Genomic DNA, 144,179 nt, shown 5'->3' on the forward strand with positions numbered 1-144,179 from the left:
TATCTGAGGTGTAATCGGTGAATGCTGTCTCCTTGGTTGTGAATTTCTTATTTTCCGTGTTAGGATGCCTCGATCGTCTCGCACGCCTGGGCTTCCTGCGGTGTCACCGTCTGCTCCCCGGGTCTTTTCGGGGGCGATGTCTCCTCACAGCACCGCCAGCCCCTCATCAGGAAGGCCGGGGGATGTTTCTGGAAGCTCTTCCTCTGAAATGTCTCCTCGTGTCACCCGTTCGCAATCTACGTCCAGCAGATCCAACGCCAAGTCATCGCTTGCTGAAGAGCAGCTCAGAAATGCAGAGATGGCAGCGCATGTGTGAGCAAAATCACTGTAGTGTTATGTGTGTGTGAAGTTTATGTTGAAGCTGATATTTTAATAGGGCCAAAAAGATGATATCTCTTAATATTTAATAAATGTTGCCACGTTCGTTAAGGCGTCTAAAGTCCCTGGCACTCTCACTATTGAAGAATGGAAATGAAAGTACTCTGAATGACCCTAACCCTCTGTGAGTGCTTTAACCCCTTAGTTCCCCTATAGACGTACCGGGACGTCCAAAAAACGCCCACAAAGAAACCCCTATGGACGTCCAGGTACGTCCAGCCTTTCGTGCAGCGTCAGGGACACATCCCTGCCGCTGCACGGGAGACCAGGCTGTCGTTTGACAGCCTGGACTCCCCCCTGGCAGCAGAAGCCGGCATTGCCGGCTTTCTGCTGCCCGATCTCCCGTAACAGCTTCCGGCATGAAAGCCGGTAAGCTGTTACTGGTAAACTGCCCGCTCGCGCAGTTTCAAACGCGCGATCGGGCATTCCCTTCCGCGTTACGTCACTGCTGACGTAACCCGGTTAGTCATTTAAAAAATAATATTAAATAAATCATTAAAATATTAATATAAATAATACAAAAAAAAATTATAATGTGGGCTGTGATGTCATTGTGACATCACTGGCATGTTCAGGAGGTCCCTAGGAGGACCTCTAACCATTACTGTGTAAAAATAATATATAAAAAATAAAAAAAATGTAAAAAAATTAAAATAAAAAAAAATATATAAAAAAAGATAATAAATTATTAAAAAACCTTACTTCCCATTGCCCTAGCATAACATCTAGCCAGTATAACCCTCCTGCCCCCGTTCACAACCCCCAAACCCGTTACGCCATAGGCATAAAAATTATACAAAATTGTACACCTAATAGTATGCTCCCTGGTGCTGGGAAAGTCTGGAAAATCTATATAAATTAGGTATTTCTGAAATCAGGACACCTGAATTAATAAACTTGGAGGGGATTTTCCATCACTTTACCTAATTTTGTGAGGATTCAGAGGGAAAATGTAAAAAAAAATTAGTTTAATTTTCTAATCTTCGCTAGTTTTTACTAAATTTCTCATTCTAAATTCCAGCTAATCATCCAACTCTGGTATCAAACGAAAGCTCTATCTCTCCTTGAAAAAACAATATATAGTTTATATGGGTCACTATTCACAGGAAAAGAGAATCATCGCTAAACCGACATACCCCAAAAATGGCAAAATTGCTCTGGGCTTCGAGGTACCAAAAACCCCTGGGATTGAAGGGGTTAATATGCACGATAAAGCGCCTGACACACAATTTGCCTCCATCATCCAACAGTTCTTGCCAACGATTGGCTGCTTGTAGCTGTCAATCAGTGGCATCTAGCGTTCACGGATCATATGCACGGATATTTGACATATTTGGAAAATGGGACCGCGCGTCTATCCTATGCATTAAAGTGCGCATGGTGGCTGGCGTCGCCCTTTAATTGCCATGTGACGCAAAAGCAGATACTGATTGGTTATTGAGGTAGAAAATAAAAAACATTTTTGTTCAATGTTTGTTTGCTTCGACAAACGGGTTACAGGGAACTCTGCATTTCAGTCTCTACCCTTGGGTTTTGTGTCATAAAAAAAAACTGCCCCGTTTCCTAGCATTTGGTAGTCCAGGGAAAGCTGTAACTTGTCAGTATGGTGTGATTGACAAGCCAGGCAGAGGTGGCCACATGGTGATCGGCATTGGAGGGACCTCCAGAGGGTTGTATTATCCTCCATATGCCTGGAAATGCTTTAAAATAAAGTACCGTATTTGCTTGATTATAAGACGATGTTTTTTTCAGAGCAAATGCTCTGAAAAATACCCCTCGTCTTATAATCAGACCTCAAATAGAGGTCTGATTAGGAGACTAAGATCCAGATCCCCCGCACCGCTGCAGGGGACCTGGATCCTCCTGTCTCACCCCCCCCCCATCATACACACACTTACCGGTGCTTCCTGCTGTATTGCCGGGGCAGCGGGTTGACGTCTACGCGATCCGCGTAGACAACGTCCGCTGCAGCCGGAGGGAGGTGTGGCTAGCAGCGGGGGTTGTCTGCGTCCGTCGCGTAGACCTTCCCCGACTGTCAGAGATCAGAGTTCCCCGCACCGGTGCGGGGAACTCTGATCTCTGACAGCCGGGGAAAGTATAAGCGACGGACGCAGACAACCCCCGCTGCCAACTCCACCTCGCTGCAGCGGAAGGCGACGTCGACCCGCTGCCCCGGCTGGAAGCACCGGTAAGAGAGGGGGAAGGGGGGTGAGAGAGGGGAGGAGAGTGTGTGTGTGTGTGTGTGAGTTAAATGGGGGTATAGGGTGTGTGTGTGTGTTAAATGGGGGCATAGGGCATTTCTGGAGTGGCGTTAAGGGGGCATTTAATAGAGCACTCTGCCTCCTGAAATGCCTTATACCTCCCTATATGCCACTCTGCCCCATAATATGCCTTTTAACCCCCTAAATGCCAGAGTGGCATATAGGGGTATAAGGCATTTCTGGAGGCAGAGTGGCACAAAGGAGGTCAAAAGGCATACCATGGGGCACAGTGGCATATAGAGGGTTAAAAGGCATATCATGGGCCACAGTGCCATATTGGTGCGGCAAGCCTGGGGGCAGATGTGTGTAACTGGGGGACAGGTTGGAAAATACAAGAAATAAAAACAAAAGAAATATTTTTGTCAATCATAGCTTTTATTTAAAAAAATAGTTTACATGAATTAACATTTACTGGTAAAACTTTTTTCCTTTGGGGTCGTCTTATATTCAGGCTTTTTCTTTTTTTCCTAAGTTAATATTCAGATTTTGGGGGTTCGTCTTATAATCAGGGTCGTCTTATAATCGAGCAAATACGGTAAATCTCATTTACAGAATGTACAATCACTTTTGTGCCTTGTTTTGTGTGTTTTGTTTGCGCCTTCTGACAAAATTTTAAGTTGAATTCTTTTTCCCATTGCGCAGAATTTCGACTTTTTTAAGGCCCGCGTTTGTCTGCAGAGGTTCTTCGTTATCGCGCAGGGGTCGCCTCGCTTTATAGACTAGCTTTTGCTGTAATACCCGTTCTCCGTCTATCTGTTCCGCTCGTAGCCGGAGGCAATGATTTGGGACCGATTTGTTTCAGGGATCTGAGCAGTGAGGATGAGGATCTGACCGACACTGGAAGCGACTTTGAGGAGACCATAAGCAAGAGACCCAGGAGACTTCACAGGCCACCTCTGAGAGATGCCCCGGTATCACCCTGCTTAATCAGGGTTTATTTTACTACGTTTGTTAACTCGAGGATGGGGCGTCTTATGGCTGCTTATTACCTATTCATTTACTCACTAAAAAGGCGCTCCACAGCCCTAGTACCCCGCATCATGCATTGTGAAAATAAATCATCTGCTGCCGCTGACTCTTCCGCATGATGCTTGCTGCCATTAAACCATCCTCATTCCTCGCAGTCCCTCGCCTTCTGTCTCATTTCCCTTCACCCTCCTAATAGATTGTAAGCTCTTGGGTCCTTATCCTCCTTCTGTACTGATATGTCTTAAATGTTTTGTGTTTTTTTGCTGGCACTCTATATATTATACGTGACGGTAATTTAGGAGCGGTTGTCACTCTCTGTCATTGAAACGTGGGTGGGTGCTGGCTATTCACGTGATGTAACTGTATGTTATTGAGCCATCAGGTCTCCAAGCGTCCCCGGAGAGAGAGGGACAAGGGAAACGCAACCGGAGGGGACTTGTTTGAGGCAATCAAACAGGGTAAAAGTGCCATGGAGGTGAGCGTGGCTGTGATTCCCGCGTCCGATGGCTTATTGATTATCTAAGAGTTTAACCCCCTCTGCTCCCTGTTAGTAATGATTCTGTGAATCTTGCTGTTTTGACTCATTTTTGCATTCGTATTCTCTGAAATGCAGATACTTGTGGATGAATGGCTGGACAGTTACAAGCTGGACCGCGAGTCTGGTCTTCTGGAACTGATCAACTTCCTGATGGAAGCCTGCGGCTGTAAAGGTGACTCGTGGGGCTGGGTGCCTAGGATTGGGTGTATATATATATACGGTGTATATATATCTCTCTCTGGGAACATTGGACACTTGTAATTGGTTGTTCAAGTCCCCCTGGGAAAAATAGATGCCTTTCATTGGTTGCATTTATTCCTCTGGTAGAATCCAACACCTGTCATTGGTTGTTTATGTGCCCACAAATTGCCTTTCTTTGTTTTGTGCTGCCGGAGCTCAGTGAGGGTCACATAAAGTGACTTATATAGAGAGACAGCATGGAGCGGGGGTCTGACAGGTGAGCTGATAAAAGGCTGTGTGTCTGTTCCCAATTATACACAATCCCAGCGACATGAACCATTCCACTGCGGCCCACAGAGATATTTTACCCCGCGCTGCGGCTCACAGAGATATTTTACCCCTCGCTGCGGCTCACAGAGATATTTTACCCCTCGCTGCGGCTCACAGAGATATTTTACCCCTCCCTGCGGCTCACAGAGATATTTTACCCCGTGCTGCGGCTCACAGAGATATTTTACCCCGTGCTGCGGCTCACAGAGATATTTTACCCCTCGCTGCGGCTCACAGAGATATTTTACCCCTCGCTGCGGCTCACAGAGATATTTTACCCCTCGCTGCGGCTCACAGAGATATTTTACCCCTCGCTGCGGCTCACAGAGATATTTTACCCCTCGCTGCGGCTCACAGAGATATTTTACCCCTCGCTGCGGCTCACAGAGATATTTTACCCCTCGCTGCGGCTCCCAGAGATATTTTACCCCTCGCTGCGGCTCACAGAGATATTTTACCCCTCGCTGCGGCTCACAGAGATATTTTACCCCTCGCTGCGGCTCACAGAGATATTTTACCCCTCGCTGCGGCTCACAGAGATATTTTACCCCTCGCTGCGGCTCACAGAGATATTTTACCCCTCGCTGCGGCTCACAGAGATATTTTACCCCTCGCTGCGGCTCACAGAGATATTTTACCCCTCGCTGCGGCTCACAGAGATATTTTACCCCCCGCTGCGGCTCACAGAGATATTTTACCCCTCGCTGCGGCTCCCAGAGATATTTTACCCCTCGCTGCGGCTCAAAGAGATATTTTACCCCTCGCTGCGGCTCACAGAGATATTTTACCCCGCGCTGCGGCTCACAGAGATATTTTACCCCACGCTGCGGCTCACAGAGATATTTTACCCCTCGCTGCGGCTCACAGAGATATTTTACCCCTCGCTGCGGCTCACAGAGATATTTTACCCCTCGCTGCGGCTCCCAGAGATATTTTACCCCTTGCTGCGGCTCACAGAGATATTTTACCCCGCGCTGCGGCTCACAGAGATATCTTACCCCTCGCTGCGGCTCACAGAGATATTTTACCTCGCGCTGCGGCTCCCAGAGATATTTTACCCCTCGCTGCGGCTCACAGAGATATTTTACCCCGTGCTGCGGCTCACAGAGATATTTTACCCCTCGCTGCGGCTCACAGAGATATTTTACCCCTCGCTGCGGCTCACAGAGATATTTTACCCCTCGCTGCGGCTCACAGAGATATTTTACCCCGTGCTGCGGCTCACAGAGATATTTTACCCCTCGCTGCGGCTCACAGAGATATTTTACCCCTCGCTGCGGCTCACAGAGATATTTTACCCCTCGCTGCGGCTCCCAGAGATATTTTACCCCACGCTGCGGCTCACAGAGATATTTTACCCCTCGCTGCGGCTCCCAGAGATATTTTACCCCTCGCTGCGGCTCACAGAGATATTTTACCCCACGCTGCGGCTCACAGAGATATTTTACCCCTCGCTGCGGCTCACAGAGATATTTTACCCCACGCTGCGGCTCACAGAGATATTTTACCCCTCGCTGCGGCTCACAGAGATATTTTACCCCTCGCTGCGGCTCCCAGAGATATTTTACCCCTTGCTGCGGCTCACAGAGATATTTTACCCCGCGCTGCGGCTCACAGAGATATCTTACCCCTCGCTGCGGCTCACAGAGATATTTTACCTCGCGCTGCGGCTCCCAGAGATATTTTACCCCACGCTGCGGCTCACAGAGATATTTTACCCCGTGCTGCGGCTCACAGAGATATTTTACCCCTCGCTGCGGCTCACAGAGATATTTTACCCCCCGCTGCAGCTCACAGAGATATTTTACCCCTCGCTGCGGCTCACAGAGATATTTTACCCCTCGCTGCGGCTCACAGAGATATTTTACCCCTCGCTGCGGCTCACAGAGATATTTTACCCCTCGCTGCGGCTCACAGAGATATTTTACCCCTCGCTGCGGCTCACAGAGATATTTTACCCCTCGCTGCGGCTCGCAGAGATATTTTACCCCCCGCTGCAGCTCACAGAGATATTTTACCCCTCGCTGCGGCTCACAGAGATATTTTACCCCTCGCTGCGGCTCACAGAGATATTTTACCCCACGCTGCGGCTCACAGAGATATTTTACCCCTCGCTGCGGCTCACAGAGATATTTTACCCCTCGCTGCGGCTCGCAGAGATATTTTACCCCTCGCTGCGGCTCACAGAGATATTTTACCCCCCGCTGCAGCTCACAGAGATATTTTACCCCTCGCTGCGGCTCACAGAGATATTTTACCCCTCGCTGCGGCTCACAGAGATATTTTACCCCTCGCTGCGGCTCACAGAGATATTTTACCCCTCGCTGCGGCTCACAGAGATATTTTACCCCTCACTTTCAAACAAACGCCCCCTTTCTGTAATGTCAGAAATTGGCAGAGCAGAGGGGGCAAATTAAAAGCCCCACCGAAAGGTTTTCAACAAGAAACTGCAGGAAAATGGCCGATTGTGTTAAAGCTGGAGGAAGTTTAAACGTCGGTAACTTAGCATCGCTTATTAATGGGAAACGCTGGGGAAACAACCCCCTTAACCTACCGTCCACACGACGCTGTTCACAGATTGACAAACGTGCGTCCCAGCATCATGTGACCGTCACCGGCACCATCGCTCCGCCGCTTGTATCCGCAGCTCCCTTCCTGCTTGTCTGTTCACCTCATTTTTGCCAATAATGTATTTTTTCTCAGCGCTGAACAGCTTCCCGTTCGTAACAAAGTAATGTTATTTTATTTTTATTATTTTTACTGAACGCCTGTAAGCCGCCCGCCGCGTTCCAGCCATTCCCCCAAACCGCGTTCTGTCAGACATAGACGTCCTTGTTCCTTGTTCTCGGCAGGTGTGGTTACTCAGGAGATGGTGGAGCGCATGCAGAACGCAGAGATAATTCACAAAATGACGGAAGAATGTGACGAGGTTAGCGGCAGAAAGACTGCGTTACTATGTGGCCCAGAGATAGGAAGGTCTGGGGGGGGGCAGAAAATTGGGGGGGGGGCACAATTTTTTTTTTTCTTTTTTTATTTCAAAGCCATTTTTTATTTTTTCCCAAAAAATTGAAACCAAATGGAGTGTGGAATATCCTCTATCACGATGATAAATAATACGTTTATGACGCGGCATTCACACGATATTCCATGGAGACCTTTATGAAAGAAGCACACATAATGCCGGTTACTTAACCCTTTCATTTGCGTTTGATGCGAAGGTGCAGATCTGATTGGGCGATTGCGATCGCTCTCCCCGTCCAATCCGTGCGGGAGGATCAGAGGAGATCTTTTGTCTTTGATGGTTTCTTCATTTATTTTGCTGCGTTTGGGGGGGGTCACCGGTTCTCATGTAGAGCGGGAACGTTCTGAACGTATACAGACCTTGCAACAAAAAATAGTTTTAAAACGCTAGTTTATTTTATTATTTACTGAATGAGCTGTACTTTTGTTCCAAGCATTTTATGTTCCCCGTGTAATGAAATCATTTAAAGTAAAACTTCTCCACCCTGCATTTTTTTTTACATTTTTCTGAAAACCCCTTTGTTTTCCCCCGGTGGCTTCAAAATTTCCGGGACTTTGACATCTACCGGCAGCGTCCCGGCTTTGGTGCCCCTCGCACACGGATCGTACGGCTCTCTCTCGTGTGCCGCGGCGTCACCCGCGCTTTTCTCTGTGGCCTCGCAGGACACGGCGGATTATCCTCTGTCCCTCACCTCCCAGCCCTGGAAGAAGTTCCGCCAGAACTTTGGGGAATTCCTGGAGACCCTCGTGAGCCGCTGCCAGTACAGCATAATCTACGACGAGTTTCTGATGGACGCCTTCATTTCCTTTGTGACGGGGCTGTCGGACTCCCAGGTGCGAGCCTTCCGCCATACCAGCAGTTTTGCAGGTGAGGGGAGGCCTCGGGAGTCTGTGAGTCGCTTTCCCTAAACAGAAGGCTGGCCTCACGACTGAACCAAGCCTAAAACTGAGGAATAAATATAGAAACAAATGCGGGCGGGCGTTAAAAACTAACATTCGCTGTCGTTAACAGGTAGAGAGACTAGATATATCTTCTGGTTCCCCCCAATAAAAGGGATATTTATAAACATGCGAATGGCCCAAAAACGGTTCCGATTTCCCGCTGCGCGTGGGTTCTGATAAAGTACAAGTTCCAGATTGGAAGAATTCCGCGGGGTTTGAGCAGAAAGTGCCGTTTCTCGCCGTTCTTGTTTTTTTCTCTCTTTTAGCCATGAAGCTGATGACGGGTCTGGTGAAAGTGGCGCGGAATCTGAGCGTTCACCTTGAAACGAGCCAGCGGCAGTACGACGCAGAGAAGGCGAAAAGGCCCGAGAAGAGAGCGCCCGAGAAACTGGAGACTTTATTACGGAAACAGAGAGATGTGAGCCGCGTACCGACAGACCGCGCCGTCTCCGGGGCCCCGATGGCTCAGTCGCGTAGCGGGGCTTAGAGAGTCGCTTCCTAATTGTTTATCGCCAGGCAGTGGCCACCGGTCACAGATACCGGTGGGACGCGGGTTTCCATCAGCCTTCATGCAATGTGTGCTCCGGTATAACCGTCCGGGCGATGGGCCTGGACCGGCCCTGAACGTTTAAAATCATTCTCTCGTATGAATCGTCGCGCCGTCTCACGCAGTGCTTTGAAATGATGATTCACTGAACTTTAATGTACTGAGCGCGCCACGAAATGTTGTTCTTACAGCTTCACGGTAATTTGGAGGAAATCGGGAACATGATGAACGGACTTTTTAAAGGTGTCTTTGTGCATCGTTACCGGTGAGTACGGAGGAGATCTCCCCCTCGGTCCGCGCATGCAGAACCGCTCCCCTGCCTGATCCCGGTGCGGAGCCGCGGCCCCGCTCGTCCTGCCTTTAAAACATCATTTAGAATGCTCTCTCTATCTGTACGCTCGTTCTGTTCTCCTAACTTTATGCCTTTCCTTTGTGTGAACGGCACGGAGCCGTCAGCTCTTAGCTATCTCGTTCACCCCGCGCCGTTCTTGTCTTTTCTGGCCGCGTTTTTGCTTCCTGTTGGTTCTCCGGATTTTCCTCTTCATGCCTGATACAGCTCTGTGTTTGGCGTTGGTTTTTCTTGCGAGCGTGTTCCGTGTCTCTGCGCCTGGCGTTTATTCCCTGCCCGCGCTCTCGCTCTCTCCGGGTGTTCTTGGGTATTCTGTGTTCCGTTTCCAGCGACCCTTCCAAAAACATTTTACCCCCCAGGGACGTTGTACCCGACATTCGCGCCTTTTGCATGGAAGAACTTGTGAACTGGATCAGAACCCATAGCCAGTCCTTCCTGAACGACAGCTACATGAAGTACGTGGGATGGACTCTGCATGACAAGGTTAGCGGGAGAGGAGAAAAAGCTCTGCTTTGTACATAGCAGGAACACGTCAGGGTGACATGTTTAGTTGTATGTCTGTATGTAGCAGGGGCAGGTCAGGGTGACATGTTTAGTTGTATGTCTGTATGTAGCAGGGACACGTCAGGGTGACATGTTGTATGTCTGTATGTAGCAGGGGCAGGTCAGGGGGACATGTTGTATGTCTGTATGTAGCAGGGACACGTCAGGGTGACATTTTTAGTTGTATGTCTGTATGTAGCAGGGACACGTCAGGGTGACATGTTTAGTTGTATGTCTGTATGTAGCAGGGACACGTCAGGGTGACATTTTTAGTTGTATGTCTGCATGTAGCAGGGACACGTCAGGGTGACATGTTTAGTTGTATGTCTGTATGTAGCAGGGACACGTCAGGGTGACATGTTTAGTTGTATGTCTGTATGTAGCAGGGACACGTCAGGGTGACATGTATGTCTGTATGTAGCAGGGACACGTCAGGGTGACATGTTGTATGTCTGTATGTAGCAGGGACACGTCAGGGTGACATGTATGTGTATGTAGCAGGGACACGTCAGGGTGACATGTTGTATGTCTGTATGTAGCAGGGACACGTCAGGGTGACATGTTGTATGTCTGTATGTAGCAGGGGCAGGTCAGGTCAGGGTGACATGTTGTATGTCTGTATGTAGCAGGGACACGTCAGGGTAACATGTTGTATGTCTGTATGTAGCAGGGACACGTCAGGTTGCAGTGTGTTCGTAGCCTGCAGTCGTTGTACGCTGTGCAGGAGATGACGGGGAGGCTGGAACTTTTCACCAGCAGATTCAAGGTAAGCGATGCCTATTTCCCCTCGCGTGTATTTATTGCCGCGTGTTCTGAGCTCAGTCACGTCTCTCTTTTTCAGGACCGGATGGTATCGATGGTTTTAGACAAAGAGCAGCAAGTCGCCGTGGAAGCCATCAAGCTGCTGGAGCTCATCTCCAAGTACGAAACTTTAAAGAGTATGAAATCCGTGATATGATAACGAGTCTGCGGGACAGAGGAGGAGCAGCAGGGGCTGTCCGGCTAAACCGGGCAGTTACACAGCAGATATCGTGATCACGTGATGCGTGCAGAGATACGCACCCAGAGGATTCTGGGATTCCGCTCTCCACACCAGGAGTCAGCGTATCGAGGGGTACAGAGCACACTGGGAACATTTAATACAACCAGGAAGCCCAATGAGTTAAATATTTCTTCTGGGAAGTCTCAGGGACTTAATGGCGACTGTCATGCGTTTGGCTCCCCGCAAGCGTACAGAATTGCTGGCGAGACGCTGCTCTTTGATTCCTACGCGGGTCAGGGCTGCTCGAAAACGATCCAAAAAGATGGCAGTAACTGCTTTCAGCGGGCGGCACGCTCCGGCCCTCGCATTGTGTTGCCTCATATGCGGCTAATAGAAGCCTGTGGGACCGTGGGTTAGGAGTCAGAAGATGTCTTAGTCTTACACGTGTCCACGCTGGCACGTATTTTAATTTGCTGGCTGTGAAAGTGATTCCTTTCCTGCAGGAACATGGAGAATGTATTAACCAAGGAGGACTGCGAGACCGTCTACCCTTTGGTGTACGCGTCCAACAGGTCTGTTTCCACCTCCGCAGGAAAGTTTCTATACCACAGGTAAGCGACAGAACCCCTGATCCACCCAGTGTCACCCTGCAAGCGGGAAAGAGGGGAACTTCATCTGCCCTCTCCCTCCCTAACCCCCCTTCTCACGATCTACCCTCTCCCTCCCTACCCCCCCTTCTCACGATATACCCTACCCCCCCCTTCTCACGATCTACCCTACCCCCCCTTCTCACAATCTGCCCCCTCCCTCCCTACCCCCCATTTGTAGGTCACTTACCGTTAACTCCTGTGTTGGGAGCGTGGGGCATTTGTCTCGGGTGCCAGCGCTTCACTGCTGAGACAAACGCTTCACGCTCCCAACACTGCACTCTGGGCAGCGCTGAGGCAGGCGGCGGGGAGCAGAGGAGTCCTGGATTTCTGTCATGGGGGCCCAAGAGTTGCCGAGCGGTCGTTTTCAGCAACTGCTCGGCACCCCTTGGGCCCCCCTGACTGGCAAAACTCCAGGGCCCGGTCGCAGTTGCGACCCCGGTAGTTCCGCCTCTGACTTCATCCCACCGTACGCCGCTGTGTACGGCTCGTTCAGTGCCACTGACCGGCGTGTTCTTCCTTTCAGGTTACTGGAAACGGATGACGCGGAGCTAAGTACGAAGGACAGAAGCCGTCGCGCCCCTCACTCTGTGTTCTTCAAACTGCTGGCTGCCTTCTTCATTGAGAGCGAGGTGAGTGGAAATGCGTCCGTGCGTCCGGCCTGCCCGTACCGCGTCTGACTCGAGGAAGGCATTTGCTCCTCGGGATCGTCTGCCTCTCCCTCTACCAGATAAAGCGGTTTTATTTCATGCGCGGCTCCGCGTGGTGCAGCGCATCGCTGACTCAGTGTGATGTTTCCCAAAATGTGCTTTTGGCCGGGATGGAGCCCACGAGCGGCCCTTCTGTATTCTCTTGTTTGTGAATCTCCCCCCCTGAACTTTCTCACATACGTTTCCCGCTAGCTTCACAAACATGCCGCGTACCTGGTGGACGGTCTATGGGAGTGCGCCCGGCCTCAGCTGCGAGACTGGGAGTGTCAGACAGACCTGCTGCTGCTGGAGATAGACGGTATGGAGCGCCATTTAACTACCGAGCCCTAATTATTATTATTATTATACAATTCACCTCGTTTCAGACAGATCCATTACGCTGGGATCTTGATGATAATAGACAGACTTCATTTTATATCTATGGGGGAACCCAGCCAAAAGCTAGAAGTCTTCCTTCCGCCTTACTCTGGATAAGTTGTATTCCTTTCACTGTTTACATGCCCCCTCCCCCAAAAAACAGCAAAACAATGGGCACTGGCCGTAGGTTGTTGGCACGGGCCATCTGCATGGTGAAAAGAATACAACTTACCCAGGTGGGGTGGAAGGAAGGCTGTGGGGGGTGACAGCCTAAACTATAAATTATGTGGTGCCAAGAAAGTTCATCTGCAAAGGCGAACGCAAATGTTTGCTGCCTCACCAATGATGAATGGAGGCGATTCCAAGCCAGAGATAACACATAGATTTCACGAGATTTATCTTATAGATACCGTACGATAATGTGACCTCGTACACGCGGTACATCCAACACGCACACAAACGCACACAGATACTGTTTGAGAGGCAACCATGAAAAGAAGTCATTTTATTTATCCGTCATTTAAGGTGGAAGTCTCACGGGGGGGGGGGGGAAACATTTCGACAGGCGTCATGTACGGTGCCGGCACCGACAGAAAACCCGGTCTGATTTCAGTCCTTTATCTGCAGACCTGGATATTGTCAGATGTGATGTTTTGGGCGACGCTTCCGGCTCAAACTCTGTACTGAGTCGAAATGTTAGAAAAAAAAACCCCCCCGATAGTTCAGACTTTCCACGTTTAGGGTCCTGGTGCGAGCTCATAGTCACTCGACTCCGATGATTGGGAAAGCGAGTGATACGATGATGATGAACTCTCTTCAGGATCCGGCTGAGAAGGGTATATGTCCTCATATCTTGGAGGTGGCTCCGAAGGGGTAGGCTCGTCGATGGATACTCCTCTCCGCCCCCATCGCCATGGAACGGTGTGTACGTTTTCCCCGTCGCTTCTGCCGGAATCACGGTCGCCCCTTTCAAACAGAATGCTGTCGTAGGAAGGAGGGTCCCTGCTCATTGGCCAATCATCTCCTCCTGCAAAAGGTGGAGGTGGGGCTGCCGGGACTGTGAAGACTTCGTCACCTCGCCTTACAGGAACCAGCTGATATCTGCAGGCTTCTGGGTCCTCCTCAAAGCCGCCGTCCCGACGGTTTTTACTCAGACAGATAGCCACGCAGTAACAGAAGACGATCAGTACGATTACGATTGTCTGCAGTAAGGGAGTTTCACAGACTTTAGGGGGTTTGTCTGTGTTGGATGCCGGCTTGCAGGCTGGAAACACAAGTCCTGGGATGCTAACCAGTACCACGCAAGCCAGTAACAGCATCCCGAGTATTACGAACTGCACAAACTGCCGGCTTTTCCCACAGAGGAAGCTGCTATCTGGATCCGTCGGGTCTCCTTCTAATTCCCTCCTTCTCCTCTCTCGTTGGGCAGTAAACTCTGCCATCATTAAACAAGCCAGCCCTAACCCGGCAAGTACCGGGCCCGTCACCTTGTAGGCGATACAGGCGTCGGACTGGCATGTCACGAACCCAAAGACAGAAAGTACAAACCCGCTGCATAAGAGCGCCCAGCCAAACACAAACAGCGTGAATGTTATTCTGCTGCTTGTGCGGGGGCCAGGAGTGCCGAAGCAAGTGCGCTCCATGACGGCTGAAACGTGTATCTGTCGGGTGTCAGTGAAAGATGTTCAGGGGCAGAGACTCGCGCCTATGTGCCGGCTATTGCGTCACACGAATGAAGGGCTTTTAATCTCTGCCTATTTTGTCCTTTTAAAGTCAGTTGAAATCGCGATTTCGCTGCCTGTCGTGGACAGGTAACTGTTATGCTCAGTACTGCTACTGCTCACAATCTGAAACAACCAGAGTGTCTGGATGCGCTTTTACAGAACATCACGGCATTGTGACGTCACAGCGCTATGACATCACAGTCAGGGCAGGCTGTACCACAGCGCAAGAGCCATAGGGGTGTTCTGTCCTGCTTCCAAATATCCTCAGGACCAATACACAGCTGCCTTTTTTACAAATGGCAGTGTTTTATTCCACATGACTCCCCCCCCTCCTTACACGAAGTGGTTTGTTCCAAAGAGACTTTCTGCAGTGTTGAGAAGTAAGGGCTTCTTTTGACATTGTGCATGTTTCACAGAAATACTTGTAGCTTGTTAATAGACAATGTTGAGGATACTTGGACAGGAGGAGAAACCCTGTTTTCACTTAATAAAAGACAATTAACCCCTTAAGGACCAGACAGTTTTTTTTTTATTTTTTGTTACCCTTTGTGACCAAGGATGTTTTGACACTTTGGAGGTGCTCGTGTTTAGCTGTAATTTTCTCAGGGGGGGGGCAGAGTGGCAGCATACCTTGGGGGCAGAGTGGCATACCTTGGGGGCAGAGTGGCAGCATACCTTGGGGGCAGAGTGGCATATCTGGGGGCAGAGGGCTATATCTATAAGTAAGGTGCATTAAAATGGCTATTGGTTTTCAGTATGTAATAAATCTTGGCTAACTGCAAAATAGATACCAAAAATGTTAAAATACAGTATGTTTGGTAGAATACTGTTTCACTCTTCCACCAATGTGTAGATTTTCTAAAAATATAGTTTTTTCTTTAAAAAAAGCACCTAACTTTTAGGGTGCGGCCTATAATGGAGCCAATACAATATTTGGGGGCCAGAGTGACATATAGGGGTATAAGGCATATTTGGGGGGCATAGTGACATATTGGGGGCATATCTGGGGTATAAGGCATATCTTTGGGGGCAGAGTGGCATATAGGGTGTTATAAGGCATATTTGGGGGGGCAGAGTGACATATCTGGGGTATAAGGCCTATCTTTGGGTGAAGAGTGGCATATAGGGGGTTATAAGGCATACTGGGGGCACAGTGACATATGGGGGTATGAGGCATATGTTGGTTGAAATAATGGTCGAATTCTCCTCAGAAAGAGTTTCCTTTAATTAGATCATGCGCATAATCGAGACAAGGCACACAACACACAAAAGTCGAAGCGTTGTCTAATTACATGTTTGAATTACATGGTTTATATAGCATCTTATCTACTTCTAATAGTATGCATCATTATGATTGGTTACTTTTCAAGCAGGTTAGGCCTCTTTAAGCTGCATAATTAAGAATGGCCTAGACTTGACCCTTTGCACATATATATAGAACAACATAGAGTAGGCGTGTTGGCGGGAACTCGTCCATATATCATAGACTAGACATTCCCTGCTTTCTTATGTCTTTGTCAGGAATAATATTTATGATAACATAAGCATTTTTCTAACATTTCCCTCCTGTTTATCAAAATATTATTCAATATCAGACTCTTCATCTTCAGTATCAGTCATTAGCACTGATTATTCATCTTTTATGTCAATAACTTCAATAATATATATATATATAGAGTCTCAGATACTCTTAATAATTGATCACATTCTTCTTTGTCGATCAGGGAGTACATAATCTGATTTACAGCTTTATCAATTGTCTTATTCAAAAGTCCTTGGCAACATGGAATAAAACAGCATCCTCCGCATATCAATACTGCGGATACTATAGTGATAATAATTATTCCAGACATTATCATTCCCGACCATCGCCCGAACCATCCTTCTAACCAAGAGGTGAACACATTATGTATTCCTGCATTCTCGGCAAATTCATTTGATAAGGATGTTAGTCCTTCAAGGGCTTTGGTCTCCGCACAACCACCAAATATCTGCTCTCATCTGGGTTGGCTGTCTCAGTCCTGTGGAAAAAGTCTCGATACATAGTGAATTAGACAAATCTTTATAATCAAAATAGCTGCTATTACCCTGAAGTTCCATACAGGTGTAATTTCCCCCATATATTTGCACTGTTGGGGGTAATCCAGGTCTCATAACCTTGGGAAACAACAAGTCCAATATATGACAAGTTCCCTTTCCAGGTGTGGTATAAGTCTTATCAAACAGCTTTGTTATGCAGTCAAATCCGACTGGATCATTCTCTTCTGTTAATGGAAATGGCACCGTAGCCACCTGCGGACGGGCTTCTGCACAGACTATACAATTCTCTTTGTTTTAGACTCTTTACAGTAAATCGAAGCCATTCCAACCAAACGTTATCTCCATGAAATCCTGCTTCCAGGGCAATTTGATCAATAGAACTCAAATTGGTACCGAATTACCCATGTCTCAATTTCCTCGATATATCTTTCTTCCTGGATCTGAAACTCTTTTTCTGCTTGGACCTTTCTGGAAAAGACAAAAAGAAAGTTCCCTGCGGGTCTCTATTGGAAACCCACACACCTATGGTATATAGTCTTTCATCCGTCTTCATAGGTTCCTTTAAAGTAAATAACAATTTATTACAATTATCAAAGGTTGTACATTCAGATTGTAATCTTTTTACAGATAATCTTGTTTTTATTCGCTCTTGCCCCGGGTATTTCATATCCCCAATCTCGCCTAGCTGTTGTCCACATAGCATAATCCCAACCAAGACATGATGTTATACTTCGTTTTCCAGGGGGCTTTTCGGGCATCCAGCATATATATATATATATATATATATATATATATATATATATATATATATATATATATATATATATATACATCGGCCTTAGCATAGTTTATTGCTTGCCCAATATTTTCACAATGAATCAGTTTACACAGATCAATTTCAATGGAACTATCTCCTGCTAATGAAAAAGTCAGATTTTGTGCTTTGGTATCTTCCCATTTGATCCCACTTAGCATTAGCATTAGAATAAGGAATTACTGTTAAAACATCAGTCACTACCCAATAAACTATAAGCAGGCACCACCCCTTCATCCTACCTGGCCGTCAACTCAGGGTTTGGGGAATGGATTTCTTCACTGGCTTGAGACGAGTCCAACCTATCGTCTGGACCCCCCTTTGTACCCAGACTTAATGAGTGACTACCAGCAAGTGGTGTTACCTTCTTACAGTGCGACTGATGTATCCAACAACTCCTCTCAGCTATCCATTGTTTCTTTCTACCAACCCTGCTGACTGAGGATGATAGGCACAATGATTCTTTAATTGTATACCAAATACTTGTGCAAATCTGGAGATTAGTTGATTGACAAAATGACTGTATATTATTTCTGGTGTTCCAAATCTAGGAATGATTTCTTTTATCATGAAGACAATTAGCAAACAAAATTTTTTTTTTTTTAGAGTAATTTTGGAACACCTTATCTATCTATTACCATCCCTCCTGTTGAGACATGGCTCAGCCCATGACTCAATAAGGCTGCATAGCGAACCAATGATTTTGGCAATATTGGTTTGTTGTTAATGTGAAAAATTTTCTTACATAGAGTCGCTTTTTTAGACTGCCAATATCGTTCTTCAGATTTAGGGGCAGCCTGCTGCATGTCATACAAAACCTGGTGATCAATTTGTATCTTGTTAGTGATTATGGCAAACATCTCTTGAGCCATTCTTTTTGCTTCAATATCTGCACAGTTATTGCCTAATGCTATAGGATCTCTGCTGTCAGTATGGGATGCACACTTTATTACAGCTACTTCTTTTGGTAGATTTATAACCATTAATAGTTCTTCCATCAGGGCTTTATGGTTTATCAGTTTCCCTGTGGAGGTAGTCATATCTCTATTTTTCCATTATTGTGCAAACACATGTATAGTAGAAAATACATATTGACTGTCGGTATAGATATTTACCCGTTTGTCTACTGCCCATTTGCAGGCCTCTATGAGAGCCGTTAACTCAGCCGCCTGGGCTAATAAATGATTAGATAATTTACCTCTCTTACTTCAGTATTGCATTGAATATCTCCTTTATCTCTTTTCCACGATGTCGCAACACCATATCTCCCACAGACTTCCACTGATCAGTTTGGTGTTTACACAGAGACAAAGTGATGTTTACACAGAGACAAAAAGTGTGGTTATTCGGGGTGTTAATATACCAGATAATGCCCCTTGTCCTTTGTCCAGTAAAAGTATTCTGTCTGTATTACAGTACTTTGTTCATCTTTTAGATTCATAGTACTCATCTCCTCCTGCTGTTTTCTTAACATACATTGTACAATGAAAATCATTTGAATGCAGAACTTGTAAATCATCACAGGTCTCAGATGTCTTATGTACAAGTTCTAAAGCCTGTATTATATTTCCCTTATTTTCAGTAAAATCTATGTTTAAAGCATAGTAGTAATGATCGTGCCGTCATTGATAGTTATTTCTTCTTCCCCCCACTGTAACATCAAACTTATCTCCCACGGGTGCAATATGCACTCCCAACTCTCTAATCAGATCTCTTCCCAGGAGATTTACGGGACATACCTCAGATAATATTACACTGGCAGTAATTATGTTTCCAGACTCTGGATGTTGTATTTGGAGGGGGACAGATAAGCTTTCGGTATGTGTCCTCCCATTTACTCCCTTTATGTGAATTTTACCAGTCCCTTTCTGTATGCCAGTGCAGGTGGGATAATTCAATAGGGTTCGCGAAGCCCCTGAATCTACCAAGAATGTTACACGCTATTATTTACAATTAAATTAATTTCAGGCAAGTTTGACAATAACAACACATCATGAACATTACAGAAATCTAATGTCTCTTTTTCTTGTATTAGTCATTGCTCTGGGGAGTTCTGCTCTCTCCTGTCTGGTTCGGGGCACTCTTTTACTTAATAACCTTCCTTTCCACAATTATAACATCCTTGTAACCGTCTATCACCTCTACCTCTTCTACCTCGGTACGACTGTCTGCTCTTGCCACAACTTCGAAATTTCTTACTTTCTCTTTAATCATTTCTCAGACTACTTAGCATATTTTAACACATCATTCAACGGCGCAGTACAGAGATTAACCATATATTTACCGATGTAAACCTTTATCTCTTTACATGTCCCAGACACAAATGTATTTTTAGTTGCTGCTTATATCTATTTATCTCCCTCCAATTTGTTCTACAAGCCCATCTGTTTGTGCAAGCAGTTATAAAGACATTTAATCGATTATTTAAATCAGCACTGTCCCCTGGGAGTGGGTGTCTTGGATTTAGATTATCGGACCCATTCCAGTTCAGTTCTACTAAACTCTAATCTGATTTCAAAATTCGTCGACGCGTTCTCTCTTTCTTCACCATCACCATTTAATTGATAACTGTTATAAAGTCCCCCTATATCTATATCCTCTTTTGGACTTTTTACACATTCAGTAGCTGTTTAAATATCTTTCTCTGTTCATGTTCAATGCACCTACATGGTTAACGGATATATCTGACCTTGATTACTCCATAAGGAGGTGCGTTACTTATAATGTTACTTTAAGCATATTAATTTGAACAAAAAATAAAACAAGAATATATATCGTAAAAACCAAAGACAGGTATACAGGATATCTTATTACCTTAAAAACAAAATATGTGCTAATTATAAATTTTAGCATTTAAAATATTAACCCTTATTTACATTAATTCTGAAAGAAGCATCTGAATAAAAGCATTAGAATAAAAAGATAAAAAGGCTTTTCTAATGTCGACTTTACATATAATTTATGATCGATCACAGATAACGGACAAGACATACATTTAACAGATTCTGGAACCAGCTGGAAACATGGTATAGAATTTGGAATGTTATAATGTAGTCACTACGTAGTTTCTTTTAAATCCACACGTTCACCGGGATGGTCCAACCATCCGAAACCTGAGGGATCCGCCCTCTATTTTTAAGTGCACTATAAAATGTGGACTTATACCTAAACATTTTCTTGATTAAGTTTATACATAAACTGTTTGTCTTCTTTCAGTGGTTTCTTCTTTATCCACAAGAAAACACTCTCATCCTTTTGTTTCTTTCCCTTACTGTGGGATTTCCCCATGATACAATCTCACCGCAAAGCAGAAAACAAGGAAAATCTTTCGGTATTTATAAGATACCACGTCTGGACAGGGTTAAACAGAGAGTTCTTGGTATTTATAAGATACCACATCTAGACAGGGTTAAACAAAGAGCTCTTGGTATTTATAAGATACCGTTCCTAGACAGTAAAGACAGGTAAATCACTCTCGCAGCGAAGTTGTTCACTTGCAATCCCAGCACTTGATCACAGAGGGCTTCTCACAAATGCCAGGGGGCGTATTAACAACAACCTTATTAACTGTTCGTTCGCCGTAAAGGACTCCTGAACAGTCATTCACACAGATAGATTCATTCAGACAAGATTTCTGACATGGGTTGGTATAGCTGTCCCTGGACCATAAGAGCTTTTCTCTTTAAGGTCTTGTGATACTCTTTCACAATAATACAAGCCGCAACCAACATCAACAGTATTGTCACAATTACAAACAACAATTCGCTATCACAAAAATAATGACTAACTACCTGTGCACATTTCTCCTGATCAGCCTCAGTACTCCAAGTACTATTCCTTATTATCGAATGCATACGCAGTTATTTATTTCAGTAGTCCCTGACAGACTTTGACCTCTTATAATATTTCCCAGAAATATTTTTCCTACTCACATTTCTGAAGAGAAGACCGTAATAAATCTTCGGGAGGACGCTGCCGGTTTCAGGGACGATGTCGCAAAGTGCCTCTGGTTAACAGCAATCTTAGCTGGAGGACTTATATTACCCCAGATGCAGATTCTTGAGGTTCAGTTCCTCAGGACCGTCATCCCTGTCTCCGGTCAGGACCTCCTCACACGGGGCACCAAAATGTTGGTTGAAATAATGGTCGAATTCTCCTCAGAAAGAGTTTCCTTTAATTAGATCATGCGCATAATCGAGACAAGGCACACAACACACAAAAGTCGAAGCGTTGTCTAATTACATGTTTGAATTACATGGTTTATATAGCATCTTATCTACTTCTAATAGTATGCATCATTATGATTGGTTACTTTTCAAGCAGGTTAGGCCTCTTTAAGCTGCATAATTAAGAATGGCCTAGACTTGACCCTTTGCACATATATATAGAACAACATAGAGTAGGCGTGTTGGCGGGAACTCGTCCATATATCATAGACTAGACATTCCCTGCTTTCTTATGTCTTTGTCAGGAATAATATTTATGATAACATAAGCATTTTTCTAACAGCATATCTTTGGGGCAGAGTGCCATATCTGGGGGTTATAAGGCATATCGGGCACAGTGGTATATAGGGATTTTAAGGCATATTTGGGGTCATAGTGGCATATTTGGGGCTGCAGAGAGGCATATTTAGGGTATAAGCCATACCTTTGAGGGCATAGTGGCATATAGGGGGTTATAAGGCATATTTGGGGAGTAGAGGGGCATATCTGGGGTATAAGGCCTATCTTTGGGTCCAGAATGGTATATAGGGGGTTCTAAGGCCTATCTGGGGGGCAGTGGCATATCTTTGGGCAGAGTGGCATATTGGGGGCAGAGTGGCATATAGGAGGGTAGATGGCATATTTGGTGGCATATCGGGGTATAAGGCATAGCAGAGGACACTATGGCATATAGGGGGTATAAGGTGTATCTGGGGTATAGGGCATATCTGTGGGTATACGGCATTTCAGAGGGCACAGGGAGTATAAGCCATATCAGAGGGCACAGTGGCATATCAGGGGGGTATAAGGCATATTTGGGGGGCAGAGTGACCAATCTGGGGTATAAGCCATAGCAGAGGGCACTATGGCATATACGGGGGTATAAGGCATATCTGAGGAGCGCAGAGAGGCATATTTAGGGTATAAGGCATACCTTTGAGGGCAGAGTGGCATATAGGGGGTTATAAGGCATATTTGGGGAGTAGAGGGGCATATCTGGGGTATAAGGCCTATCTTTGGGTCCAGAATGGTATATAGGGGGTTCTAAGGCCTATCTGGGGGGCAGTGGCATATCTTTGGGCAGAGTGGCATATTGGGGGCAGAGTGGCATATAGGAGGGTAGATGGCATATTTGGTGGCATATCGGGGTATAAGGCATAGCAGAGGACACTATGGCATATAGGGGGTATAAGGTGTATCTGGGGTATAGGGCATATCTGTGGGTATACGGCATTTCAGAGGGCACAGGGAGTATAAGCCATATCAGAGGGCACAGTGGCATATCAGGGGGGTATAAGGCATATTTGGGGGGCAGAGTGACCAATCTGGGGTATAAGCCATAGCAGAGGGCACTATGGCATATACGGGGGTATAAGGCATATCTGAGGAGCGCAGAGGGGTATATCTGGGGTTATAAGGCATATCAGGGGGTATACGGTATGTAGGAGATATAAGGTATATCTAGGGATATTTATGAAAATAATCGTTAGTTACAGCCCTATAGTTAACTAGGGCTGTTTCTATGGTTACCTTCGTGGGCTGTATGCTTTCAAGTGAAGGGTCCGAATCCGACCCCTTGATTTGCAGAGCACCGACCACTACTTCTGGGAGTTGGAGTGGAGACGCTCGGCGATTGTGAGTGTAGTTTTTAGTGTCGTCAGCTTGTGAGAGGAAACCGTTTTAAAGAGCAGGCTGGCTGCAGCCGGGTTCCGGTTAATCGGACTCCATTCTAGAACTTCTTTCACGGATGTTCAGTTTGCATGGATTCCTGAGCATTTTACTGCATGCCAGCCGGTTGCTCTTTTGTGTTCTATAAAGAAACGAGGCGCCTGAAAGAAGGCCGAGTATTGAAGTACCAGTCCTGCGCATGAGCTGCGGCGCTCCTGTTAGAGTCACTGGGAGTTGTGGCACTCTCGCCAATTTCAGTTATTTTGATGAGGAGCGCCGTAGTTCGCGTGCTGGGTATGATTTTTATTATTTTATTATTTATTTTATTACCCTGGGCCTTTTTCTAATCACTAGGTATGGATGACAAGCAGGAGAGCGCTCTGATAGAGATCTTGGTGTCGTCTCTGCGGCAGGCAGCGGAGGGGACGTCTCCTGTCGGGAGAGTGCCGGCGAGGAAGGTGAGCGCCATTGGCTTTAATCCCTCCCCAGCGCGCTGCGCATCACCTTCATTTCCCCGGTTATCACCGCCGTCCCTCTGTGCCAGGTGCCGTCCGCAAAGGAGAAGAAGATTCAGTCGGAGGATAAAGTCAGATTGACGCGACACATGATCGTCACGCTGCCCCAATTGCTGGCAAAGGTGCTCATTGTGTTTTGGGGACGGGGAGCGTTCTGAAGTTGTCGAATCTGTGTCCTGAGGATGTTTCAGCCATTAAGCGAGTTCAGAGTTGAAGGCAATGTGCGTAAGAAGCAGACAGTCCGGAGGGCCGAGAGGTCTGTGGTCCCGACAGCCAGCTAGCGAGGGAGTCGTCCCGTAGAGTAGTTAGGGAACAATCCAGGTGACGTCATCGGTACAGAAGGTATCAAGGTTCATGTTTGTGTGATCAGTCACATTGTGACCCACCGTATCAGTGTGTGCGTAGACGATAATGGAGGCCGGGGTGGCTTGTAGTCACCCTTGTGGAGTGTGGAAAGGAGGCATTGACTTTTAATGGTTAGTAAAAGTAATTTTGTGAAAAGATAAAAGTTCTATGGAATTGCAGCTACGTTGATTTATGAGCAAAGATGTGGAATGGTTTGTATGTTTTAAGAGGTATCTGGTCTTTTGCTTTGAGAAATCGTCATTCGCTGCCTTCCTTAATTGTTTGATGACCATAACCGTCACCAACACACACTAAAACTTCTTTGTTTGTGAAAACTATACGTGTTTGTCTGTGCTTCATTTGCGTGTTTCTGTGTCCCTCGCGGATCAGTTTTCAGCAGATCCAGAGAAGGTGACGCTACTTCTAACGGTTACCTGGTTGCTGGAGCTGGAGATGTTCTACACGGAGCGGCTTGAGAAGGTGAGGGTCTGCGGCAGGACGTAGACCAATCATGGAAGGAAGGGACTGAGGACTGGTTACGCAATTTCCGTCAGAAGGGGTTAATGCACTGATTTCTTATCTTTTTTACCCTGTTCCGTCAGCATCTAGACCTCTTGCTCATCCAAGTGAGAGACATCCTAGAGAAGCACACAGAGACAGACGTGCTTGAAGCATGTACTCGGGCCTTATATGTCCTCTGTAACCAGGAGCAGACTGTGTACAAACAAGCAGACATCACCCGTAGCCACTTGGTTGACCAACTCACTGACCAACTATCACAACAGCTCTCAGACATTCTGCAGGTACCTTCATTTGTAGCAATAGATAATCTTCCTGTGGGCACATCGGTCACAGAATCACACCCTGCGGGCACATCTGGCACAGAATCACACCCTGCGGGCACAGGATCACACCCTGTGGGCGCATCGGTCACAGAATCACACCCTGCGGGCACAGAATCACACCCTGTGGGCGCATCAGTCATAGGATCACGCCCTGCGGGCACAGGATCACACCCTGCGGGCACAGAATCACACCCTGTGGGCGCATCGGTCACAGTATCACACCCTGCAGGCACAGAATCACACCCTGTGGGCGCATCGGGCACAGGATCACACCCTGCGGGCACTTCTGGCACAGAATCACACCCTGCGGGAACAGGATCACACCCTGTGGGCGCATAGGTCACAGAATCACACCCTGCGGGCACAGAATCACACCCTGTGGGCGCATCGGTCACAGACTCACACCCTGCGGGCACAGTATCACACCCTGTGGGCGCATCGGTCACAGTATCACACCCTGCAGGCACAGAATCACATCCTGTGGGCGCATCGGGCACAGGATCACACCCTGCGGGCACTTCTGGCACAGAATCACACCCTGCGGGAACAGGATCACACCCTGTGGGCGCATCGGTCACAGAATCACACCCTGCGGGCGCATCGGTCATAGGATCACGCCCTGCGGGCACAGGATCACGCCCTGCGGGCACAAGATCACACCCTGTGGGCGCATCGGTCAAAGGATCATGCCCTGCGGGCACAGGATCACACCATGCGGGCACAGAATCACGCCCTGTGGGCGCATCGGGCACAGAATCACGCCCTGCGGGCACAGAATCACACCCTGTGGGCACATTGGTCATAGAATTACACCCTGGTGCCATTTGAAGCCAGATCATTTGGGTAGAAGCCTTCTGAAGACACGTCCATGAGTTAAAATGATGACTAAGTTGTGTCATAATTTTTAAACCAAACACTGATAGCGACCTCCCACCGGCAGGTGTCTGATCTTGATGAAGACGAAGTGTACAACATGGCAGCCACGATGAAACGGATCTCATTTCTGTACAGGTGACATCTGCAATCCAATGATGCGGTGATGGTAATGTAGTCTGCAAACCTTAACCCATTGAAGCTCCCTATGGACAGAAAAATAACCAAAAATAAACAATAAAGTGAGCTAAGTGATGTCATCGTGACATCACTGGCATAATAACATGTTTAAGAGGTCCCTAGTGGGTTCTCTATCCATATTGCATGGATAATGATGAATTTTTAAAAAGTAATTAAAAATGTCAAAAGTATAACCCCCTCCCCCGTTCACTACCCCCAAACGTGTTACGCCATAACTATAAAAAATACTACCCCATGGGGTGCTATGTAAGGGACGGATTTGGCCCTCAAGAACATAAAACAAAGATGTCTGTGATCGGGAGATGGTGCCGGACGTAAATCTGGGAATTGTTCAACAGGGGCACATAAAGTGTAGAAGAAACGAAGAAAATGGCAAAACTAAAAAAATGTATTATTCTTTTTTGCACGTTTCAAATGATATCCCTATTCTGAAAAATTATATTTTTCTTTAACTACAAAGCCTTTACTAAATAATTATTCCGTGGACGGCTATACATAGCTGATGTAACAAAAGCCATGCTTGGCCCCTTCTTGGCTTACGTGGAAAAACATAATTAAGACAACCATCTATTGTCACGCAGAAATTGACAGAAATCCACTTTTGACTTTCATTTCGCTTGCCCTATTGGTGATTTATTTACGGCTGTCTGGCGTGGGTGAAGGCCATGTGACTCTTGTCACTCAGGTCCCGGTACCTTCGCCCCGGGGTCTGGATTCAGTAATTTCTCTTCGCTCTGCAGTTCTCACGACCTGAGCCGCTGGGAGCTGTTTGAGCCGGTCAGCCGCGTCCTGCGTCGGGGAATAGACACCGGCGAGGTCCCGGAGCAGGTAGAGCGCGTGACTCCAATACTCTGCGTCCGTTTATCATTTGCCTTCCTCTCGTACGCGACGTCTCTGTGTTTGCCGCAGATCCTGCTGCCTGCTCTCGCCTGCTGCCACTTCTCTCTGCTGTGGAACCTCGAGCGCTTCTCCAGATCCAGGCCATCGCAGGTGATACGCCATGAACCCTTCTCCTCACCGCTCCGCAGGCAGCATCGCTCCGCAGGCGGCAGTGCCGCTAAAGGAACTTTGAGAACGTTTTTGTCCGCGTTACGTCGTTTATTTAGTTTCTTGTTTCCTCTCCCCTCGTGTATTTATTTTCTCGTTTTCTCTCCCTTGTGTATTTATTTTCTCGTTTTCTCTCCCCTCGTGTATTTTCTCGTTTTCTCTCTCCCCATGTGTATTTATTTTCTCGTTTTCTCTCCCCTCGTGTATTTATTTTCTCGTTTTCTCTCTCCCTCGTGTATTTATTTTCTCGTTTTCTCTCCCTTGTGTATTTATTTTCTCGTTTTCTCTCCCCTCGTGTATTTTCTCGTTTTCTCTCTCCCCTCGTGTATTTATTTTCTCGTTTTCTCTCCCCTCGTGTATTTATTTTCTCGTTTTCTCTCTCCCTCGTGTATTTATTTTCTCGTTTTCTCTCCCCTCGTGTATTTATTTTCTCGTTTTCTCTCCCTCGTGTATTTATTTTCTCGTTTTCTCTCCCTCGTGTATTTATTTTCTCGTTTTCTCTCCCCTCGTGTATTTTCTCATTTCCTCTCCCCATGTGTATTTTCTCGTTTTCTATCTCCCCATGTGTATTTATTTTCTCGTTTTCTCTCCCTTGTGTATTTATTTTCTCGTTTTCTCTCTCGTGTATTTATTTTCTCGTTTTCTCTCCCTTGTGTATTTATTTTCTCGTTTTCTCTCCCCTCGTGTATTTATTTTCTCGCTTTCTCTTTCCCTTGTGTATTTATTTTCTCGTTTTCTCTCCCTTGTGTATTTATTTTCTCGTTTTCTCTCCCTTGTGTATTTATTTTCTCGTTTTCTCTCCCCTCGTGTATTTATTTTCTCGTTTTCTCTCTCCCTTGTGTATTTTCTCGTTTTCTCTCCCTTGTGTATTTATTTTCTCGTTTTCTCTCTCCCTCGTGTATTTATTTTCTCGTTTTCTCTCCCCTCGTGTATTTATTTTCTCGTTTTCTCTCCCCTCGTGTATTTATTTTCTCGTTTTCTCTCCCTCGTGTATTTATTTTCTCGTTTTCTCTCCCTCGTGTATTTATTTTCTCGTTTTCTCTCCCCTCGTGTTTTTATTTTCTCGTTTTCTCTCCTCTCGTGTATTTATTTTCTCGTTTTCTCTCCCTTGTGTATTTATTTTCTCGTTTTCTCTCCCCTCGTGTATTTTCTCGTTTCCTCTCCCCTCGTGTATTTTCTCGTTTTCTATCTCCCCATGTGTATTTATTTTCTCGTTTTCTCTCCCTTGTGTATTTATTTTCTAGTTTTCTCTCCCCTTGTGTATTTATTTTCTCGTTTTCTCTCCCTCGTGTATTTATTTTCTCGTTTTCTCTCTCCTTGTGTATTTATTTTCTCGTTTTCTCTCCCCTCGTGTATTTATTTTCTCGTTTTCTCTCCCTCGTGTATTTATTTTCTCGTTTTCTCACCGCTCGTGTATTTATTTTCTCGTTTTCTCACCGCTCGTGTATTTTCTCGTTTCCTCTCCCCTCGTGTATTTTCTCGTTTTCTATCTCCCCATGTGTATTTATTTTCTCGTTTTCTCTCCCTCGTGTATTTATTTTCTCGTTTTCTCTCCCCTCGTGTATTTATTTTCTCGTTTTCTCTCCCTCGTGTATTTATTTTCTCGTTTTCACTCACTTGTGTATTTTCTCGTTTTCTCTCTTGTGTATTTATTTTCTCGTTTTCTCTCCCTCGTGTATTTATTTTCTCGTTTTCACTCACTTGTGTATTTTCTCGTTTTCTCTTGTGTATTTATTTTCTCGTTTTCTCTCCTCTCGTGTATTTATTTTCTCGTTTTCTCTCCTCTTGTGTATTTATTTTCTCGTTTTCTCTCCCCTTGTGTATTTATTTTCTCGTTTTCTCTCTACCTCGTGTATTTATTTTCTCGTCTCCCGTGTTTCAGGATGATCTGGCTGCGCTGCGGCAGAGACTTTGCTTGTTCTGTGAAATGTGTCAGAGCTGCCTGTCTGATTACCACGCGGCGGTGAGGGAGCAGGTTAGTCTCCGACAATCATTCCAATAAAGGAATGTGCAGTGTCCTTAAAACAATGACATCACATCCCAGTGCTTTGCAGTAAGCGCGGTGCCGCGGGAGGCTGTATAATGCATGATTAAACGGGTCAGGAGATTTTGGCCAGTTTAACTATACATTATACAGGGCCAGCCAAGCTCTTCTTGCAGCAGATGCTCACTAGGGTTGGACCTTTGTAAGGAGCTGAGTCCACAGCTTTCCCCTTAGTGAATAAACCTCTCTGCCGTTGAATCCTCGGCTTACTCCTCGCTCTCTCCAATGATGTCCAGGCTTTCGTACTCATCAGCGATCTCCTGATAATTTTCGGTGGCCACATGGCTCGCGGGGAGAGATCTCACCTGCAGCCTCTGGTGTACCGGCCGGACTCGTCTCTCCAGGCTGAGCTGGCGGGGTTCCTCCTGGATCACGTGTTCATAGAACCTGAGGATGAGGATGGAGGTGAGCCGCGGGGGCCGCGAGTGGCCATTTTTCCGATCTGAGGACATACATTCAGTGGGTCTGAAAGTTTGAAAGCTGGGGGGTAAAAGTTTGTATGTCGTTATCCTGACTTCAGACAGCAGACATCTTACTGGGTGCGATGAGAGTGACTGGTCGCCAGAGCCATCAATGTAAGGAAGTTTTACTTTACTCAGATGGTGGTTAATGAGAGGAGCAGCCTCCCAGCAGAAGTGGTAGAGGGTAATACAGTGAGGGGATTAAACATGCGCAGGATAGACATACAGCTCCTGAATCTAAGACGAGACCAACGGCTGATAAAGGTTTAAGTCTTTAGAGCAGGAGAAATGGGCAGACTAGACGGGGGCCGAATGGGGCCGACCTGCCCACGGATTCTATGTTGCTGTGAAATTGATTATATGCTTTGATGCAGAAGAGAAGGCTGAGTAAAGAAAACAGAAAACGGGTTCAAGAGATGTTCTCTCCGCGCAGCTCGTGTAACTCTCTCGTTTTTTCAGCGGACGAGGCCGGCCAGATCAGCCTCCTGCATAACCGACGAAACCTCCTGGCCGGCTACTGCAAGCTGGTTGTGTACAGCGTCCTGCAGCTGCACTGGGTCAGCGATGTCTTCCGCCACTATGTCAAGGTCAGGGGCCACCCATTGTATGCCTTCCGCGAACGTCATGCGCAGCTCAGTGCCAAGCATCGCTGCCATAACCCGGCCGGCCTGAGAGCCGCAACGTTTCTGAGGTCGATCTTTTCCAAAGCCGCTCTTTTAATCGATTTAGAACATTTACCAACGAGGTATTTACCAAGTACTCGGCCATAGCAGAGATCACGCCATTCAGCCGCTCTCTCCCTGCTCTCCGGGAAGCAGATGGCGGTCTCTCCTCCTTAGATCAGGAGGGTATTTAAGTGCATTAATTAGTAAATGGAACCCCCGAGCTGGATTTCTTAGCTGCTGGATATAAGCTGTGGAGCGCTGGGCAGCCCCCCTCTCCATGCCTCCCACCCCATATCGACGGGGATATAGATCGGTTCCCTCCATCAACAACCTATACATTCTGTCACAGACTATATAGGTCTTGTTTCGGATACTGTGCCGGAGAGCATATAAAGATGTAGAGCAAAGGGTTAAGTACAGAAAACTCCAGGTAAAACTTATTTTTAACGCTCTGGATGTAGCAGCGTCATTATGTAGCTCTGCATAGGTACGGTGTCCATTATAGGACATCTTTACTCCATCCCCTCAAACTCTCTCAACCAAAACTTCTTTCTCTCTCCTCTAAACCTCCAACTCCTTCCTCCCTGCTGCTCCATCGTCTGCTCCATGCCGTCTTCGTACATCAGATGTCCTAAAATGGACACCGTACACAGGATGCGCTTTGGCTTTTATTGGCTTGAATGTGGTAACAGATCTCTACGTTGTCTTCTAATGATATTTTTAGGACGTGGCTCCCGGGTTCCCTCTTTGTTGTCCCTCTGATTATTGATAAATGCTGGTTTGGACGCAGAGGTAGTCATACGCGGCTTCACCTGCCATCCGTCTGAAGCGTGGCTTTCTCTCTCAGTTCTACACAGATTACGGGGATATCATTAAAGAGACGCTGCACAAATCCCGCAGCATCAACAAGGAGGAGAGCACCCGGACTTTACTGCTGAGCCTCACTCAGGTGAGTGGAGTGCATGTGGAGTGAATGGTTAGGGAAGTTACCAGAACACGGGTCGGTGTGACAACCACCGTGCAGGGACTTTCACTGGAGAGAGAGAGAGAGGAGAGGTTGAATGAGACATGGGTCCACTAATCGTCCAAGGAGATACTTTGTTTAAAAAAGAATTTGGACAACATGTTATACGTGCCCTCCGCCGTCCGCCGCAGACATTTGACCTTTTGTGATATAATAATGTTGTAGCGGGTAAGGTGTATCTGTTTTCATAATCCGTGTTTAGTTGAGCATGCGTTGATAGGAGCCTTCGTTCTCGGCAGGCATACACAGCGCTGTTTCTAGAGGAGAACACGCCGCCTCAGCGCACGTCCCGTTCATTCTTAGAGATCCGTGAACTTGCCAGACGATTCTCCCTGCTCTTCGGACCCAACCAGCTGAGGAACCGCCAGGACGTTGTACTTCTGCACAAGTACGAGCTGTTCCCCCGTACCCAGCTCATATATATCTCATACATATCATATCTCATACATATCATGTCTCATACATATCATATCTCATACATGTCATATCTCATACATGTCATATCTCATACATGTCATATCTCATACATGTCATATCTCATACATGTCATATCTCATACATATCATCATATCTCATATATATCATATCTAATACATATCATATCTCACATATCTCATATATATCATATCTCATACATATCATATCTCACATATCTCATAAATATCATACATATCATCTCACATATCATATACCGAATTGGCTCGGATATAGGCCGCCCCCGTATATAGGCCGCACCCTAAAAGTTTGGTGCTTTTTTAAAGAAAAATTTTTTTTCTTTAAAAAAGCACCAAAAAAACATGCTGCCACTTTGCCCCCCCCGAGAGTGGCTGTCCTCCTCTCCGAGATACGCTACCACTGCCCCCCCCCCCCGAGATACGCTACCGCTGCCCTCCCTCCCCGAGATACGCTACCGCTGCCCTCCCTCCCTCCCCGAGATACGCTAACGCTGCCCTCCCTCCCCGAGATACGCTACCACTGCCCTCCCTCCCCGAGATACGCTACCACTGTCCTCCCTCCCCGAGATACGCTACCACTGTCCTCCTCTGCCTCCTCCCCCCGGACTTACCGGAGCAGACTCCAGGGTGTCTTGCGAGGCCGGCGGGGGACATCTACGCAATACAACTTCCGGTGCCGGCACCGGAAGTTGTATACGCGTATTGCGTAGATGTCCCCCGCCGGCCCCGCAAGACACCCGGGAGTCTGCCCGGTAAGTCCGGGGGGGGGGCGGGAAGTGGGAAGTGCTGGCAGGGGAGGCTGTCTCAGCGTATCGGAGAGTAGGATGCAGGTCCCCTGCACCGCTGCGGGGGATCTGTATCCTAACCCCGCTGCCTGCCCGGCGCCCGGGACTGCATGAGACCCCGAATATAGGCCGCACCCCCACTTTAAAGACTTAAAGTGGGGGAAAAAAGTGCGGCCTATATTCGAGCCAATACGGTATATATCTCATACATATCATATCGCATATATATCAATCTCATGTATATCATATATCAATCTCATACATGTCATATCTCATACATGTCATATCTCATACATGTCATATCTCATACATGTCATATCTATCTCATACATATCATATCTCATACATATATCTATCTCATATATATCATATCTCATACATATATCGCATGCATATCATATCTCACATGTATCATACATATCATCTCATATATATATCATACATATCATCTCATATATATCATACATATATCTCATACAAATCATATCTCATACATATCTATCTCATATATATCATATCTCATACATATCATATCGCATGCATATCATATCGTATATATCTCATATATATATATATATATCATATCTCATACATATCATATCTCATATATATCATAGCTATCTCATACATATATCTCATACATATCAATCTCATACATTTCATATCACATACATATCATATCCCGTACGTATCATATCTATCTCATCTATCATATATATCTATCCGATCTACCTCTTCACCTTTCACTCATATTTCGAGAACCGGTTTCAGATCCCGTTCTCCCTTTCCATCTTCCTCTAGCTCCCCACCTCCCTATTCAGCGCTGTTCCCAAAACTACTCCTCCTCATCTGGTTCTTCGTTACCCGCCGGAATGCGTAGTTTATAGTTTACAGAATAAGGGTAATGTATACCAAATAAATTATACCTTCAAAAAGCCAAAAAAAAGAAACAAGAATGGAAGAAAAAAAATGAAATATGTATAAATTAAATTGTCAGGTTTTATATTTTCCATGCTGATCACATTTCAGAGGATATATGAATAGCATGTATATGTGTGTGTGTGTGTATATATATATATATATATATATATATATATATATATATATATATATATATATATATATAATGTTTACGGGGGATATGATAGGTGCGTCACAGTATGTACCCAGATATTATCATTAGATGGGTGAGCTGCGGTTTTCTGTATTAGGGCTCCACCTGGTGGCTGTAAATGGAAATGAGCAGCACGGTAAAGGTAAAAGAAACATGGCTTATTTAATGGGGAGAAGCTAATTAATGAAGAAAAAACAATGGCTACTGAGACTGCCCTTTAGATGTCTTTTCCCCATATATTGCTAGTTTTTGGGGTTTTTAAGTATGTAAGAAAATATATTGTGTGTGTAATATATAGATATATAGATATATATATATATATAGATATGTGTGTGTAATATATGTGTGTGTGTGTGTGTAATATATATATATATATATATATATATATATATATATATATGTGTTTGTGTGTAATATATGTGTGTGTGTGTAATATATATATACGGTGTGTAATATATATATATATATATATATATATATATATATATATATATATATATATATAAGTTTCCCTCTCATTTTGTTTCTAGCTCTGTTCCCTCTGCTGTATTTCTTCTTCCTCCGTTTGGATCTGTATCTCCATCCGTTCATTCCGCACATTTGTCTTTTTCAGGGAAGGCATTAAATTTGCTCTGCGGCCTTCCCCGGGATCCGAGCCGTCGCCCCAGAACCTGATATTCCTGGATGTTCTGAGCGAATTCTCCCCAAAACTCCTCAAACAGGACAAAGGTTTTCTGTGAGTAAACGGCTGGACATCAGCAAACTCCTAGTGACATCATAACTTCCAGCAGTCCCAAAAAAAGCTCTGTGCCGTTAGCTTCGCATCTCTGCTGCCCTGTGTGTTCTGACCACTTGTGCTGGAACCCCTGACCATGACTATAAGATAACGTGTAGATTAAACCCACCAGTACATACGATTATCACATCTTGCACCATCCATAGTGTCATCATTCCTTCATATGTTGAAACACAAATCAGTGCTTTGGACGCCATAACTAAGTCCCTGCATGGTCAGATCTCCTCTTGGGTTAGAAACGTTTACAAATGGATGGCTGATCCTCGTTGGCGGGCCTTTTTGACGATAATGAACAAGGCAAGGATTCTAAGTTTGACCTTTTTCAACTTCTAGGTTTTCGGAGTCAGTTTGACTCAAAACCCCCAAAATGCTACAGGCTGTGTTTCCTCTATGAAAGGAATTAGGTGTTTAGTAGGCGATAATAGATCCTGCCCGTGAGAGGGAGAAGAACGGGATAAGAGGGAGAAGAACGGGATAAGAGGGCGTAGAACGGGATAAGAGGGAGTAGAACGGCATAAGAGGGAGTAGAACGGGATAAGAGGGCGTAGAACGGGATAAGAGGGTGTAGAACGGGAGAAGAATGGGATAAGAGGGAGTAGAACGGGATAAGGGAGAAGAACGGGATAAGAGGGAGTAGAACGGGATAAGAGGGAGAAGAACGGGATAAGAGGGGAGAAGAACGGTATAAGAGGGAGTAGAACGGGATAAGAGGGAGAGGAACGGGATAAGAGGGAGAAGAACGGGATAAGAGGGCGTAGAACGGGATAAGAGGGAGTGGAACGGGATAAGAGGGAGTGGAACGGGATAAGAGGGCGTAGAACGGGATAAGAGGGCGTAGAACGGGATAAGAGGGCGTAGAACGGGATAAGAGGGAGAAGAACGGGATAAGAGGGAGAAGAACGGGATAAGAAGGAGTACAACGGGATAAGAGGGAGTAGAACGGGATAAGGGAGAAGAACGGGATAAGAGGGAGTAGAACGGGATAAGAGGGAGAAGAACGGGATAAGAGGGAGAGGAACGGGATAAGAGGGAGTAGAACGGGATAAGAGGGAGAAGAACGGGATAAGAGGGAGAAGAAAGGTATAAGAGGGAGTAGAACGGGATAAGAGGGAGTAGAACGGGATAAGAGGGAGAAGAACGGGATATGAGGGCGAAGAACGGGATAAGAGGGAGTAGAACGGCATAAGAGGGCGTAGAACGGGATAAGAGGGAGAACAACAGGATAAGGAGTACAACGGGATAAGAGGGAGAAGAACGGGATAAGAGGGAGTAGAACTGGATAAGAGGGAGAAGAACGGTATAAGAGGGAGTGGAACGGGATAAGAGGGAGAGGAACGGGATAAGAGGGAGAGGAACGGGATAAGAGGGAGAAGAACGGGATAAGAGGGCGTAGAACGGGATAAGAGGGAGGAGAACGGGATAAGAGGGCGTAGAACGGGATAAGAGGGAGTAGAACGGGATAAGAGGGAGAAGAACGGGATAAGGGAGTAGAACGGGATAAGGGAGAAGAACGGGATAAGAGGGCGTAGAACGGGATAAGAGGGGGTAGAACGGGATAAGAGGGAGTAGAACGGGATAAGGGAGAAGAACGGGATAAGAGGGAGAAGAACGGTATAAGAGGGAGTAGAACGGGATAAGAGGGAGAGGAACGGGATAAGAGGGAGTAGAACGGGATAAGAGGGAGAATAACGGGATAAGAGGGCGTAGAACGGGATAAGAGGGAGTAGAACGGGATAAGAGGGAGTAGAACGGCATAAGAGGGCGTAGAACGGCATAAGAGGGCGTAGAACGGGATAAGAGGGCGTAGACCGGGATAAGAGGGCGTAGAATGGGATAAGAGGGCGTAGAACGGGATAAGAGGGAGAACAACGGGATAAGAGGGAGTACAACGGGATAAGAGGGAGAAGAACGGGATAAGAGGGAGTAGAACGGGATAAGAGGGAGAAGAACGGGATAAGAGGGAGTAGAACGGGATAAGAGGGCGTAGAACGGGATAAGAGGGAGTGGAACGGGATAAGAGGGAGGAGAACGGGATAAGAGGGCGTAGAACGGGATAAGGGAGAAGAACTGGATAAGAGGGAGAGGAACGGGATAAGAGGGGGTGGAACGGCATAAGAGGGAGTAACGTATGAGTGTAATAGAGAGCGCAGAGGATATGAGGCAGAGGTGTTGTTATAAAGAAGTCACGCGTTGGGGGGGTGAGACGGTGGATTAAGTTCATTAATAGTCTATAAGATGTGAAAGCAGACGGTTTGCTTTCTCAGCGGCTACGACTCTTGTAGGAGCTGCGGTTAAGCTGGCGGATGATGGAGTCGGACTCTGCTGTCCTGCCGGCTCACCCGGTCGCCTTGCTTCTTCACCAGATTGCAATACCTCGATCAGACGCGCCAGCTGTGCCTCCCCCAGCAGCAGGGGGGCGACGCTGATGAACTTTGGGCACCCTTCGTGGCGTACCAAAAGTCTCTCCAAGTAGAAAGTGAAAGCTCCCCCACCACCCCGAGCCGCTCCAGGGCCCAGAGGGACAGAGTCAGGAGCCGTCCGCCGGCGTCTCTGGTCACACCGCCCAGCAAGAGGAAGAGGAAGAGCAAAGGTCAGACATCGGGGGGTGCTGGGAATATGCTAAGGAATTTTATCCTTAGCTTTAATTAGACGTAGAAACGTATGACGGCCCATCTAGTCTACTCATTCTTTCTACTGTAGAGACGCGGACCTCAATCCGTCCTTCCGTGGGACGGGCATAAAGCAATCCTGAATCTGTTTAAATACGCTTACTCCATTGGTTTCTTCGGATGGGAGGCTGTTCCATGTATCTACCACTCTCATGGCAAACCGTGGTGTTGATTATATCTGAAATATCTGTTTCTTTGGGAGATAGATCTACCACCTACCCTAAAGATCAGCCGTCTGTACCGCTGACAGCTCAAAGAGATAATCCCATCCCCCGCCTTTTATTTCCCGCTGTTGCACGCAGACCAGACATATACAGGCTTTCCGTCTCGTAATTCCTGTTAATCGGTGCTTCCTTTGCCCCTCGTTTGTCTGGAATCAGATGCTGTCGAGGACTCCAGTGTGATCACAGAGGGGGGAGGAAAAAGACCGCTGCCGTTAATGACATCCACCCTTCTGAAAGAAAGGAAGGCGCCCGCCGGTCCTGCGAGGGAGGAGGGGGAAGAAAGTGCCGACTCGGAGGCAGAATTTGAGCCAAGGTTAGTAAACAGCCACTTTTGTATCGTATCTTGAGTGCGCGCCCAGGGGTCTGTTCAGAAGTCGGCCCTTGGTCGCTAATCGCTAAGGAGCCGGGACAGGTCTGTGGAGCGGTCAGTAGCGGCTCTGCTTGCTTTGCGTAGAGTGAGTTTGGGGGAGTCGGAGCGTTTTACGTTAAGATGTTACTTCTGACTTCTATACTTTACATAAATTAATCCAAACTGGAGACACTGGGGTTAGGGAGTCATTTTCTACATTCCAAGTTGGCTCAGCACTTTTATGTCTCGATGTTCCTAATTGGAGCAGGGCTATTGGATGGATATATATAATATCTGGCTTCTCATTGGAGGAAGGATGGATCAGGTACGCTATTGGTCTCTCTCTGTGTATATATACAATCATTCAGGTAATTAGTACGGCCATGAAGGTGCAGAGAGGGTCCTCTGTACTCTGTAATATTTAAACATCTACCGCAACCTTATTGAGTACGATAAGGGGGGGTCCGTAACCGCGTTATTCTTCAGCTCCTCGGAACACTCGGCATCAAGTAGTCTACAAGGACATGGGCAGAAAATCAGATAGAAAAACAATTAATGCTCAGTTAAAATTAATCTGTAATAAAAATAATAATAATAGTATAATAATAATAGTATCTGTTTGCCTTCAGTCAGTCTATTATTGTCCGCCGCCATCTTGGGACATCGAGCTCCTTGGGCCGGCTACAGACCAAGACAGGAACCCCGGGAACGCTGAGCAGCAGCCTCCACCGGTGAGAAAAATTCAAGGTTTTCTGCTTTAAAATGCTTTTTCATAATTTAAAATATATATATCGTTTCCTTTTCTTCTTGCTATTTGACCTTTCACTGCGGAATATTTGGACACGGTTTGTTGTTATTCAAAGTTTGTGTGTCAGAGGCTGGTTTTACTCTTGTTTAGAGGGCTGATTGTCGCCGGTCCAAGTGGAAATGTGTTAAAACGTCCCTGTCAGGCCCATCTTCTGACCGGTGCCGGAGAGTTATCAGGTTCCCCCGAGAGGTTTATCCGCTGGAGTGCGAGGGTCTCCCCCTTCCGCTCTCCCTCTGCTTACTCTGCCGAGGGATCCAGGGAAGATCTGACGACGTCAGAAGGGGAGGTCGGTGACTCCAAGCGCTCTCAATGTAAATCTTCTTCTCGTCCTCAATAAATTATTTACTCAAGCGTATGCTATCCGTCTTGGACGAGTCTGAAGAGAATCCCAGCTATAATCGGGAAGGTTTGTGTCTTCGCTCCATTCTCCTGCTCCCAGTCTACAAGACTGACCGTTCCTGTCGTGGAGGATTAGTGGAAGGCAAAGGACAAGAGCCAGAAGAGACCTCCAGACCGTCCCTTACCTGAGGGGTTTCCAGAAAGTGGGACGTTCCTCTCTGCTGGTCGCAGGACCGTCTCGCCATATTTATCCCGCCAAGCGTTCAGCTACCAGACAGAGCTCGCATTCTGTGGCTGCCTCTTCAGAGCAACATCTCTGTTCCGGTGTGAAGGCCTCTGGGATATTCAGATCTCCCTCCTTCATGAATACGGCAGGTTTAGATATGATCCAGCTTTCCGGGGGCACGCAGACCCTAATGAAGCTTTGGTCTGGGGACATCACTTCCAAACACAGACTTCTGGGACTACCCTTTGGTGGGGGATCGCTTTCTGGATCTGATCTCAAATGCATCATTGCAAACGTCATAGTAGGAAAGAGCTCTATTTTCCTCGGTCCCATCACACATAACATCTCCTCTTTCCCAAAAGTTGGGGATTTCTCTCTGCTTCTGGGCGTAAATCCCGGCATCGGTGAGCGTTCACTGTGTCCTTCAGGATGGACGCTATGGTACTTCGTCTAGTCAGTGCTACTAGGGATCTTTATGCCCTCCGCGGACCTCCCGTTCTCCTTGTCCCAGGGCACCAGCACAGTATTAAACCACCCATAACAGTTCCGCGGCCACCACAGCACTCCAGATTCTCACTAAGATCCTGGCCTAAGGGTATCTCCTGCTACACCCGATCCACGTTTATTCATAAATAATTATGAACTGAGATATAAATCCCCTACGCAGACAGGAATGGGGCATTACCTCTCAAATAGTATGGGATCAACATGGGGACCAGAAGGACAGGGCTGTAGAGAGACACGATTGGCTTGGCCTACTTCCCCGACCACGTATCTGATGTACTGATGTGTGATTTAAGCTAAAACTGAATTTTCAGTCCCATAAAGCATTATTCTCGATTACTCGTACATCGCTCTCCTTTCATCGTTTAGGCTTACTTTAATGGAAGAGGAAGACGAGGACGAGGAAATTGTGATAGAGGAGGTAGAGAGCAGCTCGCCGTCTCCCGAGGGGGAGGAGGTAACTCTTTTACTGTTACTGGATACTGATCATACGCGAACACACCCTAACACCGACGTTCTCTTGCTTTCAGAGACCTATTGACCTGCTGGACTCGGCCATACTGGACAGTGAGGTGAGGGATGGTACCTACAGATAAAGCTTTATAGAGATATACACACACGCGTGATAGTAAAGCCAGGGGCCCTGTATATGTAAATGCATCCCGAAGAGATTCTTTACTTCCACGGGATGAATATCAAAGCTAAGCAGAACGTCAAGTCGTGTGAACTCATTTTTTTTTATGTGTTTATATAGAAATTTTAAATATAGATTAGGCTTTAGTCATCTAATAAAAGGGAATTTGCGGTTTGATGCCCCTCGCTTCACCAACGGCCAAGTTTCACCAATAAGAAGGGCTGAGCTGGCCCTGTACAGTATATGATGAGACTGATTTAAACATACACTATACGGGGCCAGCCAACAGAAGCTCGGTGGGGTTGGTCCTTCACAATGTACAGTACAATGCCCCTGCTTACCCTTCCTTTAATGAATATCCCCCACTGAGACTGCCTTTTAATTATTAGTAAACCAAACCGAGTACCATTTGCTTCATGAATGTCTTCTGGGTTTTCTCTCGGATATGCCATGTTTTTCTCACGTGTCTGTTCTTTACAGTTTGTTAAATTCTAGCTGAAAATGTCCGGCAGACACGATGTAGACTTAAAAAAGGCAAAGCTGTAAGAAAACAGTGATCCTGCATAGGCTTTACTTATCATACACACGTGTTACATGCAGTAAGCGTGTCGCGCTAGTTCCAAACATACATGATTTTATATATTCTCCTCCGTTCCATAGGATGAGCCGCCAGTGTGATGAGCCGGCGTGAGATTGCTTGCCTTGGACATCGCTTTCTCTACCGACCCGCGTCTGTTTGGTTTGTTAATTAAAAGTTGACAGTTGATTGCGTAATCCGGTGTGATTTGGTATTTTCACAGTGGAGTTTTTTTTTTATATAGAAAATGATACTTTGTTATATTTTAAACACCACATTATGTAGCACACAGCATCACCTCACTGCATGGGGGTCGCCTTCTAGCACAAGAGCCCTTCCACCCTTTGCCCTCATAGTGCATATTTAATATAGTTCATTCCGTTAAATGAACACGCTGGACACCAGATGCACTTTAATGAATAGGATAGCCGAGTGGTGCCCCCCTTGCAGTTACATGGGGGGAGTTTGTTGAAGCATTCATTTCCTGCAGACGCTGCATTCTATAAACTCTTATAAGATAGAACAGTATCTGAAAACTCAGACTCGTGAAGCAGCGCATTCTAATACAGAACAATCTCAGAACGCTCTGACTCCGCCATATACATTTTAAATTAATTAGTGGGACGCTGGGTTTCAGAATCCCGGAACATGGAACGTTGTGCAGTCTAAAATAGAACGGTATAAGAATTCTGTGACTTCCTGAGCACAGTCCATTCTAAATTAGAATAGTATCTTGATGTGTTTATTGTTCATTCTAAAATAGATTATTATTTAAACTCTCTGAACACCATGGATTCCAAAATACAATATTATTAAAATACTCTGCCTCGTTTAACACGCTGCGTTCTAAAACAGAAAAAATATCTGTAGGAACGATACACATACTAAAAAAGAACAATATTAGAACTATTTGACTCGGAACACTGTGCATTCTAAAGTACAACAGTATCAGCATTGACTTGGAACTTAAAATCGAACAATACCAGAATTTTCTGACTAAATGAACACCAGGCGTTCTAAAATGGGAAATTACAAATGGAACGTACATTCTAAAGTTATTTAAAAAATTAAAATGTGGAGAGAGTGATCACTAACATGCTTTCACTCTTTGGTTATTCCGAAAGAGAACTGTATTATAATTATCTGACTATTGCAACACTGGACATTCTAAAATAGAAAGGTATCCTAATTCTCTGACCCTACGAAAACTGTACATTCTAAAACATAAGAGTATCATCCCTTCGGTTAATAGAAAACTCTATATTCTAAAACAACATCAGAATGATGACTCTTGGAACGCTGTACATTCTAGAAAACATCAGCATTCTTTGACTGTTGGGACAGTAAATATAGTATCACAGTTGTGTGAATCGTGAAAGACTACATTCTAAAAAAGATGAGTGTAACAATTCTCTGAATTACTAAACTCAGTGCATTCTAAATTAGAACAGAGTCTGATTTGTGTGAATTCTCTGATTATACGATCACAATGAATTTGACATCGGAACATAATTATTTTGCTCTTTAACCCCTTAATGGGGTTTAAGAGGTGATCAAGGATGTCGCTGAAATGCATGGATAGCAAGGCATTCAGCGACACCGAACACCCACCTCAGGACGGGCCGCAAGATGGTGGCGCGTCCTGTAAAAACAATAACGTTTAAACAAGTTTCCCAGAGAATCTGGCTCCCCTTGCAGGTTGAGTAAAAACAATAAAGTTTAAACAAGTTTCCCTGAGAATCTGGCTCCCCTTGCAGGTTGAGTACATGTACTGCATTCAACCATGCACGTCAATGAAGCCCAGCTTTCTAATCACAGTGTGATAAGTAAAATGAATAAAAAAGAAGAAATAAAATAGTAAAAAAAAAAAAATAGTAAAATGTAAAAATATTTTTCCTCTGATGTCACCATCAGGGGAACATGCAAGCTCCAAAAAATGTAAATAAAAAATATTTTTATGAGCAAGTCCTAAAATTAGCACATTAGCTTAAAACAATTCTCACATGGAAAGAGTTAAAATACTGGCAGGTTAAATGCCCATGGGGTGTCTACTTTAACCCCTTAATGACAATTGCCGGTTCTGGCACGGCACGGAAAAACAAGTCGTTTACGACAAACGACGTGCCAGGACCGGCACGTCTTTAAACGGGTGCAGAAAGCGATCTACGTTCGCTTTCTGCACTCAAACGGCGTTGCTGTAATGCCTCGACCTCGAGGCATTCAGCAACGCCACGATCGGCACCAGGGGCCATGTCTGGCCCCTCCCCGGGGCGTCAACGCGGACGCCCGTTTTAAAAGCGTTTAGGAGGCGATCAACAATCACCTCCTAAACTTAAATGGTGTCGCTGGAATGCCTCGATTGGGAGGCATCCAGCGACACCAAACACTTACCTCTGGATGGACTGTGACCGCTCCGGGAAAAAAAAAAAATAAAGATGAAAAAGTTCGCTAGACGGTCTCCAGACCCTCTAGAGAACTCTGGCTCCACTTGCAGGTTGAATACAGGTACTGCATTCAACCATGCAAGTCAATGGAGCCCAGCTTTCTAATCACAGTGTGATTAGTAAAAATAAATTAAAAAATAAAATTAATAATAATTAGAAAAAAATAGTAAAAAAAAAACAGTAAAATGTAAAAATAATTTCCCACTGATGTCACTATCAGGGGAACCTTCAAGATGAAAAAAAAATTTTTTTAAAAAATTTAAAAAGACAAAAAAAATACAATATATATATAAAAAATATATTTTTGTGAGCAAGTCCTAAAATTAGCACATTAGCTTAAAACAATTCTCGCATGGAAAGAGTTAAAATACTGGCATATTAAATGCCCATGGGGTGTCTACTTTTAAAAAAATGTATGATTTGATGGGGTAAATTGAATTGGCCGGGTTCAACAATGTACCAATTAACACGGGGGGGAAGGATGGCCACACATCTAATTTCCAATAAGAAAAATGCACACGTACCAAATGTGGCCTTTTAGTTCCCCCCAAAAATGACAAACACATGCATATGGGGTATCACTGTACTCAGGAGATATTGGGGTGTCGTGTGACAGCGGCATATACCAGGAGCTGTAAATTCATACATAAGATAGGTGTGTGGGGGAAAAATACACACAAAAGAATACTACTGCAAACTTTGAAAAAATTGTGGTGGTAAAATGTGTGCATGCAAAGAGTTAAAATACCCTGGGGTGTCTAGTTTTCAAAAATATATGGTTTTGTTGGGCACGCTGAAATGGCCCGGCTCAAAGATGTACCAAATAGGGCATGGGCAGTGGATCCCCAAATGCCAAAGTTCAACATTGAAAAATGCGCATGTCCCAAATGTGGCCCTTTTGCCCCCAAACAGCCAGGCAAAATCATTCATGTGAAGTATCGCTGTACTCAGGAGATGTTGCTGAACACATATTGGGGTGTTTTATGATAGGACATATACCAGAACCTGTTTATTCATACCTGAAGTAAAATATGTGTGAAAAAACAAATGCAAAAAAAAATACTACCATAAAGTTTGACAAAGGCTGATGGTAGAATTAGTGCTTGGAAAGGGTTAAAATACTAGCATTTGGAATACCCTGGGCTGTCTAGTTTTCAAAAATATATGACTTGATGGGGTAAATTGCATTGGCCGGCTTCAAAGATACCCGAAATGGCACATGGGGGGAAGAATTACCAGATTTGGAAAAAATGGCTTTGAAATAGCAAAACGCTACCTGTACTTATTGCCCCATAATGTGTAGAAAAAAAACATAAAAACATTGGGTATTTCTAAACTCAGGACAAATAGTAGAATCTATTTAGCAGGTTTTTTCATTACCTTTTATAGATGAGTAAAAGATTTTTCAACTAAAAGTTAGAAACAGTAATTTTTTTCTAAATTTTTCACCATATTTTATACTTTTTTTTTAATAGTAAACAATATGATACAATCAAAACAATGTCATCTAAAGAAAGCCCTTCTTGTCCTGAAAAAAAACAATATCTAATGTGTGTGGGTTCAGTAAACGGAAAAGAAGAAAATTACAGCTAAACACGAGCAGCGCAGAAATGTTAAAACGGCCATTGTCACGAAGGGTACAAAAAGTAAAATCAGCCTTTGTCACGAAGGGGGTTAAAAAAAATGTATGATTTGATGGGGTAAATTGAATTGGCCGGGTTCAACAACGTCCCAATTAACACGGGGGGGGGCACACATCTAATTTCCAATTAGAAAAATGCACACGTCCCAAATGTGGCCTATTAGTTCCCAAAAACCCCACAAACCCATGCATGTGGGGGAGGGGGGTATGACTGTACTCGGGAGATGTTGCTGAACACATATTGGGGTGTCGTGTGACAGCGACATATACCAGGAGCGGTGAATTCATACCTAACATACAACGTGTGTGGAAAAAATAAATGCAAAAATATGGCTGGTGGTAGAATTAGTGCATGGAAAGAGTTAAAATACCAGCATTTGAAACACCCTGGGGTGTCTAGTTTTCAAAAATATATGGTTTGATGGGGTAAATTGCATGGGACGGCTTCAATGTCACCCCAAATATCAGAATTATCCGACTCTAGGGACAATTTGCTTTCTAAAATGAAACCGAATTATTTGACCCTTGCTGCACCGGGCATTCTAAAACAGGGTGGGGGCCTTCGACTGAAGATGATGAGGAGCCAATCGTGAGAGAGGATGAAGAAAGTAGCTCACAATGGCCTGAGTTGGGGGGGGGGTTTGGTCATATGTCTGAATATTGAACACAAAGAAGGGCTTGTATGTAGATACAGAACTCCACACGTGTGCCCGGAGCTAAACTGTCATACAAGTTCCACCATCTGGGGTGTTAATCGGACCCCCTGTACGTGTGAAAGCATCGCTATTATAACAACACTAAAGCTCATGTGTGACTTCATAAAACTTTGCCCTTTGTTGTCGGGCAGTCGGCATAAAACATAATCCAATATCTTGAAATACGGTATTGAGGTTTATTCACTAAAGGAAGCGTTGACAGGATGGTCGTGTTTCAGCTCCTTCACTATTCCTTGTAAAGGGCCAACTCCTTCCGCTGCAGAAATTGCTCGGGCCCCCCCCTGTATAATTTATGGTTTCATCCAGTGAGATTTCCTAAATCTCCTTGCACATTAAATTATACATTATACAGGGCAGACTCAGCCCTTGTCGTTGGAGAAACCCGTTGGCTGTTGGCCATTCGTAACGAACAATAAGGCGGCTATATCCTGTATACCGACATAGATTTTGTTCATAGTTGCCGCATTTGTTAAGATCTTTACTTGAAAACGCTGTAAGAAAACACAAACTACACTAAAGCGTATCTTCATTACCGATACACACGCGTGTTTATTCGCACACGCGGTTGTGGCGTGCGGTAAGTATGTTGCAGGAATTCCGTCGCATGTTTTTATATCCTCCCCCCTCCGTCCCACCGGATGATGCGGTTTCCCGTCGCTCGTCTTCTCCGCAGATCGCCTTCGGTTTAAGAGCTGACGTTTTCTGGGTTCTCCCAAAGTTAATTATTTTAACATTTAAAAGAATGCAGATGAAGTATCCGCAAAGTACTTTAACCGGCGTTCTAATTTGGTGAGGCTGTCCGGGCCGTCAGGCTGTCCCTTTAAACTAGCCAGATGCAGGGTATTTTTCCTGTTTCCCGGAGCGGCCTACCCCAGCCGGACGCTGTATGAGTCGCTTTGGGTCAGATATCGAACCCACGTGTGCGTCGGGACAGGGCGTTCGCTCCGAAGCCTGAGGAACCGGATCTGAAGCCCGGAGCTTGTGAGGGACGGTATCTGGAAAGAGAGGTTGAGTGGAGGCAAGTCCAGAAGAGACGGAGCGGAGAGTCGGCCGGAGACGTCCACCTGCATGGGAGAAGCGAGACGCAAGCAGAAGGTGACACCGAGGTCCGTGTAAAGGCGGGGGAGGGGCGGCATAGTAATGAAGACATGCCCGTCATCCAAAACACGCAAACCCGCAGAAATTAGAGAATTAATAACTGCCTTCTAAAAACTTTGAATGGGAGAAGCCCAGGGGCACTTCCCACCCTGCCCCCTTCCAGCCCTACCCTACCGCCTACAATCTGAAGGCCTTCTTCAGCCCAGCGGTACGGAGGCTGGGAACCCTTTGATGCAGAGAGAGAGAGGCTGCAATAATCGCATGACCATCAAGTACAGTAAATCACGACTATTTGCGGTGTTGCGGGTGGATGTTCGTAGCAGAAGCCCCCCCAGCCCCCCTCCGTTACCTTGAAGAGAGCGGAGAGCTGTGTCCCCCCGCAAATCCTGGGGATGCTCCAGGTAACGGACTGCGAGCCGGCCAGAAACTCCGCGGACTGCTCCGGACTGCTCAGATCCTGAGACACGCTGCGAGAGGAGACACAAACCGGATCCTCGCCTTAACCATTAACCCTTGAGACACAAACCGGATCCTCGCCCTAACCATTAACCCCTGAGACACAAACTGGATCCTCGTCTTAACCATTAACCCCTGAGACACAAACCGGATCCTCGCCCTAACCATTAACCCCTGAGACACAAACTGGATCCTCGTCTTAACCATTAACCCCTGAGACACAAACCGGATCCTCGCCTTAACCATTAACCCCTGAGACACAAACCGGATCCTCGCCTTAACCATTAAACCCCTGAGACACAAACTGGATCCTCGCCTTAACCATTAACCACTGAGACACAAACCGGATCCTCGCCTTAACCATTAACCCCTGAGACACAAACTGGATCCTCGCCCTAACCGTTAACCCCCTGAGACATTAACCCCCTGAGACACGCCGTCAGTGGAATGATAGAGGCGCGGTGCAGCCGGGGTATGTGACGTGACCGCTAACAGCGCTAGTCCTGATAGCCGATATTAGGGATGGCGAGATTCCCGCTGGTTACATTTGCAGATCTCCCGCCGTCTTCTCAGATCATCCGTCAAGTAAAAATATAAATTAAGATAACGGATTATCCTGTCTGTATTAATTACGGCCGTTAGCCGTAATGAGGGATTTATAGTCCGGTGGTCACCGTACGTGTTTAGGGGAGTACCGGTTCCGGGTTCTATAGATTTGCGTTATTAAAGCACACAGCGTAGAGGTCGCTCTTCGGTTTGTACTCCGTGATAACGACCTATAACATGCGAATGTGCGACGATGCCAAACGCTTTATAAAGGTGCCGCGCTTACCTGCTGGTTCCCTTCGGCACTGGTAGCTGGACACGGACGTTAATGGCCTGGCTGATGGGAAGGAGACAAAGACAAGCGTTACTGACGTTATAAAACAGAAAATCCCCCACGCTTATTACCAGGAACACCGTCTGCAGCTCCTCACCTTTTAGGACTCAAATCGCACCGCAGCTTCAGGTAAATCCGCAGGCGGCTAGAAGAAGCAAAAAGCACCGACTGATAGCGCTGCTGTGGTACGATAGTGATAGCGTTATATACGTATTATATACATGTATATGTACTGTAGGGTCTGCACACATGACCATCCGCGTATGTGGGAGCGAACATGCTGCATCCAAGCCGCCATATTGGAATTTGCCCCACAACTGGCCCTGTTCAGAAAGTATACCGCTATATACTCCTGCGGATGGCTTCACCAGCCCAGCATATATCTAACGCGGGGGGGGGGACCCTGTCACCTGCCCCCCGTAGCCTGGACGCCACAGAAGTGTTACCTGCTTCCGGCATCTCTCTCCAAGCTCGGGAAGACGTGGAAGGGAAGCGCGGAGGTGAGGCTGTCCGAGATCTGGTACTGCATGAGCGTGAGCTGCGGAACGAGAGAGCGCGGATGGGAACACCGTAACAAACCGTTCACCGGCACAGGAAGGAGGAATCGCCATGGCGACGGACCGTCCAACTTACCTCACCCTGGGGTGGGAGAACTTTCAGCACACGGCAGTTTTCAAATTCATCGAGCTGTATGGATTCGTGAAACTGGCAGCCGTCGACCCGCACGGCGGAGCCGTATCCTGCGAGCGAAAACCGGCGAGACGGGCACCGGGTTATACACAAGAAGAGCTTTCTAAAGAGACTGCAACGAGACATCTAGAAACACAGCGGGGAACACGATGGCTAACGAGAGATAGCGGACGGGAACGTCAGGAGGCGGTCTCTGGGTTCCCGGAGTGTGAGAAGGGGCCGGTATGTGAAGAGTGCTCACTCACCTCTCAGCTCAGAACTCCCCACGCAGAACTCTTCGCTGACGCCGATCCGCAGCTCTGACCGGGAGAGAGATCACAGTTTATAAATACAACCCCGGACGTTCCCCGACGCGGAAACGGACGTTACCGGAAAATACGGTCCAGACACAAATCCCTATCGCTGGGGCAGAGTTCAAGGGGTAAGACATAGAACGGGGTAAGAAAGGATCTCCAGCGATGAGATTCTACGCCTCGGTCGATAAAAGGTCTCAAACCAATTCGAACTACCATTCTAGTGCACTGATCCATTAACCCTTTCCATTCACACGGCTAGTGGCCAACAGACTGGCGGGGGCGGCCCAGATGGAGGCTTTCATTTTAGGAGGTGAGAGGCAGAGACGTTTTCTTTGACTTTGTGTCCCGTTTATTACTAAGGAACATCGTAATCTCAGATTGGTTGGGTTCAGCCTGTTGGTTACCTGGGCAGTTGGGGAAGAAACTTTTGAGCCTCAGCTCCCCCTGAACATCAGCCTTCAGCAGAGAACCCTGTGTGAGAAAAACACGTGAGTGACAGCAAGGAGTGAAGCCTTCTACCGGGCGAGTACCAACAGAGACCACTAAGAGTGTGCCCCTCTATCACAGACCGGAGGTGCTGGGAGTCTGCCCCTCCCCCCGCAGGGCGACACAGACAGGGGGTGCTGGGAGTCTGCCCCTCCCCCAGCAGGGCGACACAGACGGGGTGCTGGGAGTCTGCCCCTCCCCCAGCAGGGTGACACAGACAGGGGGTGCTGGGAGTCTGCCCCTCCCCCAGCAGGGTGACACAGACTGGGGGTGCTGGGAGTCTGCCCCTCCCTCCGCAGGGCGACACAGACAGGGGGTGCTGGGAGTCTGCCCCTCCCCCAGCAGGGCGACACAGACAGGGGGTGCTGGGAGTCTGCCCCTCCCCCAGCAGGGTGACACAGACAGGGGGTGCTGGGAGTCTGCCCCTCCCCCAGCAGGGTGACACAGACTGGGGGTGCTGGGAGTCTGCCCCTCCCTCCGCAGGGCGACACAGGGGGTGCTGGGAGTCTGCCCCTCCCCCAGCAGGGCGACACAGACAGGGGGTGCTGGGAGTCCCCAAAGAACACTCACATTTGCTCCTATGGCCACCGTCATGCGCTCGATGACATCCAGGAAGATCTCATTTTGATCCCCTTGTTGCCGCGACGTCAGGACAGGCCGACTGGAAGCTGAACTCGGAGCTACTTTATTCTGCTGAGTGTCTGCTCCAAACTGGGGAGGAAAAACACGGAGAGCTACTGTGAGAGAGAGTGACGGGATTAAACCCAGGGCCACGACGGGTTCCTGTAGTGAATTTACCAGCCCCACGCTGCTCAGGTCCAGCAGACTGAAGGGCTTCGTGGCCACGGGGTCGGACTGGATGAAATTCTTCAGCATGTCTGTGGATGTAGTCTGCACGTAGCCATAGTCCTGCGCGACATAAAAATCAAGTCGTTGGTCAAGTGTTTACCGCAGGGTGCAAACGCATAAAGCCACCTATCACGCGCAGCCAGCCAGCCTTCAGGTATCGCTGGTCAAGCACGTGTGTGATCGTTACTCACCAGTATCTCATCCAGGAGCTCGTAGATCAGCGCAAAATTGAGGCTCACAACCGCCTCGCTGAGGTCCCCGCAATAATCCCGGATCAAGGACGCCAGTCTGCGAAGAGAGGGAAGAGGGGCGAGATCTACTACACGGGTCGACGCAAAGCAATGTGTCCGTTAATAAATCCCGCAGGGGTCATAGAGTACATCAACAGCGGTCAGAATATGACTTCCTATAGTAACGGCAGCTTGTTCTCACAACCAACTAGCGGGTTAATATCCGCGCAGCGTTCGGGGGGGGGGTGTCTGAGCGGGGATTCCGAGGATAAACATATCATTCTAGATAATTGTGTGTTTTGGGGCGAGGCTTCCGTACCGGTTCAGGAGATCTATGTACATGAACGGCGAGTCGGCGGCGCAGATGCTGATGACGAAATACAGACCCTTGTGGCGGGTGTGGATGAAGTGCGACCCTCCGTATTCCTGGCGGAGAGAAAGCAAACAGACGTGATGTGAAAAGAGCTGCAACGCCCCGTCCTGCCAGCGGGTGGCGATGTACAGTTTACCCCACAAACCTCTTACAGGTCAGGCTTTACCGGGCTCGGTGCCTCGTACCGGGTAATTCTCCCGGCCCGGGGGGGAACTCGTGTAGGAAATCAGTCAACAGTCATCTCAAAAAATAACATTTCCATTTCAGGGCTTTTTTTTTTACCGTTATTACTATTATTTATAAGAGAAAGGGGATAGGAGCTACGGCCAGTTTATCGCACTTTTCTAAGTATCTCACTCACTGAGTGCCGGGGAAATAATTACTGCGATTAAGAATTGTTTATAAAAAAAGAAAATAAGTGACTTTTGCGTTTTCTTTAAAATAACAGAAGAAAATACTTAAAAGCTGTAAATAAATATCGGGCTCTTAAGTATCATTTCTGTAATTTAAAAAAAAACGCAAAAGCCACTTATTTTCCTTTTGTAAAATAATTCCTAATCGCGATAATTATTTCACTGCCACGTCGTTCAACCGTTTCGGCGAACGTTTTTATTGTTTATTTTAATGACATTCCGGAGACATCGGGTAGTCTTTTGCGGACCTCCTTCCTAGGATGGTGCGTCAGGGTGAGTGAGATCTAGAACGTCGCACGCAGGTGTATGAATTCGGGGTGATCTAGAACACTCACCGTGACCACAGGGGCCTGATCCGAGGGAAGGGACGACAGCTTCAGATAGAGACCGTCGGCCGCGCTGGAGCGCGTGGAGGAGCTGCGGTCTGAAGCAGTCGATAAGGAGCGTAGGCTTTCCGTGAAACCCCACCGCATTCTCGGACATGTGTGTCTGCGCGAGTGTCTGGGTGCGTTTGCGCGGGCGTACGTCAGGGGGGTGCGTCTGCCTGAGCGTCAGGGGGCGCACTTACATGGGTTTCGGGGTGCTTGCCCCGGCGTCCAGGGTGAGTGTGTTTACATTTTTACCCGCAGGTAACACATTTTTAAGCAGGGGGTTATCCAAAATACTCGAGACCAGAACTAGTTCGGATCAGTTATCTGTCTTCTCACCTCAGGCTTCCCCCGCGGACCCCAAGCGCTTCCGGATAAGGGATTCCCGGATAAGGGATTCTCGGATAAGGGACACTCAACCTGCATTTTGTTTGAGGGTCGGCTTATCCGCGAGTACATGTACAATTGCGTTAGTGGGAGCAGCCATCTTTCTTTTACACGCAGACGAGGTGACTAAAGTGCTGTAATCGTACGCGACAAACCAGAAGTACACAGCTTATACAGCGCTCCATAGCTGCCAATCACCCCAGCTTGGTTGGGGCAGTCCTGAAACCATTTATCCTGACAGCGCACCGTTCCGAGTGTGTCGAGTGTGTGACGCGCCTTTTGACAGTGAAGGATACAGTCCTTGTGTATCAGGAGGTCGCCTTTGGAGGACAGGATGAACAGCTGGGAGATCATAATGGCGGCTGGAAAACAGCAATAGCAAATAATGGGTTTAACACCGAATATACCCTGGGTATTACTCCCCTAACTGTAAGGGGGGCAAATGGGGCCCCTTGCCGGGCGGATTGTTGCCCCGATGTCTCCTACAATAAAACATACACCGTCTATACGGCAGTACATTGTGAGGCAGCCATCGGGTCAGTCACCTTACGCCAAATTGCCATTCAAAACTAGAAGCAAAGACTATACATGTTGGAGGAAGCATAGGAGATCTTTACATGAACACAGGTGACTCAGCCATGACCTCAGGTGGCCCACTGACAAACCGCCTGTGAAGACCTCTTACATCAGGAAAACTGGAGATTTAGGTTTTTATGCCTTTATTTTTTACCCAGCAAAATCATGAATGGCAGATAATTGAGTTACCCCTGCCTCATGTGAACTACTACTCCCAACATGCTCAGTCAGCTTAATCTACCACTGAGGCAAATCCCGCAAACTTTCATTAAACAACAACACTAAATTCTACACTGAAGTGAAGGGGTCAGCGAACTGCTATGGTTGCCCAGATGTTTTAAGATGGCATTATTTAGTCAGAACTCCCATCAGCCTCAGCCTCCTAAGAACTGACATGGAGTCAGACGTGTTTCCTCGCGTAAATAGTTAACGGCTTGCTTTGTACATTAATTCCGTGAGGTAAGAGCAGTGGAAGCTTCTCATCGCAAATGCGCGGGAAAACGCAACACGAAGTCTCGCTATTCGCTGGTCTCAAACATAGCGGCTGGTGATTGGCTCAGAAAGCCGTCGCACAGCCGACAACACTCCAATTGTGGCAGCCCTCTCGCTGAGAATCGATTAACTGATCTCATTGGCGCTCAAGACGTTACTATGCTCGACACCCGGTTGCTAAGGGAGGGACAACTATCATAACAACGGCTGGCCAATCAGTGCAAGAGGAGAGAAATAACCCGCGAAAAGAAAGCCCGCGAAGCGGTGCAGTGTTTCTGTGCAGCAGTGTTCGTTCCCCTCTCACGCCATCATGCCGCGGGATTACCAGGCCGACAAAGGTAACTGCGGGAAATGGGTGCCGCTCGGGACGCGGGGTATGGCAGCGCCTGTGGGCGCGGCGGAGGTTTCACGCTAGGGCTCTGTCTGCGCAATTATGTAGAATGCGAGGGCAACAAATACGCCAGCACTCGGCTCTGTACAGCCGGGAACGACTACCGGGGCTTGGAAGGGGCAAAATGCTGCTTAGTGCCTCGCTGATTTACCCAGGGGTATGAGGAATTGCGGGGGTGGTTGTGTGGGCCTGCGCTCGAGGTGTATGTGTATATGTGTGTGTGTGTGTATATATATTCTGCTAGGGGCTGATGAGCTCAGTTTATCCCCCCCGAATATTAGGTCACTAGCGTGGTTAGTCCCGTTGTCTCCTGCCGCTCACCCCCTCCCGACACGCACCCCACTACTACCCCTAGGAGGCAGCGGATACTTGGAATCCGCTACTTCCCCAGGCGGATTTATATATACGGTAATTTCCATCCCCCGCCTGGGCGCATACACTGTCGGTTCGATAGTATCCGTGTAGTTGGTTCACCTACCCCCAGTCTGCTCCGCTTGCTTCAGTTGCTCTTCCTGGGGGTATTAAATACTTGCAGGTTGCATTATATACCACGTTCGGGGGTAATTTTGGTATTTGGTGATTTCCTCCGGTCTGCACACCGGCTGTAAACAGTGCTTCCGGTTCCCGGGTCACTTCCGGCAGCGGCGGGTGTCACATGACCTGAGCTGCCTCTTTGTACAGAGCGTTAGTAGTACAGAAAGTGAACCAAATAACCAGAAAGGCCTGGAGGGCAAGAGGGGCAATTAGCCTCTTAACGGGAAAACTGCCTCTTTATTACTGATGATGGAATAAAAGATTCTAATTCTGTTTCTTGTTTTTGCCCCATAATGTTTTCAGGCGGCTGCATATCAGATATTTGTCTGATCCCCAATCTACTAAACACCCCCACTCCTTATCATACCGTCTGTGGGAGACAATAGAATGGCTCAGTCTTAAGCATCCTCCTGGACAGTCTGGTTAGTCCTATGGAGGGGCAGACTTCATTATCCTTGCTGTAAAGGATCCCCTCAGTGTGGTGCTTGAGCAGGGAAAGTCACCCAAAATATCCCCTGATGGGTAACAACGGTGGCCTGCAAATAAAGGCTACTGGGGCAAATTGAGAAACAAGGCTTTGTCACTGATGACGTACATTACTGTATACAGTGCTGGGGGGGAGGCTATTACTGTATACAGTGCTGGGGGGTTATATTACTGTATACAGCACTGGGGGGGCTATTACTGTATACAGCGCTGGGGGTTATATTACTGTATACAGTGCTGGGGGGGAGGCTATTACTGTATACAGTGCTGGGGGTTATATTACTGTATACAGCGCTGGGGGGTTATATTACTGTATACAGTGCTGGGGGTTATATTACTGTATACAGCTCTGGGGGGTTATATTACTGTATACAGTGCTGGGGGGTTATATTACTGTATACAGTGCTGGGGGGGAGGCTATTACTGTATACAGTGCTGGGGGTTATATTACTGTATACAGCGCTGGGGGGTTATATTACTGTATACAGTGCTGGGGGGGCTATTACTGTATACAGTGCTGGGGGGTCTATTACTGTTTAAAATCTGTCTACACTTTTCTGATCGCAGTCGGTGTCGGTTATTGTAGTAACTGCAGTTCCCATCATCCTTGCGTCTTTGGCTTCCAGGAGTTTTACTTCAGCTGCACAGTGACCCCGTTTGGTCTCTTCTATGAGGGTGGGGGTCTGCGCTTGCGCTTTAAACGCTCTGTTATTGTTGAATGCAGCTCTTTGCTATTGAGGATTCAGTAGTTCGGTGGGTTTTTAGAAGCCTTAGTGTCAGACGTCTCCCTTTCCCGCAGGCCGGCGCGGCGGTGGGATAATGGGGGTGGGGGTGCACTGAGGACATGTCGGCGCATGCTCCCCGCTCAGATGCCTGGCTGTGCTGTTCGCTGTACCGACGGCCGCCTGCTAACGGGTTTAAGAGACGCCCTGCTTCTTGTAGTCATATTTAGGACGCGTTCTGTGGATGGGAATAACGCGGCCGTTACTGCCCCTTGCGGCGACCTAACAGCGTTTATTATCTTTGCCTACAGAGAAATTCAAGACTTTCCTGCAGGAGTTTTATAAGGATGACGAGCTGGGAAAGAAGCACTTCAAGTATGGGGTTCAGCTGGTGAGTGTGAAGAGCGTCTGTATTCATATTTCCATCATCTTTCATGCTATAAAGCAGATGTATATCTTTAGACAACGTTCTGATCGTATTGTGACTCCTAACCGGTCGAATGGCCGATCTACTTTGTCTTGTTCAGGCTAACGTTGCTCACAGGGAGCAGGTCGCCCTGTACATCGACCTCGACGACCTGGCGGAAGAGGACCCGGAGCTGGTCGACTCGATCTGCGAGAACGCCAGGAGATACACGAACCTCTTCGCCGACGCTGTCCAGGAACTGCTGCCTCAGTACAAGGAGAAAGAGGTGGGTTAAGGCGATGGGGAATCTCTAAAGGGGTCCGCATTAAATGACTGGGGGGGGATTTGTCCATCTAGTGATGTCTGATCGGACACTAGAACAGTTCTAGATAAATGGGTACGATTGGTTTGGTATCTGGCGAGCGCCGCTGTCAGACACTTGGTTGTAAGAGGTATTTAAACCTGATGGGGGGAGGGGGGCTGACTTGCTTAGGTATTGAGACCTGATGGTTTGTGGTGTTTGCAGCTGGTGCTGAAAGACTCCTTGGACGTCTATATAGAACACAGGCTGATGCTCGAACAGCGAGGGAAAGACCCCAATGAGCTTCGGGATGCGCACAACCAGTACCCTTCCGAGCTCATGCGCAGATTGTGAGTAAAGAGATTAATGCCTGATCTTCAAGCATAGAGAACGTTTGTAGGAATGCATTTTATAAAAGAAATCCCCGTCAAACCATTTCACAGATCTTTAGACGTGCGTTTAGTATCTGCCCCTCTCTGAGGAAGCATCGGATTATTGTGCGTCTCTCAATCAACACGGGGCTCTTTAATGTAAAATCGCCTCTTAGGATCGGGGGAATGGATTGTTTAGCGCGTTCTGCAGTTTGTGATCATTGCACAACTCCGTGATTGGGTTCCTCCTCGTCTGAGACCGTGTCTGCTCTCTCTCCTCCTATATAGCGAGCTTTACTTCAAGGCCCCAAGCAGTGCCAAGGCCCGCGTGGTCAGGGATGTGAAAGCGGAGTCCATTGGCAAGCTGGTCACCGTCCGGGGCATCGTCACCAGGGTCACAGAGGTGAAGCCTATGATGGTGGTGGCAACTTACACGTGTGACCAGTGTGGTGCGGAGACCTATCAGCCGGTGAGTGATAAGGGAACCTGGTTTAGCTTTGAAATCTGCGGCTTCGTCGGTGTGGATAGCCGGTGTGTTGGCGAAATAACTTTTTAGTTCAGACTTTGTAAAGTGTATCATTTATATTCTGGGATACAATGCAATTGTTTGACGTAGCGCGACTCTAATCCTCATTGATGACTTATAGCCCCGAATTACCAAGGCACCAAACCTTTGTCGGAATTGTTTTTAATGCTTAAATGTAACTTTAGAAGCGTTTTTATAAGCTGTGTATTAATAATTAAATGTATTCTCTCTCTCCCCCTAGATACAATCTCCAACCTTCATGCCTCTCATCATGTGTCCCAGCAAAGAGTGTCAGACTAACCGGTCCGGCGGCCGGCTCTACCTGCAGACCCGCGGCTCCAAGTTCATCAAGTTCCAGGAGCTGAAGATACAGGAGCATGTGAGTTACACAAATGGCACTTGGCGTATTGATTTAAAAGAACATGGCGGCCCTTACGGTTTAGCTCCAGGAATGTTAGAGCGGTCAGGACCATGCGTTTAGTACGGCTGAATAACCGAGGTGTCTCCTCTCCCCAGAGCGACCAGGTGCCAGTCGGTAATATTCCTCGCTGCATGTCGGTGTTCGTGCGAGGGGAGAACACGCGTTTGGCACAACCTGGAGACCATGTTGGCATCACAGGAGTCTTCCTGCCCATGCTGAAGACCGGGTTCAGGCAGGTGGCGCAAGTAAGTGTGGGGGGGACTTCTGTCCGAGCTCGGCGGCCATGGCATGCGTTCAAACTGAGTAACAGTGATCTGTGAGGGTTTTATTACACTGATAACTTGTCTGTCCTTCAGGGACTACTCTCCGAAACGTACATGGAGGCTCATCGATTGGTGTTGATGAACAAGACGGAGGATGATGAGTTGGGAACAGAGGAACTGAGTGAAGAGGAGCTGCAGCAGATCACAGGTCCGGTGAAATGATTGTTTTTGGTTTCTATATAGACTGTCTCTACCAAGATGCCGTCTAATCTGCTCACAATAACCGAGACTGGTACATTCTCCATACAGAGGAGGATTTCTACGAGAAGCTGGCAGCCTCCATCGCCCCTGAGATCTACGGCCACGAGGACGTGAAGAAGGCGCTCCTGCTTCTGCTAGTGGGTGGCGTTGACCACTCTCCCCGTGGCATGAAAATTAGAGGTCGGTGGAAGTTTTTCAATTCAGCCTTTGACTTTTTGGGACTATAAGCATGAATTCTCATGTAATATTCTGAATGTTCCGTCATTTTTCTCCAGGAAACATAAACATCTGCTTAATGGGAGATCCAGGAGTAGCCAAATCTCAGCTTCTGTCCTACATAGACCGTCTGGCGCCACGCAGTGAGTGCTGGGGGTTGCTCTCTGTTCATTGCATGCCCACTACTTGAATAATCGGACGAGACCTTCCTGTCATAACTTAATTTTTATTTTATTATGGAATGCGGGGTATTGTCCGGAGGTTTGTGTTAAACGGCAGTCTTCCCTCCGCCTTTTAGGTCAGTACACCACGGGCCGCGGCTCCTCTGGGGTTGGTCTCACGGCCGCCGTGATGAAGGATTCGGTGACCGGAGAGATGACCCTGGAAGGTGGCGCGCTGGTTCTGGCAGATCAGGGTGTCTGCTGCATTGACGAGTTTGACAAGATGATGGACACTGACAGGACAGCCATTCACGAGGTCATGGAACAGCAGACCATCTCCATCGCCAAAGTAAGCGATGCGTTTCTGTGTCCTCCTTGCTTAAGACTTCATGTTTTTGGAGCTTACTGGTAAAGAACGTGTGATTTTGTGTTAACTTGGTCTCTTTTTCTCTGTCTTCAGGCTGGGATTATGACCACGCTGAACGCACGTTGCTCCATCCTCGCCGCCGCCAACCCTGCCTACGGAAGATACAACCCCAAGAAAACGGTGGAACAAAATATCCAACTTCCAGCGGCCCTGCTTTCCAGATTTGATCTACTGTGGCTTATCCAGGACAAACCAGACAGGGACAACGACCTCAGGTGTGATTGGTTATTCTTGGTTTAGGTTGGCAATCAACTGGCATAAGACTTGTTCTTGGCACTTATGGAGTCTGTGTATACCATGCCTGTCTGGACAAGTACTGCACGTCCAGCGGGGATGGCCAGATGCCACGGTCTTAACCCTGTTTGGCTCACAAAGTACCTCTGTTTCCCCTCTTGCACTCAGGCTCGCCCAGCACATCACCTATGTCCATCAGCACAGCAAACAGCCGCCTTCTCAGTTCCAACCCATGGACATGAAGCTCATGAGGTGAGTCCTCGCTCGGCCGCGGGTTCTTGTGGAGGTGCGCGGGGTGAGTGTCTGACCGTTGTGTTGACCGTGTCCTGCCCTCGTTCTCCAGGCGTTACATCACAATGTGCAAGCGCAAGCAGCCCGCCATACCAGAATCCCTGGCTGACTACCTAACGGCCGCCTACGTAGAGATGAGGAAGGAGGCGCGGACCAACAAGGACACCACTTTCACGTCCCCTCGAACCCTGCTGTCTGTCCTGAGGCTCTCCACTGCTCTGGTGAGTGACGTCTAGTCCGGCTGGAGAGAGCGGAGACCTGCGCATGCCATTCCTCGAGCGCCTACTCCGCCGTCGCACCTTGTCCCGCGGGCTTCAAAGTGCTGTTCGTGCAGGTAGCTTTTCTGATGGACCTACTGTGTGGGCAGCACTTCCCAAGCCCGTGGCGACGCTTACGCGTGCGAGCCGTGCCCCCCGAGACCGGCCGGTGTTGACAGGCAGAGACAGGAGCAAGTGCTGGTGAGTTCCTGAGAGCATTGCACTTGTCTCGGTCTGACAGTGTTGGCAAAACCCTGCAACGAAAAGGCCGCTGATTCTTCGTACGGTAACATTTCTCTTATCATGCAAGATACGTTATCTCAAACTCATTTATTGTCTAAGAAATCCTGTGTACTTTTCTGGAACTGCTCTGGTTGTTGCTTTCCTTGGAGATTTGGACAGACCTGTACTGACTGATGCCCTTGGCGTTACGGGTATTAAGTTTAGACGGATAATTCTAAGCGGTGCGGAGGTGATACAGACCATGAGTTAAGCCGCCAGAAACATCCGCTGGCTCTGGAAACGATAAATATTTAAAAGCCAGTTAAGCGAAGGAGGGTTGGGGGATATTTAAGGCGGCGCTCCTCAAGGGACACCTAACAGTCAGATTTAGGCATCACTCAGGTGTCGAAGGTGTTAGGAACTTAAACACACTCCAGACACCGGAGTGATGCCTAAATCCTGGACCGTTGGGTGAGGGTTGAGGAGCGCTGATGGCTGAGTGACTGTCAGTCCTCCCCGGCTGTACCTTGGGAGATGTGAATCTGAATACACGGAACATCGAGGAGCGGAATCCTTGCGTATGATTGCTCTAAGGAATCTTGTACTTCCGGCCCCGTCTGTGTAACGCTCGCTTTCTCACCCTCGCTAGGCCCGGCTGCGTCTGGAGGATGTCGTAGAAAAGGAGGATGTGAACGAGGCCATGAGGCTGATGGAGATGTCCAAAGACTCTCTGCTAGGGGACAGAGGGCAGACAACCAGGTAATGCCGTGGGCCAGAGCCCCTTAACTATGGGCCGATGGTCCTTTACGACTTACTGGTGGGTCAGGTCACCTGCCAGGCTAATAAAGCTGTGCGCATGGCTAAGGTAGAGTCTCACCCGCCCCCTTTGCCGTCTCTCACCCCGCCCCCTTTGTCGTCTCTCACCCGCCCCCTTTGCCGTCTCTCACCAGGACGCAGCGGCCGGCTGACGTCATCTTTGCCACGATCCGTGAAATGGTCCCGGAGAAAGGTGCCCGGAGCGTGAAGTTCTCGGAAGCGGAGCAGCGCTGCGTGTCCAAAGGCTTCACGCCGGCGCAGTTTGAGGCCGCCTTGGAAGAATACGAGGAACTCAACGTGTGGCTGGTAAACCAAGCCCGCACCAAGATCACCTTCGTCTAGCACTCGCCGCACTCTACACGCCGGCCCTCGGATGTTCTGTCCTCGCACGCTAAGCTCTCTCCGGTGTACGGCGTTCCGCGCGCTCTGCTGCATGGAGGTTCATGCGAAGAAACAAGTTTTATTGTAATTTCTGCGTATTTGGGGTAAAACCTTGGACTCTAATACTGCCCCTCGCCCTATAAATCATTCCTGGATACGGGACGTCGTAGATCAGGGATTTTTGACTTTTGTAGCTCAATAAAGACTCTTTATTAGTAAAAAAAACCTTCATGTATTTTCTTTTAGGTTACTCCGAATCCAGTGTTTTGCACTAAAATGGTCTTCCTTTTGAATGCCTAAATATTAACCCCTTAATGACAGCAGCGTCTGAGCGCATGCACAGGAGCATCGCATGTTTAAATGTTCGGAGCCGCCATCGATTTCCAGCCTTACCCTTTGTCACATTTATTCTTCAGGGCGCCTTTTGCAAGGGTGACATCATAGGGGGGCAAATCAGTGGTACAGAGCCAAAGGGCGGGAAGATGGGATTATATAGAGAGTTATATTCATCAGTTTTTGTTGTAACGGACAGCTAATACAGCAAGCAAAGTTTTTAATATTCAAAAAGCGATAAATTGTAGCTTTTAATTACGAATGATGAGCAGGGTTGTCTTGGTGGGAGCACCAGCCGCAGATACAGAAGTGTCGGTTACGGGGGGGGGGTACGGTCATAAAATCCTCACGCGTGCAGATCTTACTCCGCTATGGGTAACGGGCGCTTACTGACCTCGTGCCGGCCGGCTGTGAAATAAACACCAGATGGTGGTAGCGCTCTACCCACCCCCCCAAAAAAAAAGTGTTTTACGTAAATGTTTTGTATAACTTAGAATTTTTTACTTTTAGGCTATCTTGCCTCTAGTAATGAGTGCCCAGGGTCAGCTGCGTTGGTGTAATTGCTATGTGTTTAGTGTAATTCCTCCTGTGGTCCCCCCCCGACACATGGATTACATTCATGGCCCGCTGGAGGCGGAACTTTTTTCCTTCTCCCCGGGCGGATAACTAAGTACACGGCGAGTAAAATTATGAACTCTCCTACTTCAAAGTAAGAGCAGTGGCGGTGCTCAGAATGAATCCCGTTAAGTGCATGAATGAATTCTGGGAGAACAGCCACGGCTTTTACTCTGAAGGACCTTTATGAGTTGTAACTGATGTATATTTTGTTCCTGGAGTGCCGGTGGGCTCTGTTGATCCCTGCTGAAGTGCCCACTGAGGCTTTTGGTTAATAAATGAGGACTGAGCTGGCAATGATTTGATTGGGTTTATAAATATACTGCATTGAGTGTTTGGATTTTTTTGGGGGTGTGTTGGGTGCTATGGTACCTGCCAGCAGTTATATTTCCTTTGCAGGTGGTAGTTATCTTTCTGCCCCGCTCTAGCTTGCTGCCGTAGGACACTTCCCCCCCTCCTTGGCGGTCGGTCAGCATCAAGCCTGTAAGTGGACCGGGCCTCCCTTCTGTAGCCAAAGCCAAGTATTTTTCTTTTCCTCTCCTTCTGCAGTTTTGCCAACTTTTTCTGTTTGGTCACTCATGGAGCGTGAGCTCTGTCAGTACACAGAGCTCGCCTCCAGCAACCGCTCCTCACCCACCGGGCGGAAGACGAGGTCACGGGCATGGTTTGGGGGAAAGTTCCTCAGGCAGGGGCCGCTCGCCAGGCTTCTCTCCTCTGGATGCCCCCCCCCGCATCTGTCCTTTCGGTGCTCGCGTCGGCCTTTATATTAGAGATCCCAGGGGCACCGCTTTTACCGTTCAATGTATTACTACCTGTACATGGGGAGGGTTTTTTGGTCGGCGTTACACTTTTAGTTTAAATGTTTAATACCGACATGACGGGGAGGGGATAATCATGCAGCGCCAAAGAACAGGAAGGTAAGACAGCTGCTCCCACATAAAGTGAGGTTCAATCAATGGGGAGTTCAATTTGTATACCTGTGGAAGCTCAACTTAGACAAGGCATCAGTTGAACTTACCAAGCACCATTGTTTAGTGCACGTTCTCCTAGGTCTATTACGGCGCTAGAAAAACGGGGTCGGGGTTTCTTTAGCCGCGAACAGCAGGTGCCGGCCGGGGAGGAATAAACCCGGCCTCCGGATTTACGTTTGGCTGGCGCACTTCCCATCCCATCCCATCCCCCCACTTCCTGTCTCTTAAAACGCACATGTCACGGACCGTGGTGGTGAATACACTTTATTTCCTACGGAAGGATTTGCAGAAAATGTTTTCCAAGTTCGTTCACATTTGGGAAGGCGGGGCGTGCGGCCTAAGAACGGAGACTTCAGAAGAAGAGGCCCCTCATCCGCCGGCCGATGCCCTGGCGGTCGTAAAGAATGTTGAACTTGTTGACAAACTGGTTCATGGTGTTGCAGGTCTTGGTGATGGTTCCCAGGTATGACATCAGACCCACGTCATTACATTGCTGCAGGGAAGGGGGGAGAGTTAACAGGGGATATGCGAGAGAGGAGGGGGGAGTCGTAGGGTAAATCCAGCGAGGGAAGGAAAGGGAACCAAGGAGGAGATAAACGTTAAGCCAATAAACTCACATCGTAGAAGTCGGTCTTGAACTTATCGGTGCTGAGGACGGGAAGGCAGTGACAGAGCGCCGAGGCCTCCCGCAGAATCTCGTGATTAAAGGGCACCTCTCCTACGAAGAGGGAGAGAGGATCATGGTGCGGACACCTAACGCAGAGCCCAGGCCGGGAGCCAACCCCGGGAGCCGGCCAACATTCACCGCTCACGTCCTTACCTGCCTCGGCCGAGCGGACGTACTCCAGGATGAGGCGCACCCGGCTGTGCAGCATCTTGATGGCGCTGTGTTGGGCGATGAGATGCTCGGCCACTAAGAGGGAGAGAGAGTGAGGGGACAGTCTAAACCTTCCCATCCTCTCCGCTCGCAGTCCGTCTCTCACCTGTGGAATTCTCCCCGCTTCCAGTTGAGGTCATTCGGGCCACATGGTCCACCCCGATTCTCTCCGCTTCCTCGGTGGCCAAGGTGTACGGGAGCTCCGCCAGCAGCATGGTGGCCTGCGAGGGGCAGGAAGAGTTTGCAATGCGGTTAAAGGTGAACAGGAACTACGGCTACTCAATCAGGGAACTCAGACTCAGGGTGACTTTACACCTCACACGTCAGGCTACCGCCAGCACTCGATATTCACAAACACACTTACCTCTCCGTTTACAATATCAATCACCGACTCGTACACGCTGACGGGGAGCTGCCGAATAAGAGACACGGTCAATGAAGAGGGGCTGATGTCAGAAGGGGAGTTTTCACGTATTTATTACCCAGCAGGGGAACTTACGTCCGTGTGCTTTGTCATGGGGTTGAGCTTCAGAAAGAGTGGAGACTCTATGATTTCACAGACCTGGGGAGGAATAAACAGTAGCTTGGCCTGAGCTTTATGTGAAGACAGAAAAAAAGGTACGCTCCAACGCACCAACCCAACTAAACAATTCCCATGATGCATTCTGTCCCCTTTAAACAGGAATTGCCCCTGGGAACGACCGCAAAATCCCCCGCTCACACTCCAGTACCTGTTTGTGGACGTGGATGTCCGATGGGTCCGGGGGGCCTCCGGTCGTATACCAGCCCAGAAACTCCATTTCTTTAAACACCTGCTTAACTGGAGAAAGGAGTCACGTTACCCGCAGCCACGGCTTGGGCTCCAGTACCCCCAAGTTACTGTGCACCCCCATTCAGAATAAATACCCAGCACAAGCACTTCCACCAAAGTTACTCCCCATATGCACAGTACTTCCTCCCCATCCCTCGATGCCTCCCGTGCACCGTACTCACACTGCTCCTCCTTTGTGTAGTAATACTCTTTGTTGATGGTGATCTTGTCGTCGGTGATCTGCGACAGGAGCTCAAAGGAGTTCATCACCTCGATGTTCCTGCCTTCCTGCTTCCCAATAAGAGCCCCGATTACTGGAGAACCAATGAGATGGAGACACATTGAGAGGGACAGCCACCGGGAGTCCCACCGGGGGGGGAGGACGAGTCAGTGGCCAAGACACGATCATTCCATGGCGGGGGCCACAGCCTCACCAAGAACCCGTAACTACAACAGCGAGGGGCACAACGGCGAGGATTTAAGAGCCGACCGCGGGCTGCAGGAGACCTCGTCCCGGGGACGCGAAGGAGGAGAGATTATGGCGCCCTCACCTTGCACAGGACGCCCTTCTTGAGACCTCATCCGGATCCAGTGGTCAGAGATGTTAAGGATGACAAGAGGATGAAGAGCCACGACCACGCTCCCCGTCACACCTTGGGCCATCACGGTCGGGAGCGCTAGAAAGAAAAAAGGAGGGGTAAGAGATCTGGTGATTCCCGTACTGCAGCAATAATTCAGGTTAGGAGGCAACCAATGGCCTTTGGACATTACAAGACACAACCCCCACCTGACCTGTCAATCCACTGAGGACAGACTACAACATATCCGTGTTACAGATTATTAGTCATTTGTATACTATAATATGCCCTCTTATTCCTCCCCATTAGGTTATCGTTTCTCCATGTGCGAGGCTAATTTTTATGGGTCATCTTCCATGACTCTGAAACAAACGCAATCAGTGAATTCGGCCCGTGAGAGTCAAAATAAATAAATATCGGATCGAAGCAGGAAAAAACCCACCAGAAATAACGAAGGATTGCAAGAAAATATTTTATTCAGACTCCTGCTGGGGTCTCCGATAATAAAACGGAGCGCTGGGTGGCAGTAACCGGCAGTGACCGAGATAAACCACTTGACAATAATTACACAATATAAATACACTAAGGAAGGCTGCGGTGTGTGAGGCCCCCCAATAAATATGCTGATTGGGGTAATCAGCCTGCCTATACCCCGCCCAGTGGGCCGGTCAGTGTGGAAGTGATATGGTCAGTGTGCCGGGGAAGCTGTATACAGTCATAGTGACGCTGACAGCGGACATGCGGTGATGTCCAGGATACAGGACCTGCCCTGGCACCTCGGGGGAGTGATTAACCTGCAAAGACCGCCCCCGCCAAACCAAAAGACACCCACCGCTTTCATAAGAATGCACAAACCTTACACTTACTCCACTGTCCCCTCGGGCTACAATAAGACTAAATGTAATTGGACAGCCCTGAAACGCGTCCTAAAGCAATCACAATTCACAACAAGGGCCCCGTCCTAGTTTTCGCAGGAATTAATAAATTCCCTCCTCTGTCACGCATCATAATCACGTCACTCACCGGTCGCATCCACGTCCACTTCCATCCCGCTACCGTTTGAAGCGGCAGCAGAGTCCGCCGCACCAGCATTCGCCGCCATCTTGCTCCACCCGGCGGCGCCTCTACCTCAATGCGCACGCGTGGAAGAGCTCAGTGGGTCGCTGGCTTACTGCGCATGTGCGGGGAAAAGCTGGCCGCCACCAGGCGCACAATGATGACGCAACGATATTCGCCGTCAATAAGCGCGGCGCGCAGGCGCGGCTGCTGTTTTTATGGGAGCGTTGTCGGATTCCCCCCGCAAATTTAACCCCTGATAGCGGGGAGTTTAAAGAGATGTGGGCGGGATCTGCACGTCTGGGGCCGGCTTCCCTATATAAGGGCTCAGTCTGGGGCTGTCAGGTGCCTTCTCTGGGAAATAGCAACTTAATGGGTATTTAATGCAGTATACAGGTCTCTGTGGCTAGTGATGGGAAGTTCGGATCATTAAAGTGAATCGGATCATTTCGATTCGTTCACTGAAATGATCCGATTCATGATCCGGATCTTCGGATCACTCAGTGTGTCTGCACGGAGTTACTGTTTTCCAGTAACTCCGTGCAGGCACACTAACGATTGGCCCCGCCCCTTTCATTATGAATCCTCCCCCCTGCCTCCAGTGATGTCAATGAAGGCAGAGAGTCGTTCAAAGATTCGGATCTTACAGGGATCCGAATCTTACAGTGATCCGGATCACTGTAAGATCCGGATCATTGTAAGATCCGGATCATTGTAAGATCCGGATCTTTGAACGACTCTCTGCCTTCATTGGCATTCTAATCATTAAGAGAATATCACCATACTGTTATAAATAAATACATTAATAATCACTGCCCCCAGGATTTACATTCCCCTTTACCTGCAACTGCACCTTAAGCTAACTTTATTAAATTAATTAAATTAACCCTCACCATTAAATTAACCCTAAACACCCCATCAACCATGACTGCCCTAAAATTAACCCTTAACACCCCATCAACCATGACTGCCCCTAAAATTAACCCTTAACACCCCATTAAGCATAACTGCCCCCAAATTAACCCTAAACACCCCATTAAGCATAACTGTCCCTAAATTAACCCTAAACACCCCGTTAAGCATAACTGCCCCCAAATTAACCCTAAACACCCCATTAAGCATAACTGCCCCAAATTAACCCTAAACACCCCATTAAGCATAACTGCCCCCAAATTAACACTAAAGACCCCATTAAGCATAACTGCCCCCAAATTAACACTAAAGACCCCATTAAGCATAACTGCCCCCAAATTAACCCTAAACACCCCATTAAGCATAACTGCCCCAAATTAACCCTAAACACCTCATTAAGCATAAATGCCCCTAAATTAACACTAAAGACCCCATTAAGCATAACTGCCCCCAAATTAACCCTAAACACCTCATTAAGCATAACTGCCCCTAAATTAACACTAAAGACCCATTAAGCATAACTGCCCCCAAATTAACCCTAAACACCTCATTAAGCATAACTGCCCCTAAATTAACACTAAAGACCCCATTAAGCATAACTGCCCCTAAATTATCCTTAAACACCCCATTAAGCATAACTGCCCCCAAATTAACACTAAAGACCCCATCAACCATACCAATTTATTAGGTAATTTATCTGGAGTACATGCAATTAATTTAGGGGCAGTTATGGTTAATGGAGTATTTAGGGTTAATTTCAGGGGCCGTTATGGTTAATGGGGTCTTTAGGGTTAATTTCAGGGGCCGTTATGGTTAATGGGATCTTTACGGTTAATTTCAGGAGCAGTTATGGTTGATGGGGTATAAGGGTTAATTTTATGCTGATGACTGAGGGTTAATTTAATTAATTTAATAAAGTTAACTGTAGGTGCAGTTATAGGTAAAGGGGGGCAAACTCAGGGGAATCTAAATCCTGGGGGCAGTGTGAACATTATTAATGTATTTATTTATAAAAGTATGGTATCAGTGATATTCTCTGAATGATTCGAATCTCTGTAAGATTCGGATCCTTGTAAGATCCGGATCCCTGTAAGATTCGAATCATTCGACTCTTCGGTTCATTCGACTCTTCGGTTCATTCGACTCTTCGGTTCATTCGACTCTTCGGTTCATTCGACTCTTCGGTTCATTCGACTCTTCGGATCATTCGACTCTTTGAACGACTCTCTGACTCTATGAGTCATCGTTCCTGTGAGAATTAATGAGCTGTAACCTGACCCCAGAGTGCTCTGCAGATGACTCACAGCTCTAGGATCAGGTTACAGCTGCATGATGATTCACAGACTGAACCGCTACAAACGAATCGTTCAGTCTAGTGAACCGACTCATCCGGATCACTAAAAAGAACCGGATCAAATGAACGATTCGTTCATGATCCGGACATCACTATCTGTGGCTGCGTAGTGATTCCAAACAGACTAAAAGGGACCCGTAGCCATGATACGTATGTGGTACAGCGCTATGGACTATGTTGGCGCTATATATATATATATATATATATATATATATATATATATATATATGTATAATGGCCACGTGGGTACTTGGGAACTCTGGCTCGCCATTTTTGGAGGGGGTCTCTATAGGGCTATGCGCTGTCCCTTTTTAAAAAGCTTTAGAATCTATAAAACCAGCAGAGCACCCGGCCTGATGTGGAATAAGGCTGAGCCTTTGAAGGTATCGAAGAGATGTCCTCTTGCGTTAAAGCACCGTGGTGCTCCGCAGATGTGGCCCTCTGGAAAGAGCAAATATAAATCTAAGCTTAAGGAGGCAAACGCATCGTTAGATGCTCCCAAAACACACGTTTTTTTTTAGATATAAAAGCAAAAGAAAAAATGAAAATTAGGCAAAAGGCAGATGAAGGGAATCGTTCTTTATTTTATATAGCGTCGTTATGTACAACAGGGCGTAACGAGCGCGTAATATAACAATTCTGATCTACAGAAACAAAATGCGAGGTTAACAAGAGGTTAAATTGCTGCGCATTGCGATGAGTCGGCCACATAAGCGTATCCCAACGTAAATACTGGCAGAAGGGCCAGGAAAGGTGAGATAGGTGGGGGTTCATTTTGTTGATGGGCATCCCTAAAGAAGCCGGTATTAAGAGATTTTTTTTAAGGCAAGGGGAGAATCGGATTAATCTGGGGAAGGATTTTTAAATGGAATCCTAAAGCATATAGATAACCAATCAAGAGAGAGCGGAGAGGCGAAGGGAAGGGGGAGAGAGACGGGTAGGAGGGACACCTAAGATAGAGTTACAGTGGTCAAGATGAGAGATATTGAGGGCGTTTTGCATTAGGAAGTGGTGAATGCGGGCAATGTTTTTAGGATGTTAAAAAACTGGATGTGAGAGGTGAATGAGAAGTCAGGGTCGAGGGTGACACCGAGGCAGCGAGTGTTTGGGGATGAGGTGGTGGTTGAAGGGAAAAAAAAAATGAAGAAACGTTAGAACGGGTGAGAGAAGTTCAGTTTTGGAGAGACTGGGTTTTAGGAACTGTGCGGACATCCAGGTAGAAAGGGAGGTAAAGCAGCGAGTGGGGTGATCTGAGAGAGAGAGAGGGATCATGGGAGGATTATTATTTATTGCTTTATATAGCGCCATCATATTCAGCGGCGCTGTACAATGGTTAAACAGGACATGGCAAATGGTGTAAACATAACGGTCTAGAGGATAGGTAGATCTGAGAGTTGTAGGCATTGATGTGGTACTGAAAGTCCAAGGGCTCCTGGAGGGGACTAAGTGCCAGCCTCCTTCCTACAGATTATGGGCCCTGGTATGGAGCTCCACGTTTCCCAAAGTACCAGAGACTCCAACGACTGTGGAGCTCGGACACAGATGTGGGGTTGCTGCATTTTGGGAGGGGGTTTATGTGGGGTGTTACAATAGCGACCCGCTGGTGGGCTGAGTGCAAATACTGAGGCGTGTGCAAAGGGGGACCTGATGGAGAACCTATGTAAATTACTCGGCAAATCACGCACCAGTAAGTCATTGGGAGTTAGGAAATCAATGAAAAACAATGTTAAAGGAAATCATTGTTAAATATCTCAATGTAAATGGTATAAGAACTAACATGGCTTCCCTCCAGCGATATCTTGTCAAATGAATTTATTCCTTCGACGGGGTAGCTAGAATAATAGACAAGAGGGGAGCGGTAGGTATCGGCTATCTAGAAGAATGGTCTTGAGCGTGGCGGCTGCAGTTCAACGTTAATAAATGTAAAATAATGCATTTGGGGCATAAAAATCCAAAGGCAAAAAATGGGGATAATAGGCTATTGGAGACAACAAAAAAGAGAGACTTATGAGTAATTATAAGAAGTGAATGCGATAAAGTATCAGAAAAAGTAAGCAGGGTGCTGGGTGTGCAATGAGAGGCATTAGTAGCAGGAAGAGGGAGGGGGTTCTGTAACTTTACAGATCTCTAATTCCAGTTACTGACTCGATTCAAAGATACCACTTCTGGATTGCATTTGGCAAAATAATCTTAAATCCCAGGTACAACTTTATAACTAGAAAATGGGTTTATAGATTAAATTGTCATTTTTTTTAAAAAAAATTAAATACATAAAATAACAAAGGTATGTTGTAAAATAAACTGTTGTTTTAACCCCTTAAGGACAATGGGCGGTCCCTAAACCCATTGAAAACAATGCTTCACTGTTACCTAAATATCTGTAAACGTTACAAAGTCACATAAAAGGTTTACACAAATAGTTGGGAGGTATCAAAGGAGCCATGCCGTTCAACGGTATCTGTTCCATGGTATACACCCATCAGCCATAACATTATCACCACCTGCCTAATATTGTATAGGTCCCCCTTTTGCCGCCAAAACAGCCCTGACCCGTCGAGGCACGGACTCCACTAGACCTCTGAAGCTGTGCTGTGGTATCCGGCACCGAGACGTTGGCAGCAGATCCTGTAAGTCCTGTAAGTTGTGAGGTGCGGCCTCCATGGATGGATCCCGGTGCGCGTGTTCTCCGGCGACGCACCCGGCCATCCACGTGATGTAAAAGAAAGCGTGATTCATCAGACCGGCCACCTTCTTCCATCGCTCCGTAGTTCTGTTCTTATGCTCACGAGCCCATTGTAGGCGCTTTTGGCAGTGGGCAGGGGTCAGCGTGGGCACCCAGACTGCGTTGCTCTGCGTGTTATGACTTCTTTCTATCAGAACCAGCATAAACTTTTGCAGCAATTTGAGCTCCAGTAGCTTCTTGGATTTCACCACACGGCCAGCCATCGCGTGTATCAGTGAGCCTTGGCCGCCCACAAGAGCTGCAGTTTTGGAGATGCTCTGACCCAGTCGCCTCGCCATCACAATTTGGCCCTCGTCAAAGTCTCTCAGATCCTTACGCTTAACCACTTTTCCTGCTTATAACGCATCAGCTTTTAGGACGAAATGTTCTCTCGCTGCCTAATGTATCCCACCCAGTGACAGGCGCCATGATAACCACATTATCCGTGTTATTCCCTTCACCCGTCAGCGCTCATAATGTTATGGCTGATCGGTGTATACTGTACAGATATTTACGTGTTATAAAAGTCTGGCGTAACTCCTGTGTTAGCTACACGGAGTTATAAGTCTGACCGATTTAGCAACGTAACAGTTTCTGCAGATCACGCCTGGCCCTAGCTAACCACATCGCAGCATCTTTGCATACTGTATAGGCCAAAAACCCCCCAGCAAAATAGCGAAGGAAAACAAAGCTGCGGGGTGCGGTGAAGCCAGACGTGTTTTGTGCCTCGATAAGACATAAAATCTGCGGTGGTTTTGTACTCTTATTAAAACTTATAAGACAGTTATCACACTTAAATAACGACGCTATCTTCCTACACCATTTCCGTTTAACAGCTTTGATTGAGTGACACCGTTTAATGGCTGTGACGATCATAAATGGGGGCAGTGGGGGTCTGACTACCTATACTGGTACAATATGCAGTATACCTTATACAATGAAATAAAGGATAGTAGTGCTAGTAGCCATTGTACAGGTTTTAGTACCTACAGGAGAAGGGTAATTAGGCAAATATGTTCCCCCATGGGTCGCAGTATTATCACAGCGTATGCCAAACAGCACATGATGGTCAAATGTGTTTGTGGAGGCCAATGTCTGCTAAGCATTGAATCTCAGAGGAGACTTCTTTCATACATTGTGCGGCCAGCCATACATGGCCGCCTTAATGTGCATATGCGCTCCAGCCCTGGGCCCAAGGCCCCTCTGTCCCCTCGGTCACTCGGTTCGGCGTTATGGTTTCAATTCATAGATTCACTCTGCATTAAGAAGGGCCAAACCCAGTGAGCTTCTGCTGTATCACGGTATGTGCCGAACATGTATAATGTGATGGTTAAGTTCTGATTCAGCTATACATTATACCGGGCCAGCTTAGCCCTTCTTGCTCAAGAAGCTCATTGGAGTTGGCCCTTCGTAATCTACATCGAAGCTGGAACTAGATGGGCCGAACGGACCATATCTGACGTACACTTCAATGTTTCTATGAGACTCTCGTGTTTTGGAATAAACCTAAATATTTCTAAAGGGGGGTAAACATTTCTGTTCCCTGATTCCGTGCTACATTACGAGGGCATCAAGGCTGACTTGGCCCTTTATAATGTATGATTAAATCAATGGGATGACTCAAGAAGTCTCCATACTTTAACTGTACATTATACAGAGTCAGCTCGGCCCTTTTTTTATTTAAGTTCAGTAGGTTTTCAGGAAATCACACTTTTTTTTTTTCTCCTGATTTACATTGTATTTCGGTCCCGCTAATTTATTTATTACTTGGTTGGTGCTTTCCTGATGTGTCTTCGCTAAATGAGTAATGCCCCAAACCCACATACAGCGCTGTGCAAACATTTTAGGCAGGTGTGAAAAAAAAATGCTGTTAAGTAAGAATGCATTCAAAAATAGACGCGATAGATTCTTTTTACCACAAAATGCAAAGTGAGTGAACAGAGAAAAATCTAAATTAAATCAATATGTGGTGGGACGGCCTTTGCCTTCAGAGCAGCTTCTAGGTTCTTCTAGGTTCGCTTGCACACAGGTTATTCAGGAGCTCGGCAGGTTGGTCGTTCCAAACATCTTGGAGAAGTAAGCACAGTTCTTCTGTAGATTTAGGCGCCTCGGTTGTTTCTCTCTCTTCATGTAATCCCAGACAGACTCAATCATGTTGAGATCGGGGCTCTGTGGGGGCCAAACCATCACTTCCAGGACTCCTTGTTCTTCTTTACACTGAAGATAGTTCTTGATGGCTTTTGCTGTATGTTTGGGGTCGTTGTCGTGCTGCGGTATACATTTGGGCCAAAAAGAGGCCTCCTTGATGGTATTGCTTGATAAATAAGGATCTGCCTAGACTTATTAGCATTGAGGAGACCATTAATTCTGACCAAATCCCCAACGCCATTTGCAGAAATGCAGCCCCAAGCTCGCAAGGAACATCCACCAAAACGTATCACTTATTGTCTGCAAACTTCTGCTACAGCCAAGCACCTGCTGCCATTTTCTGTACCCCAGCTCCTCGTGAAAAGTTGAGTAGCTTGGCCTTGCTTCCACATCGGACGTACGTCTTTTTGGCCGCAAGTCTTCCATGAAGACCGCTTCTGACCAGACGTCTCCGGACAGTAGATGGGTGTACCAGGTTCCCACTGGTTCCCAGTACTGAGCTGTTGGCACAGCTGGACATCTTCTGATTGTGAAGGGAAGTAAGCTTGATGTGTCCGTCATCTGGCCAACCGCTGCGTCTACAGTCCTCAACGTTACCCGTTTCTTTGTGCTTCTTCAAAAGAGCTGGGCTGGAAACCCCTTGAAGAGACCTTGCTGATGGAGAGATGAATCTTGCCGCGGCGTACGACTTTTAACATTAAACTGTCTTCAGCTTCTTCACCTTGTTATTGAGTTTGGAGGTTCCTCACCTGGTTTTATTCCTCCTGCACAGCAGTTTCTGCTTCAAAGAATGCTTTGTGGAATATGTTAGCGCTTCATAAATAAAGAATAATAATACAATTTAAAAATCCTACAATCTAGAGGATGCCATAAGAAAAAGGTTGCGCCCAAAACCCCCTATATTTTAATTATATATATTTTTATTTTTTTTCAGGACACATAGTTTTCGCCTGTTGCTGACCAGCACGTGTACAGTCAGAGGGGTGTATAACCGTGTGACCGATTCCTCTCTGCGTGATGATACATCCCATATACTGCAGGGGGCAGCACTGTACATGCGCCGGTTGGCAACATATGAAATGTCCGTGTTCCAAAAACAAAAAATAAGAGGGGCATTTTGGGAAAAATCTCATCTTTTTTTGTTTTGTAAGATTTCATATTAAAATTTTTTTATTTTATTTTATAATTCAGATTTAATTGGCTTTTTTTTCTTATAGGTCTGCAAAAGAAGGTCCAGCGTTATAATAAAGATGACGGGAAAACCTGGATAAACATCTTTCCACCTTTTTATAGTACAAAAGAATATAAAAAAAGTTTGAGTGGGGCTGTCAGAGACGTAAACGCTCCCTTCAGAGTGAGGTTTGGACAGAACATTCTGTCTCTTGATGTAAGCAGGATCTGCTCGGTTGGCACTCGAGAAATAGCCCTTACATCACCCTGACCACAGCGATTGCACCCCTCCAGCCTAACTTCCTCCTTAACCCATAAAAAAGTGACTTTTACTAACATGGCTTGTGGTTTATACGCCACTGAAAAGTGTATCCCTCCCAAGTCACCCTGTCTTTCTTTCCTAGGAGCTCGGAATGTTCTACGGTCTTAAAAGTCACAATAATGTGTATAGAAACAACTAAAAACGGGTTCCATACATTCAATTGTTGAAATAAAATGTAAAAGAAAAAAAATTGTACAAGCCTTGTATCACAGTTTGGACGGTATGCATTTTTTTTTTTTAGATTGTAAGCTCATAAGCGAGGCCCGCAGAAGCCCACTATTGTTGCCAGGATCTTAGTATGAAAGTGCAATAAGGCTAGATTGTAACCACCCCATCTTTAAGTTTTACAGCGCTGCCGAGTATGTTGGCACATAATAAAAGATAATAAAAAATAATAATAATAATAAAATATTCTTAGCAAATGGCAGTCTCAATAAGCAGGACATTTGCCGACCATTGGAATGTAAGCCTGGGACTGTTGGCAGCTATGAGGTTATAGTAATGATAACAGTGTAGGTTAACTTAGAGAAAGTAATTTGGGATCCATCTGATCCTAACATGTCGTTCGTGTCTCCAAGATTTCTGGTATAATCGCAAGTCATAGACACCAAACTCCCGTTATAAAATGTTTGGGTTTATTTACCTTAATTTCAGCCGGTAAACATTGATCCCATTTGTACGCACCCGGCATTTTAACCATTTGAATGCCAGAAACGCATTCTGTGCGTGACAATGTTACAATATTACCACTTCCTCTGTAACGGTTACTGCATCCCACCTCCCACGCGCTGCCGGGAAATACCATCGTGGGCCTATATTTATATTTATATATTTATGCATATATATATCTATATAGTTTAAAATAGATCTATATATTTGTAAAAATTAAATATCAATACCATACACTATATATATACATATATATATTAACTAGGGAGCATTCATTAGAGGACAGCCTAAGTATTCATTTGGATTTGGGGGGTTTGTTTTAATTTAATCATTTTGGTAGTTTAGCCGTTTTTAATGAACAATATTCTGTAGTCTATTAATAACTATTATTCAATCATGTCACATTCAGAGTTTGCCATATAGCAGCCAAATGGTATGTTTTTAGATCGTTGTCTTGCCCTATTATACTCCAATCTCTAGAGGCTCATCATGCGCAGAACAATACGGCAAGAGTCCAGGTAAAACCGTCTGGCTTGGGCTGACGTGCTTCACAGTAAATGTAAGCTGACTGTCCCGAGTTTTCAGGACTGTCCGGCTGTCCTGCCAAGCTGCTGTGCTGATCCTATGCCGGTCAACCGGATCGCTGAGCTTTAGAAATCATTGAGCTTCGTGTATTTACAGCACAGACTTGCATGACCACCGCATGCCATGTCCATGTTCTCTGCTCCATCAGGCCTGCCTCTAGTCAAACTAAAGTGCCCCGTTTTGGCCCGTTGAATTGTTGGGTATCCGAGGTGCGTCCTAAGGAGCCGATGAAGGTCCCGGTAGTCCTGTTGTCATTCCCTGGAGCCTCTGAGCAAAACCTGTATTTTTAGACGATGACCCAAGTCTTTGTACTTTGGCATAGGGCTGCAACTAACGATTATTTTAATAATCGATTAGTTGGCCGATTATTTTTTCGATTAATCGATTAATCGGATAAAAAAAATGAATGTAAATTTTTCATTTATTTAAAATAATTTACTAAACAAATGATGTTAAATACAAACAGCAGAATAAAAAAACTTTGATAATACATTTCTTGTCTTTATTTCCCAACCAGCCCCCCAATATATGCACATTTGAGCCCAGGCTTGCTACGCTGCCTCCCAGACATCCCATGCTGCCCCCCCACATATGCCACGCTGCCTACCACAGCACTCCACGCTGCCTCCCACATATACCACTCCACGCTGCCTCCCACATCTGCCACTCCACGCTGCCTCCCACATCTCCCACTCCACGCTGCCTCCCACATATACCACACCACGCTGCCTCCCACATATACCACACCACGCTGCCTCCCACATCTGCCACTCCACGCTGCCTCCCACATATGCCACGCCATGCTGCCTCCCACATATGCCACTCCACGCTGCCTCCCACATATACCACGCCACCTCCCACATATACCACTCCACGCTGCCTCCCACATATACCACACCACGCTGCCTCCCACATCTGCCACTCCACGCTGCCTCCCACATATGCCACGCCATGCTGCCTCCCACATATGCCACTCCACGCTGCCTCCCACATATACCACGCCACCTCCCACATATACCACTCCACGCTGCCTCCCACATATGCCACGCCGCCTCCCACATCTGCCACTCCACGCTGCCTCCCACATCTGCCACGCCACGCTGCCTCCCACATCTGCCACGCCACGCTGCCTCCCACATCTGCCACTCCACTCTACCCCCCACATGCCACTGTGCCTGATACGCCTTATACCCCCTGAAACACCACTCCGTCCTCCCCAGACATGCCACCCTGCCCTCCCCACATATGCCACGCCATGCTGCCTCCCACATCTGCCACTCCACAATGCCTCCCACATATGCCACGCTGCCTCCCACATCTGCCACTCCACGCTGCCTCCCACATCTGCCACTGTGCCTGATACGCCTTATATCCCCTGATACCCCACTCCATCCTCCCCAGACATGCCACCCTGCCTCCCAGACATGCCACTTCTCTACCCCCAGATATGCCACTCTACCCCCAGATATGCCTTATACACCCTGATACACCACTCCGTCCTCCCCAGACATGCCACACTGCCCTCCCCACATATGCCTTATATACTGTATATGCCTTATACCCCCAGATATGTCACTTCACTGCCCCCAGGATTTAGATTCCCCTAAATTAACCCTAAACTCCCCATTAACCATAACTGCCCCTAAATTAACCCTTAACACCCCCTTAACCACAGCATCCCCTAAATTAACCCTAAAGACCCCATCAACCACAGCATCCCCTAAATTAACCCTAAACACACCATTAACCACAACTGCCTCAAATTAACCCCAAACACCCCATTAACCACAGCTGCTCCTAAATTAACCCTAAACACCCTATTAACATAACTGCCCCTAAATTAACCCTAAACACCCAATTAACCATAACTGCCCCTAAATTAACCCTAAACACCCCACTAACCATAACTGCCCCTAAATTAACCCCCACCTCCCCTAACTTTCAGTAGCCCAAATATATATATATATATATTACATACATATATATATATATATATATATATATATATATATATATACATATATACATATACTTACAGTTAGATGAGTGTCACAGCCATGTGGTTCTGGCCTGGAGAAGGAAGGGGCGGGGCCAGTTGTCACAGTGATTACAGGGAGGGGGAGTAAGTAGGAGCTGCTGCTGTGAGACGGTGAGTCAGACTAAACGGATTATATAATGAGGGGGATTTTTCAGAGCGTTTGCTCTGAAAAAACCCTCATTTTATAATCGATAATAATCGATTCAACTAATCGATAATGAAATTCGTTGCCAACGAATTTCATTATCGATTATTATCGATTTTATCGATTAGTTGTTGCAGCCCTACTTTGGCAACCAGTTGCAGTCTCCTATTTCTTTGCCCTCCCTGACTGTCAGTATACATGGGACCATCCAGGCTCCAGTCACCCGGAGACCTCCCTTGTCAATGGTGGCCCGCTGATGTCAATGGTGGTCCGCTGATTTCTATGGGCGGTCCTGCAGACATTGCGTGCTGGGCTAGCCCCACGCTCAAAAAAAAATGGCTGCCGTTGGGGTGGAAGTGGGCAGGGAGTGCCACAATGCTGCTCGTGTGACCCAGAGTGTTTCCATGGTGACCTGGAGAAGCGGCGCTTAACCTGGGGTGTCCGGGCAAATCCCCGAGAGCTCTCCTTTCTATTTTTTGCCCCCAGTGTGTGTCCCAGCAGCCGCGCTTATTCTCACCTTGGCACAGGGCCCAGTGTGTGCGGCTACAGGCGGCCAACTGTATTTTTCTGCTGAGAAAGCTGTACATCGCCTATCTTCTATCAGCGACTTAAATTAAAAATAAAAAGCTTGGTAAGCTAAAGTGAGCGTGCAAAGCAAACCACAAAAAGCCAGAATATGTGTTTGTTCAAAATGCCACGAACGCTATAAATGCGCCAATTTCTGGGGGTGATTTTTTTTACAGATTACTCAATTTTTAAGAGATATTTTATGCAAATCAATCTCGAAGAAATGCCGATAGTGTTCCCTGTACGTTAACCCCTTTGATATCATCAGGGGTATAGACACCCACAACTTTGGAGGCGATGTCTCGCTTGTCGGCCACTGTCCCACCAAGCTGCCCCTCTATCATGCCTCAGTGGGTAGTGAGGATCATGGTCTGGTTCTGGTTCTGCAGGATCCTGATCTGGTTCTGCAGGATCCTGATCTGGTTCTGGAGGATCATGGTCTGGTTCTGGTTCTGGAGGATCATGGTCTGGTTCTGGAAGATCATGGTCTGGTTCTAGGTCTGGAGGATCATGGTCTGGTTCTGGAGATCCTGTGATCTCCTCAAACTGCTCAGGAAGCTGTAATATCAATGGAGGTTCGGATACCCCCCCCCACCCCCGCCAACAACAGTGCCATGGTTTGGATACTTGAAATGTTTGGAGTGGTCAGATCCATTAACAATTCTTTCATATTTCGTAAATTATATTTTGTTTCAAAGCATTGAAACCCAAAATCAGTTATCGTAAGGTTTTACTTTATTTCAGTAGAATTTTGACAATATATGGGGTTTTTTTACACCGTTATGTTTGGTAGGGAACCATTTTGAAGCAGAATTGGCTTTACGTGTTCTCCTACGTTCCAGAGTGTCCGAGTGATTTTGGCCCATTTTTGTTGGTAGATTTCCCCAAGTTGTCCAAATGTCACTTGGGATTGGGTTGAAAACAGGGCCATTGTGGGATATTTATTGTTTTGTGCTTGAGCTGCTCAAGTTTAACAAGTTGCCGAGGGCCAGCATCTCCCCAGCATTATCCCACCGCCACCACCACCATACATCGTAGTAGTAATGGTGTGTTTTGGCCATTCGCCGTGTTTGGGGGCCACACATAGCCCTTTGAGTTTTGGCCAAAAATCCTTAACTTGGTCTCATTTGACCACAAAATATTTTATATCTATCTATCTATCTATCTATCTATCTATCTATCTATCTATCTATCTATCTATCTGTTATTTCCTTACCCATGCACATTCTAGGATTGCTTGCATCCTTCGCTGAGTGTTCCAGAACCGTCTCAAAGATCTCGTCTCTGTGTCCTGAATGAATCCTCCATCTCTTAGGGGTCATTAAACCGGAATGATCGCTTTAGGGCCCCTTTTCTCTAAATTCTATAAATAATTTAAATATTTCTTACACCTTAGTATCAGAGAGGTGCAGGGACAGATGAGTACACACTCACACTCACAAACCTGCTGCCTACTCAGAAAAAGGGTGAGTTTCTGCTCAAACTTAACGATTAGAACCCTTTTGTTGTGTATTCGCAGATGTTCTAAAATACAAGCGACCTTCCATGAAGGAGTATAGAGAAATAGCTGATTGTATGTAGCTCTAGCTGTGCGTGCGCGGACGTGACATGTACATGCGGCGAGCGCGTTTATCCGTGTTGTATGTATGTTCCTGTATGTTTGTGGGTCTGTATTCACGTCTCCGTGTGTGCACATAACGTTTTCTTACGCACGCCCCGTCACCGCCTCCCCAAAGGAAATGTTGAAAATGTGCTTTTGCAAAGTTCAGTCTCTTCGACCGGCAGCAGAAAGTCCTCCTTGACACGGTGAGTAACAGCGCGTATGTCCTCCCGGGGACAGGATAGGAATTCAAGGCTGCTTTGGGTGCAGATGAAGGAGAAACGGGTACAATGAGTGTCAAGTATCGGTCTGTCGCTTTCTGTCTATCTACTTTCTAAATGAGTAAGTTAACCCGTGGGTTAATAAACACCCTTTAGTAGCCCATGGCGAGCAGTCTGGGGTGATCAGATAATGACGGCAGCCAAACATGATTTATGTCAGGAGGCATCGATTTTCTGAATGAAGTCACCTGTGTATGAGCGTCAGCTGTCACATAACAGTGAGAGAAGCGCCAGGGGTTAAATCAGAAATTAATAGGAAAGAATCAACTGCAGACTGTCTGACCCCTGAAATTCAGGTTAACCCCCCCCCCGGGTATTATAGCAGCTTTGTGTATATGCGTTGGACACGGTGCTGTATATATATATATAGATCTGTCAGTATACTCCATGCTGTTAATAAAGAGCTAGCCATGTATGCTGTACGGCAGATATCATTTGCATAGAAATGGCAGCATATGAAAATATATTGCATCGTATGAGAGGTCAGCAGCGGACTGGGGATTAAAGTGTTAAATGTTAAGGCCAGTGGTCGATAAATGGCATTCAATGCCAAGAAAGAACGGCAATAAAGTTAAATGGAGGGCATTTGTCGGGGTCCGAAAGAGCGCTATAAGTTTATCAACATAACCAACGTGGCATTAATGTATATAATATTAAGTGATAACTCACGCCTTATCATACCTGCAATTGATTTTTAAATATTAACCCTTTAATTAGCCTATCACGAAGCTTGTTCATAGCGACGGTGGGATTTTGCATAGTTTTGGATTTTGGATACTTTTTTTTTTTTTTTTTTTTGAAATTCCAGAGCAATTAAACAATTCATTGTCCGGTGCGGGGCAGGTTTGGAAAGGCGTTTGCAGATCACCTGACTAATGTTACTGATAGAAGATGAACAAAGACGTTTTCATCAAGTCGAACCTTTCCAATGTGTTTCTGGGTGCAGCGATCCAAAACGGAGAGTTATTGTCAATAATGCCCCGAAATTGGGAAAAACGATTCGTTCATGTTTATTATCTAAATCATCCGGGGGACTTCTAATGCCACTAGAGGAGGACAGCGTGGCCAACCAGCGTATAGTTTTCGGTGATGTCAAGTTCTGTAAATATGACATCATCACGAAGTAACACATTTTATAACCGTGCCTTTGTTGTAATGATATTAAAATTTGACACAACTTCCCCATTCTGACTTTTTTCTTGGACGTTATTTGCCGTCTCCGCCTCCACGGTCGTTACGTTCCGGCACTTGACCGGCCCTCGCTGTAGACCTCTAAGTCTATACCGATCTTCCATTCATTTTTACACATAAATAACATCGCCTTGAGTGTTCCTAACCACAGTTTGCTCGTCCCTGTCCCATGTATTTTGATGGAGGTGTGTGTGGTGTCGTCATGAGTATGTATGCATGAAGGGTCTCAATTTCTCTTTTTATTATTTCCATGTTTAATATTATTTTCTCAATTTGTATTGCTGTTGGCCCGGCAGCCGTCATTCTAAGAATGAATAAAGAGGTTGAGATAATTCTATATAACGTTCGCTAACTTTCTTTTGTTTTCTTTTGCAAAAGCCTTCAAGGAAAAACAAAATCAAATGCCCCTACCGCTCCCTTTGGACCCCCGGTGAGAAGAGCGGGTTGTGTGTGTTGGCTTCCAATGTTCAACTACAGTTCATGCCAGATCTCTGGCACCGTAATCTTCATCGCCGGCTACTCCGCCATCTTGATCCTTGGCCTGTTCTTCAACATAGCCGCGCTCTACTTTTTCTTCCGCCTCCCTCAGCTCCAGTCACCCACTACCGTCTACATGAAGAACCTGGCCTTTTCCGATCTGCTCCTGGTCTGCACTCTCCCTCTGAGGATCTACGACTACACGGTGTCCGACCCCGCGGGGCGTGGATACTCCGTTCCCCAGTGGCTGTGCGACGCGGTTGGAACTCTGCTCCTCCTAAACATGTACGGCAGCATCTTCCTTTTGGCCTGCATCAGCCTGGATCGGTGTTTGGCTGTCTGCTTCCCTCTCCGTTCCAAACGGATCCGCCGCTGGGCTCCTTGGATCTGCGTAGCGGTTTGGTGCCTTAATATGGGATCTAGCGTCATGGCTTATAGCATTTCCAGCAACGGTTTCCAGAAAAATACCACAAACAAGCAGTGCTTCCATGGTCAGCCTCCATTTGTGACCATGATTGGTCCCACCGTAGGAGCCCTCGTGATTGGTTTCTTGGTTCCTTTCATCATCATGAGTGTGAGCTCTTGGACCCTTCTAAGGGCGATAGGCCGTAGCCAGCTGGTTGAGATAGGCTTGGTGAACAAAGAGAAGATTGTACGCATGTTGGCCACCAATTTGGCCATTTTCCTTGTTTGTTTTTTACCGTACCATACCGTGCTTGTGCTCTACCAGCTCTGGAAGGCAAATCATTGCCTGCACGAGGTTTACAAGATCACCTTGCTAGTCGCCTGTTCGAACGCAGTACTGGACCCCTTGACCTACTATTTTGTTGCCGAGACGTTGAAGAAGACCTTGATAAAGGAGATAAAGCTGATTGGGGAGTCGGATAATTCGGCAGAGAAAATGAAAGGGTCAGTAGCTCACGGCAGTGGATAGAAACTTGTGACCAAATACGAAAACAGCGAAGAGAGAACTCCAAAGAGTGAAAAAAAAAAAGAGATTGCCCCCCCCTTGCAATTGCCCCCTCTGCCAAGGCCGGTCCAAAATTCTTTAAACAGGGCCCGCTCATGGAGGTTGGAGCACAGTGGGGTCACCTAAAGTGATGTTACGTGACTCAGCGGTAATAGTACCGCCGCAGGCGTTTAGGTGAACGCTTCGGGATTACTTGGATTTCTGGACTCTTTTGATGTATGGACCGTGGAATTTGATCTGACCTTCAACAAAGTCACAACGATAGACAGATGTGAACCCGTGGATTTAATAAGGAGCCGACCCGCCTTTGGCCGCAACAATCTCAAACATTTCCTATAGTCGTGGATATTACGCCGGCAGTGCCATGGAACGTCCAGTACTCTTTAGCTAAACGTCATATACCCATCCAGGCCTGGACTGGCCACCTGGCACACCGGGCAGACGACACGGGGTGGTCCTTGCCAACACCCGGTTAGCTGGATATGCCTAGACGCACGCTACGTGGGCAGAAAAAAGTGGCGTGTGGCCGCCGTTTCCAGCCGCCGGCCACAGTGACGTCCTCTGGCAGCCTGGAAACGGTTGTTAAAGACCAATCACTCAGGGTGTCAAAGAGATTGGCAAGAAAGCATTAACAAGACTTTAAAGAACACCAACAGCTAAAGCCATTGTTTGTAAATGATATATTCTGGTATAGATTGTCCTAATAAAAAGATGTAAAAGGGAGCCTTTAATGAAGCCATCGAGATATTATTAATGTCATTTATTAATGTGTGGCCTTTTTATTCTCTCCTGAGCTATATGTCTGTTTTCTAAATGAATTATATGCTTTAGGAAGCACAGTCACATAGAGCGAGCGTGTGTGAACGCGTGTAATAGTGAATATATCAGTTACTGCGCCTTAACCGCGCGAGCGACATAAATCCTACCCGAGTGACTGACTGTAGAATAATGAGCAGGTTCCACCAAAACACCGCGCACGCGCTACATATCCGTGGGGTTTATGGCTTAAGGCTGATTTCCTCTGTCCCTGCAGCACCCAAACACCTCCAGAGGCCGTCTGTCAAGCTCCTGCCGTGCGGTTTAATTACCCCTACCTGGAAGAAGCTGGATTCCGTTTGTTAACCCTTATCATTGCCGTCTTTCTCTCACATATATATATATATATATAAATTAATACATATATATATATAATAAAAATTATATATATATATATATATATATTATTTTCTTCTACGCATGAAGTAGCAGCAATCGAAATACACAAAAAATCTAAATCTGAGCACTAAATAAACGTTTTATTTTTGCTCTCTAAGGCCATAGATCTTAAACCCCCAACACATAAGCAATCCAGGAGTTTGTGGTCGCCGTGCTCTCTCGGCTGATATAAAGGATAGATCATTTATTTAGCTTGCCAAGCAAATATATCTTTTACTGGGACTGTAACCTCCGGCTTTCATCCACCACTAGACTAGATATTCTGTCACAGTATATATGTTCACATAACAGTCATATTATTATAAGTGATGACGCGCTACTATTACATGTAAAATATCATGTGATCAATCGGTTTAATGCCAGCGGAATTCTGTCAATCTTATTCTGTATATAACATTGTAACAAGTTGAGCAATAAAATTATTTTCGTGTGGTTTTCACTACTGAGGATGGAATTCTAGTGGAAAGAAGCCCAGATGACAGCTGAGAAAAGATCCTCTTAGCTTACACAGCAAAAAAGGATTCTCAAAATAACCCTTGCAGCACTGGTACCTATTTAATCTATCAATAAAAAGGGTTTCAATAACTGTGACTCCTTGGAATTGCAAATCATGTGATATACACCCCGCGCCCCCGGTAAAATAAATTGCGTTAGGCCCATTATTCTTAAAAGAATAAACCTTCAATATATTTAAGCACAAATGGGGCTGTTTGGACATTTTACATAAAAAAAGCTAATAATAGAACATTTCTGTTGCCTAATTCCTGCTGTTGAGATGTAAAAAAAACAACAACAACAAAAAAAAAACATGTGTGCCGTTCCAATCGCACAAAACCCCTAAATGTTGTTATTTTCGGAATTCCGTCTCGTGATCACCGATTGTTTTGGAAACGTCTGTTAAAAACGGCAGATTCACCGAAATGTGAAGGCGAGAAGCTAATAACCAAATATGATAAACTGAGGGCGAGGTCCGTTTAAAGATGCCATCGATTCGTCGTTACCACGGAAGAAGCGAGATAGAAAGGAAACAACTAACCTCAAAGCCATCTCTTATATTTTATGCTAGTGGAATGCCCCCTAAAAAGTTGAATACTGTGTATTACAGCACAGCAAAGAAACATTTACTTCTTGAAAAGGTATTTTATCAGTCAGGAGGGGTAGGATGAGAAAAGCGTCCCTTTAGTCTGGTGTCCGCTTGGGTGGGATTTATGATGGCGGCTGTCAATCAAGAGATAATCCCATGAATTGGACCCTTCCCTCCATAATGCCAATTCCCTCATCATAGATCATTGCTTAGGCCAGAACATGCTTAGATGGGCCAGTAATCAATGGGATAGCCAAGCTATTTTATTTTTTGAGGTGATTGGTGTAGGCAATGGCGTATGTTTGGTATCTCCGATGGAAAACCGTAATGGTACGGTAACCACGAAATTCCAAATGATTTTACTTCTGCCTAATAATGACGTATACCCAGTGCGTTATTATTAAAAAAAAATAAAATAAAAACCCTCTACTGGTCCAAACCAGAAGCCAGCTATGCTCTAGTCATACTTTTATGACATCATAATGCCATCCCACATGTGGCCATAACCTGTAAGCGCTGGTCCATACTGGCCAATTTTGTTGGTGAAAAAAGTTTGAAGAGATATCTGACAATTCTTTTTTTTATAAAAAATACCTAGACATGTGCCATGGTTCTTTCCCTCTTTGCCATGATTGTGGTTGTGATGTCACTCGTGGGAAGAGACATGAAGTCATATCGCCCTCTGGCCATGAAATGGGATAAAATTGGGATAGAGAGGCAACTATGCTTAAGTATGTGTGTTTTCCTTCAAATCAACCTTAATTAAATTCATCCATGCAACCGTGTGGGGAGGGAATCAAGTAGTGTCTCATCGCCCCCTTTATTTAAACGCCTGCTAAGAAAATTGCCGGACCGCTGACTAAAAACTACATCAAACCAGTATAGGGAAACCAGATTTCTGTTCTCACACCAGAGAAAAACCTTAATGTCGTGTCTGAGGTTTCACCACCGTGTAGGTCATGAGGGTTATGATGTCATTGTCACGGTACCACTTGTGTTGTGATGTCAGTAGGGGGACCTGCCATTTCTGCCCCCTTATGCGCTCGTCAATGCTTCAGCCGGGGCTAGCATTGAAGTGGGCAAAAAAAGCTGCAACGTATGCATTTTTTAATCATTTGCTTTGCTTCCTTAGATTGTAAGCTCTCGCGCATGGCCCTCATAAGCCCACCATTCCTGCCAAAAGCAGCATAAGGCTAGATGGCAGCTAGGGGGCTGGGTTCTGAACTGCTGATGTGTCTGTATGTACTAATGTATATTTGTTAGATATGTGTTACCTGCCCCCATGAAGCCATCACATGCACGGAATCGGCTCCTATTTGCTGCTGCTGGTTTTCCTGGCTCTCTGGCCCTCCCTCTGCTGATCGAGGCCACAGGAGTAAGCGGAGGATGCTGTTTTATGTCTTCGGCAAGTTTTGGGTGAACGTAATATTACGTCCTCCGTCCTTTAAGGGGTTAAAGTTTACCACTGCTGTTGTATATTAATCCACAAGACTTTGTTCCTTTGGTGAACCGATCTGGACGCGGCGCATGCCCAAAAAAACAGCATAAAGAGTGCATTCCACAGGCATAACTCCGAAACCAAACATGATAGCACATCCCAATGTGGGACGTTTTCTGTTCCTTCCTATTCACTAACAGTCGTTGCCCCCCCAAAAAAAAATATAATATAATTTGGCATTACCATCTACAACATTTAAATGGTATTAATTGAAAATGGCAAACGAATAGTTACATTCAGAGAACATATTTCTCATGTTCTTGGACGTTTGCTTTTTCCCATACATGCTAAATGCAAAGATTAAAAATAACCAAATGATGAATGCGATGACTCATAAAATGACAGATTACTGATATGTGCATATAATATAACAGCAGCGCGTTAACACTGAGATAATAACTACGGAAATCATATGTCGTAATTACAGGAAGTGCTCGTCATATAAATGTAAAAAATACTGGGTTTAATTTTACTGTTTTGGGAAATAAATACTGCATTTTATGTCTAATGTTGTGTCTTATGTATGAATACTTGCAGCATATGTCCTGCTGCTTAGCAAATATTTTGTACTGCCAACAGTCCTGAAGTTCATGTAGAAGTCCCAAAAAACAAATATATGCCTTGGTTTTATATAACCTCGTTTTCTCGTTTCTAGTAATATTATATTTCCCATCATGGATTAATTGTTCTCTTTCTGGTTGGCTGCTCCCAATGGGCCCTTTTAAACCTTTGTATTTGTTTTATTATTATTTTATTTTTTTACAATGCAATCAGTACAGTGATTGGAGACGAGTTTTAAAAAACGGGTCCGTTTTCAGAAATATATCTTTTTTCTTTTTTTTTATATCACTGGTCTTTTTTAAGAGTAAAGTGAGGACTCTTCAGGATGTTGCGCAATCCACGCAAGGGGGATCCTAGGGTTAGTGGCACGTGGGTCCAGTATTTCTTCGCACCCCCGGTCATAACTAATACACTCACACTTACATGCAAACTCGCACTAACACCGTACACTTACATACACACACACACACACATTCTTTCTACTGCTTCTCTCCCATGCGCCATTAACCCAATGTTGCACAATACTATGCCGATCGCGTAGCAACTGAACAGTAAGGGTCCAGGTGGACACATAGGGCTTGTCATCTTTGTCCCAAAACAGCATGTCTCTGCCATCATTGCGCCAAGTAGCCTACCTGTGCCATCTTTGCCCTCAAACAGCCTATCTGTGCCATCTTTGCTCTAAACTGCCTGCCTGTTCCATCTTTGTCCCCTATCACACGCTTACATCACATCACATACATACATACATGCATTCATACATAAATATATCTCCATTAACACAGTCATTCATTCATTCACATATACTCATTCATACTCCCTCTCCCATCCCCTTACCTCACCTGCAGATTTCTCTGTGGTGAACCCGGCAGTTGCGAGTCCTGCGACCGTGGTTCTTGTGGACTCAAGGGGCAACTGCCATAGGCCCCCGAGGAATGACAGGCCCCGGGCCCTTTTGCTTCACTCTCGGGGTCTGCAGGATTATTCCACCCCATTAGATTACCTCTACCCTATTTCATCAGTTTTTCTTACGAAATATTGTGTGGTTTCAAAAGAGAGCCTTGATGAATATATAATTTGTGTGGGTAACACAAGTGTGAAAGAGGGAAATTATGGTTGAAAAAGGAAATTGCTAAAGTTCTGAAAATGCTTCTGTTTTCAGGAACCCGGGGAGAGCTTATGGTTAGGGCCCGAGGTAGTAAATAAAAATAATTATGAAAGGTGGGGGTTAAAAAGAAGAAAGAATGAACAGATTAAAAAGGAGGGGGAGGCTAAATACAAATAATAGAGGTAGTTGGGATTAAACGTAACGGCTATAGATAGTTTTAATAAATGAATTATTTGGCCGGCATGGAGCTGGTGCTCCTTTAGTGAATTTTGTTGTAATTAATGATGCAAAAATATATTAAAAGGAAGACGGTAATTATATTTGCCCACCGTAACCCAAACAAGTTTGACCCCTTTCATGTCCCAGCCAGTACCCTCAAGACCCCACCCTTTTGCTTCCATGTGAGGTTGGATGGTGGAGCTCTGGTAGAGGAGTATAGGTAGCTTCCCGAGTATACAAATTCTGCACGACCAGGTATTATGTTGGAAAAAAAGCTGCGTCCGCCGCCCCATTCAGTACTTGGGCTCCTCATAAAGCCGTTGAGGCCTCTGTCGTTTCGATCTGTAGAGCATTATCACCATGATGGCAATGGCGGTCACCAAGAGACCAGCGGCGGCTCCTACGCCTCCGTACAGAGCTGCTTTTAACACCCGACCTCTGCATCGCGGGGAGGTGTACATATATATGTCTGTGTTCGGGCAGCTGTGGAGAAAACACTAGTGCTTAACGTCACAATCACGTACAGTATTAATAATCTATACTTCCCGAAAGCCCTATATAAAAGGCCCATTCCACTCTACACACATTACTGGGGCGTCTAGGGCTGTAGAACCCTGCGATACCCTCATACCCAGCAAACATGCCGAGCTCCTAAAAAAAAAAAGGGGAACATCAGGGGACAGAGGAGTTGAGGGCCACTCTGGCCATGCCCGTCGCACTCAGTGAGGTGCCACGTCACATCATGTCATGTGACCCTGCTGACGAGGGTCTTTGCCCCAGGGACCGGTCTGGGCCAGTGGCCCATGAATGGATACACGCGACTGCCCGCTACTCTCAATCGATCTTCTGCGTGAGTGGCAAAGAATAGAACTGAGCCACCTCATCTGGCACTGACCCACCAGACATTTGCCCCTCCAGCCTCCCTCCTCCCACAGCAGGTTGGTCTAGTGTTACGGGTTACAGTGACCTGGTCCTCCTTCCTGAAAGCTCACCAGCCCAGGGGCAAACCGAGCCACTCCTCTGCTGGTGGGTAGGCATTACACATGCAAAAAAAATATCATGACCTCACCCACTTAACATTGGCAGAGTCTGTGTGACATCATAATGCTGAGTACTAATATCAGTACAACGAATATGACATCTCCGTACTCACAAGCATTCGGGTCCCGTCTGGGGTTGGAGTGCACACTGACCAACATTGCAGTTGACATATTTTTCCGATTCCTGACTACAGTCAGACACACAGACCAGGCCTTCGGGTCTAATCACTGGAGTGTAGAACTCTTTAATGCCAGGGGGCAAACGGTCATCGCAGAGTTCTATCAGAGTGAAAAGAGAGACAAACTGAGACAGATGCCTTATACATCATAATAACGATAAAATGACGAGACCGGGAGCTCGGCAGCTGAGCTAACTCTCACTTGCCTTGTGGAGTGGGTGGAGGATGCTTTGCTATGGTGACAGAAGAAATGCACAGGGGTGCTGGAAGAAAAAGATTCAAAATCAATTAGTTTAATAAATACAGTAATTTATGCAGAATTGTGGAGAAACAGACACACACTACCATACCAACACAAACATACTAACATATCCACACCAACATACAATCACACTGAAATGCACACTAACACACAGACACTCACGATAACACACACCTGGACACTCACATTACACACACACCAGACACTCACACTAACACACATACACACACACACTATTATACCCACACATGCATTAACATATCCAGACACACACACACAGCAGACATACCATAACCTACCCAGACAAACACATACACTAACACACCCAGGCATACACACAGTCACCACACTAACATACGTCAAGGCCACGCGCTGTTAAACCCTACCTTCTCCTTGAAATTAGGGGAATAAAAAAGTACCAATGACTTTCTCTGGACCGGAGCATGCTGGCGCCTTTCTAGATGGGGGCAATCGCCCCATTGCTCCCCCCTGGATCTGCCCATGGTTACATAGGCGTTAAAATCAGAGGAGTAGATGGAGGAACATTGGGGTCAGGATGGACACGGTATGAAGAAGTCACTGGCGTCCATGGAGCATTTACTCCAATATCTGTCACAAACCACTGATTAACTTTAACCCCTAGAAAGCCATCTACCTAGGGGAGAAGCACTCGCAAAGTGGGGGCCGACCAGGGGTGTATTATGGCCTGGGCCGACCAGCCGTAGGGCAACAGATCCAAAGGGATGGCAGATCCTTTGCCACATAACAGGAAGCCTGATCGCCCTATTGGGGCAGAAGGGTTTGGGTCTCAAGGATAGACTGGTCAAACAAAACAGGGGGACCCGAAAGATCTACACCGTGAGAACGGCGCCTAGGAGATAAACAACGACTTACAATCTCCAGGGGTACAATTGCTCCCGATGAACTCCTCGAACTCCGTCTGAACTCTTTGAAATATCTCTTCGTACATTTCGTTCACACTCACATATGAATGGAATTCCATCTCCACGATCACATCGTGATCCACAATGACGCTGCCTGCCCTACAAGAGACAAACAGGTACTGTAATTCCCCATGTATAAGACGCACCTTAATTTTGGGGCCCAAAATTTGAAAAAAAAAATGTATTATATAGTTATTGAACTCAAGTTTTATTTATCATAAAATTCATACTCATCCTCATCACTCCCATCCATTAACTGCCCCTAAATTAACCCTAAACATCCCATCAACCATAACTGCCCCAAAATTAACCATAACTGCCCCTAAATTCATTCAACGTAAATGATATACCCACCTCAGAGAGTTTATAATGACATCTCTATATCCAGGGATATCTCCATAAACATATTTCATCTGCGTAATGAGACAAGGGGTTAATCAAATGCCACAAACCATTTACGTTTTGCTCAACGTTATGTACAAAGAGTCTCGGGACTGATCGCATTTAAACTGTAATTTTAGGTGAATAAGAAAAAAAAAAACATACATGTCAGCAAATCCTAATTATTTCCCTTTTGAGATCAGTCAACCGTATGAATAGGAAAACCAATTGAATATGTTTTAAAAGAGGCTGAACGTATTTTAGTAGACGGTGTCACCCGTCCCTTGCATAAGATGGCTTTTAATTCACGATTGGAAATGTTACCTGCATCTTTTTTTTATAGTTCACTCACCTCTGCTTTAAAAACCTCCTCAAACTGCTTATATCCATCCGATGTTACGTCACTCAGATCACCGGTATATTCTCGGTTTGTGATTCGGATTTCAAGTACCACTGTTGTGTTAATTGACTTACCTGTAAATTGAGAAATACAACATATTTATATATATATATATATATATATATATACGGTATATATATATCCTCATATATGCCAAACCAAATGGTTAAATAAACTAACATTATTATTATTTATCCCCCCTTGGGAAATGTATCCAATATATATGGTTGTAATTAGATGTAGACTGAACACAAAGCCTGTGTAGGTTACACACGTGATGCCTGATCACGTCATGCAGTCACCCGAATGGAGTCTCCTGGATCACTGGCCGCTTGCCCCCTACTGTAACATGCACACTCGCACACACACACTTGCTCTAACACACATACACACACTTATACACCCACAGTAACACACACACACTCGCGCTCACATTAACACAGAATTACACACGCTAACACTCACATACGCTAAAATATACTCGGACCATCACACCTGACACACATCACACCTTATATACCCACACCTTGCCTCCTGTCTCTCCCTACAGCGCGAGCAGCCACAAAATGACTGCAGGATCCCGGCGCATCTCGTTACGAGGCCCTCCCTGCGCTCACTTATCGAGCAGCCTGTTTTTATTTCTTATTTTATGTTTTAGGGATTTATATTTGTCCTTCCCTTCTTTGTAGAGCCAGTTGCTGTAATTCTTTATATATATATATATATATATATATATATAGTCTTCATGTAAGGCTTACGTAGTTGGATTTGAGAAAAGTGACAGATCTTTTAAAGTAATTTCCATGGATACTGATGCTGGGTAAATCACATTTACTGCCACAAGTCGCCAGAAAGTAATAAATCAGATCTACAGATACATTTATGTTCAGGAAACGTGAAAATCACTTACCGATAACAACTTTATCTATGGCAGACTCACAAATTGTTCCAAAATAATCATCCGAGCAGATGCACTTAATCCCATCATAAAGACCACCATTAAGGCATTGAACTGGGAAGTAAAAATGTAAATGAATTGTATTAGAAGTCAGCAATAGCGAGGTCGTTTAAGACAATAGCGCCTGCATCACAATTTGACGTGGAGCCTCCACCAAGAGAAATCGCGTTCATTGATATTCACAGGAACTTGACCACAATCATAAAAATATGTTCTCTGTGTTCTTTTGCTTTTATTTCACTCATTTACTCAAATGTTTCATTTTACACAAATTTGCTCCTTTTTTTTCGTTTCATTCCCCCCCCCCCAGGAGCTTGTCTCTTATCCTTTGAAACAAACTATCCTTCCTCCCTTGCCTATGGATGGAATAATTCTCTCTGTTGCGTTGTAGGGTCAGTGAGGTTCTACTTTAAGGCTGCACAACACGGGCCGCAAACAGGCCAATATTTATGGATCTCCCACCTTGAACACAGTCCTGGACGTGTTCTCTGCCCTCAAGGACTGGAGTTGTGCAGCCCCCTTTTTTATGGGGTAAGGTGAAAAGTTAGAAACATTCCTGGTTGAATGCCCAAAATCTTTGCACAAATAGTTGTCTAAAATGATGTCACAATCATAATTGTTGCTTAAAGCACCAATGGAGACACCGATAGGTCGTTGCCATATACGTGGAAAACGCTTCTAAGAAGTGACCTCAGAGGTCTTAAAAGTTTAACTACCTTTTCTATGCTGGCCCAATAAACGTCCAACTTTGGCCAAAGACCTCAATGACCTATTACTTAAATAACGTAGAAGAATGTGTGCGTTATTTGAATGCGCAGAACACAAAAAAAAGCCTTCACACTTACAATTTTGTGGCATGGAATGACTGGTCGTAACAGGTCGGGTTGTCGTGGTCTGTATTCCGGGTACTGAAACAACAAGATGTGGTTTCATGGATACTGTTACTGGCTTTATCAGGGGCAATATTGTTACTGATATATATTGGAGAGAGTTCAGAGGAGAGCGAATGAATGAATAATGGTTAGCAAGATAAGAATTATCAGTAAAGACTAAGGGATCTAAATATGTCCGGCTTGGAGGAAAGAAAGAGAGGGAGATGGGAGAGAGACGTTTATTATTATTATTATTATTTACGGTTTTATATAGCGCCATCACATTCCGTAGCGCTGTACAATGGGATACATAAATACATAATACAAAGTACGGGAAGGAAGTTTATTTCAAAGGAGGAGAAATGTTAGAACAAGACGCCATAATTTAAAAGTAGAGGGTCAGAGGCTTCGATGGAATGGAAGAATGTTTTACTTTACTGAGGAGGTGGTAGATAAGTGAAAGAGCCTCCCAGCAGAAGTGGTAGGGGATAATACAGTGAGGGAATTTAAACATGTATGGGATAGACATATGGTTCCTGGAGCCGAGACCAACGACTGATTAAGGTTTCATTCTTTACTGCAGGAAAAAAAAAAAGGGGCAGACTAGACGGGGGTCGAATGGGTCTTACCTTTTGTCGGATTCTGTGTTTATGTGTAAGATACAGGTAGGATAGGGGGACGCAGGCATAACTGGGACAAGTATTACTAGCCCTGGCTTAACGTATAAACTGTGTTTCTAAATATATTGAAGGACATGAAATTTCCTTTATGACCCAATAATCCCTAATATTTAATGGTGGTTTCTCATCAAAGGGAACTGCGGCAGACATGCTTCCTCTAGCATAACCACATTCATCAAAAATTAGTTGATTTTGATCTGTAAACAATATACGGCACTGTAACATCCTATTATTTGGGGATATTATTATTGATTTATATATCGCCATCATATGCCACGGCGCTGTACAATGGTTAAACATGACATCACAGGTTGAGCATGACGCAATAGTTTGGGGATACAGAAACAAAAGGTGAGGAGGGACCTGCTCGATGAAGAATAGTGACCGATCAGCTGTGTCTAAAATGTACCGCTTTCCAGGAAAAAACAGTGGACAATAAATGACATTTTTTGTACCCACACTGCACATACCTCAAACTATACAATAATTAATGAGTTCATACATCCAGGGTACATTAAAGGGACGCTCCAGCCTCCGCTGAACACATCTCCCACTTGCCCCTGCGCTGCCTCGCACAATTCAAGCAGAGGGGACAACAAGACTCCCCCTGTGCATGCGTAGGATGCACTTCCCTTGACTTCAATAGGAGCAATCTTCTGCTAACAGTAAACAAATGAACATTAAGGTTTAATATACATTGTTTTTTGGTGGGGGTCACTCACTCAATGCCAGAACAATGACACCGATCAAATGGGAGACTTCCATGACCTTCATACCCAGGATCAGGCTTCAAGGTAAGAATGGCTATACAGCTTGCATCTGTGTGTTGTGTGATCTGCCAGATCCCCTGTGCTCTCCCGTTTACATAAAGGAGAGGGACTGATACGGATCTGAAGTCATTTATTATAAGCACAGTCATTAAACATTGACCCGCAGACACTCTTTGACGGTTCTTTGTCTGATTACAGAAATCCAAAGGTCCAAACCGACTGTGAGAATATACATTTCCTGGTAGCAAGTTAAAGATTTCAGAGCAGTGTCCCATGTATGAGATACAGCGGATATCACTTTGAGAACTGCATAAAAAGAACACACAATGTGAGCCAAAAACTGATCCAGGTATGATGTAAAATGCTGCCTACAATCCTTGATGCTCTTGACAGCACCTAGTGGCTATATGAAGAACTGCAAGCGATACAAATAGAAAAAGCTTAAGGTAGTGTGAAAAGGGGAACCACTAGTTTTTGTTCTCGGGTGAAAGCATGACTTTGGGTCACAGCAGGCGCTACATAAAAGCATAAGTGGCAAAGGAACCAGTTCATTGCTCCTGTTGAGCCATACCTCCCAAGTGTCCCTCAAGTGAAAAGTCACATAAAACATCTTGGTAAATCCCAGCCCAGCAGTCATTTTAAACCACCCCTGTTTTTTTGTCCCTCTTTGGCCACTGTCCACCGCATTGTACAGCGCTACGGAAGAGGATGGCGCTATATAGAACATTAAATAATAATAATAATAAATCACTTTTTTGCAAACCTGTGGCACGAAGTAGAGAAACAAGATTAAAGAAGTATGAATATCTGTGATGTGTTCTGGCCTACACCAACTAGGCCCAGGAGTATGGCGGCACGTCCACGGGGGCCGGCAGCACCTCTGCCGCAAAACGGGTAATCAGAATCCCTATAACGTCTCTAGTCAATGGGCCGGTTAAAAGGGAGATCACTGATCTTACCAACTGGCCCGTTAACACTATGGAGGGCCATGCCGAGGCGGCACACTCCTCCATAGTTTCCTTCCGCTCCGATCTTCCTTTAAAAGTGGAGCTTTGGGGCATGATGTCATATCCTGACACCCACTGGGAATTACATCAGCGTGGAAGGGGGTGGCAGGCGGCGCTGCCCTGTGATAGACCAAGGGCAGCACCGAAGGTAACCACACCACTGATGAGGATAGGAAGCTTATAGTTACTTGTTACTATGGTAACATTTGGAATCCCCTCGACTATAAGGGGGCGACAATAAACTTTGGAATAACTTCATATAATCCCCATACATGCCATATACATAACACATGTTCGGGGTGTTCTCAGTTGTTGGTTTCTACCGGCAACAACAAGGAACGAGGAAGCTGCAATATAATAAAAGATAACCGGGAGATATCCCATTAGAGCAGATTATCAGAGGGCAATGTGCTAAGCAGGGAGATGTGCTCCAGCATTCTATAATATATAGCATAAGGAAATAAAGTCTATCAAAATAAATTGCTAGCAAATGTATAAATAAAATCTAAATCTAAAATTATCCCTTCACAGAAAAAAAAACCAGAAAACAACAAGAATTTTTTTTTTTATGGATACAGCTGCCGCCGCCGTCAGCAAAAATGTCCAGTGTTGCGCAGGGGGAAATTATATTGAAAATATTTTTTTTTGTGTGGTGGTAATATTCATCATATTTTTTTTTAGGATTGTTTGATCTCTGAATTATGTCATCATCGTGGTTAGCTCAGAGTGGGATTTAACCCTTTCAGGACTGGGTGTTTTGCATACGTTAGTGGCCGGAGTTGGTTTTTTTGTTTGTTTTTTTTCCATATATTTGTTAAATCACGATTCCCCTTTTATATATATATATATATATATATTATATACATTGTTTTGTTCAGGACAAGTATGTCGGACCTGCTTTTAAAAATCATAGAAATACATGAAAACATGATGAAATAATTATTAGTTCTCATATGTAAAAAAAATAAAACAGTAACAAAAATCTTTGCAATTTTTTTTCATTTTTCTTTTTCTTTTCTTCGCTATTCACTGTGGATACAGATCACTTTGATCTCTTTTATTTTATGGATACCAGTGAAGTAAAGTTTATTAATTTGTTTTACTTTTTTATTTGTATTTCAGTTTAAATTTTCTTCTTTTTTTATTTTTTTTTATTTTTTTTTACTTTTATTTACATTTTTTGAAAGCAGGAAAAACTTCTCCCTCTCCTCCTTCTGATCTGCCTACACGGATCACGCTTTGATCAGCAAGGATTGCTTCCCAGCAGGGTCTCTAAAGACGCTGGCGGGCGTCCGGTGCAGCGGCAGGAAGATGTCCTTGCCTCTGCCAAAAAGCCATGATGAGAACTAAAAGGTGTGAAAAACCAGTGTCAAAAAAGTGTGTACAAGAAGAAACAATAAAAAGATACTTTCCTTTCTCTTTTAAACCGGATACACAGCTGCAAACCCGTAATAACGCTCTCCTGGTGTTAGAAAGATAATTTTGATCCACTAGGGGGGCGCTCGTGTTTTTGGTCTTTAAATAAAATGGTGTATATGCACTCACACTCTGAATGAGATGATCAGGCCTTGTATATAAACCCACCACGTTCCGTATGTGGAGTATATATGGAGAAAAATGACAACATAAATTACACAATGGTGTGGTAACTCAAAAAGGTTCTGGCTTCCCAGCACAGATGTACACTTACAGCTACAACTGATGTGTCTGGCGCATAGAAGCTGGGTTTCCTCAGTTCTTCCCGGTTACGTGCTTGTAAGTGGAGATTTGTATATAAACTGATCCGACAATGAACGTATAAAATAGAAATTTATTCTGGGCACATGCCCAGCTCGGTAAGATACACTGCGTGTATAGGTGATACCTATATCTCGCTAAAAACAATTTAACATTGAATCAAATAAAATATAATATATAAAAAAAAGTCCAAAGTATGAGGACGGGAGCTCTATCCGTCCTTCTCAACGCGTTTCGCCAAGATTCGGCTTCCTCAGGAGTGACTTTCTGCTTTTGATGTATGGCGGCCGAAGACGAATACTTCCTTCAACTATGTGGAACAGCGATGTGCACCAGGTTCGCACCAAGCTACGCGAACCTATTCGTAGCTGAATGGGAGAACGATTCCATACGAAATAACAACCCACACGGTGCAGACCTGGTGCTCTGGAAAAGATACATCGATGATGTATTAATCATCTGGAAGGGGACGGAAGACAATCTGAAAGCATTTATCCAGTATACGAACAACAACGAATTCAATCTAAGGTTCACCTCTCATATCCAGACAGAAAAAAATTGAATTCCTTGATGTAGAATTATTTTCGGAAGGCAACACTATATGTTCAAGGAGTTATACCAAGCCAACCGATAAGAATGGATACATCCATTATACGAGCTGCCATCATCCTAGATCATCCAAAAAAAATACAAAAAGACTTCAGCTTTTCATTCTTCACTCAGTACAATACCCAGGCTTACAAAATAAAAAAGATAATAGAAAGACACTGGCACATACTTAAAAATGACGACATCCTAGGCACTGTGATACCAGACAAGCCACAAATCATTTTTAAAAAGACAATGATTAGCGAGGTAATCTTAATCAAATCTTTCATATTCATCATTGTTTGGATCTGCAGCGTAATTTGAACTCCACAAATAAAATATCACACATTCATACTCATTAACCCTACACATACAACCAATAATAGACTTCAGAGCACTAAGCAGTAAACGGAGATAGTAAAAAAAAAAAAATTACGATTTCCGAGATCATAGTACGTCTATTTGCTATCGAAGAATCGGAACGGGAGTTCTATATTCATATAAGGGAGAGAGAAGAAGAAAAAAAAAAAAAAAAAAAAACATGATAAAAAAAAACATAAATACAAATCATTTTCCATACTTCAGCACCTAGTATGTAGAATAGTACCATTTCATTCCCCTTTTTATTTAAATTAATGAAAAGGAAGTAAGTATATAAATAAATTCATTCAAATAGTCCATCTATAGAAGTACTAGTTTTATGTTTAACGGATAAATAGTAAATTAAGAAGAAAATAATTAATTATATAGATATTAAATATTACGTGTCAAATGTAAAAGGTCATGAATATAGTTTACTATGGTGAAAAATATTAAATATATAAATATATAAATAATGAATAAATATTTATGTAAAAAAAAAAAAGTGAATATTTAAAAATTCATTCGGTTAACATAATATACGTGTTTTTGAATCATTGGTATAATTCTAATTTCAATGAATCCATTCTAATTTCAAATGTGATTGTGATAAAAATTAGGATAAACCCCTCATCATCGGTCAAAGAAAAAAATAAAATGCGTGTATGTGAATAAGCGTAAGTGTAAATTATTTCCGTTATCCAAAATCTAGTATATCTAGATAATACACAACAACAAAAAATTATAATAAAAATAATCAAATAAAATATGATATATAAAAAAATATTAAAAATCAATAATCGACTGGGTTCCCCCCCCCCAATTGGAGAGGGGGCAATACAATAGAAATTTTTAAATTAAAGACATTGTAACTCGTGTTCAAAATTCACTCTAAAAAGTTTTAAAAATTAGTAATCGACTGGGTTCCCCCCCCAACTGGAGAGGGGGCAACACAATAGAAAATTTATCGAAACGGGAAACCGAATGGATTTTTAAATTAAAGACCTTTAAGAAGGGAGGTCTGAATATGGAGCTAGATATTCTAGCATATATTTGAATATAAGTAAAAAATAAAAATAAATATTTTCTCTACACAACGTTTCATATAACACTCCTTTGAAAGGAAAAAGGGAATTAATTATTATTGAATGATAATTTACTCAATAAATAGAAAAATAAATCAATATGGATAGTTCATATCCTAATAATACCAAATAACAATACATATAAACACTAAACAAACAACACATCATATATAAAAACAGATCCTTCATATACTTATATATCCCCTCATTATTAACTTTGATTCGTGGTTTTATTTATATATTCCCCATTGTTCATTTTTTTACCATTATTTTTTATTTTTTTTATGTTTCATTTTGATTCTTATATTTATCTTTATTCTTATTCTCATCTTCATTTTAATTGGTTTTTGATCACCCCAAAAGATTTTACTATTAGCCGAAATGTCCGGGATACACCCTCCCCTTTGAATAACAATGAGAAGCCTTGTCCCCTCACTCCAAACGCACGGACGTCAGCAGGGCCGGCCGAAGACTTAACGCCGCCTGGGGCGAAGTTTAAAACGCCCCCCCCCCGCCGGGAGGGTTGAAGTTTAAAACGCCGCCCCCCCCGCCGACGCCGGGGGGGGGCATTTTAAACTTCGCCGACGCCATACGACCGCCCCCCCCCCCCGTACTTACCTTTAAACAGTCTCCCTGCTCTGCCACGGTGCCGGCTTGTAATGCTGAGCGCCGGAAATTGATGTCACTTCCGGCGCTCTGCATTACAAGCCGGCACCGGGACCGAACAGGGAGACTCGCCGCAGAGGAGAGAGAGAGAGGGGCGCCGAGCGGGTAAGCGAAAACCACTCGGTGCCCCTCTCTCTCTCTCTCTCTCCTCCGCTACAAAAAAAAAAAAAAAACGCTTGGGGCGGCAAAGTGCCGCCCCTTCTAAAGTGCCGCCTGGGGCAATTGCCCCAGTCTGCCCCATTATAGGGCCGGCCCTGGACGTCAGACATCCAAAATGTCGCCCGCCATACATCAATATAAACTCAGACGGAAAAGCAGAAAGTCACTCCTGAGGAAGCCGAATCTTGGCGAAACGCGTTGAGAAGGACGGATAGAGCTTCCGTCCTCATACTTTGGACTTTTTTTATATATTATATTTTATTTGATTCAATTTTAAATTGTTTTTAGCGAGATATAGGTATCACCTATACACGCAGTGTATCTTACCGAGCTGGGCACGTGCCCAGAATAAATTTCTATTTTATACGTTCATTGGTGGATCAGTTTATATACAAATCTCCGCTTACAAGCACGTGACCGGGAAGAACTGAGGAAACCCAGCTTCTATGCGCCAGACACATCAGTTGTAGCTGTAAGTGTACATCTGTGCTGGGAAGCCAGAACCTTTTTCAGTTACCACACCATTGTGTTCTTTATGTTGTCATTTTTCTCCATATATACTCCACATACGGAACGTGGTCGGTTTATATACAAGGCCTGATCATCTCATTCAGAGTGTGAGTGCATATACACCATTTTTTATTGAAAGACCACGCTTGACATACTACACTATCATAGTTATTTTTCTGTTTATTTTTTCAAATTGAAAAAAACGACCAAAAACACGAGCGCCCCCTAGTGGATCAAAACTAAAAAGCCATGATGTACAGGTACGTCCTTGGGGCTTCCTGGCACACTTTCATGGATGTACCATGGGCTAAACCAAAAGCGATGATATGTCAACATTGATGTGGTCCTTGGGATACCAACTTGATATTAATATGTCAAAATTCTTTAAACTGAGTGTCGTGGGGTCACATGACACATTATGCCACCCTCACGTTAAATGCATGGGCTGCTCGCACAGAATGAGAGACGCTGAAGGCTCTGGGCAAGGCAAGAGAGTGTGGTGCGGTCAATTAAAGCAGATTCCAAATCTTCAAAGACCCACCTAACATCTCAGGTGGTTAAGACCATGAATTATCTGTTTGTTGTCTTTTACATATTGTGTGTGTTTTTGGTCAGCTATAGGAACTGATCCCAAAATGTGGTTTATGTACAATTTATTTCAAGGTGAAGCGCTAGTGAATTTCCCTTTTTATATCATTTTTTTAAAGCGAGATACAATTCTTTCTGTCTAATGGCGTCGACGCGTTTTACATACGTGTAACACAGATGTATGTGTTTTACTTAAAAGAGGCGGAAGCCCAAATACCAAAAAAAAATATCAACAGAACCTGAAACCCGTTTATCCAGATTATTTAGAGAAAAATAATATATTTGGTGCACATTTACCATAAAATTAAAATCTGTTTAAAAAAAAAATGTGTTTAATATATAATATTATTTTTTCAGATCATACAATTTTCATAATTTTTAACCCTATCATAAAACCTGTGTGGGAAAAAAAAAAAAAAAAAAAAAAATGCCAAAGAATTTTACTATTTAATTTTTTTTTCCATTTATAAAGTTTTTCGACATCACTTTAAAAAAAATAATTGTTTTAATTTTTTTTTTTATTGCACATTAAAGAAAACAAAAAAAGGTAATTGCACTGAGTAATTAAGTGACGTTGCTACGCAGGGGATGTAGGATGGTGATAGACAAGTGCTGATCTTGTTAAACTGTTGGCCTCTTGATGGTTATTTGGGATGCAGGAAATAGCTGGCGGGGATTTGGGGTCCCCCCGGCACATTAGGATATTTTGGTACGCCATAAATATAATTCGGGGTTCCTCCCGCAGCCGGAACCTGCATTCCTTGAACACCCTGGAACTTGGTGAATTGTTTTCCGTTCTGAAACCAGACCTAAATTTTTTTTAAATAACAAGAGAGAGAGTATTATTATCAATACAAAAAATAATAAAAATAAAAATATCATAATTAAATATAATTAACGCTACTATACTATATTTTCTGTAAAATTACCAACAAAAATGATTGAAAATGTTGTGCTTACCTGCATGGTAGGTTGGGGGATATTAGGCATTTGGCCACCGAGGTCATTCCGCGCAGGGCCGGCATGGTGGTTGAAATGAATCTGATTCCGGAAGGGGAAGGTCTGCTTCCGGCAGTAGTCCGTTCTGTTTGCGGGCATGTTGGCTGATCTGCACGACAGGGGCTCGGCGGTCAGGTTCCTCGGCCGCTTATTCCCCATCAACTCCGCTTCGTCACACGGCCCTGTAGGGAGGACAACGGAAGAACGCGTGAAGACACAGCCATTTGGGATGTATTAACAAAATAGAATAAATATGAATATTGGTAAATCTAAATCTTAAGAGTCTAGGGATGATTGGATGTATAAGGCGTACTAAGCCGAAGAGACGAGGACGAGGACACAATAATGATTCACAGCCCCGTTAGATCCCGTAAGAAGAACGGAGGAGCCCATAAACATAAGACACTATAGGATTTACCACAATATCCGAAACATACAAAACGTAGCCCTCCAATAAAAAGATATTACAACGAAGGTCACGAAAGGCAGCCGATATCCAAATGTAAAGACCGTTCCTCTTTGGAATGTATATGTTGGGTTTGTATTGGTGCCCCAAGATTCTGTCGTCGACATTGAAGTCTTTTTGGAACACCATGAATGTTTCTTAATGTATATTACCGGTATATTTGATTAAAATGTTCTTAATGTACATTATATTTGATTAAAATGTTCTTAATGTACATTATATTTGATATACAATATGTGCATATATATTATAGGTAAATAATAATACAAAAGAAGAATAATATAAGAAAAAAGCTTACGGTTTGGGTATATTTTTCAATATAGCTTTTATATAGAATATATTTGTGATATAGGTTGTTGGCCCTGGGTGTAGTTCTTGTTTGTATATGGGTGTTGTTGGTCTACCAGTTTCTGCAACGTTCTTTGTAATTGTGACTTCAGCTCATGAATAGCCGGTGGGCCTTGTTGGGTTTTTTTTTCTATACATATGTAGCTGTTTCAGTTGTATAGAAGTGTTGCCTGATTTGTGTTATGTATACGGGGTCATTTGTTACTCCTCATAGGGAGGATTCCTCCAAAACAGAGCATTAGCATACAAATAAAACACAACAATACAGGGTGACGGAACCCAGCTTGGCCCGGGCCGTGCCTATAGCAAAAGAAAACGGATAGCACTATATCGGTCCATAAGCAAAAGATTGAGTTTTTGGTTAAAGGTGGTATCTATCATTTGGCCAATATGAAGGAGGTAGAGTCACATACTATTTGGAAACCTAAGAGATTTTTTATGTCTTTTTATGAGAACTTTAAGGTATTTTTTTTGGTGGGCCAATAAAAGATATAACCATATTGATACTATAAGATTTACACATACATACTCTTCCCTATAGCTAGAACAGCTTGTCTCTTCAGTTGGCCCCTATATAACCCAACAACCCCATCTATTTGGTTTAATGGGCCAGTTGGCCCTATATAACCCAACAACCCCATCTATATGGTATAATGGGCCAGTTGGCCCTATATAACCCAACAACCCCATCTATATGGTATAATGGGCCAGTTGGCCCTATATAACCCAACAACCCCATCTATTTGGTTTAATGGGCCAGTTGGCCCTATATAACCCAACAACCCCATCTATATGGTATAATGGGCCAGTTGGCCCTATATAACCCAACAACCCCATCTATTTGGTATGATGGGCCAGTTGGTCCTAAATAACCCAACAACTATATCTATATTTATCCATATATGACTTATTGATAGTTTGTAAAGCTGGATATATATGGATGTACCACAATAAACTAAACTCATAAAATATTTAAAAAGTCGTAAAAATAAAAAGGCTTACGTTTGCTGTTATTAAAGTGCTGGTATTTCATGTCTCGGGTTGGTATCACTGAGGAATTTCCTGAGAGAATGTTAGGATCAAGAATTCTGGAGATTTGGGCCTCTTGTGGGATCCCCAAACTGTTGTAGAGTTCCATAATTGCTTCTTGAAGAACCTTTGTCCCAGGAGGGGGAACTTTAACATCTTTAGCTGGAAGAACATCAGGATGAGTCCCATGGGTGCCGCTCTGTAGGGTCTTGCATTTGTCCTTCAGAAGGTAGTCTTCTTCTAAAGCGAGGGCGGTGGACAGGATATGGTCCAGCTCTGCGTCTCTGTCCATGTCTGAATCCTTCTGGTGCTCACGATGAAGTGTTGGGACTCGGTGTGGCCAGGTCCCTTATAACCCGAGATGATTGTGGGCGTGGCCTTCTCATGTTTTGTTAATTAATGAGATGCTTTTGTTGTTGACTTTTGTAGAAAGCGGTAAAACCTGTTTCCCTGGATAGGAAGCACAATTCCCCAAATAATCTCAATAGAGCATCATTTATCGTCAACTATACAGATACATTTTTAAAATAAACGTAAGAATTTAAACACTAGTTATCTGTGCGGATACTTATTTTACAATAAACTAATAATAACTTCTAATAAGTTATCATTTATTATAAGTAATTATTATTGGACACATTTGGGCTGGGTATAATGATGGAGATACACCTGTCATAAGAAATCCAATATAAATCTTTGTACCAATCTTTGTACTGAAAGAAATGAGGAAGAAATGGGCGATTTACGTTAATATATGTGTACCAGTATGCATGTGCTTGGGTCTGGTTTTCCCAGTTTCGTTCTATGTGGGAATTGCTATGACCTTTACTAGATTTTTTTCAAACCATCCGCTCCATACATTTCTCTAACAATATATATATATTATATATATATATATATATATATATATATATATACACACACATATATATCTAATAAAAATATACATAGGAATAGGAATTCATGCTGTTTCTTCCTATTTCAATTTATTTTTTTTAATAAACATTGTCAATAACATTCAAAAAGTTGAATCATTTGCATGTAAGCTTTGCATATAACTTTAAAAAAATATACAGATGTAAAATATATGGGTTAAAATTACTTATTTCAAGCTAATAGAAATGAAAGAAATGTCATATGTAGTGTAATTTTGTCTGAGAATATATATTTTTAGGAAATAAAATATATGAATGTATCATGAATATATATATGACTGTATCATAAAGAGTACATGAGAAATTCCATTGTGAAAACTCTTTTTTTGGCTAAAATATTGATGTGTGATGTTTTGCAGTAACATGGACAGTAAATGGATATTATGGTAAATAGGTAGCAAATGATGGGTTAAATTCAATAAAAGTAGACTATGGTGTTCTTTAGTTCTTTGAATCTTAAAAGTCACTTTTGGTAGAGAAAATATTTGGGAAGAATTAAAGGCCTCCCCAGAATCTGGATTCTGGAAATGCCTAAAATTAAATTGGGGTTCCACTTTTATTTGCATTCATAAATTAAATTTGTATTTAGTTACACTTTTTCCTTTTTTAAACCATAATTATATGTGTGTAAAGTAAATCAAGTCGTTATATTTATTTATCCTAAATACATTATGTTATGGGACATTTGAGCTATTTATTAGGGTTTTTAGGCATATTTTGTTGGTAATAATTCACTAAGAAACGCAGTTCCTGGGTCAAGAATACCTTTTCTTAGATTACCGAGCGATTTTTGGTTATATGAACAAATAACAACCCATCTGATCTTACAGATTTAGGGAAATTATTACATAAATTGCCTTTATGTGTTATAATGGTTGCCTTTATCTAAATACGATTGGCACTTATTCATTTGCTTAATGCCTCCTATATTTTCTGGCACATTGGCTCAAGAAGAACTTCTTCCCCAAGGACCCCCAATGTCCATCATTGATGCTAGGTGCACCTTCGGTGGATATAACAAAACCAAGAGGGAAAAGACCTTAAAAAAAGAGAAAGTGAAGATTCTTTTGTCTATGCGAGAAAGATATATCATCAATATACCTGCTATGCACTGTATTACCCCCAACAATTTAGTTATTTACATGCGGAAGAATAAGGTGCGGTCAAACGCAATGTATTTTGTATATATTTGTATATGTATATGTTGTGTTAGCTCAGGAAGAGGTACTTGCATACATAAAGTTAACAACTGTTTTTTGATTAGCCCTAATTAAAATATGTAAGGGTGACTAGTGTGTGTATGTTTATCAGTTTGTTGAGTAGATGTCTTCTTTTAATAAGAGCTTGACATATGAATGGATGACGGACGGGGTGTTGATGGGTGGAGTTGTTTGTGTTGTAAATTTAATTAAAAAGTGAAAAAAAAGTAAATATAAAAAGCCAGTGTCTAAATAAATGGACAACTGTCTTCAAGGCCGGTAAATTAATCAGTGTCTGATTTTTATACACATCATTTTATACACATACAATTATATTGAGTAAGTCAAATCAAGAGTAGACTTTATTTTTGTTATAAAAGATGTAAAATTTCCCTACATTAGATTTAACTTGAAAATAAATTATTATTTTTATGATGATGCTTAATGTCTTGGGAAGCGGTTACTGTGCACTATCCCAATGGAATATTAGAATGTAGAATTCTATGCAGATTGTCTTGGTGGATTCCAAATTTTGAATAAAGACCCTCAATAAATCTTCTTTTTTTTCTAGGAATCTTGCTTCTGAAAGATATTCCATATTATGTAGAAATAGTACATTGACCCCAAAATGAAAAGTCTGGTTGCGGTGGATAAATATTTTCTAAACGGAAGACATTGGAAAGAACTGGGTTTAGGCTGATGTTTTTGTCCACACTGCCATCTTTACACAAACACCTTATATGATCAGAGGATTATGAGATTAACCGTTGGCAAAACAAGAATAAAAAAGAAAAGTTGAGTTAAAAAAAAAAAAAAATTGACAACTAATTACATTTAATCAGTGTTATAACAGGTAACATTAAAAAATAAAATATAATAAAAATAAAATAAACAATTAATAACGTCTAACATGCACACCCTATTGGTTTAAACCAAAACTGCTAATTGATGTCAACGCACGACATCGCCATATATTTTTTGTTGTGTCCCATAATAAATACACCACCACTACCATCATCATCATGCTGCCACTACCATCATCATCATCATGCTGCCACTACCATCATCATCATCATGCTGCCACTACCATCATCATCATCATGCTGCCACTACCATCATCATCATCATGCTGCCACTACCATCATCATCATGCTGCCACTACCATCATCATCATGCTGCCACTACCATCATCATCATCATGCTGCCACTACCATCATCATCATCATGCTGCCACTACCATCATCATCATCATGCTGCCACTACCATCATCATCATCATGCTGCCACTACCATCATCATCATCATGCTGCCACTACCATCATCATCATCATGCTGCCACTACCATCATCATCATGCTGCCACTACCATCATCATCATCATGCTGCCACTACCATCATCATCATCATGCTGCCACTACCATCACCATGTTTTTATTGTTCCTGTGAAATTAGTGTTTCATTAAAGTGTGTTCTACCCTTTTAGCCCCATCCATTAGGGCAGTCATGGTCAGCCTATAGCAGACACCCCCCCTGCACTTCTGTGTATGTGATGTGGATTAGATAGGGGTTAAACTAAAATAAATTAAAGTTATAAAGAAAATGATGGTGTTTTCCAAATCAGGGCAAGTTAACGAATAAACTTTTTTTTTCCTTTTTTTCTCCCATTTCTGATAACTGGGTGTAATTTTATATATCTGTAAATGTTTTCTTTAAAAACATTTTTTTTAGGTTTTATTCATAAAACATGTCTTACATAAATGAGCATGGATTTAAAACCCTACTTGCCCTGATGAAATAAATAGATAGTTTGTGTGGGTTCACTCCATGAGAAAAATGAAGTAATGATTGAAGAAAAATATAGCAAAAACCAAAAAAAATGCTCTGGTCTGGTCCTGTAGCGTAAAAAAAAAGCCCAGGTCCTTAAAGGGTTAATAAGACGCTCACTCATACTCATCCTGCCTTGCCACACCGTTATAAACTTATTAACAGTTCTGAGCCATACTGATGCGAACGCAAATTCACTAAAGACCTTTCAATCACACGTATAACTCTCGGCCTAACACACACACATATTACTCATATTACCTATAACACGTATGTGAATAGTCCAAAAATCACATGAAAATTATATTTTTTGTTAAAAAAAACAAAACACCTTGGTATATTTGGAAGTTTGTATATTTGTTATCGACATCCGATATGGCAGGCATTATGTTATGTTATTTGGTGGTATTTCATTTTGATATTAAAGTTATTATATTACATTTATGTACGTATTATAGTTATTATATTGTATTAAATTATATTAATATTTAATATATTTAGGCATCAAATACCCTTTTCATTTTTCACAAATTCCAGATGAATCGGTGTCTATATTATATATGACAAAAAAATAACACTAAAGATGCGCATGGAGAATAATTAGTTTATAGGTGGCTTTTTTTTTTTTTTTGTCCATGAGGATCTGAAAATATTTGCTGAAATGTAAAAAGAATTATAGTGAGAATTAACTTAAACCACAATAGATTAAAAAAAATATATTTTCATACAATATTTTGGTTTTACTTTGATTTTTTATTAGGTTACAGACACTTGCCTATAAGGTATGGCAATTGCTTAACGATGTGTGTCCTTGGTATTTATTTATTATATTTTTATATTTATATTTTATATTTATTTTTCACCATGAAAAAATAAAAAAAAATAAAAAAAAAAAATTCACAAATGAATCGAAGTGCAAAATACCAAAGTACGGTAATATATTAGTGCGTTTATTAAGATATGCTGATAAAATAGCACATTGGAATGATATGGTAGAATCCCGATAGCGAAGTGCTGATAAGGTATTTGATTGCTTTGATATCTTAGAATCCTTGGCCTCTTGGAGGTTATTTGGGCTGAAGGAGGCTGTTAAGAGGGATCTGGGTCCCTACAGGCAGATTTGGATATTTGGGAATAACGTAGACCATTTTCGAGGTTCCTCCAGCGGCCGGCACCTGTATCGCTTGAACGCCCTGGAACTGTGATGCATAACCTCCATTCTGTAGCCAAAACTATGAACCGAAAAAAAAAGTTTTCAGTTTTTGGAAAATCCCGCCCCAACTTACCCAAGAATTCCAATTACACAAAAAGACAGATAGTAGATTTTAGACGGTCGCAGGCACATATTTTTGTCAGCCATTTTCTATGACGTGGATAATAAATCAAGGAGACTTTGACACTTAATAACCTATACAACTATACGGATAGTTATTACCTGCAGTGGGATCTGTGGAGCGTTGAGTCTTTGCGTCACGTGGCTTTTCGGCACAGAGTCGGCACGCGAGTTGACTCGAGTTTGAGTGTGGAGGCCGTGGACCTGTCTAACGTTCTCTGTTGCCTTTATGGATGAGTTGGCTGCCGTGTTTGACTTTAGACCTTCTGTAGACGTTCTGGGTCGCTTACATGCCATCATGGCCACTTCATTAAGAGACCCTTTTGAGAGAAAAATAAAGTTCATAAACATTTAATGAAAAAAAAACATACACAATACACTATACTAACATAGTATAAAGAACGAACCATCAAGGTGGAATAGCTAATATGATTCATATGATTATCTTCTGGTTTATGTGGCCTCCAGCTATAGTTTACAGAGCCCAAGTATAACACACTTTATTATAGGCTTATTTTCACAAGGGTGGCGATATATCATATAAATGCAGAAAAGGACAGAGCTTTGTGAAAAATGTGTGACAAAAATGATCTTACTTTTCACGCCTTTGAGGTTTTCATAGCTGTAGCTTCCGACCGGTGCGTTGGGAGACCGGACTTTGTGAAATTCAGAATTTAGAACTTCACTGAATTCCTCCTGTGGAATTCCCAGGATGGTGTAAAGTTCTATGAGTGTCTCTTGTAGAACCTTTGAATCTGGGGGAGGCACTTTTTCTATAGAGAGGGCGGCGGAGAGGATTTGGTCCAACTCAGTGCTTCTATCCATGCCTGCTTCTCTTGACTCTTCAGGTAAAGTATAAAGTTCCAGCGTTCCCAGACGCCTTATAGATAAATATATACTCATAGGATTGGGAAAGTGGACAACACTTTTATTGTTGATTGACAGCAGGTGGGAGGAGCTGAAAAGGATATTCAAAAAATGCGGGATCCCTTTCAGCCCCCCCAACGCATCCCTCCATTTAATGATACTGTTTAAAATTCTTCATTCATATGTCATTAATATACTGTTGTGTAATTCTAGATAGATAGGTACTGCTTTATAAGTCATTATTTTAAATTAATATTTTTTATTTAATTTTTTAATTTTTTTTTTTTTAAAAAGTTTTTCTAAATCAAAGTTTGCTTGATTTGTTTTTCTATTTTTTTTACAGAAAGAATGTTAATGGACTTCTGCCGTGGCACTTAATTAAAATGATAATATAATAAAAAAAAATTATATGTGATACTTTTATCTATTTAATCTATTAAATTTCTATTTGTTAACCATACCGAGAGAAATAACTTACAAATTCTAACTGTAAAATATGTTTTAATAATTTAACGCCTTAATTAAATCTAAATTAAATCTAAATGACACCCACACTCAGTAAACTTCACTAATTAGTATAATTGCATCTGATTTAATGGGGAAAGTTAAAATTTTTAAATCTTCGTTTAATTACCGATTTAACCAACAAGACTTAGACTAAATCTTTAATTTACTTTTGTATTTTTGTCCAGGGATTAAAAATCCCCTCACATTTAAAATCTCCTTAGTGTTAGCGGGGAAAGAAGCGTATAAAATATTCAACAGTTCCCAGGACACATCATTCAAAAGCTTCAGATCCCAATATTTGGCATAAAAATTGTTCTTTACTTAAAAAAGTAACTATCGGTTCATACATATTATTAACTGCAAAAGAAAATCAAATAATTAATGCAACACATATTAAAAACACATTAGGAAACATAAAAGTACTATGGTACTGGCTGTACCATATTGGCTGTAATGAGCTTCTCCTGTGGCAACAACATGCCCTAATATGTATTAGAAGATTTACTTTAATGTTATTACATGCACATCAGTTCAGACAAGGAATCGTATACTGAATATTGGATTAAACAGATATATACCCATAAATACATTTCCAGAGGTACACAAATCCCTCTTAAATATGTATTTATAACTCTCAAAAATCTTTTAAGAGTTGAAGTACATAAAAGTAGCTTTGAGAGCCATTGACATGACAATAAGACGTGAACGGAATTAAACGATTGGTATTGAAGAATTCTGTTCAAACACCTTAATTCATATATATATATATTTAACATATATAAAATAACACCATTATCATAATATCATACCATATTATACAAAAAAAAATGTTTTTGTTTAGGTTTTTATTCACATTCAAAAATCAGATTTCAATTAAAATGATTAAACCTAAACCCACTGATCCCCATGCCATCACTACTCTTTTTTGTATGCTAATAATGTTTCATTGTGGTTGGAGATATACGATAATCTCCAAGTTTCACTTGTTTTAATATGTAAATGACCATGTAAATCTATATTTACATTTTTTTATATATATAAAAGGAACCACCCGCCACACTCAATACATAGAATAAAATAAACATATCGGTTACCAATTTAAATATTCGGACATGGGTATTCTTTTGTTCATATAACTCATATACATCACAGGATTCCGCAGTAAAATGTATTTAAAATGTACTTTTAAATATTTTTTTTTTTTTTACAAAAGCAACACATTTTTTTAAATAAAAACTATTCCATTTTTACATTTTCAGTTAGCTCATGTAATATTAAACCATCAAGTAAAAAATTATTTAGGTAGTCAAAAATCAAATCCAATTTACAAGATATCTATAACAAATAAAATATCAAACAACATTTTATTAAAATTAGATTATTTTTATATTTAAAAGAAATTAAGTATATAAGAAAAACATTAGTTATTTCACTAAATAAAATAAAATTGAAATTTTCTTTTATAGTATCTGTTTCTCCATTGGACACTCCCGTGGTTATTTGGAATGTGGGGATAACTGGTTAGAAGAAACCATGCCCAACCAACATGCACCAGACTCTGTGTTGTCTTTTTAGGTGGGAGTTATCTCCTGTGGAACCAGGTAAGGTTTACCATACAAAAACCCAATGGACATTTCATATTTTCTCTTGTTTCTCCTATTGTGGAAGGAGAAGTACAATATCATCGTCCTTCATGAGACTCTTATGGATCTTTACATGATATCGAAGTGTGACAAAAACAACAACAAGGAACCTTGACTCAAAATATTTCAGAAGAATGGACGAGACTACTGTAGCCCAAGCATCATCAACCATCGTCAACCATCGTCATGAACCATCATCATCAACCATCATCAACTCTTCAAAGGCATAGCAAGTATGGCAGCTCTATGTTAAGTATAATAATAATAGTTTCCATATGTTGTCTAAAATATAAACAGTGCTATGTTCAGGGCCAGCACTACTATTTGGACTGATTAGATGGCAAACTAGGGTCTGGAGCTTGTTGGAGGCCAAATGTTGAGGTTATTACGTATGCGAACAAGTGCATTAAGTATGGGCACCATATATGCTTTTTTGGGAGCATCTTCTCCATATTACAAGGAGAAACTCTAATTTCTCATGAACTAATATGTATCAACTTGTCCAATGCTACCTCATGGAATCTAATCCCTTCTGTAGCCAAACGAACCTCTCAGAGATCAGAATCTTAAGGATAGCAATATAGAAGAATCAACACTTGCCCAACCCCATCCAACAATCAAAGCAAGAGCAGACATCTTTATTCCTTTTTTGTTGGGCGACAAAGTGGCTCTATTTAATCGAGAAACGGCCCAGTCAGTCTTGGCACCAACAGATAAAGAAGAATAGTCATATTAAGCCCAGAAATAAAGCCCAAGTTTATTCATAGTTCAGTCACTTATTACTGATTCGTATCTATTATAAACCTATGCTGACTACACAGAACACATAGTAATTGAGAGTTTATGGCCAAAAAGCACTGTGAAAACCTTACGTTTCACCTTATGATTCACATCATTGAAAGTAATGAACTGTAAAGCTATGCTAGGGTACTACCAGAAAAGAACCATCAGTAGAAAAGTTATGTTCCTCTTGGATGATATTCGTTAAAAGTAGATTTCCACTAAAGAGCCTCTGCAAACCCAAATTCTGAAAAAAAGAACTAAATCTGGACCTTTACACAACCTAGAAAACCCTAGTACTAGAGGACTCTTTCCTGTAAGCCCAATTGGAAACAGCAATTACCAGGATTCCAAGGGTATAAAAAGTAGACTTGTGCATTCGTCTTCGGGCGAACATGAAAACGAACACGAAGAGTGCGTTTTCGTGTTCGTTCCGAAGACATGAAGAAGAGAAGACAGTGCCGGTAAAACGAAGAACACAAGAAGAATCTTCGCCTTCGTCTACTAATCACCCCGGTCCCTACCTTATCTTCACGGCATCGCGGGAGGTGACTGAAGTGGAAATCCGCAGGTTCGTCGTCAGGGGTTACAGGGCAGTGCGAGTGAGCCTATTGGTCACCTGCAGGGTCTTCCTCTGGCATCAGACCAATAGGCTCACTTGCACGGCTTTTTTAACTCCTGATTTCCGTCCCGTTAACACCTGCGATGCTGCATTGGATAACGGGAGCAGAAATCCGTAGGGTAAAGAGCCGTGCAAGCGACCAATAGGCTCACTCGCACGGCCCCTTACCCCTAGTTGCTATGTAGAATAAAGAAAAAAAAAACCTGGGACCCTGCTGCAACAGTTTAAAGTCCGTGCCAGCAACCATCAAAGTCGCCGGTACGGACATTTAACTTAGCATAATGACTTATTATAACTTCGGACACAATGCTGCCCTCTGTTGGTAAGATACATTGAGTAGCTTAATAAGTTATTATGCTACTCAATGTAAACCAACCAAAAAAATATGGGGCGCAGATACATATAAGGGAAAAACAACAAAGTAAAATATAGTAATATCTTTAATAATCGATGTGTGAATCTAAAAAACAAAATAAAACTAAAAAAGTGCAATATATGGGTGAAGAGTCAATTTTACCAGTAAAATGCACTCACATTTGGTCCATGCACCCAAAGCGCATAATGCGTGTGTATGGAAAAAAAAACACCGATTGTAGAATATAAACAAGTTTAAATAAATCCTTCCAGATCCTTCCAAACGCGTTTCGCCAACTTGGCTTCTTCAGTAGAGGTATATTCAGTCTTTGTTGTTTTTCCCTTATATGTATCTGCGCCCCATATTTTTTTGGTTGGTTTGTATTTCTACACTTTGAGGAAGAGTGTTTCTTTTTTGGGTAGCTGCGGTCCTATTTGGGAAGTACTATTCGTTTTATTCTTATCACTTGTTTTCACTTTTATTATTTATTCACCTTAACACATAACACGTGATTTTAGGTTTTTTCACGTTTCTCTACTCAATGTAAAACCAACAGAGGGCAGCATTCTGTCCGATGATATATCTGTGTATCACATATATATGTGGCAGTGTGTTCATTTTCATTTATTAATTATTTAAATAAAATATATCCCCATGATCCGCTGGTCTCCCCGCTGCAACAGTTAAATGTCCGCACTCGCGGAGATTAATTCTGTCGAACTTGCAAACTCTTTTTTTCTATTTATTTTGGGTTTTTTGTATTAAACCATTACACGAAAGGATCATGGGAATATATTTTATTTGAATAAATGCAAATGAGCACACTGCCACATATGGCTAATATATGTTCGGACAGAATGCTGCCCTCTGTTGGTTTTACATTAAGTTGCATAATTTCAAGCATATGGAACAATGCTACTTAACCAACAGAGGGCAGCATTCTGTCCGAACATATATTAGCCACAGTGAAAAATGAGTGTGGCCCGCGCACGTATACAATTCTAATGAAGTGGCCCACTGCAGAAAAAACTTGGACACCCCTGGGGTAGACAGCGAGAAGGGGGGGTAGGGAGAGGGTAGCTAGTGTGAAGGGAGCGGTAGGGAGAGGGTAGCTAGTGACAAAGGGGCGATAGGGAGAGGGTAGCTAGTGAGAAGGGAGGGAAGGGAGAGGGTAGATAGTGTGAGAAGGGAGGGTAGGGAGGGGGTAGATAGTAAGAAAGTGTGAGAGGGGGGAGAGGGGGTAGATAGTGTGATACGCACATTTAAACTACTGGCGCTAGAGCTGCTGCGGTACGCGTTAACCCTGTATTAACCCCTTAACCGGAGAAAACGAAGAAAATACGAATTTATTTTTTTTTACGAAGACGAGCACGAAGACGAAGAGCCCCCTGGTGCCCAAGTCTAATAAAAAGTATGTTATTTTATGTTTCTATTTCATGTATTTTACATTTGTTATTTTATAATACGTTTGTAGTCATATCTATAGTTTTTCTGTGACAACATCTCACCTTCATGTAAGGAAATGCACCAATACTCGTTGTTTAGACCATCCAAATATTTTTACTAATGATAAATATAACCAGAACCAGAACTGTATGTAACCAGAACCAGGGATCTAGCAGGACGTCATTGGCCACTCCTGCCGTCTTCCTCGTAGCGAAAGCCACCTACAAAATGGGTAAACGCTCCAGTACTCAAAGTAAAGGAGCTTCTCTACGGAAAAAGGAGTCTCCCAAAGAACCTGTCACGACATAACGGTCATGACACACTAGTCGGGGAGAACACTTTATTGGGTCTGATCATAGTTTATGTAATCATTTTAGCAGGAGAAAGAGCATGGACCTAGATGGGAAACAGGAAAGGATTGACATAATAAACACACTAGCAACGGATTACGCAGACAACATTGGTCCCAGACTAATCTCCTTAACAATGGCGAATACACAACAGAAGGGAAGGGATTAGCGAAGTAACACTTACGTGTAGACAAGGCGGTGAGTCGTTCTTAATACACATAGAAATGGAATCAAGATGGCGAATATACAAAATATTACAATTTAACCCCTGTAACTCAATGTAAAAGTTATTTCCCATAATTTTCATAAAAAGGGGGTCTATTACAGTATCTGTTACATTTCACCCTCATCAAAGTAGACCTGATGACGGATCTTAAATGGATGTGCAGCAGGTCTGTCGGTGTGTAAAGTCATCTGACAGGATCTGACACCCCACATCCCTGTACCTCAAAAAGTTATGTTTTATGATATGTTTTTTTACCTCCTTCTGTTCATATCACTCTCCTATTCACAGACTTTATACTAAGCCTCTCCTTAATAGCAATCCTGTGTTCTAGACTCATTTTCCCAGCCGTAGATGACTTTCTGTATAATCAAGTTCTTTGTATTGAAAACTTCACCTTCCTCTTGAGTCTGTTCATCGTGAGCCAAATAAACGTAAGAATACTCTCAAATTAAAAGTTTTATTATTTTGGAATATTTATTTTTTGGTTTCAAAAGGGTGACTCGGACCATCTTAGGTCAAAACACTTTAGTGTTTTGTTGAAGTGTCTGGTGGTGTCTGTGGTTGGCGGACGATGCTGGCTACCTACATGACATGACTTAGTTCATTTGATGTTGAAATTATTTGAAAATTATTTTGTAATAGTGGATAGAATTGGATTTATTCAACTGACCAGGCTCAACTTAGTTTCAGGTGAGGGCATGCAAGGGAGTGTAAGTTCAATGTCTAAAACTCAATAAACCCACACTATACATAAGTAATATTACAATAAATATAAAAATAAATACATTTGATCCACACGACCCCTACTAACCCTACTGATGATCTTCTCCCAGCCCATGCACCATGGGAAAGTAGGTAGTTAAGTCACCCTGGAAGGGGTATAGGAGTATACTCCCCTAACACCATCCCCTGCTCAGAGCATCCCCTCACACTACATCCACAAAAATAAAAAAATCAATGTTTTGGCATAAAAGTACTACTTTTATTTAAGCAAATTAAAAAAAATCAGACAGAAATACCATGAAATTTGTTTTTAAAAGAAAACAATGCAAAATAAAAAGTACAGTAGTGCATTTATTGAGATAAACAAAAGAGCTAATTGCAGACATATCATAATATCATTATTGGGTAGCAATAAAAGTGTAGAAGTGCTGATACTGCATTAATGTTTTGGAAATCCTTGGTGTCTTGAAGGCTACTTTGGGTTAAGGAAACCGTTGAGAGGGATCTGGGCTCCCACGGGTAGATTTGAAGATTTGGGAATCAGGTAGATAATTTTAGGGCTTCCTCCAGGAGTCGGGATTTGAATGCTTTGCACATAACCTCCATTCTGGAGCCAGACCTACAAAGAGAAAGAGACCAAGTCAAATCATCGCACTTTTTGAAAATACCGCCTAACTTCTACAAGAATTCCAATCATCGATGGAACACCCAAAGAAACCGATACATTTCAATAGATTTTAGGATGACGCAAACTCGTGTTTTTTCTAAACTAGAAATGTATTTTCTATGAAGTGAACAATAAATCCAGAAGGTTTAGATGTTATTACCTGCAATGGGAGCTGTGTAGCCCCGGGCTTTGGTGTTCCGTGGTTCTTCGGCACGGAATCTGGGTGAGACTTGGGTCGAGGTTGATTGTGGAGACCTTGGACCTGTCTACTGCTCTCTGTTGTCTTCATGGATGAGTTGATGAAAGTATTTGGTCTTTGATCTGTTATAGAAGCTCTGGGTCTCTTGCATGCCACCTTTACCGCTTCATTTAGTGACCCTAGTAAAAATAATTACAGAAAACAATATTAATACACAACTTGGAATTATTATTTTATTTCTCAGACGTTATCTTTGCTTCAAAATTATCTGGAAAGATTTAATGACCCCCTCCCCCCCCTTTAAAGTGGACAGGGTGCATCTATGCTAAACTTACGTAGCTTTAGGAAGCTTCTGTCGAGTTATATCTATAGGAATAATCTAAATACTCTGAGATAAAGGCAGCCATCTTACTTTTTATTCCTTTGGAGTTTTCATAATTGTAGCTCCCGGCGTGAGGGTTAGTAGGCTGGACTTTGGGAATGTTATAATTCAAAGCTTTCTTGTTCGGGATCCCCCGTGGAATTCCCAGGATAGCGTAAAGTTCTATTAATGTCTCTTGTAGAACCTTTGGATCCGGGGCAGGCACTTTTTCCACGGAGAGGACAGCAGAAAGGATTTGGTCCAACTCAGTGCTTCTATCCATGTCTGCTTGTCTTCGATCCTCCAGATAAAACACCGTTTCTCACCGAGTCCTGAGACACTTTATATACCCACGGAATTGTGGGAGCGGCCAACACCTTTATTGTTTGTCGGATGCCATTGTCTCCAAACAAAGAATAATATAAAGGGATTAAGAAAGTGGGAGGAGCTAAAAGGGATCGTAAACAAACCACAGGTTTTACTTTTCTGCATCCCTTTTAGCCCATTTAATATCTACATACATGTAATAAACATTAAAGTATGACTCTTTGCGCACAGTTTTTTGTATTTTCTTTTTCTACATTTACTCATTTTATTAAAATGGTCGGTAAATTGACTGCATAGACTTGTATGATATTTCATTTCTCTTGGATTGAGTTAATATTGGAGAGCACCTTAATGATTAATAATAATTCCCTAGTTAATGTGTTGTGGCATCACAACTTTCAAAAGAAATGGTTCTTATCTGCCGTCAAATTCTGTTTCGTAATACTTTTAAAATTAACTTCAAAATGTTATTTATAAAAATACGCAATATTTAAAATTATATTTTTTTCAAACTTATATATTAAATTTGAATCTTTTAATACTGAAATCTATCTGGATACATTATACTAATTTAACATACATCTCCTCACTGTCCCCTGCGCATTTTACTTTTTGTCAGCATTCTGTTTATGTAAACTTTTGTTATTATTGAGATTTAAAAGTATTGACAATAAAATGTTAATTGACATGAATAAACATACACCTACCAGCGCCCAGCCCATTTGTCCCCTTTTTATATGCTAATTAGCTTATGTTGTGGTTGTACTTAAGTTTAAAGATGCAAATGAGAATGTTTACATTTATTTTCTACGTAAAGAACCTCCCACCATTTATTTATGCATAGTTAATGGTATAGTAAGATCTATTCTGCATATTGTTTATCAATTTAAATATTCTTACCTGGGAAATTTTATGTGCCCATAGGCCACGTATCAAAGGATCCATCAATAAAACTAATTTGAACTAGAACTGATGCAAGAAAATTTAAAATTTCTATTTAGTTTGAAATTTGGAGAAAAATTCATGAAAAATTATGAGTGATGAATTATATGAATTAAATGAAAATGTTTTTCTGAAAGCAAATAACATTTCTAAGATATTTTAACAGGCCTATTTTATTTTCTTAAGCATCTTAACAAAGCGTGATTTCTTGTACTAAACAAAATAAAATGTAATTTGTCTTTTATTGTTTAGCCAATTTTCTTCTGGGTCGGAGAATCAGGTGTTCACTTATTGTCTTAGAGTCATCAACAGTATTTCTAGAATAATTGGCAAAACGGACCAGAGCCGCTCCCGTGGACCTCTGGGAATTTAAGAAATATTCTAGTGAGAACCCTCTTACTACTTTATCCCCAGTGGGCATTCTAGATCGTTTCTCATTCTTGGAAAGAGAAGAACCTTCCATCTTTTTTTTTCAAGAGAGGCTTATATGCCCATGGAACTTTAGATGAGATGGAAATACCACAAGAAGCTCCAACAAGGAACCCCGAATCCAAATAAAGATGGATTTCAAAGGATGAAGCCTCAGTCAAAAGTAACTATCATCAAATCTTCAAAGGCATAACCAGTAAGATCAAGGCCACCATTGGCGAGATGCAGGTGTGTGTGACCTAGCCTCTATAGAGGTCGTGGGGCTACAACAGCTCCTCACCGGTGGACACCATCCAAATCCCGAATCTGAACACTAATGCATTGTTTTCATGGAAAGGTATCATGGAAGGAGCTGTACTTTTTGGGGACCTGAAGTTCAACAACAATCTAAGATTGGTGATACTGATAATTGGTTAATATGTTAAATCGACGGGCCTGTCTACAACCATTACAAGGAAAATATATATGTAATGAGTAGAACATATTACTACACTTATTAAAACGTGTCCTGCATTGTGGAAGATCCAAACCGAATCAGCACACAGAACAGGACCTGAAAAAACCTACTAATGGACAAACCCAGATCAATAATGCACATTTTTAATGCACATGGGGCTCCATTCTTCATTGACCCAGGTGCGTTTTACAGCATGGAAATTGGCGAGTCCATTGTAAAGACATTGGAATAAAAAAAACGAAACCATGGGAGATTTTCTCCGGCCAGTGGTTGTAGCCCCTGAATGCAGAAAGAGTACATAAAGTAGACTTTTTTTGACCATGCGCTGTAACGCTGCCATCAAACTGAGTGGAAGAAGCAGCCGTCGATTACGGCAACATGAACTCAAGACTAAGACATTTTATGATACAACAACGCCACTCACAACAGCTATGCTTAAAATGTTAATTGTTAGGTATGCATTCGTCGACAAAACTATTTGTACTATACTGTTATACTGTTTATTTTTTGTATATTTTTTTAAAAAAGGAATTTCGAGTTTTGTATAGTTTGTAAATATTTTTTTAAATATGTCAGTACACATACTAAAGTAATATTTTCAGTGTTTTGCATCTCTGTCTACATAGAGTCAGTTAATGGCCAATTCCATCACAAGAGAACAGGTTTTCCCGCTATTTTGAATAACAAAGCCACCTGTGGCCACGCCTACAATTGTCTAGAGATATAAGGGGGTTTGGATCTATACCTAGCATCAGAAGGAGCCTGACATGGATACAGACACTGAGCTGGACCAGATCCTTTGTACTGCACTCTCCTTAGAAGAAGATTATCTATTGAAGAACCAAGGCAAAGCCTATAATGGCAACACCCAGGAGCCCCTTCCTGATATTTTCCCAAATCTAGAAAGCCAAGTACGTCCCCTTGACCCAGGGGTCTTACAGGAGACACTACTGGAGCTTTACACAATGTTGGGAATCCAGCAAGAAGTTCAGATCAACACAACACGGAACAGTAGAGTTCCAGAAGGACCATGTGCTTTGCGCCCAACTGGAAACAACAATGGCTACCATTCCAAGGTCATAAAAAGTAAGTTATTTCATATTTCTATTTCAATTTTTATTTACATTTCCAGTTACATTCATGGCTTTTTTGTAATAACATCTCATTTTCCTCTAAACCCACCACTTTCCTCAATTTTTTTAAATATTTTTTATTACTTACTCAAAAAAAGTTTTTTTCACAGAAAGTTTGTTTTTTTTTTTTACAGAATGCATTATACCCCCACCAGGCTCAATTACATGACATTTCTTCTGTTGATATACTTTTTTTTTTCTCCCATTTAATAGAATGGTCCCTATGTTTTGCTGATGACAAAGGAGATTGTATTCCTGTTCTAAGCAAGGTAACATGCGCATCAACCGCCCACCCCACTGATGTTTTTAATCCGCATTCATTCATTCACCATATTATTTTAAGTATTAATAAAAATATATAAATAAATAGTACATCTCAAAAATAAATTAAAATAATCCTATCCGTATACTATTTTTTTTAAAAATGCAATTGAGGTTCTAGGACCCCCCTCTCTTTGTACATGTAGTATTTAATAAAATATAAAATGATGAAACAGCATATATCTGTATGCCTTACATTTAAAAAAATATAGTAGATAACTAGTTTTGTAATGTAATTTATTCGAACTCATTCATTCACACCCCATCATTGCCCTCACAAAAAAAAATAATATAAAAAATATAGAACATGTGAATTGACTATAGCAATATGTTTTCTCTCCTATAGGGCCTATTACAGGAGTCGAGGCGGTGAGACAAAAGCGTTCCAGACCTAAGATATCAACCAGCAAAGTCCTAAAGAAAACAGACACAGTCATAAACAAAAAGCAGACACCATGTCTCCAGAATAAGTTCAATCCAATCTCTTATTCAAACACCGGACGCCACAACGTACAGAATACCCTCCCTCCTACTAAACAGGTAAATAATGTAAAGGCATGTCCGTTAAAAGTTATTTATATATTTATATATAATTTCCAATGAAAATCAATTTTTCAATCTAAGTAGTCTTATGAGAATGAAATTCTGAAATTTTGAATAATAAAACCATTTATTTTCCCTCTTTCCTTACAGTTCTTCTTTCAAAATGGGATGCCATTCACCGAATTTCAGAATATTCAAGGGATGCGGGTTTTAGCCACTGGAGGAAACCAAAACTTGGTGTACGAGGCACCCACTTATTCACCGCTTTACTGCGGAAACCAAATCCCTCGTCATTATTTCCTGTAACCACGGAAGCCTCCAAGACGTCAAGGGTGAGCGGACAACAATGTAGGCCACAGGTCCACAGTCAGCACTTACTCAAGTCTCTCCCGCAATATGACGGAAAGATACCTCATTGAGAATGACACTTATTCCTACTTAGTTATTATTATTTTAGATTTTATGTCATTTATAGTGAAGAAACATATTCACCAAAGTGAATTTGTAAATTGATCTACAAAAACTCTTCTAAAAAATATACCGTCTGAAGAAATAGAATTTAGAAATTTTCCAAAGGGGATAAAATTATTACTTCTGTGTATTATTACAACTTTTGGATGTCATAGTTGTTAACGTGAAATGTTCATATCGATTGATTTTAAGACTTGCACAAAATAGTTTGTTGTGTTTCCATGAAATGCATACATTTATTTTAGAATCAAATGTTATTCTGTCGGTGAATGAATAATTAAAGTGATTTTAATACATTTAAACGTATAAAGTGTATTTTTTGGTCTTGCGCTGCATCAATATAAAAAGCAAAGCCATTTTGATTCTTTTGCAATATACCGTATTTGCTTGGGGGGGGCAGTGTTGTATGGGTGGCATAAGGCTTTTCTGGAGGCAGAGCGTCCCATAATATGGCTTTTAACACACTGTATGCCACTCTGCCTCCAGAAATGCCCTTTAACCTCCTATATGCCACTCTGCCTCCAGAAATGCCTTTTACCCCCCCTATATGCCACTCTGTCCCATGATATGTCTTTTTAACCCCCTATATGCCAGAGTGGCATATAGGGGGTTAAAGTCATATCAAGGAGGCAGAGTGGCATATAGGAGGGTATAATGTATATCAGGGAGGCAGAGTGGCATATAGGGGGGTATAAGACATATCAGGGAGGCAGAGTGGCAAGCGTGAATAACTGGGGGGGTAGGTTGGCAAATAAATCATAGCTTTTATTAAATATGAAAAAATAGTTTACATGAATTAATATTTACTAGTAAAACTTTTTTTTCCTATAGGGTCCTCTTTTATATTCTGGCCTTTTCTTTTTTTCCTAAATTAATATTCAGATTTTGGGGGGGGGGGGTCGGCCAAATACGGTAATTTAATGAAAACTTTGCGATAAATGTGCTTTATTCACATTCTAGAAGCGATGTTTCCACAATACTTAACTAGGTATATAAAATGTTTTAACATGAATCATCAAAACATCTAAATCAAATACCTTTTGTTCACCCGCCACAATTAATGTTGCCGTTCCTCCTACATAAACCATTGGCTGCACTTTCTAACTTTATTTTATTTTTTGCTTTTAAGGTTAAATCGGTTAAAAACACCCACAAACCTCCCGATTTTTAGCCTAAAGGGACAATTGCGGTAAAATGCCAGTAAACTTGCCGGTTATCAGTCGTATCCAACAGTGTATTTTACTTTTATAGGTAAATGGGCGTTTTGCCATTCATTTATCTTTAAAAATCTGTTAAAGCCGTTACTGAGCTCTTCCGTTTCAAAACAATGCGATGACATACTGCTGTGTTACTCAGTTACCCAAGTCTGTCTTATTATAGAGATATACACACAGAGGATTAGACTGCTGTCATATTAAGAACATATGACTACTGTGTGATATATTGTTTCTCGTGCTCTAGACTATATTTCTTCTCATCCTGAATGTCTCTACCGAACTTCGCACCCTGTGATTACCTTAGATTGTAACGCTCCCTTTGAAATCAATGTGAGTTCAGCTCACATACTAGCAAACTGAGTGGTAGACACTCGCACATATGCATATTATATTTAAGTACCCTTCTGTTGAATTAAGCATCTCCAAAATATCCATCAAGGACATCAAGGACTAAAGTATCTCACTGTAGATGTGGCACGTCCCTACCGCACATGAATAGTCCAAGGACCATGCGGCTGAAGATGCCGGCTTCCTACCATTGGGACAGATGTTGGCGGAATGCTTCCAGCTGATCTATGTGGGATCAATTGGTGGGATGCTGGTTAAAAAAAAGTCTGATCCCTGTTACAGGGATCGGGTATGCTGTGACATCACACATACCACCTATTCAGTATAATTTTTTAATTTAGCCCCTTTCGTCTCTACACTACATTATACTGTATACCGTCCCTTATGTTGCCTCTGCCTACAATCTACATGTACCACCATAAATGATATACATGTATAGTAATATGTACCACTACATATTGTGACCGGGCATGGTGGTGGATAACATATATATTTCTCAGAAAATACTGCAGTGCAATGTATTTGATAACCCCAGGGAGAATGGTTTGTTACCAACAAAATAATGGTAATGTTGTAGTTATGTTTGGGTCCCTGGGGTGGAGCATTTGGAGAGAAGGGAGGGCCAGTGCTCCACTCCACAGTTTACTTGCAGCAGGTGATGAAGCCAGTCCAGGAGTTTTGGTTCTCCAAGATTGTTACTCACCTGTTACCAATGAGCAGCAGGGGGCTGCTACAAAAAGGAGCCCTGTGAGCAATGTTCCATCTAATTTTTCTTAGTTGGCGTGCGCAGAAAATTTCTCTTTTTTTCTTTTTTGGGGAAAAACTGTTGTGCGCACAACTTTTGGACGTGTGCGCTCTCTAAAAAAGCTATGTGCGCGCGCACAAGCGCACAGCTTAGAGGGAACACTGCCTGTGAGTTATTCAGGTGAGAAACATACAAGCAGTGAGTGAGACTGCATTTTTCCTAAACGAAAAGGTCTGTGCTAAATGTTTTTGTTGGTAGCGGGTAAGCCGTCCAACGAGAGTTAGTGGCTGTTTGTCAGTAAGTGCTCAGAGAGCAAGGCTTTTCTTTTTGTTTGTTTTATTTATGTTTGTTTACAGACCTTTTAATAAAAAGGACTACAATTTCTAAAAATAATTCAGCCTTATGTGGTATTTCAAACCTTAAGACTGTGTGGTTACCTGAACCCAGCTCACATATGGTGGAGAATGTCGGTACCACATTGATAGTCTGGAAAAGGAAACAATACCACAAAAAATAAACATGGAGGATGTTATTAAGGCTTTACTACAGGCAGCAGCCACACAGCAACAAGCTACAACTGCCCAGCAACAAGCTACAACTGCCCAGCAAGAAAATATTACAGTCTTGCAGCAACTGGTGCTTGCACAGAAAGAGGAGCAACACAATGTCACTCGTGCCATGCAGCAGGAGATCCAGGGCCTATCTGAGAGGCTGGCCAGGTATACTGCAGAAGTGCCACATAGTTCTAAGACTCTGGGAGTGAGTAACTATTTGCAAAAGATGGTGGCTACAGATGATGTAGAGGCTTACCTGATGGCTTTTGAAAGGACAGCTGAAAGAGAACATTGGCCTGAATCTGAATGGGCAAGCCTTTTAGCACCGTTCCTGAGTGGAGAGCCTCAAAAGGCATAATAACCACTCTGTACCAGTACATTGTGCAAGTTGTCCCAAATTCAATTTTAAAGACTTTGTTTTTATTGGTATCGAAATAGTCAAGGCACATTGGAGGGAAGGAGATAGGAATAAAAAATTAATACAACGAGAGTCATACTGGATCCATAAATTGGAGACCATGGAACCAAGTGGTTTAAATGCGGAGATTGACATAGTAAGTTTTTTGTAAAAACTTAATTAAGTATGCACATATAAATATAAACAAACATACACTTTTCGTATATATCAATAGTAATTATATACACTGTGACATACAACATTTATATAGTTCTAAATAATTTAGTTTAATAAAACGTAATGTAAATAGTTAAAAAATAACACTTTATTTCAAACGATATAATGTGCACCCAGCACAATACACAATTTATATTTATTTAATTATATTTATGTATTTATATAACATACAACATACAAATAAAATATTTATTCACATTTTTTAATTTACATATAATATATACATTAACACTCAGTATAGCATGTATTTAACACATAAGTATACATACTTATTCACATTTTTTATTTATAAATAGTATATATATTAGCATATATATTATATTAATTTAGAATATATATAATTAATTATTATATATTCACTCACCAATGGTAATCACAATGTAACTCACACACATAATATTAATATAGTTGTCCACAACACATTATTTACATTTTCACTCACACTAATTATTTTACTGGTAACTCACTATTAAATACAGGACTATATTAACATGTAACATCCATATGCAACATCTACATACAAACCTGGTTTATATTTTTTATATATGTATATACATTGTAATAGTGTAGGTTCTTATTTCTGAATGAAGCAATGAGTTTTCTATGTCAAGAACTAATAGTGGTTAACCCTAAAATATCCAGGGATGATTAGGTAATTTAGTTAAATTTCCGTATCTGGATATTTGCAAAAGCTATAAATAACATGCATATGTATTATAGGATGTATATTATTATTTCTTTCTCCTTTATTTTAGATTGTAGTATTGTGCAAATAATTAACTATTTAAACTGGACTTTGCAATAAAAAAGACAGCATTCAGAAATAATGGACACTACCTTGGAACATATTTTGGAACGCAAAGGGTTACTACCTGGAAACAAGAAAATTTGTGTTCATCTAATTAAAACAAGTCCGCACGTTTAAACCAGGAGATAGTGCTAGTTTTGGTTCCTACTGTAGAGAACAAATTCCTAGCAACGTGGCATGGACCTTATGAAGTCATTGAGAAAGTGGGAGTAGTGAATTATAAAGTAAGACAGCCTGGAAGTTGAAAGGAGGTACAAATTTACCACGTGAATCTACTTAAGCCATGGAAAGAAAGAGAAGTGCTTGTGACCATAGAGCATCAAACCTCCCTCCATAGGATAATGACCCTGCTGTCATTATATCCAAAACCCTGACTATACATCAGAAGAGGGAGGTAAAATCGAAGAATCCCAAAGTGACTGGTGTAGCCCAATTGTGCTTGTACCAAAGCCTGATGGTACAATCAGATTTTGCAATGATTACCGGAAACTTAACACAATATCCAAGTTTGATGCATATCCCATGCCGAGGGTTGACGAACTTGTGGAAAGACTTGGGAAAGCCCGGTATCTCACCACACTGGATCTAACCAAAGGCTATTGGCAAGTGCCCCTCACAGACCGGGCAAAGGAAATAACTGCTTTTTCTACTCCAGATGGACTTTTTCAATATAAAGTATTACCTTTTGGTTTACATGGGGCTCCAGCAACATTTCAAAGCATGATGGACCGAATCCTAAAACCACATACCCTTTACGCAGCGGCTTACTTGGATGATGTGGTTATACACAGTGAAGATTGGGAGTCTCACTTACCAAAAGTGCAGGCCGTCCTTAATTCCATACGAAATGCTGGCCTGACAGCAAACCCTAGTAAGTGTACTATTGGCCTAGAGGAGGCTAAGTATCTAGGGTATTCCATTGGGAGAGGATTAGTCAAGCCACAACACGCTAAAATTGAAGCCATACGGAATTGGCCACGGCCATTGACTAAGAAGCAGGTCAGAACATTCTTTGGTCTTATTGGCTATTACAGGAGATTTATTTCTAACTTTGCAACTATAGCTGGTCCCTTAACTGATCTCACAAAAGCAAAAGCCCCTGTCATGGTGAAGTGGTCCCCTGAAGCTCAACAAGCATTTCAAAGACTCAAGGAAGCTATTTGCATTCAACCTGTACAGGTCACACCGAATTTCTCAAAGGAATTCATCCTACAAACCGATGCATCTGATGTAGGATTGGGAGCAGTGCTTTCCCAGGTAACTCAAGATGAAGAGCACCCAATCTTGTACCTAAGTAGGAAACTTCAACCTAGAGAAAAGAATTATTCAATGGTGGAGAAGGAATGTTTAGCTATTAAATGGGCTGTCGAAACTCTGAAATACTATTTGTTGGGCAGAAGGTTTAAGCTAGTGACCGATCACGCACCACTAACTTGGATGAGTCAAAACAAGGAGAAAAATAGCAGAGTTACACGCTGGTTCCTTAGTTTACAACCCTATCATTTCTCATTAGAGCACAGGGCAGGCTCTAAACAGGTAATGCTGGTGGTCTTTCACGTAAAAATTCACTTATGACCATGGTCGCTCACCCCACTAGGTTTGAGCAGGGGGGGAGGATGTGTGACAGGGAACAGGGCATGGTGGTGGATAACATATATATTTCTGTTACCTTACCTGCGGTCCCGGCGGTTCCGGCGTTGCCACGAGCAGGGGAGCCGAGACGCAGCCCGCGCGTTCAGCCCCCTGCTCGCGGGAAGACGCGATGTGGTCCGTCTAGCCGTTAGACGCGCGCCCCCGTGTGGTGATCTGTAGTTAGACGGGGCGCGCGTCTCTGCAGCATGAGAGCCGTTCGCGCATGCACGAACGGCTATCTCATGAATATTCATGCCGCGTCTTAAAGGGGTATTTATCTTTTTTCCTCCTCCCCCTAATTTAGGGGGTAGGAGGATCCTGAGCAAGAGGACTATTTAAACCCTCAGTCTGCATGTACCCCTTGCCTGTGATAGTGCCTTTATTGCCTTCACTAGCGTTCCTGAACCTTATTTGCCTTTTCGTTGCCTGACCTTTGCTTGAACCTGACCATCCGTTGTTTGCTGCCTGACCTGACCTCTGCTCGTGACCCCGACTATCCATAGTTTGCTGCCTGTCCTGATCTCTGCTCGTGACCCCGGCTATCCGTTGTTTGCTGCCTGACCTGACCTCTGCTCGTGACCCCGACTATCCGATTGCCAGCTCCTAGTACTATCTGGTTGTTCCTGCTCTGCTCGTCATCACCGTTTGGGGGCGCCTTTCCTGGTACTGCAGCGTGGATCCACAGCCTGAACCACCGTTAGTGACAGTATCACAGGCCCTACCATGGATCCCGCAGACTTGGCAAGGATGTCCAACCGACAAGACAGACAGGATCAAGTTCTATCTGCTCACGCTTCTCAACTCCAATCCTTGGAACGGAAGTTAGACGATGTCGCAGACCTACTAAGATCTATGGCCACGAACATGTCTCCGTCCATCTCGCAAGGGGCATCATCTGATTCGGCCCCTTCTGTTCCGGGGCCAAGTACAGCTGTTCCAGCACCCAAGATGCCATTACCTGACAAATTTTCTGGTGATCCTCAAGAGTGTCGTGGGTTCCTCAATCAGTGCGCCTTACATTTCCGGGCACATCCTCATACTTTCTCCTCTCATTGCAACAGAGTGACTTTTATTATAAACTTATTAAAAGGAGAAGCATTGGCGTGGGTATCACCTCTACTAGAACAGAGCTCACCCATTTTGGAAGACGCAGACGCCTTTATCGCATCCTTTCGTGCTGTGTTTGATGCTCCTGGGAGACGTGAAGCCGCTGAATCCATTCTTATGGAACTGCAACAGGGCAGGAGAACTGTGGCCCAGTACGCCGTTGAATTTCGTACTTTGGCGTATGAGACAGACTGGAATGTCAGCTCCCTGAAAGCCGCCTTTCGCAGGGGTTTGAACGAATCAATCAAGGATGCACTCACCTATCGTGAAATTCCCCATGATCTGGAGAATCTGATCACATTATGTCTTCGGTTGGAGGCCAGAGGTCAGGAGAGAAAATTTGAACGCGACCGAGAACGCGATCGTAGGCCACGTCCAGTTAGGCCTTGGATCAGACATCCTACTCCTGCACCTACTGAACCTGCAGCTACTGTGGCAGAGCCTATGGAGATCGGTCCTGTGCTTCATTTATCCGTGGAAGAGAAACAACGCCGCAGATCATTGGGACTGTGTTTATATTGTGGACAAAAAGGACATTTGATTGTTGCCTGCCCTAGGAAATCGGGAAACGCCAGAGCTTAGTGGAGGCCGGAGGTGCTTCACTAAGTGCTACTGTTGCTTCACCTCCTCAGTCACCAAGACTTTTGGTTCCCATCAAGCTGCAGTGGACAGGCCACCAAGTGGCCACCCAAGCTTTCATTGATTCGGGTGCGGCTGAAAATTTTATAGACAAAGGTTGGGCCCTGGAACACAGTATTCCCTTACAGCCCAGGACTCAGAAAACCTCTATTACGGCATTAGATGGCTCTCCTCTAGGAACCGGGATTGTGTCCCTCCAAACCGAGACTATTGGTGCCATCATTGGGATACTCCATTCTGAAGAAATACAGTTTGATGTGTTATCCAGTCCTCATATTCCAGTCATCCTGGGAATGTCGTGGTTACAACAACATAATCCCAGCATAGATTGGAGAGAAGGACAGATTCTGGCGTGGAGTAAAGAATGTTTAAAGAACTGTTGCAGCACTCCTACTAAATTAAATCTTATGCTCGAAGTACCTGCTCAAGATCCCCGTCATCTGGTACCCCCTCAGTATTGGGAGTATTTAGATGTTTTTTCAAAGAGAAAAGCAGAAACTTTACCTCCTCATCGGGCGTATGACTGTACGATACAATTGTTGCCAGGCACCAATCCACCTAAGGGACATACATATCCATTATCCCATCCGGAGAATCAAGCCTTGGCCCAGTACATTGAAGAAAGTTTACAGAAAGGGTTCATCAGACCTTCCGCATCACCAGCAGGAGCAGGCTTCTTTTTTATTTCCAAGAAAGATGGATCCTTGCGCCCCTGCATTGATTACAGGGGCTTAAATAAAATTACCATAAAAAATAAGTATCCGCTTCCCCTCATTACAGAACTTTATGATCAGCTGAAAGATGCCACTATCTTCACGAAGCTAGATCTACGAGGGGCCTACAATCTGATTAGAATCCAAGAGGGGGACGAATGGAAGACGGCGTTCAATACGAGATATGGACATTATGAATATCTTGTGATGCCTTTCGGGCTATGCAATGCCCCAGCTGTGTTCCAGAGCTTCGTGAACGATATCTTCCGTGATATGTTGTTATCTCATGTTATGGTCTACCTCGATGACATTCTCATTTATTCAAAAGATTTGGAAGAGCATCGGCAACATGTTAGCCAGGTGCTACAAAGATTAAGAGAACATTCCCTATTTGCCAAAGTCGAAAAGTGCGAGTTTGAGTGCGATAAGGTGAAGTTTCTAGGATATATTATCTCTGCCGGGCAGCTGGAGATGGATCCAGGCAAGATAACAGCCATCCAAGATTGGGAAGAACCTTCTGACATTAAAGGCATTCAACGGTTCGTAGGGTTCGCCAATTATTACCGTCGCTTTATTCGCAATTTTTCCCAGATCATCTCTCCCATAATTGCACTTACTCGGAAGGGGTCGAATCCAAAGTCTTGGACCCCTCAAGCTCGAGATGCTTTTGGAAGATTGAAGTTGGCCTTTACGACTGCCCCTATCTTACAACGTCCCAATCCAGACTTGCCGTTTACTTTGGAAGTTGATGCGTCTGAGACCGGGGCTGGGGCCATTCTTTCCCAGAGAGACCAAATTTCGAATCGTCTACATCCCTGTTCCTATTTTTCTAAGGCTTTCTCTTCAGCGGAACAAAATTATGACATAGGGAACCGGGAGTTGCTGGCTATTAAATTAGCGTTAGAGGAATGGCGACATCTGCTTGAGGGGACTGAAATTCCTATTACCATTCTTACGGACCATAAAAACTTGGTGTACATAGAAAAGGCCAAGAGACTCAATCCACGTCAGGCTCGATGGGCATTGTTCTTCACACGATTTAATTTCACCATTTCTTTTCGGCCGGGTTCAAAGAATACGAAGGCTGATGCCCTGTCCAGAAGACATGAAGCGCCTAATGTGGAAAAGTCGGTCGAACCTATAATCCCTCCTACGAAAATAATTGCCACGATACATAGCACTCTCATGTGGCACATCTCTAAATCACAGACACCCCGTCCCAGAGGACAAATTCCTCCGCCTGGGAGACTTTATGTGCAACCCCGTTTCCGTAAAGCCGTTTTGTCTTGGGGTCATGCCTCTCCGGTAGCGGGTCACCGGGGAACTCGGAATGTTAAATTTCTTCTGCAGAAGAATTTCTGGTGGCCTACTATGATACGTGACATATCTGAATTTGTACAAGCATGTACTATCTGCGGTCATAACAAAACCCCTCATACCAGACCGGCAGGGTTATTATGTCCGTTGCCTGTGCCAGATCAGCCATGGCAACACATAGCCATGGATTTTGTCACGGACCTGCCTCCTTCTCAAGGCCAGACGACTATTTTAGTAGTGGTTGATTTATTCAGCAAGCAAGCACATTTTATCGCTCTAGCTAAACTTCCATCTGCCAGTACATTAGCAGACACCTTCATGAGAGAGATCATAAGACTACATGGAGTTCCGCAAATCATCATTTCGGACAGGGGGTCACAATTCATCTCGAAATTCTGGAGAGCGATGTGTAAACTTATGGGAATCGAGTTGCATTTTTCATCTTCCCATCATCCTCAATCTAATGGGCAAGCTGAAAGAACAAATCAAGTACTTAAGCAATATCTTAGAATGTACGTCTCGGAGGATCAGTCCGATTGGTCGACACTTTTGCATCTTGCGGAATGGTCCTACAACTGCTCTTATCATGAAGCACTACAGATGTCCCCATTCAAAGCGGTTCACGGTTATGAACCAGCACTCTGGCCTGAAGAAACCAGTTCTACAGGGGTACCTGCAGCTGAAGCTCAATTTCAAGTTCTACGTGACCATTGGGCACTTATTTCGGAACAGTTAAAGCAGACTAAGATTTTGCAGAAGAAAACCGCTGATAAGTCTAGATCCAAAGGGCCGGTGCTCAATCCAGGAGACTATGTGTGGCTTTCCACGAAATATCTTCACCTCCAGCAAGCCGCCCGAACCTTAGGACCTAAATATATTGGTCCATATAAAATTAAAACAAAAATTAATGAAGTTACTTATTCTCTGGTTCTACCTAAAACACTGCGCATTAATAATGCGTTTCATATTTCTTTATTAAAACCAGTAATTAGAAATCAATTCTCCCCCACGGTTCGTGCTCCTGATCCGGTAATAGTCCAAGGTGAAGAAGAATATGAAGTACAAACCATCTTGGACTCTAGAAAGAAACAGGGGAGACTGCAATACTTTATTAGATGGAAGGGATACGGTCCTGAAGAGAGCTCCTGGGTCCCGTCCTCTGATGTCCATGCTCCAGCCAAGATTCGTGCCTTTCACAGGAAATTTCCCCAGAAACCGGCTCCTAATCGCCAGGATGGCGCTTGTAGACAGGGGGGTACTGTTACCTTACCTGCGGTCCCGGCGGTTCCGGCGTTGCCACGAGCAGGGGAGCCGAGACGCAGCCCGCGCGTTCAGCCCCCTGCTCGCGGGAAGACGCGATGTGGTCCGTCTAGCCGTTAGACGCGCGCCCCCGTGTGGTGATCTGTAGTTAGACGGGGCGCGCGTCTCTGCAGCATGAGATATTCATGCCGCGTCTTATTCATGCCGCGTCTTAAAGGGGTATTTATCTTTTTTCCTCCTCCCCCTAATTTAGGGGGTAGGAGGATCCTGAGCAAGAGGACTATTTAAACCCTCAGTCTGCATGTACCCCTTGCCTGTGATAGTGCCTTTATTGCCTTCACTAGCGTTCCTGAACCTTATTTGCCTTTTCGTTGCCTGACCTTTGCTTGAACCTGACCATCCGTTGTTTGCTGCCTGACCTGACCTCTGCTCGTGACCCCGACTATCCATAGTTTGCTGCCTGTCCTGATCTCTGCTCGTGACCCCGGCTATCCGTTGTTTGCTGCCTGACCTGACCTCTGCTCGTGACCCCGACTATCCGATTGCCAGCTCCTAGTACTATCTGGTTGTTCCTGCTCTGCTCGTCATCACCGTTTGGGGGCGCCTTTCCTGGTACTGCAGCGTGGATCCACAGCCTGAACCACCGTTAGTGACAATTTCTCAGAAAATACTGCAGTGCAATGTATTTGATAACCCCAGGGAGAATGGTTTGTTACCAACAAAATAATGGTAATGTTGTAGTTATGTTTGGGTCCCTGGGGTGGAGCATTTGGAGAGAAGGGAGGGCCAGTGCTCCACTCCACAGTTTACTTGCAGCAGGTGATGAAGCCAGTCCAGGAGTTCTGGTTCTCTCAGATTGTTACTCACCTGTTACCAATGAGCAGCAGGGGGCTGCTACAAAAAGGAGCCCTGTGAGTTATTCAGGTGAGAAACACACAAGCAGTGAGTGAGACTGCATTTTTCTCCTAAAGAATCTGCTGAACGGTTCCTAAACGAAAAGGTCTGTGCTAAATGTTTTTGTTGGTAGCGGGTAAGCCGTCCAACGAGAGTTAGTGGCTGTTTGTCAGTAAGTGCTCAGAGAGCAAGGCTTTTCTTTTTGTTTGTTTTATTTATGTTTGTTTACAGACCTTTTAATAAAAAGGACTACAATTTCTAAAAATAATTCAGCCTTATGTGGTATTTGAAACCTTAAGACTGTGTGGTTACCTGATCCCAGCTCACAATATATATATATATATATATATATATATATATATATATATATATATATATATCTATATAGATAGATAGATAGATGTAGGTCTGGCTTAGAAAAATTTATTTTGTCTTCTTTACCGTTACTATTTGTTTCAGAATGTAATGATAATGTAATAATGGAGAAAATATTTTTTCTTTTTTTTCATATTTTTCTATTTTGTCATGTGATTGGATGACTAGTTTGGCTTAAACTATGTATCTTGGAATATGTTAACTTGTACAGAGTAAAAACTACCTGTACATTACCTGTAACCCCCTAATTTTAGATTATGGTATACTGTGCAAAAATACATCGACGAGGATGGGATTCGAACCCACGCGTGCAGAGCACAATGGATTAGCAGTCCATCGCCTTAACCACTCGGCCACCTCGTCTTGCTATGGAGTTGGTCAGAGTGAAGACAACAAACCTGTAAACCCTATGAGCTCCTCTATGCCCCCAGGGCAGGAAGACGCCCTGAAGAAGATCCCTAAGCCAAGTGCGGCAAGCCCTGTCTGGACTTGTCTGTGTTGTCTGAGGAAAGTTTTCCAGAGCACGGCTTTCCTGGCTTTGGCAGGGAGATGTACGTTAGTGCTTAGGCTTGTCTGAGCTGGTGAAGTATAGGCCGGCAAAAATTCCCACAGAAACTCCCCAAAATCTTGTGGAAATCCTTCCCAGAAGAGTGGAAGCCGTTATAAGTGCAAAGGGGGGAACAACTGCATATCAATGTCTGTGTATTTAGAATGTGATGTCATCAAAGTCCCTGTTGGTGTAATGGTCAGGCGTCCCAATACTTTTGTCCATATAGTGTAACTTGATACCTGATCTACAACAACAAAACAGAGAACAAGCAACTTGCCTGCAGGAGGCCGAGGTTGGAAACAAATAGCTAGGGAGGCCACGTTAAATACTGGACAGTCAGACACAGAAGGAGGAAACAAGAACAAAACAGGTCCCAGGTCGTGGGAGCGGGGTCTAGACACGCCCCGCTCCCCGCCCATTTTCCCTTTCAATGGGGGTGTTTCCCGCTACCGTCAGCGGGAACGCCCCCGACTTCAGCGGGAACTCCCACTGACGTCAACGCGATCTACCCAGAATGAGTTTGATAAACATAGAAAAAGTCAAAAGAGTTATGTGAACATTAAAAATACCAAACACAATATAACAAAAAAGGCAATAACAGCACTTATTTCACTACAACTATGTGATTGATCATTTTAAGAAGAACTTTAAAAGAAGAAATAACCTCTGTATGTCCAGTGTTCATTACATGAAATATTACATTTGTTTTTATTTTAATTGAACTAACGTAATGTCTACTATGTTTAAAATAAAACTATATTGTACATTATATGTAATATGTTAGTCTTCTATTTTGTTCCTGATTAAACTAAAATTCAGTGTCTGGATTTCAATTGCCTCTCTCTTATCAGCTAGTCCAACATGTTCATTGGGAAAATCAGGTCTAAAAATTTCTAACCGTGTTAGAAGTACAAAGTACATAATTTGCGTCCAAACCGAAATATGTTTAACGGGAACAATGTGAAAGGTGAAAGGTAAAATCCCTGAATTTGTGAACATTTATCACTATATATATATATATATATATAATTTTAAATGTAGCTGGGGTGCTGATTTTGAAAGTAACATGCGAGGATATGCAAGGTCACAGTAAACTCTCTTGCCCTCACCTTTCAATTGTAAAATGTAAAGTCGTCGGCACTAGCAAGCCCTTGCAAAAAGCCAGGTTAAACACTGTAGAGTCAGGAATGGAAGACTGAACTCAGAACACAGTAACAGGGTCAAAGCAAATAAGTTGTTTTAAGTTGTAACCTCTATCATGTTGATTAGTATTGCTTCAGACCTGATGAAGGGAGGATAACTCTCGAAAGCTTGTCTTTTTAATATTATGTTAGTCCAATAAAAAAGGTATCACCGCATACTCTGCAATACTCTATTTTTTGACATCGAATATATATATATATACCCTTTTTAGCTGATGGACACTCTAGGGCTCACAAACAGAAAAACTTATATAAACTGAGATTCCATTTACACAATAATAATAATAATAAAAATGCCCTGTCTGACCTACATTTTGCTGATCGAGAATGAGCAGACAGAAATATTCACTACGTTTATCTGCCCTTCCAGACCTGGCTAAGCCAGGCCCAGGAAAACCTCCCGCAGAAAACACACACACACAGCTCCAAGCTCGTATCGACCTTAATTTGCTTAGGGATCATCTTTTCAAAAAACTCCCCTTACCATGGGAGGACATGAGAAGTTTATCTCCACTTAGCAGGCTTTAAAGACCTTCTCCTGCATCTGTTGCAGGCGTCATCAAAATCTTGGACTGAACGTTCGAAACCCAGCATGGATTTCCAGTCTGTTACTAGCTTAAGGGGGAATTGAACAATGGCGTACCCTGCACTACAGCTGATGCACCCAGCATGTACAGCCTCTTTTGAATTCTATGGTTTTACATATCAGGACATAATAACAATGGTGTGTTTCTAAGCAGGTCTACAAATTAGGTAAATACAACCTCAGATGAACAACAACACATGACATATTACATTGTGTTATGATTTATTTAACAAAAAAAAGCCAAAATGGAGAAGCCATGTGTGAAAAACCAAGTACATTTTATGCTTCAATAGCTTGTAGAACCACCTTTAGCAGAACTAAGTTGAAGTAGTTATTGTATGTTTGTATGACTTTATTCGTCTCTCACATCCTTGTGGAGGAATTTTGTCTCACTCTTCTAATGTTGCTTCACTTCATTGAGGTTTGCGGGCGCAGAGCTCTCTTAATCTCCCGCCACAGCATTTAAATCTGGACTTTGACTGGGCCATTGCAACACATTGATTCTTTCCTTTTTTAGCCATTCTGTTGTAGATTTGCTGGTGTGTTTGAGATCATTGTCCTGTTGCATGACCCAATTTCAGCCAAGCATTGCATTGTTTTTGTATGCTAAGGTGACATACCTAGACATTTTGGACAATGCTATTTTTCCAAATCTGTAGGAACAGTTTGGGGAAGGCCCTTTTTCTATTTCTGTTGCCCAGCGCACAAAGCAAGCTCCATAAAGACATGGTTGCATGAGTTTGGTGTGGAAGAACCTGACTGGCCCACAAAGAGCCCTGACCTCAACCCCATCTTTGGGATGAACTGGAACGTTGATTGCAACGCAGGCCTTCTCATCCAACATCAGTGTCTTACCTCGCAAATGCTCTACGGGATGAATGGCCAAAAATTCCCACAGAAACTCTCCAAACTCTTGTGGAAAGCCTACCTGGAACAGTGGAAGCCGTTATAGAAGCAAGGTAGGGACCAACTACATATTAATATCTATGTATGTAGAATGTGATGTTGTAAAAGTCTCAGAGATACATTTCAGTAAACAATTTGTTTACTGAAATTGTTCCATATTGAATCTCATACATTTGGGAGATGTCAACTTGACATCAAAGTGCACAGGTGTTGACTCCACCATACCTGGACATTAATTTCCATATTCACTCAACAGTCCTAATCTGGGCCTGAATGGGGTGTCATATACAGAATATGTCCGACTGAGATCAAAGTTCAGAGGTGTGAAACCCATTTTGCTTGGGTAGCTATGGATGCTCCCTTTGATCTCCAATCCACATTTCTGTTTCACCCATATATAAAATGTCCAGATGCAATGGCACCCATCATTTCTAACAAAACCATCACCGGCAGACAGCAATGAACAACGACACTGAGTTGGACGAAATCATTTCCACCACCCTCTCTTTAGAGGAAGATTACAAAGGACCACACCTTACATGGGATCGAGACGATAACACCACTAATCTTGGCACCGTTCCTGATATTATTTTCCAAGGTACCAGGAAAGAAGATCCTCTTCGGGATTCACGGATCCTACAAGACACATTGCTGGAACTTTACTCTCTCTTGAGAATTAAATGTGAGAATCAGACTAGCAAAACCCTGGATCCCGACCTCCCAGAAGAAACCATTATTGTACGACTGGAACGGGACACCAATCACCGTCCTTCTAAAGGCATCAAAAGTAAGTTCCCATTCTATATCTCCATCAAAGTATTTAAATTACTTTGATATCTACGTTATATTAAATATATTTAACAAATGTAAGTCATTATGTTTAATGCTCCTGGAAGATCAGTGCTGATGTTTTCTTCTTGTTCTGATCCTAATAGGACCAGTTGGTGAAGACATTCAGGACGGATGTAAAACGTCAAGGAGAAGAACCAACAGAAGGACCATTTACAGCAGGGAACAAACCGACTACCTACAGAATCACTTTGATCTGAACCCTTATCCAGACTTTGTGAGCAGACTTCAAATATTTAAGATAACTAGAATCCCAGAACCCAAGATACAGGTAGACTTTATTCCAATTTCATAAACTATTCTTGCTTTTTTTGACTAAATATAAACTACAAGACTCAATGGGCTAACTACATAATTTAGAATAATACATTGTATATATTAATTTTATATTGCAAATATATAGTACATTAACGTGTAATTCTTGTTTCAGATAATTAATATTGTTTTGCAATGTGTCTAGGTTCCACTCATGGTCCTCACGCTTCTTCACTTATACATAAACTATATACATTATATATAATAATAATTGGTATGCTTAACAACGTTGTCGCTTTTACAGGTCTGGTTTCAGAACAGAAGAACAAGGCACTTACTGAAATCCAAAAAGGAATCCTAATGTGTTGGGGAACCAAGAAATTCCATATTATTGGAGCCATTCCACCCAGAATAAGTCAGAAAAGAGAAGACTAAACAGTTTCTTGAAGAATAACTAACTGATGAAATGATAAAACAAACTGAATGACATTAATAGCACTTATTTCAGTACAACGATTTTTATTAATATGTCTTCTTATAGAAGAAATTACGTTTATTTATTTGGGATATTAACAACAGTAAATGCTTCACTGGTATTAATGGATTTAAAGTACTATTTTACTATGTTTACATTATTGTATCTTGTTTATTATGTATACTAATTTTCTATTTTGCTGTTGAATAAATTAGTAATTTAATATCTGGATGTTGTTTGTTTCTTGTCAGTCATTAAATATGTTCATCGGGAGAATCCAACCTCAACATTTCTAAAGGGAAGGCATGTAAAATAAATATTATAAATAAATATAAATAATATAAATATAATAAAGAAAAAGTTTACATCGATATGTCTTGGGGTTGTGTTTTTTTTTGTACATATACCATAATGTGCACATATTTTTTTGGTGTATCAGTATATGAAATTGCACATTATTGTTATTGATTTATTATTATTGTTTTAATTTATTGTAATTAAATTTTTTTTTATTATTGGTATTTTATAACAAAAAATGGCTATAGGTGAATATCGGGCTTCAGTTTTGTTCTAAACTTAACCCCTGGTTGTGCCATCCATTTCTTGATGCACACAATGTCTAATGACCTGGGACCCCCTAAATTCAACCATAATTAGATGGAGACCAACTTATATTGCTATGGCAAATGTTTAGTAAATATGTACAGGTAATAACGAAATTAGGAATAAATAACATACAATCGTGTCATAATATACAGTATTAAGGAAAGTAACAGTTAGTAAGGAATCCTCATAAAAATGATAAAGTCAATCGGATTCCTGGTCAAGTAAATGGTTAATGCCCAAACCAGTTTTCCTGACTTTGAACAGACGCCATAAAAATACAACGAGGAAATAACAAGAAGATATCCTTGTGAATCATATGAACCGAATCTTTATTAAAATGAAAAATCACTAAATTATGACTTATGAAAATGAAATATTTTAGTTAAAAAAAATTGCTATCGGCTCACTTAATGCTAAGAACATTTTTGTAGCAAATATTCATTTTAACGTTAACCGCAGTGCTGTCATTGAATTAAAACTTTACATTTCATGCCATTTGGTATCAAAAAAAGGAAAAATCTTCTGTGGTTTGTAACTGCAATATATAAAATAACCACTATGAAAATACTTCGGGAAATATATTTGTAACTAAATGCAGGCTAATTTTTTTTTTAATGTATAAAAATGTAAAAAAAAAGGCACCCAGAATTTATTCTACCTTAATATTCATAACTAGAAAAAATGATTTAACATCCACAGAGTGCTAATATTTTATTAACAGAAATAATTGCCAGCAGATCAGACTAATTTGGTTCATCTAGTCTGCATCTCAAAATTTACGATAAGAATATAATTTTTTTTATTATATATATATATAAATATATATATATAAAAAAAATTTATTTTATATATATATATATATATATAATAAATGCTATATATATATATAATATAGATACTGTATATATATATAATATATATATATATAATATAGATATATATATATAATGTCTTAACTAAAATATTGACCAATAATATCTTGCTAATTCAACTTTTTTTAAATAATCACCCAAATAATAATAACCCAAAATATACATAACATATGTAAAGCCTGACTTTATTTGGTTTAGAATGAGGTGTTTTGCACAGAGAAAGGTCCAGTTGATATCAAAGGAATTCCAAATTCTTAGGTGTTACCTGTAGATACATTTGCATATTAACTTGCACATTGATATTTTGGATCTGAATTATGTATATTATAAGAGAGAGTGTCCAGGTAAGATCAAAGTAGATCAAAGTGCAGAGGTGCTAACCCCAGATACTATGGGGCTCCCTTTTTATTTTCAATATACATTCAGGGTATACCCACAATCCCCCATATGTATAAATTTCCCCCGAAAAAGCCAAACTCTTCATTCTAGCCAGAGATTTACCAGAAGGCAGCAATGGACAGCGATCTTGAGTTGGAACAAGTCATCTCCACTGCTCTATCTTTAGAAGAAGACTATCCAGGTCTACATCTTCCATTTAGAGACAACAAGAAGACCCATCACGCCGACCTTCCTTTAATATTCCCTGATATCTCATCGAGTAAGGGCAGAGAAGATCCTTTACATGAAATGAAGACCACACAAGAGACACTAATAGACCTTTACTCCATCTTGGGGATTCCGTATGAGATTCCGACAAGCCAATCAAGTCAACCATATTTACCAGAAAGAATGTTTGCTATGACTCTGGGAAGAGACTGCCAGAGATCCAACGGCATAAAAAGTGAGTACATTTTCTACTGGTCGACCACATTTAAAAGTTGTTAGAATGTTTGAGTTTTATATAAATGTTCCTGTTTATTTTTATATTTTTATATAAATGGCCCTTCATTAATGTTTTTTTTTTCCTTGATAATGATAGGATCATTGGATGAAGACAATATAGAAAGGTGTAAAAGGCATCGATCTTTGACTGATGGTCCTCCGACAGCAACGTCAAGGAGAAGAACCAAAAAGAGGTCCATTTACAGCATGGAACAGATCATCTACCTACAGAATCAGTTTGATCTGAACCCTTATCCAGACTTTGTGAGCAGACTTCAAATATCGAAGATAACGAGAATTCCAGAACCCAAGATACAGGTAAGCATCACATTTCATTTTGTATTTTTTTATTATTTATTTATTTAACAATTGTTGTAAGAGTAAGTTGTATTATTTTTTTTATATTTTTTTCTTATTTCTTTAATATTTATTTTAATTATGTTGTGTTTTTTTTTATTTATTATGATTTAATAAAAAAAAATAGCTGGCCAAATTAGTTCTTGCACCTGTAGAAGAGTAAATACAATACATACAAAAAATACTATACATCATTCTATGTCCCATAGGCTACGCTGCTTTCTTATTGGCTACAATTCAACACACGCTCTATATATATGATATCTAATCATAAGTATTCTATTTTCACAGATCTGGTTTCAGAACAGAAGAGCAAGGCATCTCCCGAAACCCGCAAATCTGCAAAAAAACACAACAAACGTAAACTGTTGATCGTCCCTGAGAGAAGACCAAATGTCTCCAGACGGTTTATGTTACAAGCACCAATATCGAAAGCACTTGAAATAGAATATATCGACAAAAAGACCTTATTAGCACTTTGTATTTTTTTTGTCTATTTTGCACTTGTTTATATTATTTAAGAAAGATGTAATAAAAAAATCTGTATTTCCTACCGAAATGTCAATAAAACATGTTTATTGTAAAAAGATCTGAATCTTTTTTCATGGATGACCGTAGATGTGAGTTTTCAATGGGGGGGGGCGCGATAGAAAGACCAAACCAAGACTAAATTTGAGCATAGGGAAAGTGATTGCTGTGCACCGGTGTACCCTCATTCGCTCTAAAATATATCATAACCATGCCGATTATTTTCTGGTTAGGTAAAATACCTTGAACCCTGACTGTTTTAGATCAGATACAACCAGTTTTAGTATATGTTTGGCTTTAGCCACCAAATTTTGACC

At 43.4% G+C, this 144,179-nt stretch overlaps 7 protein-coding genes and 1 non-coding gene across 8 annotated transcripts; 3 read left to right on the forward strand and 5 right to left on the reverse strand.

Moving 5' to 3' along the window:
* Nucleotides 1-737: 737 nt before the first annotated feature.
* STAG3 (stromal antigen 3) lies at nucleotides 738-40,891 on the forward strand. The gene is made up of 33 exons (XM_053463881.1): nucleotides 738-747; nucleotides 3,408-3,550; nucleotides 3,991-4,083; nucleotides 4,222-4,318; nucleotides 7,509-7,585; nucleotides 8,341-8,545; nucleotides 8,886-9,037; nucleotides 9,358-9,431; nucleotides 9,875-9,998; nucleotides 10,726-10,824; nucleotides 10,900-10,979; nucleotides 11,544-11,651; nucleotides 12,214-12,319; nucleotides 12,590-12,695; nucleotides 23,560-23,663; nucleotides 23,750-23,842; nucleotides 24,456-24,545; nucleotides 24,668-24,868; nucleotides 25,851-25,921; nucleotides 26,725-26,812; nucleotides 26,894-26,974; nucleotides 28,914-29,006; nucleotides 29,312-29,480; nucleotides 29,996-30,123; nucleotides 31,049-31,150; nucleotides 31,465-31,613; nucleotides 34,193-34,315; nucleotides 36,739-36,965; nucleotides 37,425-37,581; nucleotides 38,247-38,348; nucleotides 39,864-39,951; nucleotides 40,025-40,066; nucleotides 40,789-40,891. Exons 1-33 carry the CDS (start codon nucleotides 738-740, stop codon nucleotides 40,804-40,806), a joined length of 3,600 nt encoding a protein of 1,199 aa, XP_053319856.1. The 3' UTR covers nucleotides 40,807-40,891.
* Nucleotides 40,892-46,318: 5,427 nt separating this feature from the next.
* On the reverse strand, nucleotides 46,319-54,129 carry AP4M1 (adaptor related protein complex 4 subunit mu 1). Its single transcript, XM_053463607.1, has 15 exons — nucleotides 53,971-54,129; nucleotides 52,330-52,395; nucleotides 51,614-51,702; nucleotides 50,812-50,918; nucleotides 50,454-50,550; nucleotides 50,212-50,322; nucleotides 49,984-50,124; nucleotides 49,332-49,398; nucleotides 48,877-48,930; nucleotides 48,575-48,681; nucleotides 48,388-48,479; nucleotides 48,039-48,086; nucleotides 47,894-47,944; nucleotides 46,955-47,072; nucleotides 46,319-46,571 (listed from the first exon to the last, which is right to left on the reverse strand). Exons 2-15 carry the CDS (start codon nucleotides 52,385-52,387, stop codon nucleotides 46,374-46,376), a joined length of 1,338 nt encoding a protein of 445 aa, XP_053319582.1. The 5' UTR covers nucleotides 52,388-52,395; nucleotides 53,971-54,129; the 3' UTR covers nucleotides 46,319-46,373.
* MCM7 (minichromosome maintenance complex component 7) lies at nucleotides 53,319-61,013 on the forward strand. The gene is made up of 16 exons (XM_053463606.1): nucleotides 53,319-53,439; nucleotides 55,546-55,625; nucleotides 55,762-55,926; nucleotides 56,167-56,291; nucleotides 56,601-56,781; nucleotides 57,080-57,217; nucleotides 57,355-57,504; nucleotides 57,616-57,730; nucleotides 57,832-57,963; nucleotides 58,059-58,142; nucleotides 58,298-58,509; nucleotides 58,621-58,802; nucleotides 58,990-59,073; nucleotides 59,165-59,333; nucleotides 60,241-60,350; nucleotides 60,542-61,013. Exons 1-16 carry the CDS (start codon nucleotides 53,412-53,414, stop codon nucleotides 60,747-60,749), a joined length of 2,163 nt encoding a protein of 720 aa, XP_053319581.1. The 5' UTR covers nucleotides 53,319-53,411; the 3' UTR covers nucleotides 60,750-61,013.
* A 1,942-nt stretch (nucleotides 61,014-62,955) lies between these two features.
* COPS6 (COP9 signalosome subunit 6) lies at nucleotides 62,956-66,128 on the reverse strand. Its single transcript, XM_053462278.1, has 10 exons — nucleotides 65,997-66,128; nucleotides 64,947-65,072; nucleotides 64,578-64,709; nucleotides 64,316-64,404; nucleotides 64,084-64,146; nucleotides 63,949-63,996; nucleotides 63,691-63,805; nucleotides 63,528-63,620; nucleotides 63,325-63,425; nucleotides 62,956-63,200 (listed from the first exon to the last, which is right to left on the reverse strand). The coding sequence occupies exons 1-10, from the start codon at nucleotides 66,073-66,075 to the stop codon at nucleotides 63,060-63,062; spliced, it is 987 nt and encodes a 328-aa protein (XP_053318253.1). The 5' UTR covers nucleotides 66,076-66,128; the 3' UTR covers nucleotides 62,956-63,059.
* Nucleotides 66,129-82,196: 16,068 nt separating this feature from the next.
* On the forward strand, nucleotides 82,197-83,159 carry LOC128492379 (lysophosphatidic acid receptor 6-like). Its single transcript, XM_053464908.1, has one exon. The coding sequence runs from the start codon at nucleotides 82,197-82,199 to the stop codon at nucleotides 83,142-83,144; it is 948 nt and encodes a 315-aa protein (XP_053320883.1). The 3' UTR covers nucleotides 83,145-83,159.
* Nucleotides 83,160-88,943: 5,784 nt separating this feature from the next.
* On the reverse strand, nucleotides 88,944-95,449 carry LOC128491266 (mucin-3B-like). The gene is made up of 9 exons (XM_053463547.1): nucleotides 95,304-95,449; nucleotides 93,875-93,937; nucleotides 92,982-93,083; nucleotides 92,024-92,145; nucleotides 91,645-91,703; nucleotides 91,241-91,389; nucleotides 90,291-90,347; nucleotides 90,019-90,184; nucleotides 88,944-89,348 (listed from the first exon to the last, which is right to left on the reverse strand). The coding sequence occupies exons 1-9, from the start codon at nucleotides 95,353-95,355 to the stop codon at nucleotides 89,159-89,161; spliced, it is 960 nt and encodes a 319-aa protein (XP_053319522.1). The 5' UTR covers nucleotides 95,356-95,449; the 3' UTR covers nucleotides 88,944-89,158.
* A 14,467-nt stretch (nucleotides 95,450-109,916) lies between these two features.
* On the reverse strand, nucleotides 109,917-111,007 carry LOC128491564 (homeobox protein siamois-like). The gene is made up of 3 exons (XM_053463882.1): nucleotides 110,779-111,007; nucleotides 110,285-110,502; nucleotides 109,917-110,081 (listed from the first exon to the last, which is right to left on the reverse strand). Exons 1-3 carry the CDS (start codon nucleotides 111,005-111,007, stop codon nucleotides 109,917-109,919), a joined length of 612 nt encoding a protein of 203 aa, XP_053319857.1.
* A 25,068-nt stretch (nucleotides 111,008-136,075) lies between these two features.
* On the reverse strand, nucleotides 136,076-136,157 carry TRNAS-GCU (transfer RNA serine (anticodon GCU)). Its single transcript has one exon. It is a non-coding gene; the product is annotated as a tRNA-Ser (tRNA).
* Between the last annotated feature and the right edge of the window lie 8,022 nt (nucleotides 136,158-144,179).

Source organism: Spea bombifrons, chromosome 4 (genome assembly GCF_027358695.1).
Source record: "Spea bombifrons isolate aSpeBom1 chromosome 4, aSpeBom1.2.pri, whole genome shotgun sequence".
NCBI lineage: Eukaryota > Metazoa > Chordata > Amphibia > Anura > Pelobatidae > Spea > Spea bombifrons.

What these genes read in the sequence shown, in the direction of transcription:
- LOC128491266 (XM_053463547.1), bottom strand. Translation starts at nt 95,355, where the DNA reads ATGAAGGTCATGGAAGTCTCCCATTTGATCGGTGTCATTGTTCTGGCA. An exon ending in TCATTCCATGCCACAAAATT is followed by an intron (nt 93,084 to 93,874) that starts GTAAGTGTGAAG and finishes TTTACTTCCCAG; the next exon opens with TTCAATGCCTTAATGGTGGT. An exon ending in CAGACGGGACCCGAATGCTT is followed by an intron (nt 89,349 to 90,018) that starts GTGAGTACGGAG and finishes TTTTCTCCACAG; the next exon opens with CTGCCCGAACACAGACATAT.
- STAG3 (XM_053463881.1), top strand. An exon ending in CCATACCAGCAGTTTTGCAG is followed by an intron (nt 8,546 to 8,885) that starts GTGAGGGGAGGC and finishes TCTCTCTTTTAG; the next exon opens with CCATGAAGCTGATGACGGGT. An exon ending in TGCCCCAATTGCTGGCAAAG is followed by an intron (nt 23,843 to 24,455) that starts GTGCTCATTGTG and finishes CTCGCGGATCAG; the next exon opens with TTTTCAGCAGATCCAGAGAA.
- AP4M1 (XM_053463607.1), bottom strand. Translation starts at nt 52,387, where the DNA reads ATGATCTCCCAGCTGTTCATCCTGTCCTCCAAAGGCGACCTCCTGATA. An exon ending in ATCAGGCCCCTGTGGTCACG is followed by an intron (nt 50,919 to 51,613) that starts GTGAGTGTTCTA and finishes TCTCTCCGCCAG; the next exon opens with GAATACGGAGGGTCGCACTT. An exon ending in CGGTGGCCATAGGAGCAAAT is followed by an intron (nt 49,399 to 49,983) that starts GTGAGTGTTCTT and finishes TTTCTCACACAG; the next exon opens with GGTTCTCTGCTGAAGGCTGA.
- LOC128492379 (XM_053464908.1), top strand. Translation starts at nt 82,197, where the DNA reads ATGTTCAACTACAGTTCATGCCAGATCTCTGGCACCGTAATCTTCATC.
- COPS6 (XM_053462278.1), bottom strand. Translation starts at nt 66,075, where the DNA reads ATGGCGGCGAATGCTGGTGCGGCGGACTCTGCTGCCGCTTCAAACGGT. An exon ending in AGTGGACGTGGATGCGACCG is followed by an intron (nt 65,073 to 65,996) that starts GTGAGTGACGTG and finishes TTTTCTTTCTAG; the next exon opens with CGCTCCCGACCGTGATGGCC. An exon ending in AAGCGGGGAGAATTCCACAG is followed by an intron (nt 63,621 to 63,690) that starts GTGAGAGACGGA and finishes TCTCCCTCTTAG; the next exon opens with TGGCCGAGCATCTCATCGCC.
- MCM7 (XM_053463606.1), top strand. Translation starts at nt 53,412, where the DNA reads ATGCCGCGGGATTACCAGGCCGACAAAG. An exon ending in GGTTCAGGCAGGTGGCGCAA is followed by an intron (nt 57,505 to 57,615) that starts GTAAGTGTGGGG and finishes TCTGTCCTTCAG; the next exon opens with GGACTACTCTCCGAAACGTA. An exon ending in GACAGAGGGCAGACAACCAG is followed by an intron (nt 60,351 to 60,541) that starts GTAATGCCGTGG and finishes GTCTCTCACCAG; the next exon opens with GACGCAGCGGCCGGCTGACG.
- LOC128491564 (XM_053463882.1), bottom strand. Translation starts at nt 111,007, where the DNA reads ATGGATAGAAGCACTGAGTTGGACCAAATCCTCTCCGCCGCCCTCTCT. An exon ending in AAACCTCAAAGGCGTGAAAA is followed by an intron (nt 110,503 to 110,778) that starts GTAAGATCATTT and finishes TTCTCTCAAAAG; the next exon opens with GGTCTCTTAATGAAGTGGCC. An exon ending in CTCCACAGATCCCACTGCAG is followed by an intron (nt 110,082 to 110,284) that starts GTAATAACTATC and finishes TTCGGTTCATAG; the next exon opens with TTTTGGCTACAGAATGGAGG.